We start from the raw sequence: 144,179 nt of genomic DNA on the forward strand, positions 1-144,179 counted from the left end.
TACTCTTGTGTTCTGTGTTTCTATGTAATTGACACTTAAAAATATGCTATACAGGGAGACACAGGATTTGACCTTCTGTAACTGGATTCATCCATGTTGTCTTATAGAGAATTACTCACCTTCTTCTTAAAGAGAATAATAATCCACTGTATTTACATACCATATTTACTTAACCACTCATTCACTAGTGGTAGCTTGTGTTGTCTACATTTCTTGGCTATTGTCAATAATGTTGCCATAACTATGAAAATAATGACCCTGATTTCAATTTCTTTGAACATAAATACAGAAATAGAACATATGACAGTTCTTTCTTTGTTTAATTTTTGGGGAACCCCCATGCATTTTCTATAGCTATTGTACCATTTTACTTTCCCACCCACTGTGTGCAAGACTTCAAATTTCTCCACACCCCCTCAATTCATAATCTCACATATCAATGTTCACTGTCTGTAAAGAAAATACATTAATATCAGGGGAACTACCGAAACTGAGAATACCAGTCAAATAAACTGAACATCTTAAGTTTACTTCAATCAAATTACAGCTACTAATAAAGTAGTTATCTGTGGATATTTGCCAAAGCTTTAAGGAGACAATATTCATCTTGAGTGAGGCTATTTAAGTTTATATTTCTTACCTAAGCAAGAACAAAAAAGCTCGACAGTTTATGTTGAGGAATTGTGGAGTGTATCTCTTTAGTGAGTCCTCATATCATCTGCTCCATGACATATTTTGTTCTTGCCCCAGTTTCCCTGTTTCAGTGTCTGCACACATTTTGACTCAGCCTACTTGTCCTCACTTCTCCCCTGGCAGTTGAGACACCCTCCAATCATGAGGATTATGAAGCCATCAGACATGGAAGAAAATGGGACCATTCCTCTTTGCCACTCAGTCTTTCTCTGTTCTGCTACTTTTATACTGTGTATGACACATATGAACAGAGTGTTAAAATGCAATGTGTGATTATTTTAACATAAATTGAATTTATAGAGAGTGCTCACATTCCACAGTATTTTTGAGACACTGAGTTGATCTCCACATTCATAAAGAAGACTCTTGAAAGAATGAAGTGGAGGCAGAGTGAATGGAGGTGAATTTATTTCCAACTGCCCTCAGAAATCATAAGACACTATGATTTGATGATTCAAAACAGAGAAGAAAAAAACAGGATTTTATCAAAAACAATTTTCCTAAGAAACTTTTGATATCCTTTTCTTCAGGCTATAGATGAAAAGCTTGAATATGAAATGATTATTGTATAAAGCACAGACATCACTTGGTCTTGGTTCATGGAGTAGCTACATCTTGGGCAGAGATGCACGAACAAGATTGTCCCAAAGATACTGTGACCACTATCGATGAGAATCACAGGTAAAGAAGGCTTGAGCTTCTGCTCTGCAGAATTCATCTTCAAGATAACAGAGATGTGGAGAAGGAAGCGAGAATCATCATGAGGCAGTTCAGCTCACCAGAACTGGCCAAAGACATGCAGGTAAGATCAAGAGAGTTTCAGTAGGAGTGAAAGGTCACAGAAAACTGACTGATCACCTTGAGTGGCAGGAAAAAGCTGGAACCTAAATCCTTTGTGAGTGGCATCCTTCATAAATCCTCAGGATAGGTGAACCACACATGGAATGAAGAGGGGGCAGAAACTTAACTGCCATCATGTGAAGATAAAACTAAGATTAGTTGGGTTTTATGATTTGTTTCTAGGTTTAAATGGCTTAACAACTGAAATCAGAAAAATAATTTAATAACACAGATAAAATATTGACTCAATCATATGTCAAAAGCAATCTAATTTCCTAAGACCAATCAATGGAATGTAAATTGAAGTATAAATAAGTTAACAATATGAAAAACAATAAAATTTTACAATTTAAAAAGATGACTTTAAAAGTATAAAATAAAAAAAATAAATGTTTTATATACATAGTACATATTAAAACATGTGAAAAGAAAACATTTATATCTTTAAGAAACCTTTCCAAAAGAAATATGAAAAAAATATTTTAAAACAGGAAGAGCAAAGGAAAGTTATTTTCTCATAAGATAAATTTAACTATGATATAAACAAATAAACTGTTATCCATAATGCATTTTACACACATATATCCATATATTTATATAGTTGAAAGATAAAGTGTAATCTGTTTATTTATAATGATCATAAACTAGTTGAACAGAGGTCCATTATTGATAAGAATGCATACTTGTAACAAACACAAAACCCTTGTAAGGTAAATTTGATATTTCCATCAAGCATCTCATGTAAGAGTATATCATTGGGTTAGTAATAGCATTTGAAAGACATACGATAGAGAAATAATCTTTGATACCTCCCAAAGGTTTTTATTACCACATAATTTTTATAAAGGATAGAGGAAACTTCCCAATACAGTAGACAAGTATATGGAAAACATTTGGAGGAATGTCAGGCTACAAAAATCCAATGAACTATCATTTCAATAGCATCTGATAATTTCAATTTTATAACTTAGTATCAGTATGAATACTAAGGATAGAATAATCTGCTCTTCATTAATTTTATAGAATAATAGCAATACCTCTGTTCTAGTCATTAATTTATTTATTCTTTATTAAAGATCCACTGAAAACTTTAAATCCTAAATAACTAACACATAACTGTGAGTCATATATGTTAATTATAAATGCCAAAAAGTAAAAATCACAGAAAGCAAATTGTTAAGTTAAGCAGATCATAATTTATTTAGATAACAAGGATGTCTTTGCACATTTGTGACCATGTCTAGCTTACTATGCAACTTCACCAACCAACGTGAACTCTCCAGGCAATACTCATGAGAACTCAAAGTAACGGGCACCAAGGCAGACAGTAAAGGTCTAATATACAATTGAATCAATCCAGCATCATCTTAATGGCTCGCCTCTCAACCAATACTATTGGCAAAATGTCATGCATCATCCCAACTCGGCTGTGGCCCTCAACAAAGACCAGCAAAAGAACCAAAATATATCGAGTAACACATTCCTTAATTAAAATGACTGTATTCTCCACCCAGAAATATACCAACATATTAGACACAATGACAAAAGAACAGCAGAAGTTTCTTAATACGAGAAAGATTCCAAAAATATATAAGCATGTGGAGTCCTAAATCAATCTGGAGAGATCGGAACATAAGGTTTCTAACCATATCGTTATATAGATGACCAGAAGTGCCACAAAATGAGTAGACTACAGTTATGAGTGATCTCTGAGTCAAAAGAGTAGGAATTCCGAGTGTTGTAGGTTGGCTTACCCATTCCTGAAAATGCATTACTCACTTGTGGGGATTAGAAAAAGAGAACATTGAAGAAAATTGTGTAAAAATTTTTATTAATTGAAAATTATGTTTTATAAATTAATTAAAATGTTTATTGCAAAGCAAAAAAATACCAGAAAAATGAAGTAGCTCATTTTTTCTCATAAGATTATGAGAAAGTGGGCTGGGGATATAGCGCAGTTGGTAAAGTGCTTGCCTTACATGCACAGGGGCATGGGTTCAATCCCCAACACCACCAAATATATATACTGAGAAAGTGTGTATTATAACTCTATAATTCTACTGAAGAAAACAAGATTTCTTAAGTAAATTTAGCAGACTATTTCTTTAAAAAATAAACATGAGTGTCTGTGTGTACTTGCGGGAGCCCTTAGATCTATGGCCCTTATTTCTGCCCCTCCAATGTCCGCTCAACCTCTCTCTCTTCCTCTCGTTGTCTTTCTGCCTCCATCACCTTCTTTCCCCTCTGCATCCCTCTTGGCAATTAAAGGTGTTGACCGGGGGGGAAGCTCTTGCTGTCCACAATTCTTCTTTGATGATTTCTTCAAGCCCACTCTCATTCCACTTTCCCACCATCACTCCATGAGATTGCTCTTGGGAAATCACCAGGGGCCTTTTACACTGCTCAGTCTCTACCGTGTGGTCTCCTGTCTCACCTTCCCTTTCCTGTCAATGTCATCCCGCTTCATTGCTTACTTTCTTGAACAACCTTCTTCTCCTATATCTCAAAACAAGTAACTGGGTTTTCCTCCTCCAATGTGTTTTCTCCTTCTCATGATTTCGTTTATTCCTCTTTTTTTCCCTTTTAATGCAGTACCTCAGAGCTCACTCCCTAGTCCTCTCGTCTTTTCTGTTTACACTTTACTTTGGTGATCTTATTCAGCTTCATGGTTTTAAAAACTATCTAAATATTGCAACATCTTAATGTACATCTCCAGAATTGACCTCGCTTTGCAAGAGATCAGGCTGTCTCATGTTCAACTGTCCTGCTCATATTTCCACATTGACATATAATAGCCATTCAACTGGACCAAAAGCCTCAGCCACCCCTCATCTACTCTAAGCACTGCATTACCTAACTCAAGAAAATGACAATTCTATCATTTGCTCAGAAGAACTTAAATAACCTGATAAATATGTGCTGAGTAATTGGTTAACTCTTCTCTGCCTCCCATACTATATAACCAGTGCATCTGAAGTTCTGTTAGCTCTACCTGTGAGATATGTATGTTCATAAGCCAACTACTTTCTAGTATCTCCATTCCTGCTACCAGCTTCCAAGACAAAAAAATCTTTCAATTAGATTACTGCAATAGTGTTAAATTGATGTTGTAAATTTGTTCTTTTTAGTTTACATGACAGTAGAGTCTATTTTTATGTATTTATACAATCAAGAAGAATATCTTATTCTAATTAGGATCCTAGTCTTGTGGATGTGCACCATGTTAAGATTCAGTGGGATATATTAATACATTTCACAGGAAAATAATGTCAGATTCTTTCCATTATCTTTCCTATGCCTATGTCCCCTCATTTCCCTTCATTCCCCTTTGTCTAATCCACTGAGCTTCTATTCTTCCCCTTTCCCCTTTGCTGAGTGTTAGCATTTATATATAAAAGAGAATATTCAAGATTATTTTTTGGAATTGGCTTATTTCACTTAGCATGATAGTTTACAGAACTTTCCATTTACTGGTAAATGTCATAAAGTCATTCTTCTTTATGGCTGAGTAATATTTCATTATGTATATATATATCACACTTTCTATCCATCCATCTGTTGAAGGGCACCTAGGTTGGTTTCATAGCTTAGCTATTGTGAAGCAAGCTGTTATAAACATTGATGTGGCTCTGTCATGTGGCATGCTGATTTCAACTCTTTGGGGTATATACAGGGGAGTGGTATATCTGCGCTAAATGATGGTACCATTTCCAGTTTTCTGAGGAATTTCCATATTGCTTTCCAGAATGGTTGCACCAAATTGCAGTCCCACCAGCAATGTATTTACATGCCCTTTCCGTGTCTCTAAAATCTGCTAAAAATCTACAAATAAAATAGCCAGCCATCTTAAAAATTGAAGGCCATTTTCAAGTCTCCTGTTTGTGCACATAAAAATACATATACACATACACACATACACATCATATTGGATATACAATAAATATACACAGTAACATAAAACATAATCATTTTATACGATGCATATATTCCTGCTGGGGGGGGGCATATGAATATGAAGAATGCAGTTTACTTTTTTCTCATCATATATACATACTTCAGATTTAGGATCACTGAAATATTTATGTGGTGACTCACATGCTGTAACAGGGCTTTGAATATAGCCCTCGATGCTCTGCCACTGTGACTTATTTTTAAAAGGACATGCTTCTTTCTCTTCCTCTCTCCCTTCTTTCCTAATCTCTCCCCCTCCCTAATCTCAGGGAAAACAGATTTACTTCTCTTCCCCATCCTAAGCAGAGTCCTCTGTCCTTGAGTACACACCCACCACATGGATGAGGAAATTCAGATTTGGGGTTGGCATCAGAAGAGCTCAGGAATGACTCTCTCCAAAATTAACAAGTGAACTACAACTCCAACAGAGAACACATGGAAAGTAGTCTTTGTATCACCTTTTTTAAAAGCCCCCAGTTCCCCTTGATGGGCAGAATCACAGCCTCTAAGACAGAGTCCCTGTGTTTCTCCTTAGCTAGCAAAGCTATGAAACTTCTTTTTGTTAACACCAGGCCCTCACTATCCTCACTATAGGATTGGCATCTGGGACAAGGACTGAGCTTTTGGGAACAGTGCAATTTATTGTGAGAGGACAGTACATACCTCAGCTCTCAGGGACCAGTCACATGAAACTTCTTTTCTGAACAAAGTTTGAAACTCTGATGTTAAATTTTATCTTCGGACCCTAAGTAATATCCTCTAAAATTAGTGTTATTTAGTAATACAATTCTGTTTTGTTGGTTTTGGGGGAATGGAACTTTAGTGTTTCTGATTTAGAAGGCATATAGCTTTGATGATTATGCAAGTGGAATATGGGATCCACTGTGGCAAGACTAAGACTAGGTCAGGTAATTCCACAGAGTAGTACAAAGTGCTGCTTGTGAGTCCAAGGCAAAGTATCAGTCTTGTTCTCGTTCTCTCAAGGTTTGGTCTTTGTGAAACACTCAAACGTCCAAATTCTGAAATATTTGTCCCTATTTAAAACATACATATATTTCTCACTGAGGCCAATGAATTACCTCTTCCCCACTGAACCGCTGATACTTGAGAGAGTAACTTAGAACAGGAAGTTTTTCAACATCCCCAGACTCCACTGAGCATAGTATTGAATTAAATGGTGATAGAATTGCCCAAATCCAGCCTCTAAACTTCAGGATTCCGGTTAACATATGATCCCAACTCATTTCCCTTTATACATACATATTCCAAAAATATTTAAACATTTTATTTTATAGGACAAACACTGCCCTTGGTACTGAGAGAGTACCCAACAAAACCCATAATGGTGCACTCCTTTATGCAGTTTGCAGACTGGAGTTGGAGAGAAACAAGTATTTTAGGGTCATAGGAAAAATAGAAAGGCCTATGTGATCTGTCACTCACTTCAAACACCTTCACCACTGAAACTCTTCCTTTCCTCTAATTTCTCACCCTGGTCCATATGTTTGTCTCCTTGCTATTCCCTTAAAAACCTCAGAAGATCTCTCCTCTGGGCCTTTGTACTTACTGCATGTCTGTGAAAAACTTCCAGCATCATTCACATTGTACTATCCCTATTCCGGCCTTGCTCAAAAGTTATTTCCAGAGAGGGTCCTATTCTGCTCCACCACTTCCTATGCATGGCCTGCTTTATTTATGTTGAAATCACAGTTGGTTGGTATTTATATCAAACATGATTTTCAGGTCTGCAAATTGACCCAGTTTGCAACTTATTTTCCCCATTCTCTTAGATACCACTATAGGATGAATGAAGCAGGTTTTATAAGCTTATTAAAAAATTATGGACACGAAAAGGAAGGAATATAGGTGCTTCAATAGAGTTTACAGACATTTTCTTTCAGAGACATTTGAAGAATATACTCTTTTTTTATTAGTTGCTCATGACAATACAATGATCTTGATATATCATATATTTGAATCAAATGGGGTATAATTTCTCATTTTTCCAAGAATATACTCTTAAAGAAGAAGACATATGGGTTTGTAAAGCTATTTTTTGAAGATAAGTGTATAAATTTTCATGCTGAAGCAATTAACAAATTAATCCTAGGAAAAAGATTCCATAAATAAACACTTGTTTGAAAACTTGATGTGAGAAAGAATTTGCAAGAAAAGATTTAATGAGAAAGATAAGAAGTATTCAAAAAATGGAAAAGTGACTATTTTCATTAAAAAGAGAATTTTATTCTTTTCTGTTGGATTTTCAATACTAGGAAGAAAAAAAGTCCTTAATATTCAAAGAAAAAAATCCAAAACATTAAGAAAATTATAACAGAAAAAAGCAAAAAGAATTATTTAAATAACACATAAAATACAACTATACAGTAAGGTTAATAAATATGAACTGTGTATGACTGGGAATTTTGGTCAGTTTTAGAGCACTTGCTTAGTATGCACAAAGTCCTTGATTTGACACAAGCATCTCAATTTTAAAAAAGAAAGAAGAAAAGAGCTATGATATGTTAAGGTGAATAATTTTTATCCCACCAAATGTATGTTGCATAAAAAATTACACACAAGCTATAAATATGTTGAAATATTTACAATACATATATTTGGACCTAGTAAAGAACACATAGAAGTTAGTATAAATGGACAAAATAAAGATAAAACAAAAAATGCACAAAGGATATGGATACAGACTGAATATGAAAAGGGAAATTTTAATTAGTGTCAATTATTTTAAAATAAGTCATTGGAAAGATAATTCAAACTCAAGAGAAGAAACAAAAATGTACTTTGCATCCATCAAATTGGGAAACATTTAAGATGTCCAACCATGTTGGTGTTGGCAAGAATATGGAATAAAGAGAAAACTCAAATCCTGTTGGTGTGAATTGGTAAAGCCAATGGCTGTATGTAGTTAAAGATGCTCATGTCTTAGGACCCCAAAATTACCAACCTCCAAGAGTGACTCTTTCAATGGAACATATTTAGAATTACAGAAGCAAATTTGTCACTTTGTCTTCATTTTTCAGGAAAGTAAAAAAGTGATATTGGCCATCAAGAATGAAAGGGACACATAATGTGACATATTTACATTGTGGCATAGAGTTTAGCAGTGGAAACTGCTTCCACATGAATCAGCATGGATGAATCTGTCAATATTAGGGGAAATAAAATAAATTGTAGAAATATTCATAGAATGATTTCAACACTATGAAGTTTTAAATCTTGCAAAACAACACTATTTAATCCTTCAGATACATAAACACCTGGAAAACGAAGGGACTCTATGCAGGGATAAGAACCATGAAATTTATACTAGCATACATCATACAAAATGGGGAAACAAACAAAATAAGGCAGCAAAGAGTCGATTTTGTAATATCTGAATTACCTGAAAATATTACTTTGTGTGGAGATGTAATAATGACTAGTTGGACTCACAAAGGAGTGTTTATTTACATTATTTTCTATTTGGGGCTATAGGTTCAAAATATTTCATTAAAGAATTTAACAAGTAAATCCTAAAAATTATTAATAATGTAGGTAAACATCAAATTTGTCACACCTGTAAATATTTTAACTTTTTTCTTCCATTATATTGGAGACCGAACTCAAGGCCTCACACATGCTAGGCCACATCATTAAACCACATCCTCAACACCATTTTAATTTTTTAACAACCAACAATGAAACAATATAGTAAAATATGAATGAACTGGCAATATGTAAAATTAATAACATTTTAACTTTTCAAAGGATGTAACATTAAAAACAGACAATAAGACACATATGTATTTATGTGTACATATACATATAAAGTACATATACACCTACACACAGCAAGAAAATGTATATATTTTAATTAAAGAAGTCTAAACTTGGGCTGAAGATATAGCTCAGTTGGTAAAGTGCTTGCCTCACATGCACAAGACCCTGGGTTCAATCCCTAGCACCACACACACACACACACACACACACACACAAAAAAAAGTCTCAATTAAAAAAAAATGAATTTAAAAATAGGCAATATAAAGATGTGGATTTGTAACAAGATCAATTTGAATCAGCAATAAACAAATTATCTGTAACAAATTTTAAACAAGCACTCAAATATCCATGTATGTATATGGCTAATACTCAAAAGCAATCTATTTATTTCAAAAGAACAGGAAATGATGATTAATGAGTGAGGGAGGGTTGATGTGGTGGGCAATAAACACTCATCAAAAATATCCAAAGCTCTTCTAAGAGAAATTTGACATTTCCACTAACAACCAATGGGAGAGGAATACATTGTATTAGTGTAAACAGTTGAAAGATAGATCTTAAAGGAAAAATCTAAAATATACACAAAAAAACATTAATTACAGTAGGAATGTGGGGAGTTTCTGGAAAATTGTATGGAGGTCATTAAACACCACAGATACCTAAGTAATTATCATGATCATATGAATTTGTACTTTACAACTTTATCAGTATGAGTACCATGGATGGAATTATTTGTGGGTTTTGTTTTGTTTTTGTGATAGGATCATCTTTTCTGAATTGGTTTTTATAGAGCAATAACAATGTCTCTAGGTTTAGCATTGAATTTGTTTGCTTTTTTTGAAAAAATAAAAATTCACTGAGAAGGCACCATAAATTCCAGATAATAACATATAATTATAAGTTCAATATGTGAATTATGAAAGATAAAAAAGTTCAAAGACAGAATATAACATGCTAATTTAAAATGCTATTAATTGTGGAGATAATAAGGATATCTTTACATACCTGTGACCATGTCTAGCTTACTAAGCAAACAATTACTTTTTGACAACTTTCCTTATTGCCATTTTAACATCTTTGTTCCTCAGGCTGTAGATCAAAGGGTTTAACATGGGACTCACAAAGATGTAAAATACAGCCACAATTTTCCCCTGTCCCACAGATGTCTCAGAAGGGGGTCGCAAGTACATACAGAACAATGTTCCATAAAACACTGTGACGGCCGTCAGGTGGGACCCACAGGTAGAGAAGGCCTTCTGCCTGCCCTCAGCAGAGCGGATTCGAAGAATGGCAGCAAAGATGAAAACATAGGAGATGAGGATGATGGTGAGGGAGCAGGTAAGGTTGGATCCAGCCACCACAAACATGGCAGTCTCTTTGACATAGGTATCTGAGCAGGCCAGCACCAGGAGAGGGGGGTCTGCACAATAAAAGTGATTGACCTCATTGGGTCCACAGAAGGAGAGACAAAGCATCAGGATGGTCTGGGCCAGACCATTTGCAAAGCCATAAACATAAGTAGCCACCACAAGAGAGAGACACACACGCCTGGACATCTTGCTACCATATAGCAAGGGCTTGCAGATGGCCATGTAGCGGTCATAGGCCATCACTGTGAGCATATAATAGTCTGTGATCACCAGGGCAATGAAAAAGTGGAATTGTATAAAGCAACCAGTGAAGGAAATGGTTTTTCTCTTAGACAAGAAGTTAACCAGCATCTGAGGGGTGATGTTCGTGGCATAACAGAGATCTACAAAGGACAGGTGGCTGAGGAAGAAGTACATTGGGGTGTGAAGTTTTGAGTCAGCTCTGATTAAGAAAATCATGGTCCCATTGCCGGTTACTGTGATGAGGTAGATGACTAAGAACACCACAAAAAGGACAGGCTGCAGCTCTGCTCGATCTGTCAGTCCCAGCAGAATAAACTCAGTCACCACCGTGTGGTTTTTCTTTAGCATTATGCTTTCTTGGCTCTAAATAAGGCCTAAAGAAAAGGAATTATTATCGTTTTTGTCTTTTGTCATATTTGACTTCCTTCATATCTGATACTTCTCTCTTCTCTCTATCTTTGGCATGTGGCATAAGAAGAAAACCCAATAGCCATGTGACTGATGTGTTAAATTAAATTATTATGGAGCACCACAGTCAGATTTTTAAATAGGTCTCTCCCAGAACTTTCTGAAGGATTTTTCATATTTGAAGAGACTTTACATTTTTTCATGACTTTGTGATATTTGTTCATCTACCATTTCCTTGAATGTGTGTGTATGAATGTTGCTTCTCCAAAATTTTAATTCTTTGTTTATCATACACTTGAGATATGGTATCAAAATGCCAACCATTGAAACTTACGTACCTTTTCACAGTTGAATGAACTTAGGAAAGTGAAACTGAGGTATCATGCTCATCCTTGTAGAACTATAATTTGTTTCCTTCACCCTCTGAACCCAAGATTGATTTAAAACTGTCCTTTTAGCATGTAATATATGGTAACTTTTCCCATCTAGTCTCCTCAGGTGGTCTTTATAACACCAAATTTTTCCTAACTTTTTTTCCCAGCTAGGGGCAACAAAACTCAAAAATAAGTCTTTTCTGTTTTTGTTTGAATCTTAGGAATAACTTTGTTGTTTTACCATTGAGCTGAATTTTCAGTCTTTTTTTTTTTTTCCAAGACTAAGCCACACAAAGTTCCTAAGTATTTCTCTAGCTTTCCCAGGCTGGCCTTGAACTTGGAATTCTCCTGTCTCAGCCTCTCAATTTGATTGGATTACAGGTGTGGGCCACCCTACCTGCCACAAAAGTAAATCTGAACTATTTTTACCTATACAAGGTATATACAGCACATGAACATTATTCATTTGCTTCTGCACACAAATATATCGGCAGTATTAAAGACTCATAATGAAGTATGTAAGTAAAAACATAATGTATTAATAGGCTATGGTAGGATGGTAGGGGAGACAATAAAGCAAAATAAGAGAAATGAAATTCTATATGTATTGGTTTGTTATAATTCTACCCCATTCTATTTCTTGCAAAAAAAATTTTAAATGCTATATCATAAACATATTATAGTTACCTTAAAACATAAGCTATTCATATTTTACATCATAGAGAAATAATAGCAATATAAATTGTTATATAACTGAGAGCATACTTTATATATCATAAAGTGTATCTTCTAACATTTAAGCAAGATACAAGTGACCATGAAGACCATTATGGAAAACAAATATTCTCCTTTGATGATGTGTACCCAGTTGAGTTGATGTTATATGACTTTTTGTTTAGTAACTTCAGTTTCATGATGGAAACAGGTCACTTTGCAAAGCACTTCTTAAACTTGACATTCAAGTATTTTTCCTCATTGCATTATCCTGTTCCACACATGAGAACTTTGGACTTAAGGGCCAGGGTAAGAAGATGCAAAACTGTCATCTAACAGAATGAAATATTTATTGTATTGAATTTTTATTATATTTAAACTAAACCTTTATTATTCTTTTAAGCACACAAGGTCCCACTGAATTTTATCATAATATTTGCCAAAGAGGTAAAGAGATATTTGGTGCTGAAAGGTGTTTTTCATGTCTTTATTGAAATATTAATCAATATCGAAAACAATTAACATATCCATTTATTCTTTACTGTGGAGAATTTAAGTTATTCAAGCAGTAAGCATTCTAGATAGTTTAACAGAGTACTTTATAGTAAAAAGCCTTCCTTTGAAGAAAAAGTATCCAATATCCTCCATGATTTCTGTCAGGAAAACTCAGAGAAAAGCATTTGCAAGCAACATAAGTGGCTCTGGGGGCATCCCAGGCTTTGCCCTCCTGACATTGACCTTATTCTGAGATTCTGTCATGAGAATGCTTCCTGCCACTTCTCAGTCCCAGAAAGAATCTAAACCACTAGTCTTCAGCTTGAATAAAGGTATTGTCTCCTTGGCATGTTTTCATGGCTCAGTTTGAAGTAGAAAGATAAATTTGAAGAAGTAGCCTTCATTAAATGTATCTTTTAATTAATCTTAAATAATCAATATAGATTTTAAACCAAAAATGGCCATTTCTCAAACAGGAGTTATAGACATTATAATACATAATGCTTAAAATTGTAAAGTAGATTGGTGAACTTAGAAGGAATTGTAAATTTTACTTAATACCACCCATTAATTTTCTTCTCTTGCATGAAGCAAGAGAGAGCAATGTTGTTTAACTATTGAAAGTCAACCAAGTAACAATTACTGGAAGTTTGCATTACCACATTGTGGATGCACAATGTTTCTCTACTTCCTAGTTGTGTGACCTCCAGGAAATTATTAATCTCTCTGTGCCTCAATTATGGTATTCATGAAATTTGGTTAGTAACAGTGATTGCTTCTATGGGAGTTAATTATATCATGAAAACATTTCAAGATATGTCTGGCATGTAAAAACATTTAAAAATCTATGCCTATGGGTATTATGATGAATGAGGAAGGAATATTCTAGTATAAAAATCCAGCTTCAAAGCACAAACTCCTTAGGGCCAAGGATTGTATCTAATCAGCAATCAGACAGACCAACATCTAGATCAGCAATTTCCCAATGGGAAAAGTCAATAATTATTGATGAGATTGATGTTCTCTTTGGCCTCATTTTCTTACCATACAGAAACAACATTCTACTGTACATTTATTTATATGTACCTTGTTCTGAAAACAATAGCATCATTTTAATAAATTAATTTGCAAATTCATGAGACTAGAATCTAGCTCAGTTTATTTTTTATCAATTTAAATGTTTATTTCTGGATACAAAATTTAAAATATGTCTAGTCCTACCTGAAAAGGTGGGTGGTTTCACAATGACAGGATCCATATGAACAATCTGAAGAGTTTATAAGGGAGTATTCTAATCCCTATGGTTCAATTATATCACAGAGAAAACCATTTGATTATAATCTATCACCATCTTGCTATTCTGAAAATTCTCAACTCATTAAGAACTTGATCTTTGCTCAATTCCCACAATCACCAGGGAATCAAATCTCCCAAGGATGATGAAGCAATAGGGCTCATTATTCATTTTAGTTCATGCCATCTTAATATTCACTAACTTCAGAAAATATAGAGTTTTCTTATTTATTATCTGTAAAATAGAATACTGTATGTCATACGGAGAAAGTTGTGAAGTCTGGAAAGCACAGAAATTTTGATTTACTTGTCTTGAACCCGGGCTAGTTACTTGCTGATTTAGAACCTTGTATATTTATCTTTTTAATAGAAATAATAACTCATAACTAGAAATGCATTGCTTTTCCTATCATTAGCCACAGTAGCTTTAATTTCCTTCAATGGTTGTCTTTAATCTTGCTTTTATTCTCAATATTTTTCATTAAGTGCCCTTAAGCTTACCCATCTGAGCAGAATTTTGTTCTAACTCTCTGACCTAGGCCAGAATGAGTCCCAGTAGTTACTCAACTAAGATTGCAGTAGGTAATAGAAGGCATAATAGTAATATTTTTGTTGCTAAAGATTTAGGATATTACTGGGTTCATCATTGTTAGAGCTTCAGAGGCCAGGGAAACATCACCTTTTTGCATCTGAACTCAATTGAGGACTTTATGTAGAAACCAGATATTATAACTGCAAAGAGTACTGCAGTTAATTTGAGTTTGTCAATGTAGCTTAGGCTTGCTTTTCTGCTCCTTTCTTTTGAATTGATAGCATGTAGACACAGGAGAGCAACAGAATGACTCTTGCTCCCTCTTCCCTTTCCAGGGACATGATCAGCCTCAATATCCATATCAAATATGTAGGAGAATAGCATGCTTTGAATTCAGAGCCAGGAACCTTCAATTATGCTTCACTTGTTCACCATCTAAGTCATCAATTAGATGACTTTATCACTAGAAGAGCCATTTAAATATAAGTATGCAATGAGTCTGTGAAGCTGAAGTTCTACTAAGAAACCCAATGTGCATTAAAGGTCCTGCAGAAGTTTTGCCTAAGTGGAACACATGACTGTGGAGAGGTGGAATGAGGTGAGAAAAGAGCCAAAAATGATCTTAGGTTATCTTAGGCCCTGAAGAAAACTATTCACTTTTAACCTTTGCATCTAGCCGAACATTCTTGTAGCTCTTAGGTAAATCTCACAGAATATATTGTTAAAGCTTAAAAGACCTGTATCCTTCATTGACCCTAAATCCAAAATGTCATAACATATGAAACCTACATAAAAAAATCCCTTGCTCTGTGTGGCCACCTACTTAATGTCTCCACCAACAAATCTGTTGAATGTATTGATTTATGACCTTCACTGTTATATAAAAATACATAATCACACACACACATTTTTGGTGCATCTGTATTCCTAAACTAAGGTCATTCATATTTGATTCAGAATAAGCTATTATTTATTTCTTTAAAGCATAATTGGTAACAAGTCACTCAAAGATCTGGGTAAAGAATACTCTAGGCAGAATAACTGCATATGCAAGACCCTGTGGTGAGGTGTGCTCAGCATATTCTCAGAACAACTAGAAGGTCAACATGACAGGAGAAGAAAATCTGAAGAGTTAAGAGACATTGCATAGGTCCTTAGAAAGTGTAGATGTTAGTCCAAGCATGATAGTAAAACTTGGACTATTTTACCAAGTCAGTATCATGATGTGATTCATTTTATCTCTTACCACTAGCCATTGTTGGAGAATATGGAATTTTAGTTGCAAAAGAAGAGAAATCATTGCAGGAGCTTAGACAGGAGGTAATTTTGCCTTAGAAAGGATAGATAACAGAGATGACATGATTTCCTGATGGATCAGATTTAAAGTTTGAGTTAAAGAATATGAGACAAATTGAAGTATGAAATTAAAATAGAATGTTGTGAGATAAAAGGACTTTTGCAAGATCAGACATGGATAGTTAGGCAAAGAAACAATCCAAATTAGCAGTTGTTGATTTGAACAAAGGAGCTGGAATGAACAGAACACAAAGCATCAGGGAGGTGTTCATTGTTGTGGAATAGTAAGTAAGAAAGGAGGAAGAAATAGAAGCTGAATGCATCAGGATAGACTCTCAAGAAATTGCACACCCCAGTTTATAGAAGACTTGCTTTAGCTGACAATGTTAAAACCAGTCTATGCAGGAGTACCTATTGGCCCCATTCCCTCATCAGACTATGGCAGCAACCAGGATGGAGGATCAGGAGTCCTGATTCTGTGCCCCAATTAGCAACACTGATACGCAAAAATAAATCACTGTTATGTTACCAGTCCATGTGGGAACTGCAAAAAGGTACCATGAAAGAACTTTAAAAAAAAATCTCCAATATGGCCTGGTTCAATCAGCATCACAAACCACTTGCAGGTATGTTAAGACTTTTTCAGTTTGTTTCAGTGTTCATTCATTTGGGTTCTTTTTAGATTATATATATATATATATATATATATATATATATATATATATATATATATATATATATATTCTCTCTCTTCTCTTTCCTGTTAGAGAGTGTGAAGATGAGGACATATCTGGAACACAATGACATTGAGGGGATTGAGATCATCCTGCTTGGACTGGCCAGCCTGGCAAAGCTGCAGCCGGTTCTGTTCATGGTGTTTCTCCTGATTTACCTCATCACCCCACCTAGGAACTTGGGAAGCATTTTACTAATCAGATTCATTGTCCAAGTGAACCCCCATGTACTTTTTTCTGCCTTGTGTAGCATGCAGAGATCATTTTATTCCAATAATGTTTTCCCTCAGATGCTTCCTAAGTTCTTGTCTAAGGAGAAAACTATTCCTTCACCAGTTGTCTGGCCCAGTGTTTTGATTTTGTGACTCTGTTCCTTACTATTACCTGCTTGGTTCCTTGGCCTATGACAGATACATGACAATCTTCAATAATCTACATTATAACAACAAAATGTCTGAGTCAGTTTGCAACTGCCTGCTCACTTTTCCTTACCCCTGGGTTTCTATGGTGGACATGAGGCAGGTGATATTGACCTCTGTCTTGTCCTTTTGTGGACCCAACAGCATCAATCATTTCTGTCCTCTCTTAATGTTAATATGTTTTGCCACTCACATAAAGAAACCACCATGTTCTTATCTGCAGGGGTTAATCTCACAGATTTCCTACTCATTATCCTCATCTCCTACATCTTCAACTTCATCACCATTATGAGGATCCATTCCAAAGGAGAACAGCAAAAAAAAACTTTTCTTCCTATGGCTCTTACCTGACAGCTGTCACTATATTCTATGGGTCCCTCTTCTGCACCAATCAGAGACCAGCAAATGAATGATATGTTGAGCAAGGGAATTCTGCCAGTGTTTTGTGAGCCCATGTTGAATTCATTTATCTACAGCCTGAAGAACAAGGATATAAAATGGGCTTTGAGAAGAGTAGGGAAAATGGAAAGAAGAATACTTGGTAAAATGGAAAGAAATTCAATTTTAACAGTCCCCTGCTTAAAAACAAAAACAAAAAAAAATCAGTCTTTAAAAACTCCAAAAGTTTATCTGTGAAGTTGGATTTACACATTCTATTCTTATATGTTTTAACATTTCTTTCTTTTTGGATGCACTAATGTGCAAAATCTCCATGAGTAAATGAATATCCATGTTTCACTGCACCTTCCATACACACTGAGTGTTAGTTTTCATTTTGTGCATGTCCGATGATCGTGGTGCATGTAAAATGCCCATGGACAACATTCATGCATCAGATACAACTTATTGAAACTTGGCTGTTATTGTTTTGAACTTCTTCCCACTGCTGTCATGTGTTAGGAACTGTAATAGTGATATTTATACTCAAGAAAAAAAAACCTTTATTTCTAGAAACTTTTTCTAGAAAATTATGCTGCAGAATAATGCAATATTTTGATTTTACTGTTAAAAGCTGGTATTGACATTAATGTCCCACTCTACCACTCCAAATTATTTACTTATCATGGATTTTTTTTAACTATTCAGAAGTACAGTATTTTTCAGAAGAAAAATAATAGGAGCTTGAAATAGGAGAAACCTGGATGGTCAAAAGTCAAATGACTATTGTAAATCAGGTTTTTATCTCCTTTTTTTGCTACATTCATATTAAAGTTTCAGTACTAATAAGTTTGTGTCTTAGAACCTAGGTATATTCCAAAAATTTGTATTTTTTCTGAAAATATTATGTATGGAATTGACTATCATTTTGAACTTTCTTAAATATAGATAACATTAACAGTATGTTATTTCATATTTTACACATTAATCTTAGCATTTTATGTAATTCTTTTCCTATTTATACCAGTTGATATTTATCTCTCTTGGTGATGTTTTGTTACCTCAAACCATTTCTAGGAACTTTTTGTATCTCAATATTTCACCTCTTTCTGAAATTAATAGCAAATTTCATGTCAAAGTATTAACTTTAAATACTTCACTGGTCAAATTGAGCATTTTTGCAAAATTGTATTTTACCCACTACTATATAAACTCAGAGAGATTATTTTTAATGAATGTTTAATTCTTAATGTAGCATCTGTTTCTTTTTAAAAATAGCTTTTATCTTTTGAAAGTTAACATTTGGATTATAGAAAAAATGAAGACACAAGGAAAAAAAAAAGTCATCCAGTCACAGCAGCTTAGTTGGACATGTCCCTCCAAGTCATAATTATACATACACAAAATCCCATTTTGTATGATTGAGATCTTAGTATGTGTGTGTCATGCTTTCCACACATCATGAATATTCACCAATTCAGAATCCCAAAATTACAAGAGTATTTTTGATTACCAAGACTATACTACACTAACTCAATCTGTTATCCTTTCTTGGCCTTTCCTCTATTTATTAATTTTTTTAAATTGAAGTGTTTGATAAATATATATGAAAGTGAAATTTGTTGTGATATATTTACACATGAAAATTTTTAACATTTGTGAAATTGTCATTTTAAATTCTTTTAATCATCTTCTTAGGAAAGTAACTTACAAATGGGATTAGCTTCTTGAAGTTGTTTCCTCTCTCTTTTCCCCCATTTCTTTAGCTCTTTTGGGCTTCACTTTGATATTTTCATTGTTATATCAACAACTTTGTTTATACTTTCTTCTACAGTGTTTAAACTGCTGTAAATACCCTAATAAACATTTTTCTTCTTGTGCATTCTACATTTATCTCTAGCAGTTCAATTTCTGTTGCTAATATCATCTATGTCTCTACTTAACAACTTTGGAAGAATTAAGTGTCATAAAAATTTAATGTCTTTGTTTGATAGTAATAATGTGTATCAGTTCTTGGTCACTGATAAAAATAAACCAGCAAGAATTTCTTGCAGGCTAGCAAAGTGCTTTCTATTGACTTGCATCCCGAGCTACCTTGGTCCATTCTCATTGATTATTCTGCCTAGCATGCTTTAAAATTTCCAGATTCTTCATATGCTTAAAAATAATTAAATGCATCCCATACTTTTTGATTTTGATTTCTGTATCCTGAATAATTCTGTTTTTCATAAGCATTTTTGTGCTTTGTTGTGGGATACAGTCAACTGGAAACAATCCTTTTGGATATTGCCTTCATGATTTCTTAGATGAGTCTAGAACAGTGATTATTCTAGGGCAAATTATTCTGCTCTAATGGAGTAAGCTTTTTAGCTTTTTTTTTTTTTTTGAGTGCTATACTTAATTCCCCCTGACATATTGTTGATGAGTGTTGGACACTGTTCTCTTCAATGTTTAGATGAGTTTTCTTCAGTTTTGGATGGATGCCATTTGCATGTGCCATTCAATCACCTGTTGATTAATTGAGGATATCTCTCTGAAGCTTGATGCATTTTGGGGTTTTAGTTTTTGTCTTGTTTTGTTGCAAATTCTAGATGATTTATTTTATCATGCTCTCAACTTTGTATCTTCCCCTCAGTGTTCTTCTAGGCATCCCTCAGTCATTCTGAAGCCAGAAAAGTGAAGATATCACAGGAATCACTTCCTTTGTTTTTCATCATTTAGAGAAACTGTCTTTTATTGCCTGGTGTCAGTTTTTGAAGATACATGTATCTTATAAGTTTTACATTTGTTTTGTTTTGGTTTCATTTTTCTAGTTTAAATGAAAGATTAAACCCAGTCTCCATTACTCCATATTGATTGGTAGAAGAAAGAAATATTCAATATATATTAAGGTGAGCTCTGAAAATATTCTTTTCATCCTTTTAAAAATACTCTTCTTTGCTAACACTCTCACATACATATCAATGTGAGCTAATGTTATTGAGTTTTGTTTTAAATGTCAAGATTCACATCAATTTTCATTTCTGTTCCAACCCTGGCTAAGACCAATTCCAACAAAGCCCAATTAACAGGGGATATGTTTAATCTTTGCAGTGTGCTTCAGCTGTGATCCACAATGACTGCAGTGAGAAGCCAAGAGTCATGTCCCTTGTTATTCACATATCTTTATGGATAAATTGAATTTTCATATCCCAAACTTCTCTTCCTTTTTCTTTAGATAGGAAGAATCTATAGTTTTCCTCCCTCTTTGTAATGCTCCCTAGGAAAGTTATATGTAATCTTTGCAGATTATTTTGCCTAAATCATCTGAGAGATTCAGAAAATTGGCTGGATTTTCCCACTAATTGTCTGGGACATTCTACATATTCCCCAGTAAGAAATATAAATATAGAGTCAACTCAAAGAAAGGAGAAAAATAACATAAATGATCTGTACATTCCTGTGTAGACCAAAACATTTTAAAGATATTCATAACAAATGAAAATATTTTGAAACTGGCTTTCTCCCAGTAAAATGAACATGTCCAAAGCCATGATGGAATTTTAGAGGACATTAGTGCTAAAATGTAGGATTTTTATTTTAGATTATTACTCAGATAAAATATACAGCAGACCTGAGGCTAAAATGTATCCTTTTGTTCATACTTGTGCATTAAATGTAACTGTTCTCATATTCAAAAGACATCTGAGCTCTTATCTTATCTGAAGTCACATAACTAATGAATGACTAGAATATTTGGAATCGGAGCTTCATGTGATGTGAATGACATATATACCTTTTATTTTATATGGAAAACCCATAATGATCATGATACTATAATGACATGTTGCCTGAGCAAAGATAATAATTCTTTTGGATAATGTCCATTAACAATTTATCAAAATTAAAATCTGCTATGACAAGAACAGAGGGGAATTTTCATTCAAAGGGACATGGATCTAAATTGACAAGTTGACATGTTTAAAAATACATTATATTTGTACCTATTTCCTTACACCTAAATCAAGATATAGAACATTTTTAACACCAAGGAAAGTTTCCTCATGCTTAGTATCCCCCAAGCCCACCACTGTCTCCAGCCTAAGTAAATTTCCTAATCCCTTAATCCCGACAAACAACATCTTTCTGCCATCAGGCCACTGATATTTCCCCAGAATTCTTTTTTAATTTTTCTTGAATTCATTAAAGTAGAATCACACAAAACTTACAGTTAATTTTGCATCTTTAATTCAGCACATTGCTTTCAAAATCCATCCATGAGTTTGTTTTGTTATGTGATTTTCTATTGCATGAGTGTACCAAAATTCTATAACTATTCTCTTATTGATGAATATTTGAGTTTGGGCTTAATAGGGAAAATATAGTATGAACTCTGATACACAAGTATATTTGCAGATATGTATACTAGTTTTTTTGTTTATGGATTTGAAAATAGGATCGCTGGATCTTAGGTTGTGTAAAATTTAACTTTAGAAGAAGCTGTCAGCTTTACAAACTTATTATAGAATTTTGCATTACCAACAATTGTGATGTATGAAGTTCTGGTTTTCTCAGCATCCTTGCCAATATTTGATATAGAAAGTATATTCTGAGTTTTTAAATTAGAAATTGGAGATAGAAATAAGTGGTATCTCATTGTAAGTTGAATTATTATTTATCTGATAATTAATAATAGTGATATTATTCCAGATACTTGGTCATCAATATATGGTCTTTTATGAAGTTATGAAACTTTTGCCCAATTAACATTGATTGTTTTCTATTTTATTGATTTTTAAAAATTTCATATTTTTTGTAATTAAAACTAGTTTTTTCAGATTTTATTCTAGAAGTCTTATTATTTTGACTTTTGTTTATATTTCTTTGACACAGATTCTGCAAGGATATAAAAGATAATTATGCATCCACTAAGAGTGGCAGAAAGTTCTCAACCACCCCAAACTTTCACATGTACAAAACAGATTTTGATGTAGGACACAAGATGGGCTAGAGAGTTCAGACACCTAGTGTAGCATCTAGGGTCACTGAATACTGCTAAGACACAGAAGGGAGCAAAAGGACATACAGCCAGCCTCTGTTGGGGACAAAAATCCTTGTTCTAATTTTCCTGTATATTTATATATCAAGAAATTTTGAATTTCATTTTGACATTATAATATGCTATGGAGACGAGGTTATTTTAAATTGATCCTCTTAAGACTATTAATTGTTATTATTCATTTTTAAATTTTTATTTGAGAGAGAACTTAACATGATGTGCCTCAGATTGCAAACTCTACTTAAACTTAAGTATGTTTGTTGCAGAGAAGTTGCCTAACATGTACAAAGACTTGGGTTTAGTCCCCAGTACCACAATAAGTAAATAAATAATAACTAACTGTAGATGTTAATGCAAATATCACTTAATATTTTCTTCTATTCTAGACCCCTGGCATCTTTCTCCTATGGGCCAGATGGTTCAGGGGATGGAATTGTACAGAATTTGTGCAAATATATTTCTTGTTCCCTGTTTGTATCCTATCTGGGATTCATTCTTAATTTTCCTATGGCTGTGATAGTTGCATCACTACCAGTTGCCAGAATGTGAATACATCCCAAACCTCAGTGAACTGGTAATTTTCATCACAAAATCTCTTGAAATTTCTCTTTCCCTGGTAATTCTTCCAAAATCTGCTTTATGAAATTACACTGTAATATGTGTATTTTAGTGGTCATACAAAGTCTCAAACAGGCTCCATACTGATTTCCTAATCCCTTCTCTGATTCCACTCCAGTTCTCATCTCACATATACCAAGAACCTCAGCCTGGATGGTTCTGCCTTTGTGTCCTTTTCTATACACAATTGTTGATTTCCCTTAAGTCCTGTCACTAACTACTATCAGGGACTGGTAAGGCACCCTGTCTTTCATAGATCATAGTCCTGTGCACCAAGTGTCAGATATCTGAGAACATAGGTTACAAATGTTTTCCAGTTTCCTGTGTTTTCAGAAGTGGTTGATAAAACTCAAAAACCTAGTTAACAGCATTGGCAAAGGTAGAATAATGACAATTATTCTACTCTCTATTTCTATGAGTTCAAGTTCAACTACATTAGATTCCATGTTTAAGTAAAGATCATGTGTTATTTCTCTTATGTGCCTGGCTTAATTCAGCTGGCATATTGTTCTCCAGATTTATTCAGATTACAGCAAATGACAGGAGTTCCTTCCTTTAAAGCTGTACAGTACTCCATTGTGTTTATATGCCACATTTTCTTTATTCATTCATCTACTGATGGACACTTACATGGTTTTCATTGTTTGACTATTGTGAATAAAGCACCACAGGAGTACAAATGCCCCTTCTAATATAGATTGCAGTCCCTTTGGAGATGTGTGTGTGTGTGTGTGTGTGTGTGTGTGTGTGTGTGTGTGAGAGAGAGAGAGAGAGAGAGAGAGAGAGAGAGAGAGAGAGTGTGTGTGTGTGTATACAAATATATGTATAGAAGTGGGATTACTGGGTCATATGGTATTTCTATCACTAATTCATGGGGGAACCTTCATACTATTTTTTACAACAGTTGTAATAATTTGCATTTCTACCAAAAATATGAGTTTCTTGTTGTCCAAGTCTATTACCACATTTGTTGTTTCTTTTAATAAATTTGGAAATAGCCATTTGGATAGGTATGAGGTAATAACTCATTACATTTCATAGTATTTACTGATGCTGAGTATTTTTTACATACCTTTTGTCCACTTATGCCTTCTTCTGATGAATGTATGTTCTCCTCCTCTAACTTTCAAAAATTTATTTTTTTATTTATATTTATAGAAATAATGCATAATAGTGGTCCTACATGCAAATCCTACATGATTGTCCTACATGCAAATCAATGAACATCAGATTAGCTTCACTAAGGCTGAATCAATAGGGTGACAATTGGTTTTCTCTTTTGTTCTATATTGCTTACATAGATAACATCTTTTTGTTTTGCATGTTGATGAATACCATTTTTTTCGGTATAGAAATAGAATGAATGACTTCTAATGATTGTGATTTATGTGTACTATCTCACCTTTTTTTTAGTATGTGTGCATATGCTGAGTACACAAACTCTGTTCTTTGATCTAATTTTAGTAAACAAAATACTATTTCTAACTTGTCACCAACCTATACATTAGATTCTCTATATGTTTTTGTAACCTTTGCCTAGCCTCCTGTATATTTTAAAGCATCCTGGATTACTTATAACGCCTAATATAATGTAATGCCACACAAGTAATTGTATATATACTATAATCTATTGTTTTCTATTTGTGTTGTTTTTTTTATTTCTGTATTGTTATTTTTTGTTATGATTGGTTCATATTTGGTTAAATCATAGATTTGGAACTGAATGGGAATGATCAGATGATGTACTGTAGTCACCGAGCTGTACCATACAATCCCCTGAAGGTACTCATAACTCACCCTTTTGCCTTTTTCCTCCTGACCTGACACCTTAAAAAGTAATATCTTAATCTCTGTCATCTCCCAGTGACAAAAGTAAAGCAGATTAAGAGACAATATAGGACAATTGTTAAGAGACTAGAAGGTGGATATAGATCAAATGGCTTTGAAAGCTGGTTCTAATCCCTAATAGCTTGGTGAACTCTGGCAATTTACTCACCATTTTCTCAGTCTCTAATGTATCCTAGTAAAAAATGGAACTTTTAGTCAGACATTCTGTAAAGCTATTGTGAAGGCTTAACTAAGACATGAAAAATGATATAGGACTAAGTATATGTGATTTATTATTATTATATGATTTTACTGACCACCACCTCAAAAATTCATCTTAACTGAATCAATCATTTGATAATATTTCACTCACATAACAAGTTTTTAATGTTATTCCAATGGAATATTTTATTCAAATTTTATTGGCTACACAGAAAACATTTATTTCATTATGTTGATATAAGCGAATACTCAAACTGATAGATTCAATTAAGCCCTAGAACTATTAAACAGAAAAAAAAAATCAGGAAAAAATGTCCCTGGAGAAACATGGGCAGTTGTACGGAGAAACTCTGCCTGAAAGGAAACAAACTCTATCTTTTCTTATTTACATAATCTCACTTGTATTAGAAATGTTCTAAGGTGCTGTCACTGGGATTGTTTTCTTTCACTTCTCACAAGAAAAATGATCAAAAAAGATGCAGTCTAATTAATGATGAAAGTCCATGAAAGTATAGTGCATGATCAATACTGATCCATGTGGAGAAACAGCAACCCAACGAAAGGGAAACAACATATAATGATCTTTTTTATACAAAATACGAAACAACTGGAACTTTACATTAAAATAATGATAATTACTTTTTCTTTATAAAAATATTACAATCCATGAAAACAAACAGCCAGAAATAAACTAGGAACAACTACTTCAGAAAAAGGGCCAACCTAAGGGCTTCTCTGAGTGGATGCAAAAGATTATCTTAACTGACACATCCACTGATATGGAGCAAGTGGACTGATTGAGACAAATATAGGTACCAATGAGGAACTAAGGATTACTGAAAAACAAATTGTATCAAGTTAATAGACTTAAATGTAGAAATGAGAGCATCCATGAGAGAATGGAACAGCAGTGTTCAGAATAGTTGTATTTGAGCAAATTCATATGACTGCTTTATCTCTTTACACATCAGGTAAACATTGTATATCAATTACAATTCCAAAGTACACCATAAAAATGGTAAAACCTGTAAAAACAAACAAACAGGAGTTACAGGAATACCAACACCTACACACAGGTGGAAAAGCAACCCTGGATTTTATTCAAGTGGGAGAGAAAAACACAGAAACTCTTGCCACTTCCCTCTGCACCACCTACTGTCCCTATTCCCACTCAGCCTTTTCACTTCCTTTGCTTGGTTTCTTCACAACATTCCATTGTGTTATAAAGTTGACTTACATATTGACATATAATGTATAACATATTCATTGACCTCTCTCAGGGAAGGTAAATATATGTTACTATTTATTGGTTCATTTATTAATTGATGTATTTTTTGTGTATGTATGAGTGTATGTACTTATTTATTTTTGAGAATCTGGGGATTGAATTCAGAGCTTCATGTATGCTTGGGGAATGCTTTACTACTACTGAACTACATCTTCAGCCCTTTTACTACTCTTTTTTTTTTTAATTAATCTTCTTAGAGTAGTTACATGTGTCTAGAATATATGACAACACATGGATATGTGGTTTAATGCATTTGTTCTTGCCATTGACTCTCAATACACACAGACCAAAAATTCATGTCCATAGTCTAATTTATAAGAATCATATTGAGAACATTAAGAAACAACATTGCATAAGTTTTTCCATATCCTTTCAAGGGCATATTTTACATCTTTGTTCCGAAAGCTATAGATCAAGGGGTTCAACATGGGGATGATCAATGTATAAAATATGGAAGCTACTTTATCAGTATCAAAGGAGTGACTGGATTTGGGCTGCACATACATAAATATCAAAGTTCCATAGAACACTGTGACTACCGTCAGATGGGATCCACAAGTAGATAAAGCTTTGTGCCTTCCTTCAGCAGAGTTCATCCTGAAAATGGCTACAAGGATGAGGAGGTAAGAAAATAGGAGTATCACAAGAGATGAAACCAGATTAAACCCAGCTGAAATCAAAATGATTAGTTCAATTTCTTGTGTATTTGAGCACAACAAAGATATCAAGGGGAGACTGTCACAGAAATGACTTATAATCTTGTTGCCACAAAAGGGTAAATTAAAAATTTTTATGGTGATTAGAAGAGAAATAAATATGCTGTAGAGATAAGGAATTGCTACCAGCACATGACATAGTCTTTGTGACATGATGACAGTGTAGAGCAGTGGGTTGCAGATGGCCACATAGCGGTCATAGGCCATTGCAGATAGAATAAAAAGTTCACAAATGATGAACACAAGAAAGAAAGCTAGCTGTGTGGCACACAAAAAATAGGAGGTTTTATTCTCATCCACAACAAAATTTACTAACATTTTGGGGCCCACAACTGTAGAATAACCAAGATCAGTGAGAGCCAGGTGTCTGAGAAAAAAGTACATGGGTGTTTGCAGGCTGTGGTCCACCTTGGTGAGGATGATCATGCCCAAGTTGCCCAGCACTGTGACCATAAAGATGATGAGGAACAACCCAAAAAAGGGAGCCTGCAGTTCAGGGCGTGAGTTGATGCCCATCAGAATGAACTCATGCACCAGGGTGAGATTGTGTTTTTCCATCGATGATTATCACAAAACCTATTTGGATACAGACATCAGCACAGTCAGAAACTCTTCAGAATTGTCTCCTGAGATATTTTGGGGTATATAAGCATGTGTGAATGAGATACATCCAAACTCTCGAATTTATGATATTTGAAAATAAGCATATTTTCACAAATAAAAAATATGTCTAAGTAGTACTATAGATACACCCAGACAGATTGGTTGTTCTGTTTGGCCTGATTTTATTTCCAAGGTCTAGGGATATATTCTAGGCATTATCCTCATCACACCTCTGTGGTAGACTACAATTGGCCCCCAATATTTGGAAGGCAGTTAAACTAGTAAACATTTGACTATATCCAATATTCAGCTCAAAATATTATTAGAACTAATGTTGAAAAACCCCAATAAGATATATAGGTAGATGGATAAATAATAGAAGTAAAATACAGCAGAATACAACAGACACTAGTATAGTAGTATGTAAAAACGTGGATGTGTAACCAATGTGATTCTGCAATCTGTATACGGGGTAAAAATGGGAGTTCATAATCCACTTGAATCAAATGTATGAAATATGATATGTCAAGAGCTTTGTAATGTTTTGAACAACTAATAATAAAAAAATGAAAGAAAGAAGTAAATGGAGACGTATGAATATATTTTAAAAGTTGACACAAAATTAAATTTTGTGTGTATTATATTGATTATTATTATTTTTTCAGTGTAATGATCCTTTTTACTCAGTGTTTAATACATCAAATACACATACTTAAATAATATTGGCAAACATTAATCTGAGGGGATTTAGTTATTGACTATAAACTTAATTAAATTTATTTAAATAATTCAAAGTACAATTAGTAATTATTTTTGGATCATTAATGATTTTTTAAATTATTGCATTATGGATATACACAAAGGTATGCTATTTATTGTTTTGCATTTGTCAATTATATAATTGCTACATCAGTGTCATTTATACATTATCTATGATAAGATGGGTTATTTAATTTGATTATATAAAATATTATCAACCTTGTATTGCAAAAAAATGCATAGAAACCTCTCCTACAAGGCAGCCCTTTGAAAGCCTTTAGGTCTGTGAATTTACAGCTTCAATATGCTTGATAAATATCAAATAGGTATCTGAACAAGAAAACAGATCACAGTGTGGATTACTTGACTTTACATGGAAAAACATCAGAATATAAGTGAGTATTTAGAGTTCATGCCAAGTGATATTTGGATAAGTAAAATCACTTACATAAAACTTATTATTTATACAAACATATATATGCACACATATATATGCATACACACATAAATATATACATACAAATATATGTATAAATACATGTGTGTATACATATGTATGTGCTTATATGTATACATGTGTATATATATGTATACACACACACATACATACACATGATTATTGAGAGGTAGGAATGGAAATTAAATAACTCAAGGTATAATAATCCAAAAGAGGAAAAAGAAGGTACAGAAAGAAATAGAAACTATACGTTTTACAATGAAAATTACAGTACCAGAAATCTCAGAGTTAACTATAAGCAAAAATAATGCACAATTTTATCACACTAAATACAAAGGTCATTATATGTAATGATACTAAATCAATTAAAATATTGCCTATAAGATTAAGACCTCTTGCTATCCTGCCCATACTTAATGCATATACATTTCCTGTATTAGAAATTGGGGGCGGGGGGGGGGGGGCTGGGGACATGGCCCAGTGGTAGAGTGCTTGCCTAGCATGTGTGTGGGTTGATCCAATCACCACCACCACCCAAAAAGAAACAAATCTGAAAATATGTATCATATTATATTATTAGAGAGATATCTGTAGTATACACAACAAAACAACATATAAATCTAAGCTTTGCTTGATTTTCTTTGATTGGTTTGGTTTGGTTTTGCAAACTTGATAGGATAAAAAAATAATAAATTGCATATGGTAAAAACCATAGTTTTCCTATGATGTAATGAAAGATTAAAGTGGTTTTTCTTACTGTTTCTGGAATTCTATGAAATAAAACAAACTGCTGTTTCATATATTATTATCTCCTTTTATTACTGATCATTGCTGCTTTTAAAATTATATTCTAAAATATTCCATTTATTTTGTTTGTCAAATTGCTCTACAAATTTCAGAACATCAGAATTTTTCCATCAACATAAAATTGGATATATAAAAGACTCCTTCCAGAGGTGTGTTTCATAGTTGAATGAGGGATAGAAGCTCCTTGTATACTATTCAAGGTGTAAAGACAGAATCAGACCTACAGATACAATTAAATAATCATTAAACACTAAACTATTCGGAAAGTCTCAAAAAGAAAATCCTAGGGAAACTAATAACTATTGGGAAGGATATTTCAAATGGAAAGCACAGAGTATACAATGAGAAATAATAATATTTGTCATGGTTTTACCATCAAATTAAAGTTAAATTTGCAAATGTTACTGAAAACTTGTGAATAGCTCAAAAACATCATCACATAAAATATTTTGGGTTTTTTACCTGTAATGATATCTCTATCTTGGCTCTGTCATATGCTTCTTATGTGACTTAGAAAAATTTATAGAGATTTTTTTTAATCTTTTGAGATTTGAGATGCCCTAAAGAATTGACAAGCAATTTGCTGATTATCCCTAAATGATTTGAGAACTTAATAGAATTCCTAGAACTCGTTCACTAATTGTCATGGACAATTTTATTCCCAAGTATATCAGTGAGGGTGTTTTGGGATTAGGAGTTCATTTTCTCCTTAGAAGCCAGGAATAATCACCACAGAATCATTGAAACTTCCTCATTTGCCTGTGCATTCAAAGGTATGAGCATCCCAAAATGATCAAATGACAGTCTTAGGATCCAATTCATTGTAACAATTGCCATGTCTCCTACTGGAAGCATTCCTTTCTCTGGATGGAAGACCTCTCAATCACTGAAGCATAACACCAGAGTAATATGAACCAAACCTCTTTCTGTTATATCAGAAGGGATAATAATGAGTGTTTCTAGTTCTTGACCTCTGGTTTCTGGCTCTTCAAAAAAATCATATATTGAGTTTGATTCGGAGAATATTTATTCTCCTGGAGAACATTGCCTACACCTTTTAAGGTGATTCCACCTACCTAGTACTATGACTGAATCTTTATGATACTGAGATTGAAAATACTACTATGTTCCTGAACCCTCTTTCCTAGGGAAAAAGGCTGACTGACATCCATAAAGAAAGTCATGCCAAAGACTTGGTTATCAAAATTATCTTCTGCTTAGTTCCCCTTTTGGTGTATATTCACAGGGGACACCAATATCTTTCTATAGAATATATGCTTCCTAAGCATATACATCGGGTTTTGGGGTTTTTGTTTTGTTTTGTTTTGTTTTGTTTTGGTGTGTGTGTATGATGATCACTACAGATAAACTAGTGAATGGAACAAAGAAATTCTTTGACTTTAAAATAAAATTTACCCCAAAGGAAGGAGAATTTATGCTATCTTGAAAATTTCTAATAATGGCATCTAAGTTGGAGTTGAAACTAAATACAAACTAATATCTGAATCATTGATTAGAGACAACTTTTGGTTTGAAAATTATTAATATTTTCTTCATTCTGTGCCAATTCCATATTTATTCTTGGCCATCCCATAGAGGCAAAATAAAAGTTTGATGCAATGCAAGTTAGAGTGAATATTGCGTATTACAAGATATATTGTTACCATATCCTACAATATTAATTTTTAAACAGAATATGTGCACACATTTTCCAGGTTCTCTGCAGGGCATTCTTCACTTCTTTATTCCTGAAACTATAGATCATGGGATTTAGCATGGGTATCACCAGAGTGTAAAATACAGAGGCCACTTTATCAGTGTCAAAGGAATGGCTGGACTTAGGTTGCACATACATAAAGAATAGAGTCCCATAGAATACCATTACAGCTGTCAGGTGAGAACCACAGGTGGAGAAGGCCTTGTACTTGCCTTTTGCAGAGCTCATCCTGAGGATGGTGACAAAGATCAGAATGTAGGAGACAAGGATTATCAGAAGAGATGAAACCAAATTGAAAGTTGAAAATATTAGAATGATCAGCCTAATTTCATGTGTGTCTGAGCACAGCAAAGATATCAAAGGCAGACTATCACAGTAAAAATGCCTGATGACATTTTGTCCACAAAATGGAGAAGTGAAAATTTTTATGATGGTCAGCAAAGATAAAAAGACACTGTAGAGATAAGTGATTGCCACCAGCACATGACACAATGCTTGTGACATGATGACTGTGTAGAGCAAGGGGTTACAGATGGCCACATAGCGGTCATAGGCCATTGTTGACAGAATGAAAACTTCACTAATAATGAACACACTGAAGAAGGTGAGTTGGGTAGCACACCAAGAGTAGGAGATTGTAGGTCGCTCAGCAACAAAATCTACTAACATTTTGGGTCCTGCGGCTGTTGAATAACCAAGATCTGTGAAAGACAAGTGTCTGAGGAAAAAGTACATGGGTATGTGCAAGTGTGCATCTATATTGGTGAGGATAATCAAGCCCAAGTTACCAACCACTGAGATCATGTACACAATGAGGAAAAGCACAAATAATGGAGCCTGCAGTTCAGGGAGGTCTGTGATTCCCATTAGGATGAATTCTTTCAGCGTTGTTAGATTGTGTTTGTCCATCTAGCCACTCAGGAAACCTATACTGAGAGTAAATACAAAATAATCATTAATTCCTGTTATATATGATGATATTACATTACTTTATGTATTTACATATGATATTTGTGTTATATACACATGTATACTTTATGCATAGGTACTCTGCATAGGTGTATACACACACACACACACACACACATGCACATGCACACATACACACACACAAATATATACACACAAATCATAAGATCATTCCAATTGCCTACTTAAGGACTTTTACAAAGTCTTCAACATTAAGAAAATGAAAAAATAGAATAAAATAAAAAGGTTAATTGATAATATCACCATACAGACAAAGGAATTATTCACCATTCTCTAAAATGCCAAAATGTTGTTCATTGTTAGTATGATAGTATCAAAGGTCAAAAAGTAACTGACAAAACAAAATGGAATTAACTGAATAATTTTACTATCAAGGGGATAATAATTTTATTATCAGTTTTTTGTTTAGAAATTGATATTCATACTGTGCCTATCTCCTATCTCATTTATTGTTTGTTTTTTAAATTGATACATATTTGAACATATTCATAGGGCACAATATGATATTTTAAGACACCTACAAAATGTGTAGTGATAAATTCACAGTAATTAGCATTTTCATCTCTTCAAACATTTATCCTTTCTCATGTGTAGAAGCTTTCAGATTTTTCTAGTTATTTTGAAATACTCAATAAGTTGTTGTTTACTATAGTTACCCGACTGTGCTACAGAATACCAGAACCAGTTCCTCCTATCTGACTGTATTTTAGTACTCATTATGTAATCTTTCTCTGTGTCCCTCTCCTCTATCCTTCCTAGCTTCTAGTGACCATTGTTCTCTACTTGTATGAGATCCACAAATTAAAAGTTTTATCTTTCTGTGCCTAGTGGAACTTAGTTTCATGTGTGTGCATGTGTGTGTGTGCACACGCATGAGTGTGTGTGTGTGTGTGTGTGTGTGTGAGAGAGAGAGAGAGAGAGAGAGAGAGAGAGAGAGAGATTCATTAAAAAAATCAATCACCATATCTTTAAGGAGATCTATCCCTAGCATGTTATCTGAGGATTAATTTAGCATCACTAATTATGAACAACCTGATGGGATAAGGTGTGACTTTCATTGCATCTTGTAAAGTATAATGTTTAAATCTATTTTGTTAAAAGTAAAAACACCCTTTCAAATTGATACTGCTGCTTACATTACTTTCATGCTATCAAACTTAATAGTTTCCATTTTGTAAAAAAAAAAAAAATAGGTGTTTCTCTAACCATGTTAACAGTTTGCACAGAATTGTTGTATACTATTTTATTTACATTTACATTTTTTATTTAACTTCTGAAGATGGCAAGTTCTGACATTTTAATGTTCTTTATTTCTTACCAAAATCTTCATTATAAAATTAGGTAGTTTAAAGAGTTAATGAAGTTCACGCATTCATGAGCCATGCTGAACATCGGTATGCTACCAAATATGGGTTTCAACCCCCAAAAATAATAGACAGTAAGTGCATTGTAAAATGAGAGATGAAAGTGTGAATTTATATGCATTCACGTGATCCTCAAAAAGAAGTGGGGGAGTGTTTTTATAAGAAGTCACTAAATAAAGAAGTGGAAAAGACACTTTGGTTATTAAGTAAAATACATTCTCCTGCTTTGTAACATTGAAAAGACTGATCCATTAGACAGGCAATTCTTCATTCCAGGATCAATTTAATGTTATTTCAAAAGAATAAGATGTTACTGTGTGATGGAGGTTCTATGTAGAAACATAGGTGTTTTAGTATTTTGCTTTGGCTTCACCTACAACAAGAGTGGCACCTTGCAATGACATTGATCCTTTCAATGATGCTGGTAACTCTGTGATGTACATGGCATCCTTGAAACAGAAAATGCAAGTATAAAAATATTGATATGATATATTAATTAAGAGGCAACTGGAAAACTTTATGGAAATACAAATATGATTAATTATAAATAACAATATCATATTTGACATCTTGGTTGAAGTTCTGAGTGAAAGATAATAAAAATTATAGAAACTTGAGGTTGGAATTTCTTAAATACTATCTGCCTTTTCAGAAGATGATTTTTGGTTTCTGTTTTTAATATTTACAATAATATCAAACAACTACTTGGCTATAAGTACCTAACATTTACCAATGAGTATAACGCAGATGGTTGAAATATTGTACTAGCCCAGAAACTGTGGTTATCAAAGGAGACTGCTAATGTTGTGGCTACATCAATGAAAAGTCACTGGGACTTAGGAGGTGGGTCACAGAAACAGGTCATCTACTTACCTTCAAAGAGGAATGTTTCCTGGATCCTCATGTGTTCCTAACATAGCTCAATAATTTATGGAGTGTCTCTGTTCCTTTGAGACTTCCCCTAAAGAGAGGTTATGTAATTTGTTAATGATTCCTGAGCATTGGAAAGCTTCAAACAAAACCAATGGGATACCTCCTAATTACAGACTGCACCTTGGGATTTCCATGTCCTTGAAGTCATGTCAGATCCCTTTCTACAACTCCTCCAGGTTAAGTCTCTACTGCAATCTGGAACTCTGAAGTGAAAATGTTGTACTTGTAGGACTTGTTGATAGAAATTTTTAAACATTGTACTTTTGTAATTTAATGGCTGAGGACACAATATAGAAATGTTTAAACACAGATAATTGCAGTGTTTTAAAAAATCATAGGGGAAAATAACATATATGCTTAGCTGTTTTTATTTGTTTTGTGGTGTTCTAAATTTATTGGCAAATAGAATAAACATGTAAACTAATGCAAATTTCATATATAAATTTTTGCAAGCTTAACATATATAAGTAAAAAGAATCCAGATAAGACAGCAGCAACAAAAATAATAATAATGAAACATTTTCAGATCCAGAAGAATCCCTTATTTTCCTTTCCACAAAGAACTACTACCCCACCCTCATACATGAAAATGCACAACTGCTCTTCTGATTTTTTTCTTTCTTTCTTTTAGTACCAGGGATTGGACCCAAGGATGCCTAACCACGAACCACATTCCCACCGCTTTTTATGTTATATTTTGAGACAGGATCTTGCTTAGGGCCTTGCTAAATTGCAGAGGCTGGCTTTGAATTCTTGGTCCTCCTGCCTCAGTCTCCCTAAACCAATAGAATTACAAGTGTGAACCACCATGCCTGACTGCTCTTCTGATTTTAACATCATTATTTACAGTTACTTAAACTTAATATTTTTTGAAAAATATTTTTATTATACAGTGTGATAATTTGATGCATGTTTATCATGAATAATGCTTAAAAAGGGGTAATCAGCATTGATGCTTCCTTACACCTTTAAAATATTTATTAACATGTAGTTATGGTGCATATCTTTGCGTGCAGTGTGATATTTCAATGCACATATATAGTATGTACTAATAAAATTAGGATTAATAACATTTCATCTTACTATACTTTTTGTTTGGAATCTTTCAAGCTCGATCTTCTAGTTATTCATAAAATGTGATGGGTTATTTTGAACTATAATCACCCCACTGTGATATAGCACACTAGAACTTATTCCTTCTTTCTAAATGCTTTGGTAGCCATTATACAATCTCCTTATTCCTACCCCCATTTACCCTTTACAGTATCAAGTAACTGTTCTCCTAAGTTCATATTGACCTTCTACATGTGAGAGAGAAAATGTGATAATTTACATGTTTGATTTATTTCACTTACCATAATCCCTTCCAGTTCCATGTATTTTTCAGCAAATACGAGACATTGCTCTCTTTCATGATTAATTATATCCCATTCTCTTTATATACCACATTTTCTTATTCATTCTCCACTAATAGTTATCCAGGTTAATTCCAGATCTCAGCTCTTATGAGTATGCAACAATAAACATGGGTGTGCAAGTATGTTTTTGAATAGTGATATCATTTCCTTTGGATATATTACTGGGAGTGAAATGATTGAATTGCCTGATAGATCTATTTTTGCTTCTTTTTAGAAACCCTCTTATTATTTTCCCAAATGGCTGTAATATTTTATAATCCCACCAACTGGGTATAATAGTTCACTTTTCTCCTAATCCTCACTGGCATTTATTATATTTTATTAAATTTTGTCATTTTGGTGATAGCCATTCTACCTGGGATGTGTAAGACTATTAGACCTATTAAACATGAAAAGTGTTACTTACATAGGTGTGGTGAGCCATTTCTTCGGACTGTGGTCGCCATTACAAGATGGCGCTGGCTCCGCTGTGGTCTGTGACAAACAACTCCTTATTTGGGAGAGATGGCACGTGATCTTTTAACACCCTATGAGAAAGCTCCACGTAGCAGCTTCGCATTGGGGCTTGGGATGCTTTATTAAGGCTGGGAGGGGCGTCCGAGAGGTAGAAGAAGAAACATCAGGGGCCTGAATAAACGGCTGAAAGAAGATTCCTGTTGTTGCGTCTTCCTTGCGGGCAAGGGGTCGCGACAAGTGGTGCCGAGACCCGGGAACCAGAACTTTCAGCCGTCAGGGGTGGTGCACCGGTTAGTCCCAGGTAAGTGGGATCCGCGACCAAAGCGGGGATAGTCCCAGTAAGTGGGATCCGCGATCAAAGCGGGGTCAGCTCCTCTACAAAGAAAGAGAGAGCTTTATATTTTATTGCAGCTGCACTGTGTACTTTCACTTTTGTTTTCTGTGTTTCTTTTGTTGCTGTGTCATGGGTGCCGCATCTTCAAGTCCGCTTCTTCTGGCCCTAGACGGCCTGTTACGTTCCAAGGGCCTGGAAGTGAAACATAGTACTTTACAAAGATTTTTACGGAAGTTGGATATTGCTGCACCGTGGTTTGCATTTTCGGGCAGTCTTACTATACCTAGTTGGGATAAATTAGGCAAAGATCTTGACTTTGCTTCTGAGCAGGGCATATTAGAGGGCGGGGTGATACCCCTTTGGAAAATGGTCCGTAGTTGCCTCACAGATGGCAGATGTCAGGAAGCACTTACTAAAGGACAGGAAGTTCTAGAACAATTACATGAGGAGAAATCGGAGACGGCAGGAAGTGAGGTATCTCGGGAGGATGGAAGTGTGCGGAGCGTGAAACAGGGGAAGAGACGATTGTATCCAGATCTCAGTGCGCTGCGCACACCCCCATGTGAAAGTGGGTCAGAGGAAGAGGAGGATGAGGAGGAGGAGCTTGGGAGGCTGTCTCGCCAGCTAGGGAGTTTAGCTATAGGAGAAGGGAACAAAAATAAACAGGAGCTCAAGAAATGTGATCCTCCGGATCCACCGCCGTATGGCGGGGGTGTTTCGGGGAGAGCTTTCCATGCTCAAACATGGAGGGCTGTTAACACTGAGATGGGTCTTGCTTATCCAATTTTTCAGGATGATAATAGGGGAAGATTCCATGAGCCTTTAGATTTCAAAATTGTGAAGACTCTGGCGGAGTCTGTGCGCACTTATGGGGTGGATGCCGCCTTCACACTAACTCAGGTGGAGAGTCTGTCTAGATACTGTATGACTCCCTCTGATTGGGCTAGCCTTGTTCGGGCTTGTGTTTCCCCAGGTAAATATTTGGACTGGAGAGCATTTGTGCTAGAGGGCGCAATAGAGCAGGTCGCCCAAAACCATGCGGCGGGACACCCTCATTGGGATAAGGACATGCTTTTGGGGCAAGGTAGATTTGCTAATCAACAGACGGGATTCCCTCTTGAGGTATATGATCAAATTAATAACATTTGCATTCGGGCATGGAAGTCACTTCCAAATAGAGGAGAGGTATCTGGTAATTTTACTAAGATTATACAAGGCCCTACAGAACCCTTTTCAGACTTTGTAGCAAGGATGGTGGACGCCGCTGGAAAGATTTTTGGGGATCCTGATAGAGCCATGCCCCTTGTCAAGCAATTGGTCTTTGAGCAATGCACCAAGGAATGTAAAGCAGCAATCGCTCCTTATAAGAACAAAGGCATAGAAGCATGGATGAAGGTGTGTAGAGAGATTGGAGGACCTTTAACTAATGCAGGTCTTGCAGCTGCTGTCCTTCGGATTACAAAAGGGGGCGGTCCTGCCGCCGGAACATGCTTCCATTGTGGTCAACCCGGTCATGTTAGACGTGAATGTCCCAAAAAAGACAATTCCAAAAAAGACAATTTTACTGGACCTTCTCACGGTGGCCTTTCCAATGGCCTTCGTTTACCGGGGTTGTGTCCAAGATGCAAAAAGGGGAAGCATTGGGCAAGAGAGTGTAGATCAGTGAGGGACATCCATGGACAGCCTATTTCAGCTGGGCCAAAAAACGGCCGACGGGGCCCTCGACCCCAGGGCCCACAAATATATGGGGCAGTGGAGAATGTCACACCCGAACCCGAGACATGGCCATCTCTACGCCATCCCATGAAACGCGGAGAGCCACTACAGGTGCCGCGGGATTGGACCTCTGTTCCACCTCCAGACTCGTATTAACACCTAAGATGGGAGTCCAATTGGTGGAAACTGAGTTTACAGGGCCTCTACCACCTGGCACTGTAGGTTTGCTAATTGGACGTGCATTCTCTATTTTACAAGGTCTTCATGTTTTCCCCGGAGTCATAAGTCCTGATACTGTAGGGATAATAAAGGTTATGGTGGAAGCTCCAAGGGGCATTGTGTCCATCTCCCCAGGGGATCGGATTGCTCAATTGCTAATTTTGCCTAGCTTACATAATCACTTCCCTGCTGATTCAAGGTCACGGACAGGGAATGAGATTGGTACCACCGGAGGGAATTGTGCCTATTTGTCACTAGATATGAGCAATCGCCCCACTTTGGAATTAAGCATAGAAGGTAAATCTATTGTGGGATTACTGGATACCGGAGCAGACCGTAGTATTATAGCACTTAGGGACTGGTCTAAGGGATGGCCAGTGCAGACTTCTGATCAATCCTTGAGAGGACTTGGATATGCCCAGGCCCCTCAGATCAGCTGTAGACATCTAGTCTGGAAGGATCCAGAAGGACATAATGGTACCTTTCAGCCTTATGTACTTGATTTACCTATCTCTCTATGGGGCCGTGATCTGATGAAAGACATGGGGTTCACTCTTAGTAATGACTATTCCCCAGTGTCTCAACAGATTATGCAAAATATGGGGTATAGGCCAGGTCTAGGACTAGGAAAACATTTACAGGGACGTAAGCATCCTGTACAAGGTCATCAAAAGCTTGACAGATTTGGTCTGGGTTTTTCCTAGGGGCCGCTGGGGCTCAAATACCCATAACATGGCTCACCGAGGAGCCTGTTTGGGTGCCTCAGTGGCCTCTTCCCTCGGTTAAATTGGCAGCAGCTCATGCTCTAGTTAAAGAACAACTTGACTTGGGTCACATCCAGCCTTCTACTTCTCCATGGAATACTCCCATATTTGTCATTAAGAAAAAATCAGGGAAGTGGCGCCTACTGCATGATCTACGAGCAGTTAATGCTCAAATGCAACTTATGGGGCCCATTCAAAGAGGGCTGCCTCTGCTCTCCTCGGTTCCTCAGGGTTGGCACATTATTGTTATTGACATTAAAGACTGTTTCTTTTCTATTCCTTTGCATCCTAAAGACTCGCAGCATTTTGCCTTCACCCTTCCCTCGTGTAACCACGAGGAACCAGATCAAAGGTTTGAGTGGGTAGTGTTGCCGCAGGGAATGGCTAATAGTCCCACGATGTGTCAGATGTATGTGGGGAAGACACTCGCACCTCTCAGACAAAAGTATTCCTCCATCAAGATCATTCATTATATGGATGATGTATTATTGGCTGCTAAATCAGAGCAGACAGTTCATGAGGCCTATAAAGACCTAGTGAAGTTGTTAGCTCAATATGGACTGCATATCGCACCTGAAAAGATTCAAACAGGGGATTCTATTAAGTATTTGGGAGCAACAATTGGGTGTGACAAATTACGACCACAGAAAATCACCATACGAGCTCAGGATCTCCAAACTCTAAATGATTTTCAAAAACTGCTGGGAGATATTAATTGGATACGAGGATATTTACATATTTCTAATGTTATGCTACAGCCTTTGTATACTACTCTTAGGGGTGATCCAGATCTTACTTCCCCTCGTAGCCTCACCAAAGAGGCTAGAGCGGCCCTTATGACAGTAGAAGAAGCTATACAACATGCTACTTTATGCAGGCTCCAGAGTGATAAACCTTTCCAGTTATGTGTGCTTGCCACTATGCGGCAGCCTACTGGAGTACTGTGGCAAGATGGACCTTTGCTATGGATTCACCCACATGTATCCCCAGGAAAATCCTTAGAATATTATCCTGATGCTGTTGCAGCATTAGCACTTAAAGGGATTCAACAAAGCATTCAATTTTTCGGACAATCACCTTCTTCTCTTATTATACCCTACACTAAAGCTCAACTTAGTGTCTTGTGTGCTACTCTAGATAACTGGGCTATTCTATGTTGCTCGTTTCAAGGGGATATTGATAATTATTACCTTTCTCATCCGTTACTCCATTTTGTTAAAGAACATCCTATCATTTTCCCTAAAGTAACTTCATCCAGTCCCATTCCGGGGGCTGTTAACATTTTTACTGATGGTTCCAAGTCTGGAATGGGAGCTTATGTAATTAATGATTCTCCCCCTGTCCAGCATCAATTTGCTCCTGGAAATCCACAATGGGTAGAACTACAAATTGTTATTGAGGTTTTTAAACAGTGTTCTTTTCCCTTTAATCTCATTTCGGACTCCATCTATGTGGTGCATGCACTACAAATCCTGGAGGCTGTGGGAGCTATTAGTGATGCCCGTAATGTATCTGCTTACTTTAATCAGCTTCAACAGCTTATCCGTGGCCGCACTGCTCCTTTTTATCCAGTGCACATCCGGGCTCACACCTCTCTTCCTGGTCCGTTATCGCAGGGTAATGCCTGTGCGGACTCAGCCACTAGAGGTCAGTTGATCTGTTTGGCTTCCTCCTTAGAGGAGGCTAAATTGTTTCACCAAAATTTTCATGTTAATGCTTTAACACTGCGCAGGCGTTTTTCTATTTCAAGAGCAGATGCTCGGCAGATAGTATTACACTGTCCCCATTGTGTCACATTTCTTCATCCCCCTACTTATGGAGTGAACCCACGGGGATTGAAGCCATTGGTTGTCTGGCAAATGGATGTGACACACATACCTGACTTTGGTAGCCTCAAGTATGTCCATGTTTCTGTTGATACGTACTCTGGAATTATTCATGCTTCTGATTTATCGGGAGAAAAGGCACGTAATGTCATTACTCATTGCCTGGAGGCCTGGGCGGCGTGGGGTGCACCTACGTCCCTTAAGACTGATAATGGACCTGCTTATACTGGAAGACAATTTACATCTTTTTGTTCTACTATGGGAGTGCAACTTACTCATGGTTTGCCTTACAATCCTCAAGGGCAAGGCATTGTTGAGCGTGCTCATCGCACCTTAAAGGAAACTTTACATAAACAAAAGGGGGGAATAGGTGCTGAACATACTCCTAAAGAACGCCTGTCCTTAGCTCTCTTTACCATTAATTTTTTGAATTTGGATATTCATGATCGCTCTGCGGCCGATAGACATGTGTCCCCTCAGCCCTCTGTGATTGGCTATGTTAAGTGGAAAGATGTTCTTACGGGCCAATGGAACGGCCCCGACCCCGTGCTGACATGGGCACGAGGATCTGTGTGTGTTTTTCCCCAGGATCGCACGGAACCGTTGTGGGTCCCTGAACGCCTGACAAGAAGAGTCTTGACGTCGGCTAACCAGCAACAGGAAATACCACAGCAATCCCGTGATGAGGATCTTCATTCTGCTAAGTGCTCTGGCTCTGGTGCTGATGCCGATGACACAGATGACACCAATGCAGTGGTGGGCAGTGGCACGGGCTTGGCCAATGCCAATGCCAGTTCATGGTAATTCTCGTGTCCTCCCCACTCTTTTCTCTACCTCATGTGAGATGTCTGCTCCCTGTGCCTCTCCTAGAGGGGACGTGGATAGCATTTTTAATCAATCTCAAGTTAATCTCACAGGAGTTTTTTGTTTCAGCCTTGGGAACACTCATTGTATTAGTCTTAAGACCAAGAATTTGACTAACTGGGAGGACCCATTGCGGTCCAGTCAGGTTTCAGGGAACATTCTCAGTGCTGTGCTGAGCCAAGTAGTCTCAGGGGAACAAACAGGCTCAGGAACCCCCGCAAATAGCTCTGCTTTAAACACAACTACCTTGGCTATTATCTCCGAGGTACTAATCCCAGTGCCTCCTTCTTCTAATAGTCTTTATAATGCCACCCATTTTAAGGCCTCTCCTTACTGTACCCCTAATCTTGGTTTCCCCCCAACATTTACGCCTTGTCAGGATCATTCTTGGGAGCAACGTCAAGTTGCTAAAGGTTTCTCCCTTTCCCCCTCTCTTAAGAGGTATGTTTATAACTTTAACAACAGTGTCAACTCCTCTACAGGAGTGGGTTGGTCCTGGTTTCAATGGCTGATCTCCAATGAAAAGGGGGCTTCAGCTGATATTTCTGCACTGGCTCAATTGCTGGGAGCCAAAAGTTGGCTGGCTAATGTTTCTGGCACTGTTAGGGAGAGTGAACGAGGTAAAAGACTCACATCTGTTTCGTTCAACTCTCTGTTATATAATGCCGCATTGCCCCCTGCAATGGTCTGTGTCCAATCCCCATTCTTACTCCTTTTGGCTAATGACACCTCGTCAGGGGTGCTGGATTGTTCTAATGTTACCTGTCTCTTATCTGAGTGTTGGGATGGTTCTTGGACTGTAGCGGTGGTTATGAAAATTCCAACTTTTGTCCCAATCCCAGTCACTGCGGACCCTGACGAATTCCCCATTGTTGAGCTACTTAGAGTCCGCAGGGATTTTGGAATCACAGCTGCTATAGTGACAGCCGTGGCGGTATCTGCTGCTGCAGCGGTCACGGCCGGAGTGGCCATGGCCAGTCAAGTGCAGACTGCTGCCACCATTAATCAAGTTGTTCAACAAACTTCCACCATACTTGAATCCCAGAATACAATTAATCAACATATTTTGTCAGGGATTTTAGCTGCCAACCAAAGAATAGATTTACTCCAAGCTCAGGTGGAAGAATTGGCTGATTTGGTGCTTTTGGGCTGTGTTGACCAACGTGCACATTTATGTATAACCTCTGTCAGATTTAATGATTCCAGGAATGCCTCCCGTATCATTGGCGAATACTTGGCCGGAAATTGGTCCATGGCAGCGGAAGACATGATCCAGTCTCAACTAACCCAGATAGCTGTCTTGAACAGTACCCATGTCGATCCCGTAACTTTGGGTCAATTCACCGATTGGATATCCTCTGCCTTTTCCTTTTTTAAAGAGTGGGTGGGGGTAGGCATTTTTGGTGCAATGTGTTGCTTCGGTATGGTTCTCTGCTTGTGGTTTCTCTGTCGCCTCAAGGCCCGCAATGCTCACGATAAAGCTATGATCATACAAGCTCTTGCAGCTTTAGAAAATGGCAACTCACCTCAAGTTTGGCTTGCGCAAATTAAACAGTAAATCTTTGACATGGTCGTCGCACCCCAAGTCTTACGGACATTGCACTGGGATCGACATGTCTTTCCTTGTTATTCTCTTAGTGTTGGAAAGCCCTTGCACTCTGCCGGCTTTCCTACCATTGCACGCAGATGGGTTTCCACACTAGTGCTTTTCTATCGCCTTAAGACCCGTGCCTTTCTTTTAGGGTGTTATCAACTTGTTTATCGTTGTATTTCTATACAGCCACAGTTCAGCCTTAGCTATCCCCCTTCGTCCACCATCGTCACGATACAGGATGCGAGGCAAGGCACTGCACTTGAGTGATCCTTGAAGTGGACCTCAAGGAGAGCATGTCCTATTGTATGCGGGTTAGACGCGTCCACGCCCCGTCCCACGGAGAAAAGCGTCGGCTGATATGGCCTCAGATCTGGGGAAGGCGCCTCCTTGGGGCTGAGCCATACTATGCAGCCACTTCTGCACAGTGGGATAGGACCTCTACTCTCTCCTGTGTTGTTCTTAGAAAACTAAAGGGGGAACTGTGGTGAGCCGTTTCTTCGGACTGTGGTCGCCATTACAAGATGGCGCTGGCTCCGCTGTGGTCTGTGACAAACAACTCCTTATTTGGGAGAGTTGGCACGTGATCTTTTAACACCCTATGAGAAAGCTCCACGTAGCAGCTTCGCATTGGGGCTTGGGATGCTTTATTAAGGCTGGGAGGGGCGTCCGAGAGGTAGAAGAAGAAACATCAGGGGCCTGAATAAACGGCTGAAAGAAGATTCCTGTTGTTGCGTCTTCCTTGCGGGCAAGGGGTCGCGACACATAGGGTTTAATAAATATCATTTATCAAATTCATTAAGATTTTATTTCCATTACATTCTAGTAGAAAATTTATTATAAATGAGTGCTAGATTTTATCATGAACTTATTTTATTTTTTCTTTTAACTTAGAGAAATATTGATTACACAGGTAGGTTTTCAAGTGTGAAATAGAATTTGCATTTTTTAATATGTACTACACTGTTACATGTATCCAATTTTCTAAAAGTAAAGTGTGATTTGTACCAAGCTCCAGTGTCTAATGAGTGGACTAACATATCTTCTATACTTGTTTATCTCTCTGCAATTTTAGATTTTTGATTTTTTTCACTTCATATTGTTTCTGTGAGAATCTTCTTTGTTCTCCTCCTTATCTCACCCTGCACTCCTCTTCCTCCTGCTTCTTCTTCTTCTCCTTTGTTGCTTTCTTTTTGCCTCCTCATGTAGAATTTATGAATGTGTCAAGATTTATTTCCACATTGTTCTTTGGATGAGCATCTGTGTTGTTTTCATTTTAAGCCTATAATGACTCCATTTGCCAACAATATTCTATCACTTATCCTTCAGGGTCATAAGGACTCAGTAACGTTTCTGTTGAATCTTAAAATAATATATATGGCAGAATTTAGTATTTTATTCCTCTGGCTTTCAAAATATTATAACAATGTACACACCCTAGAGTAAGGGGAAAAGGTTCTCAATATCAAAACTTTGAAATGTTGGTCAAAACAGATATTTTAAAAGATTGTGTGTTTTTTTTTTCTTTTGACAGCAGCACTCAGTTCACAGGAAAATTAAGAGAAAAAGGCAGAGATTTCCCATATATTCCATGCCTGTGTTTGTCCAGTTTGTTTAAACGACTCTCTCTGCTGCATTATAGTTCCTTTACTCCTTTTATCAAAGAACAATTGACTCTATTTTGGGTGTACTTTTCTGGACATTCTATTCTATCCTATTGTATTCTTTCAGGGAATTCTATCCCATTCAATTCTAGTATATTCTAGTCTATGTCATTGATCTATTGGTCTATTGATTCTTTCACCAATATTATACATTATACTATTGATTCTTTCACCAATATTATACAATATTTCCTGATTAAATGTATGTTAAGTCTTGAAGTTGCCTATGCCAGTCCTCCCACTTTCTTCTTCTTCGATATTGCGTTACTTATTCTGGGCATTTCACCTCTCTTTGGAAATATTAGAATTAGATTGATAATCACAAAATAGCATACTGTGTCTTTGGATGGCATGTATACATGAGTTTTGGAAGAAATGACATCTAGACAACAGTGTTTTTCTGTATATGGACATGGAGTATCTGTTTACTTATTCTTTTTTTATCAGAATTTTTAGTTTTTTTACATAAGTCTTGTTTTTATACTGCCAAATTTATATCAAAATGCGTCATGTTTGAGGGGATGGGAATACAAATGGTACTGTATTTTTAATTTTAAACTTGACTTGTTCATTACTGATAGGAAAGCTACTGATTTTTATGTATTAACTTCATGCTCACTTCAGCAGCCCATATTCTAAAATTGTATTTCAACCTTGTGTCCTTCAGCCTTCCTATAAAGTTGAAAACATCCAGGAGGATTTTTAGTTGTTATTCAATTCTGTTGAATTTTATGCATAGACATGACACCTGATAACAAAGAATCCTTTATATATTCTTTCCCAGAAACAAAATTTTAAAAAGACATAAAAGATTCCCAGAGTTTTGAATTTCAAAGCCACTCCAATGACTGTGTTTTGATATAACAGTATTTATACAATAATTGATGATTTTTAAATATAGTTATATATTTAGACTTTGATATCCTGTTTTGTTAAGTATTTTTGCAGTTGATTTTTCTTTTTTTCTAGTTGGATGTCTAATGCTGGTTTTAGGATTAAGAATTTGTGATTATTGTGGGAGTTTTTTTGTTTATTTTTCTATTTCAAAATTAGCAATAACAGCATTTTTTAGTTGGGAATGTATTGACTCTGGGTTGGCTTTTCATTCTTCTTTTATGTATTTATATGAATAAAATGCATTATTTTGCTTGGTTATTTTTGTGGCTGCTGTTTACATTTTATCTTATTCATCTTGTACCATATTTAAGATATCTTTTGTTATCCAAAGATGAGATTATTACATGTTCTTCTAGAAAAGGTGTGTTTCTAGATTGTATATATAAATTCATACAATTTCTTAATAAAATTAGAATTTTTGCATGTTTAGTTTTTAAATTTACAAATACTTTGAGTGTATTGTGATATACAGAATAATATTTTTATATAGAAACATATACAGGAATAACTTTTGAGATGGAAAAATATACTATTTAACATGCACTACCTCAATACTTATTGACTTTATCATAGTTGAGTGTTACAGAAAGTACATAAAAATGATGTTTCATCATTTTACACAGAAAATCTATTATTGTAAGTACCCCAGGTTCTCTCCCTTTCAAAATATCGCCCTGGTTTTCTAGGTACTTTGAATTTCAAAATAAATTTTGGCATCTATTTGAGTATTTTAAAGTACTGTTAAATTTCTTATTGTTTCTACATTAAATCTACAGAAAAGTTTAAGGAGAACTGACTTCTTTACAGAATTTATTTCTTCCAACTCATGGACATTGTGTATTGCTACATTCAAGTTCTCTTCAAAAATTTATAGTCAGGTTTTCATGCATGTGACTTGTTCATTAGATTTTTCTTAAATACTTCAGTTTTTATTTCTAGTGTAGCTAGTAGTTTTAAATTAGTACTCATAATGTTCTATTAGGTGGCAAAATTATTGATCTTTTTATATGATAATCTTATATTGACAATTTTACCAGCATCACTCATTTATAAATTTTGTTTTTAGATTCTTTGGAATTATTATGTACAAAATTATGTCTTTTGAAAATAACTGCTTGCAATTTTACTTTTTAATTCCTTAAGCAAAACACTATATAGATAGATAGATAGATAGATAGATAGATAGATAGATAGATAGATGCATGTGTGTATATATACATACACACACACACACACACACACACACACACACACTTACATACATGTATACAACCTGCAGCTCAGGATGGTATGTGATGCCCACTGAGATGAATATATACACACATATATGCACTCATACATATGTATTTATATAATAGAGATAGACACTATATCTTAATAGAAATCTGAGATGACACTTAACATCAGGGAGATAAAGTGTCTTAAAGGCTTCTATTGACAATGAATTATTCTTGGCAGTGTACATATGCAGAACACAGTACAGTAGCTGCAGATGCCATTTTCTGCATGTCAGTATGCCAGGACAGGTATGCTTGGAAGGACAGTGACAGAAACTTCAGACATTTACACTGATCTGGAGGACAAATCAAAGTGGATATCAAAAGGACAATCAACATGAACCCATCTAATATGTTGAAACCATTTCTAGTTTCCTATGTCATTTCTGCATAGAAATTTCAAAGACTGATTACATATAATAATCAGTCATCAATAACCTTATTTAATATATACACATTCATATTGAACTTTAAATAGAAAGTTCGCATAGATTTTTCCAAATCCTCTGTATGGCACCTTTCACCTCGTTATTTCTTAAACTATAAATCATGGGATTCAGCATGGGTATCACCAGGGTGTAAAATAAAGAGGCCATCTTATCAGTATCAAAGGAGTGACTGGATTTGGGCTGCACGTACATGAAGAATAGAGTCCCGTATAATACAACTACCACTGTCAGGTGAGACCCACAGGTGGAGAAGGCTTTACTCCTGCCCTCTGCAGAGTTCATTCTGAGAATGGCCAGGAGGATCAGAATGTAGGAGATAAGGATGATCAGAACAGATGAAACCAAATTAAATGCTGAAAAGATCAATATTATTAACTCAATCTCTTGTGTATTTGAGCAAATCAAAGTTAACAAGGGAAGACTGTCACAATAGAAATGACTAATAACATTATTGCCACAGAAGGTAGAGATAAAAATTTTTATGGTGGTTACCAGAGACAGAGAGGCACTGTAGAGATAGGGGATTACCACCAGCACCCAGCAAACTCTTTTTGACATGATGACTGTGTAGAGCAGAGGGTTGCAGATGGCCACATAGCGGTCATAAGCCATTGCTGTGAGAATGAAAAGCTCACTGATGATGAACATGATAAAGAAAGCTAGTTGTGTAGCACACCAATTGTAGGGAATTGTGTTTTGATTAGCTACAAAATTTACCAACATTTTAGGTCCCACAGCTGTTGAATAACCAAGATCAATGCAAGCCAGATGTCTGAGAAAAAAGTACATGGGTGTTTGTAGCCTGGAGTCCACCTGGGTGAGGATGATCATGCCCATGTTGCCCAGCAGTGAGATCACATAGATGATGAGAAACAGCCCAAAGAAGGGAGCCTGAAGCTCAGGGTGATCTGTGATGCCCATTAAGATGAATTCGTCCAGCACTGTAAGATTTTCTTTCTTCATCCTGGCCATTAAGTTAACTGATTGTGGGAAGTATCATCAAAAATCACTGGATTTCAGGAGATATCACCTGTTAAAATTTTGATTATGCATAAGTTAAATATTATGCATAAGTTAAAATATTATGCATAAGTTAAACCTAATGTTTTTTGTTTGCTTTTTTATTTCTTGGTTTTGTTTGTTTTCAGTACCCATGTAAGTTCTACTGATGAACTACATCCCAAACACTTTTTATTCTTATTTTGATTTCCAAGCCTGGACTGGAATTTGCAATCCTCATGGCCCATGCCCAGGAGGCTTAGATTTTTCAACATAAAGTAATTTTAAATGGCTCTCCTCCATCACTGCATCTAAAACCTAACTTGTAAACCATTAAGTCATTAGGTTAATTTATTTACATTGTTTTGGAGTCTGGTCCACTTTTGTCTCATAAATTACTAATGTATGTACTAACCCAAATACTAACAGCTGGCTTCCTTATCTTATTCCCTGCTGAGAGATTTTACTCCTTATTCTTAAGAGGTCCTGTTTTACATGGGGGCCTCTGTCTCACCACCTTGTCACTAATGTAGATGTGAGTATTCTAACAATTTTTAACATGCAAATAACATCATTTTAGAAATATATAAAAAATATAAAAACTTACATTCAACTTGTTTTAATCACAAGTTTGGCTAATAAATTTAATTTTAGGATATCTATAAATATAATTTATCATGTTATCAGATCAAATGAGAAAGAAAAAAATGAATATTACAATATATTAATAAATACTTAAGAATGACTCTGAATAATAAAAATTTAGAACTGGAATGCAATTCCATGGTTCATAGAATGAATCAGAAAAACTAATCTGTACTTACTCTTAAAAGGAGAAAATTACATCTTTTGAAAAAAGTTATAGACTTCCCAAATAAATCTGTAGAAGTGCTATGTTCCTGGGTTACACAACAATGTCATAAAATGTCAATTCTTTTCTTTTTATTGACTAAGATATGTTTATTCATATATATGATGTACATTTTGATAATCTGATAGAACTATATATATAAAACATGTAATTGTCAAATCATTGTAATGAACACTTCTATCTCCTCAAATGTTAATCATCTTCATGTGTCAGAATAGGAATCATCCTCATACTCTTCTGGTCATTATGAAATGTATTTTAGATTGCTGTTACCAGTATTTACCCAGCTGTGCTATACAAAATCATGACACATCCCTCCTCTCTGATCATGTTTTGAAGCCCTTTCTGATTTCTTCCTGTCCCTTACTCCTATCCTTTTCAGTCTTTAGGGACCACTGCGCCACTCTTCTTCTATGTGATAGACTTTTAACTTATATCAATGAATAGAATGCGTTATTTGTCTTTCTATGACTTATAAATTTTGCTTCACATGCTTGTCTCTTACAACAGACTTTTCCCAAAATAATCTATTTATCTGATGCCTTTACAAACTATTAGTAATGTATTTTATAGGATTTGATAATGACGCTACTACTTACATAGAAAATGGAGATGATAAACAATATACAAGACATGCCTCAAAGTTACCTATGCTACCAAAATTTTAAGAAGTCTTAAGACAATGTGGCAATGAAGCACAACAAGGTGCTCAGATGACAAAACATGTTTTTAATGGATTGTAGTGTGTGACAGAGGTAACATGTACAGTGTGGCAAAAAAAAAAAAAAAAAAAGTCTGTTTGGTAAATGAGACTTCACGGAGTAGTGAAATTGTAAGTTTGTTTAACCCATTAAAGAATTAGTATTAAGGCTGGGGTTGGGGCTCAGAGGTAGAGCACTCACTTAGCATGCATGAGGCTCTGGGCTTGATCCTCAGCACCACATAAAAATAAAATAAAGATATTGCAATCACTTACAACTAAAAAATAAACATTTTTTTAAAAATTAGTATTAGATAAGAAACTTAACATCAAGAGACAACTTAAAAATTATTTTACCCTTAACTACAATCTCTGCCTGCCCTTAAATTAAAAAAAAAAAAACTGAAATTTTAAGAAAGTCAGATTAGAAATTTCCAAATCAATTGGATAGAATATATCTTCATACTAAATTTTATCCATTCAAAATTCTACTCCCCATATTAGCAAAATACATAGAAAAATGGAAAGCATTCATTAATAACCATTGAACAAAGAAAATGAAAAATTCTGATACTTTAACCTAAAAAAATATTATACCCACAGAAAAGAACTGTCCAGAGTTGCGTAAAGATTTTCATCTCAATCTCCACTGCCTTTTAACTTCCCAAATCCCAGGAGTGCTTTTGAAACAACTGAATTGGTAGCCTCCTTCCCACCCACTATTCCCCACCCCTGCACTGACTAAAAACAAAAAAGGACCCTCAGCCAGGAGTCTTGTTTGTTATCTGATGGAAGCTTGCACTCCTGAGTCAGGGTGACACCAAAAACTGGGGAATGGTACTCAAGCCCAAGGAGGCCACTGATGCAAATGGCAACAAGGGACCTCATTCAAGTGTTCTATAAAACTTTGCAAACAGCTACAAATGAGAAGAATAAATAAATTGATCAAACTGAGAACATTGTGCTCCTAATAAAAGGAGGGAAGCAAAATTGACAGAGGGGATACTTAGGAAAGAAGGATCATGAATAGGTCTACAAATGTTTTCAGCTCAGCAATTTTTGGGTGAGTAAGTATCAACAGAAATATGTACACATATTGATTATTTAAAATCACAAGTGAAAAGCACAGACACTTTGACTTTTTAAAACAGCATTATTCAATATAATTATATTCCATTATGTAAGATTCTAAAAAACTGGATAAAATTTCATGGGCTGGAATGTCTTCTCTTATATAAGGGAGGTGACTCAAATAGGATAGGGAGGAAGAGCATGAGAAGAAAATTACCTCTAGATAGGGAAGAGAGGTGGGAGGGAAAGGGAGGGAGAATGGGAATTGCATGGAAGAGGGAAGGAGACCCCCTTCGTTATACAGAATTCAGGTATGAAGATGTGAGGGGAAAAAAAAAAGAAGTGGGTCACATTAGTTTGGGTAGAGAGAAATGATAGAAGGGGAGGGGAGGGGAGGGGGAGAATGGAAGGACAGCAGAATAAAATAGACATTATTATTGCTGTGGGTATATACGTGACTGCATGACCAACGTAATTCTGCAACCTGTACACTCAGAAAAATGAGAATTTATATCCCATCTGATTCAAATGTATGATATGTCAAGATCATTGTACTGTCATGTGTAACTAATTAAAACAAATAAAAATATAAATAAATACATAAATAAATAAAAATTTCATGGGCTGAGGTATATGGATTTTTTTTTTTTTTTGTACCTGGGCCGTGTAGCCGGGACCTGTGGACAGGTATGGACAACCTCTTACTCTGTTCTTCCCATTCTCCAAAATACTTTTCCATATTCACTGTGGCACATATAATCTATAAAGTTAAAAACAGGTAAGATCAATGCTATGTAAAGGGAAAGGATATATATTCAAGAGTATACATATACATGTTATATTATAACAAGTACATATACTGTCTGACATGGTTCCTGGAAGACAACTCTTAAAACCCTATAATTTCTTACATGACATCAGTCATATCATTTTAAAAACAATTATTAGATTTTTGACACATTTCTTGACAAAGGGATTCTTAATCCCTTAGTGAAAACAGACCAAGAATAAAACACTTAATGCATTCAGATAACACCAAGCAAGAGAAGGGGATAAACCAAGCCTAGAACTCAGAATTCTCTAAGGTGTGGAAAGTTCACCAAAACTGAAATCAAAGCCCAAATACTTGATTTATAATTCTTACATGGGTGACCCTCCTTAACCTTTTACTCATTTTAAACTTAGTTTTGCCCCATTAGAACAATTTGTGGAGAAAGTTCCAAGTCTTATACCTCACCATCCATATAGGAACAACTACAAATTTAATACAGAGACGGCAAAAGCAGAGCTACCCTGTTATTGTGATGTATACTAGCCTAAGTCAAAGTGTTTACTATTTTAATTTGTCTTTGCCAACTCTTGCAATTGCAAATCCCATTGTTCTGATGCCTCCTCATCTGTCATCATTTTGGATCACTTCTGTCATGGTCTGCAGATATGGTGGACTTTCTTCTGACACTTTGGCATCTTTGCACTTTTGCTTCTTTCCTAAGGACAAAGTATCTAGAGAGCTTTCAAAGCAGTCTGAACATCCCAGGATTTAACAAACAAAAAGAACTAATATTCAACCAATAAAGGTCTTCTAGGAATCAGTGAGCAAATGTCCAAGCTCCTGTGTCCTTCCCTGGAACAACTTCAGGAAAAGTTCTGCAGAACCTCTCAAAACATCTTAAATAGTGAACCTCCGATGTTTATGAATGCACACCATTCTTTGCTACACATGTCATTAGCTTTAACCCTCTTTTGTCTCATATTCTCCATTTCTTCATGGAAATCATCTATCAAATAAACATCATATACTTAGATTTTATCTTCAGAAGCTGCTCTTGGGGGAACTTACACTATGACCAATCCAGTCTTGTGTGGTGTTAGTTAAAGCTGACCACACTTAGCTATGACACATTTGCAACTCTATTAATTAATACATATTAGAAAGAAAAAAATAATATTATTTAGTTTACTGAATGACTGGAACTCCTATCAGAGAGCTATTTGTAAGGGAGGCAATTGCTCTCAACACCAACATCTATATTCTTCCTCAGAATATTCATTAATTAGAAAAGTATAGCACAGCCACAATAACAAATAGAAACAGGGTCCCTTGCTGCCTTCAAAAAGCACAATAGTGTTAAAGCCACATTGTTACTCCAGAAAATATAGGCATAGGAAAAATATTATTGAGTATAACAAAGTATACGAAGTCTAGCAGCGCTGACTGAATTGTGACTGTAGTTTAAATTGAAGCTCAGTGTCAGTTACTGGAGCTAATCTGATAATCATGATGACCAGTTCCAACCACTCACCTAAGATGAGAAATTGGTTCTTGTTCTCCTGTATGATTGCTAACTTAACTGCAGTCATAAAAACTGATAAGTAACTCTTCATTTTAAAGGATGCTCCTGGGGGCTTGAAAGAAATTTCTTGGCTATTCCCAAAGCACATGGGAATGGCACCAATGTCACTTGGGTGTTTGTTAATTATCCACAGTGCCACTTATTTCCCTATTGAGGAATTCATTTACCATGATTCAGCTGTTTCCTTTGTTATTAACTTTATCTGCCACTATTCACATATCTGATTTAAGTATACTATTTATTGAATGCATGATTTATTCACCCATAATGTTACCATTTGACATTTCCCATCATGGCTTACACCAGGTTTTATGTCTGTGGCATAAAACCTTTGACCATCCATAGTAGCAATTCTGAAAATCTCAGAACATGTTCATACTATGTGTATAACTCACTTTTTTTAAACTTTAGCAAACAAAAGTTAATGAAACCTTAATTCCACATTAGTCCTCATTTCTCATCCCCACTTTGATTCTCCTTTGCCACATAGATATCTGTTCTGCAAGTGTTGCTATGTGTCCCTAAAAAGGAAGATATTCTTATAAAATAAATATAATGTACATTTAATGTGCACACGTTTTATATTTCTTTTGGATACCTAAGCTTCTTACTCAATGATATATTTTAGAAATATATCTATTTTAATATACATGACATCAGAACTTTGATGAATTCCACTTGAGTAAAATTACTATAAACTGTCTACCCCAATTTATATACATATGTTTTTATAGTAAAGGAATTTAGTTTCTCAACAATTCCTGATGCATCCATGTTGTTGTTGTAATTAATAGCTTTGTGTGTTGTATGCTGTTGGGCTGGGGATGTGGCTCAGTGATTAAGCCCTTCTGGGTTCAATCACGGGTACCAGGAAAAAAAAAAAAGTTAGATTCAACACCACTGCACCATTGCTGGCCAGTTACTTGTAGTGGAAGGTGACTCCTGAGACAGTAACTTGTGAAAGAACCTTGAGCTTCATAATGCATTATCTCTCTTCAATGTAAGAGTAGAAGAATTGAGCTGCAGAGATAATAAATGAAGCAAAGAGAAAGATTAATAGTAATAGAGCCCATATAATGATTTAAGCTGGAAGGTGCAAGATGAGTAGGGAGGATTTCTGTTCGGTCATTCTAGGAATAAGATGCCTGACGCTTTATTACAAACTTTTATTTTGCCTCTTTCCAGAATATCTATGACTTTTTCCAAAGCATATTCCTATTCTAAATGATCCCTTTGAACTGAGGTTTTCTTGTCTTTGAAAGTGGTTTGTGTAAGTGATACCGCTGTTGACCGATGTTGAAGAATAACACCAAAGAAGCACGCCAAGGCAAGGTCAGAGTAGAAATTAGAAGTTTATTAAAGGACAGCAGAAAAGACTTCTCCCGGAGGAAGAAGGGGACCCAAGAGGTGGAATCCGTGGAAGTGCGGTTGTTCCCCCTTTTTGTAGTTTTGGTGATGGAATGTAGGTGGGAAGGGTTAGGACACAGGTGGGCCAAATGGGCAGGAAGGACTTTTGGGATGGGCTTATCACTTCTCTGGGATGGGCTATCTCCAAATCTGTTGGGGGCTGTTTCTTTGAGGTGGACTTTGGCCTAGGGCCTTTTCGGGACTTCATTAACATTCCATGAGTTGTCCTGTGTTTTCCCTGAGTCATTCTCAGCATGGCCTCCATTTTAGATTTCACTTGATATTAGACCCGATTTACCTAACTACACTGACTACCTAACTTTAAATCTGGCTTCATAAGTAGCCCTTTGGAAGGTACAAATGATAGACCTGGCTTTAAAAACATCTTTACTTATTTAACATCAATCCATAATACATATGAATCAGGTAGAATGTAGTGTTTTGACTCAGGTGCACATTGGGTATAACTCAGGGTTGATTTGTAAGCATATCCACCACCTGAAACTATTATCCTTATTTCTGGTAGTGAATTTCTCTAGAAATTTCAAATCTCTCTCTTCGAACTATTTTGAGTTATTTAATGCATGATATTTAAATGGCATAATATTATATTTGTTATATTCACCCTTCTGTGTCATAGAACACCAGAATACAGCCTTCGTATGTTTTAGTCAGCTTTTTAGGTGCTGTGACTAAAAGATCTGATAAGAACATCTATGGAGGAGGTAAAGTTTATGTGAAGGCTCATGGTTTCAGAAGTCTCAGTCCATCCATAGCCAGCTGCATTCCTCGGGGCTTGAGGTAAGGCTGAATACCATGGATGAAGAGTGTGGTGGAAGCTGCTCACGTAATGATCAGGAAGCAGAGAGAGACTAAGCTTAGCTCACCAAATACATAGCCCAAAGGTACACCCCCAGTGACACACCTCTTCCAGTCACATCCTACCCAAATTCAGTTACCAGTTAATCCCTATGAGATGATTAATTCACTGATTATGTTAAGACTCTCACATCCCAATCATTTCTCCTCTGAACCTCTTGCATTGCCTCCCACATGAACTTTTGGGGGACACCTCACCTCCAAACCATAACATCCTATCAAGCAATTTAAATTATTCATTGCCCAGGCTGGTAATCACTCATATTTTCAACCTCTATGAAATCAATTTTTTTAGATTTCCCTTATGAGTGATAGAATATGGTGTTTATCTTTCAGTACCTTACTTAGTTTACTTATCATAATGCCCCTGCTGCCCGAACATATTGCCATAAATGATGGGATTCTATGCTTCTGGTTGAATAATATTTCCTCGTGTAACAACATTTTTTCAGTCCATTCAATTGCAGGTGTGCATTTCAGTAGATTTCATATCCTGGTTATTGTGATTAGAACTTTAAAGAAACAGGGGAGTACAGATGTCTTTCAACATGTTGGTTTACTTTCCCTTGTGTATACAATGGGTGCTAGGATTTCTGGACTGCATAATAGTTTCTCTAATTTTGTGAGGAGTAACACACTGGTCTCTACAGAGGTTGAACTTACTTACATTACCATTAATAGTGTATGGCAACAGTCTTTCTCTACACGCCCAGCAGCATTTGATAATTATGTTTGTCTTTCTGATGATAAGGTAATAGATCATTGTGATTTTGATTTTGATTCTCCTAATAATTGATGGCATTGAACATATTTTCATGTATCTATTGGCCATTTATACATCTTCTTCTGAGAAATGTCCATGCAGATATTTAACCAACTTTTTCATTGGGTTACTCATGTTTTTACTCTTTATTGATTGAATTTCCTGTATATTCAGGATTATTAACCCTTGCAGAGGTATACATTGAAAATATCTCCCATCTGATAAGTTGTTTTCTTGTTCTATCTATTGCTTGCTTTTTTCTATGGAACTTTTCAGTTTGATGCAATACCATTTTTCAAGTTTAGTTATAATGTCTGTGTATTGGATTCATATCCATAACATCTTTACTCAATATAATGTCCTGAAGTATTTCACCCATGCTTTATTTTTTTTTTTTTAGTAATGATGTGGCTTACTGTGTTGTAGACAACTTGAGGAAATGCCTGAGGATGAATTGGAAAAGAGATAACGTTGGAATTAGAGCATTTTGTTCAGTGCCACATTGTATCTGACTGATTTTGGGCAGGTCATTTAATCTCTCTGTGCCTAAGGCTCCAAACTTCATATATGGAAATAATCCTTTCATGGTTTCATTTGTGATGACTAAAATAATAATGTATAAATATGGTCACTGACCTGTGATTAGATATCACTTACATCCTCTCTTTGTGTGTGTGTGTATTGCTGGGAAGTTAATCCAGAACCTTAAGCATGATAGGCAAGTGCTCTAAGCCTTAGGTGCTTCCCCAGCCCTATGATTTTTTCTAGGCATGATGACCTATGTTTGATCCTATTTTGAAGAATTTCCAGTGTGTCTTTCACCAAAGTTCTACACAACACAATGGAACAAATAAAAAATCACAAATAAAATAAAAAAGAATATAAGTAAAGAAAGACTACAATTAGGCTAAACCCTGGGATTAGGAAAAGGTTTAAGTTGAGTTGCTGTAAGCCACAGAAAACTACAATATCAAAGGAAGCATACAATTATTTCAGAAAAATATATTTTTTCAGTAATTACAAAATATTTTTTTAATGTGGTTAAAATTTGAATGCAGAATCAACCTTCTTGCTGTAAGTGGAAGAACTCTTCAAAGAAAAAAAAAGGAAGTTTGAGATAAGATAAAGGGTTAACACCAGAATAGATGATACTGCTACTCAAAATGGAAGTAGATTCATAGACTTATTATAAAAAATATTTCTGCCACTCCCTTCTCGGCTCTTCAGCTTCATTGCTGTCTCTGCAGATTGCCTACTCCTGTTGGTCCAATAAGCAAACAGATGACTCTGAAATTCAAATATTGTATTTTAGTATCACAGAAATATTTTCTTTTTTTCTTAATTTTTTTATTAGTTCATTTTAGTTATATACAATATTAGGGTTCATTTTTACATAATTACACAAGCATGGACTATCATTGGTTCCAATTTAGTCCCAAGTACCCTTCCCTCTTGCCCCTCCCTGTTCCCTTTCCTCTGCTTTACTGAATTTTAAATATAAATGCATTTATTTATATATTTTCCATTAGTGCTTTGTGGATATGAATAAAAGTAAGATGTACTGTGGTGTATTCATGTATGTACTTAGAAAATTTTGTTCAGATTCATTCCACCATTTTCCCCTTTTCCTGTTCCTCCTCCCACCCTCTCAATCCCCTTTCCCTATTCCAAGAATGAAATTATGGCATTAGCAGGTAAATGAATGGAACTGGAGCCTATTATGCTAAGTGAAATGAGCCAGACCTAGAAAGCCAAAGGCCAAATGTCTTCTCTGACACATGAAAGCCAGACCAAAATAAAAGGGGGAAGGAGGGAAGGGAAATTCCATTAAAATAGAACAGAAATAGTCTTTTTCTGCAACTGTTTCTGAAACAAAATTCTGATGGAACCAGCATTAATCTGTCAATCAAAAATTAAGATAGGTGCACAAGTTTGCAAAAAATACAGGTCTGGGTTAGTTTCTGCATAATTATTTTAAATATTATACAATAAACACAGTTGATGAATGCATATAAAATTTTTATACAACTATGAGTGGAAACCAAAGTGCAAAATATTAAATTACCAAATATCTTAGTCAATTTAATGAAGGTTAATATATATTTTTTACCATGCAACCATTTGCTTGACTAATAATGAATGAATGGAGGAGAATGAGGAATGTATTTCTTTATACAGCCATCTCAGAATTGTTATACAGAAATAAATGGATAGATCCACTTAACCCTAATTTAGCTCTACTTCAGACATACTAAACTGAAAGAAACAAGAAAACTACCTGGACAATATTAAAAATTGAGTTGAATCCATCTGAAGGGAAATTGAAAGGAAATGTGAGAGTCCATTTTTAAAAGTGAAAAAAAGACCAGTTTCACTGAAGGGCTAAAAATTTTCCAAGGTAAATATAATGTAAGTTTTATAAAAAAAATAACAGAAATATTAAATTGTTAGATGACCCATTTATATAAATTCTCTGCCCAAATATTCAAAAACTTATTCAGATATCAAAGCCACTTATTTATACAACATAACAAAGCAAAATGATTTCAATGTTAAAAAAATAAATACAAAAATAGAAAAACTCTTTGGAACCTTGTATAACTCTGGGGTTCTGGTACCACATTGTTCAGGGATGGACTACAGTATTTCCATCAGGACAGGTTACAGATCTCACATGTGTCTAAGTAAGACAAAAAGTCAGTATTTGGAATTCTTGTACACTAGCCAACATATGTTCAGAGTTTGTCTACTACGGAACATATTTTCCATTTTATATTTTTTTGATAAAATTTATCTTGAATATCTTAATTTCCAGAAAAAAAATTAAGAGAGCACTGAGAATATATAAGTCACACTTTCCCATATTAGATTGTCCCTTTAAGGATTCAAGTTGTCATCACAGACACTTAGTCATGAATACAAGCCTAAAGTGCTATTTTCTGAAAGAAATTTCCCTTGATCACACCTTGCATGGCGCGGATGACATCCTTGTTCCTGAGGCTATAGATCAGAGGGTTCAGCATGGGGCTCAAGAAAGCATAGAAAACTGCAGTGACTTTGGACTCTTCTACAGACTTCTCTGAGGGGGACCTTAAGTACATGCAGAAAAGTGTCCCATAAAATATGGTGACTGTCGTCAGGTGGGAGCCACAAGTGGAGAAGGCTTTGCGCCTGCCTTCAGCAGAACGGATCCTCAGGATGGCTGCAACAATGAAGAGGTAGGACAGGAGAATGACTGAGAGAGAGCTGGAGAGAGTGAAGCCAGCCACCACAAACATGGCCATCTTCTTGATGTGGGTGTCAGAGCAGGCCAGCAGGAGCAGGGGAGGATCTGCACAGTAGAAGTGGTTGATCTCCAGGGAGCCACAGAAGGACAGGTGGAAAGTCAGCAGTGCCTGAGACAGCCCATGAAGGGAGCCAGACACATAAGGGAAGGTGACCAGGGAGATGCAGACGTTCCTGGACATCCTGGAGCTGTAATGCAGAGGGCTGCAGATGGCCACATAGCGGTCCAGGGCCATGGAAGCAAGGAGGTAAAACTCAGTGATCACCAGAGCAATGAAGAGGAGACACTGAGTGAAGCACCCAGCATAGGAAATGGTCTTGTCCTCTGAGAGGAAATCATACAGCATGTTGGGAGTGATGTTGGAGGAATAGCAGATGTCTACAAAGGAGAGGTGGCCAAGGAGGAAGTACATGGGAGTTTGCAGGTGAGGACTGGTGCTGATCAGCGCAATCATGCACAGGTTTCCTGCCAGTGTGAGTAGGTAGACCACCAGAAACACCCCAAACAGGACCTTCTCCAGCACTGGGTCATCTGTCAGTCCCAAGAGAGTGAATGCCATCCCCACAGTGTGGTTTGAGTAGGACATTTTCCTCTCCCTTGGAAGCTCAAAGTGACACAGAAAGTGAGTGTATTTCAAATTCTGCATCTGTTCCATTCATATATTCATCATCACTCTCTGATTGATTCAATCACCTGTGGGACTACTTTCTGCTCTCATCAAATTCTTCAGAATTTCTACAGGATGATTTTACTCTACATGTCTGTGTCTTCTTTCTTTCACCCTATATTGCAAAGATAAACACACATTCAATGTTTTCCTGTTGTTATTTTTTCTCATACATATATATATAAATTCATACTTACACTTAAAAATACTTACCAACATTTATACCTGTATTTAGTGGTCTCTACACTTAATTTTTTTTCAAGTTTTCTGAAAATAATCTAAATGCACGAAAATTAGAAATGAATTTCTGCACAATATTTCCCATGTTCCAATGCATAAATAAGGGAGGTTTTATTTCCAGGGCCCAAAAACTAAAATGACCTATTATTCTGTATACACTACAAAGGATGAACAATCAGTACACATTTTCATTTCAGATCAATAGTTTGCTGGCTAATCTTTGTTCACAAAGTAATGAAGTTGTGGAATGGATCTCTTAATACATAGCAAAAATTATACAGTATCATCACTGTTTCTTTCTTCTTTCATATTTATCCACACATTTATTTGTGTTCAACCAACACTTCATTGTTTTTCTCCCCCAACCCCAGGATATGAGATTACATTGTACATCCTCACTGAGCACACATTGCTCAGTGGAAGGAAAAGGGAGTAAATATGTAAACCAAAGTATAAACTCTACTATCAGATGAAAGTTAACTACAGGAGAACAGATCACAGGGGGATTCTTTAACATGTCCAGCAGAAATTTCAGGGAAAGAGGCACCGGAACTGCATATAACCAATGCAATTATCTGGAAAGAGTAAATATTTTTTGTTTCCCATTATTGATGTCACTAATGTATTCATTAAAATAGGTACACATGAAGTACACATGTTTCAATGTGTCTTAAATTTCTACCTTGATACCCCCTCTAGTTTTTCTGAAAATATAATATTACCATAAAAATCATATCCCACCTTATCGTGCCAACAGGCCATTTTTCACTAGGCTCCCACAAATATATCAGAAGAGATTGCATAGAACAATGGATTCTTCAGATTCAAAGAAAGGTCATTAAAAATAAGGAAATGGGAATTGATAAAAATATTTTTCTCCATCAGTGCAATACCAATCTGCACAAAAACATAAAATGTATTTTGTTTAACAAATGAGAAAGTCACTTACCTGCCAATATCAACTCACCATACTTTGAATGAACACGATAAGAGGATTTATAAGATATTTCTTTGGTAAATTCTCTTGAGTTTTAAACTAAAATAATTAAAATATGTTTGAGCCTCAAGGGCATAAACATAATTGATGTTTTGAGCAGCTGAATTTTCCTTTGAGGTCCACATCCTGAACTAACATGAATATACACAGCTTGATATGTGAATGCAGGAGATCTTTAGCTTAGGTAGAGAAATAAGCCAGCATGCCCAGTAATTTAGAAGAAGGAAAATAAGGTAATTTTGTATATTTCACATATTAATGGCCAAATATCCCCATGGGAAGTATGCTGTGTTCCTCTCTAAACACTGAGATGAGGCCATCTAATGAGACTGAGGCTAAGAAGGTGTGGCAGGTGGACCTTTCAGGGCAGGAGATCATCGACTGAGCAGAAGAGTGCTGTCATCAGCAGCAGTGGAAGTTCTGGTCAGGGCTGAGGACTCCGTGGAGGGGGGAGCTTAAGGATTTCCACTGGAACTAACCTGACCTATTGAGTTAATGACATCAGCATGCTAAGAATCATAATCATTTGTGAGAAACTGGATAACTCATACAGTTAATGATTCACAAAGCTGGTGATTTAAGAGGAAGTTTGTAAACAGCCTAGAGAGTAGCTGAAGAGTGTTGGGCAATGCATTTGGTAGAGGAGAAGGAAGCTCCAGGTCCTTTCATGAGTGCATCGTTTCCAGTGCACAGATGTTGCCATGTCCATCAGATGTTATCCAGTCAAATGACTCAAAGGCTCAAACTGCAGCCTTTCCAAGACAGAAGAGGCATTCCTACTTTAATTTCCAAATAATGATTATTGCTGGGAGAAGTCAGTCAAAAATGTACATCTTCATGTCAACATCAAAATATAGATTTCTATTACTCTCTTGAAATTTGAAGCTTGAGCATTTGTCGTATGTTTTTTTTTTTCTCAAATGGATGGGGAAAACATTTTTCTATCTCAATTTTATTTTATTCTTATTTCTTTATTACAACACTAAACACTCAAAGCTTAAGTATTTGTATGTAATTAAAGGTCTTATAGGAGTGCCAATTGGTATCCTAATATCCTGAACCCTTAATACAGACCTTCCCATATCTGGAAATCTGTGTGACAAATTTCCATTCTGAATAAAATTTTTCTTGAGGTTTAAATGTCTGTATTTCCTGATATTGTTAATGTGTAGCATTGTAATAAATTATAAGGATTGCCAAAAAATTTTTCTAATGGGAAATAAGAGTGGTTAAATAGTAACTAAATGGGTAATTAGCAAAACTGCACTAATTGGTTATTTCAAATCTAGACCCATAGATTTTATTAGGCATCACAGGATCAGAGGTTCACACTAACAATATAATGTTAACTCACTTGTAAAGCAAAGAACAGGGTTAGAGGATATAGATTTTTTCCCCCTAGTTTCATGATAATACCACAAAGTTTTACGCATTCCTTTTTTTTTTTTCCTCCTTGGAAGTCTTCAGAGATTCTGTTTAAATTATACTTAAAGGTTTTACTTTCAATGTGAAGTCAATTTACTTCACTAGACTTCCCAATGATGTGTCTGCTTGGGTTACCTAATAACTTTAGCTTTACAGTTTCACCATAATCAGGTATCTGTGTATAGCCTCCTGGTCCTGTGGGTCTTATGAATGTTTACTATGTTTTTGTGATGATTCAATTGGTTATTTTTTATTGAATTGTTATAGCAGGAGTCTTAATTCAACAGTGCTATTATAACAAAGAACCAGACACTAGGTGATTTATAAATAATAAATTTTATTTCTCATTTTTTGGAAGGTGAAAATTCCAAGATCAAGATACAGGCAAGTTTAATGTCTATTGTGGACCCAGTCTCTTCTTCTAGAATGACTCCTTCACTTTTGACATAGGAGGCAGAAGGGCTAAAAGTGACTAGCTCTTTCCTTCTGGTCATTCTATAAGGTTATAGAGCTCTCATGGACTAATTACCTCCTCAGTGCCTCACTGTCAGCAGTGTTATACAACCCCAGAAGTCAGCTGCTCATGACTAAATAGGGTCAGATGTATAATCTCAGTCACTGAGATCTCATGGATTATTTTGCATACAAGTTCTTCCATTTACTTCCTAGATCATCAGTATTGAGACTCTCTGAACTACTCTTACCTGAAAGTGAAATGTTTTACAACCTAATTCTTGAATAATGTAAATCCTTCCCTTTATGACATTTTCCTTTTGTGAAAGTTGAGTACCTTCTCCAAGGAAACCTATATCTTTTATTTCAGATATTTTTTTTTTCTCACCAGGTTGGTAGAACTAGTATGTTTATTTTAAATTTAAAATCATATTTGTTTTATTATTGCAACAACAAGTGTAATATTTTACATCTTTTAGACCTTGCAATTGGTTTCATCATTTTCCTTTAATCAAACAGATGGCCTTTTTTAATGGACGTATCCACTCTTGATTTGAACTTTCCTTTTCATACATGATTTATATCATTTTCTTTCAACTGTGCTAATAATTATTAGTTATGTAATTTCAGTTATTTTTGATGGTACACTGGACTGAACCCAGGGGTCCTGTATCACTGAACTACATCCCAAGATATTTTTAAAATTTTCTATTTTGAAAAACCATCTTTCTAAGTTTTAGAGACTGGCCTTTAACTTGTAATGCCCCTGCGTCAACCTCCTGAGTTGTTAGAAATACAGATGTTTCCCACCACACCTGGATAATTTTATATAATTGTTGCCAGTGGTTGAATTTTATAAACTACTTAAACATAACAGTTTCCATAATATGCATGGAAATTTGGCCTTATTATTGAACAACTAAATTATGGCACGTGTACTTTACAGCTTGCTTAAAACTGTTAGACATTAGTTTTTTCCTAAGTGCATAATCTAACAATGTTGCTATAGCACATTTTAGTAAACCACTACTTTTCATATCTAGGCAGTATTTTTCCCTTTAAGAAAGTGTTTGCAAATACAAGTTTTTGCGTATAAACTGTTACTATATTGAGGTATATTTTGACAATTCAATTGCTACACTCATTCCTTTTGGGATGTCCTGATGTGTAAAATTACTAATGGCAAGTGAATATCAAAGTTTTACCATATCTTCCATAACTATAACAGGTTCATATACATTTTTTGTGTGAATATACTGTTATGAAATCCACACATCAGGTACCACTTATTGAAACTGTATAAGATCAGAGACTTTTTTGTAATTATTTAAATATTCCAAATGATTTAAAATTCTAACCAATACACCAATTTGTTCTATGTTTGAACTGACTCAGTTTAGGAGTACATGTGTTCATGCAATTTCTTGAGGGATATACATGTTGGCCAAGGATTAGATTCTGAAGTTAAAGATGTTTCTTAAAAAAAGAAATCTTGGGCTGGGGATGTGGCTCAAGGGGTAGCGTGCTTGCCTGGCATGTGCACTGGGTTCGATCCTCAGCTCCACATAAAAATAAAATAAAGATGTATCCACCAAAAAACTAAAAATAAATATTAAATTTTTTTTTCTCTCTCCCTCTTAAAAAAAATCTTTTGACACTCTGAATTGGACAAAAGCAAATGTTGGTGTAAAAATATTAATAAATACATGCATTAATATCCCAAGGTACTTGTCTACTCATTTGAAGATCAATACTATCTCCCTGTCTTTCTGGCAAAAAAAAAAAAGAAAGAAAGAAATTAAAAATTTAACTGCTCTACAATCCTTCATCACTCTCACATTCTCTCAGTTGCCTCCATTCAAACATTTCCCTGGGATTCAAAGGACTTTGGCAAAGCACTAATAGAATCTTTTCCAGATTTTTCACAAAATTTACATGCATACATTTTACATGTATATCCACATTTGTATTTTATATATAATTTCTATGCTGAAGCATTACATGAATAATTTTTGGATTAATGGTATTAGAATGCCACAAGAATCTAGTTTGCATTTTTCTAAGAAAAAATTTGAAAAATATTGATAATTAGGTAATTACTTACCATGAATAAAGACATATTAAAAATTTGTAAAGTGTAGTCAGAAGAACTGAAGAAATAGGATAGAAATAAATTGGCTTATTGTAAAATAAGAAGACATCATAAATCTGTAGGAAACAAAGGATTACTTAATAAATAGTAGGAGGAAATTGATGTTGCAACCCTCATTGTTATATGAAATGTTACAAGATATTAAAAAATTATTTCTATCATAATTTAAGAAATTTCTATATAATATGATTATAGATGTAAACAACCCAATATAAGTGCTGTTTTATTAGATTTTAGATGGAGGAAATATTGAACAAAAAAATTGAGAATATTTTTCCAAATAATCATATAATTTATTTTAATAATTAGTACAAATAATACGAAAGATAATAATAAAGTGAGTATTATACTTTATTTATTCAATATATAGTTCAATTTTTCTTGTGCTCATACTGATTTTTTTCCCTGGAATTCCAATTGAGACAAAAAAATATAAAGTAATCTTAACTGACACTTACTAATATTGATTAAATATAAAATAAAATCCTTAATTTCAAATCTATCTACTCATAAGTACAAATTATTAGGAGTATCCTGGAAGCTTATAGAGGTGTTAGTTAAAAACAATTAATGCAAAATATTGAAATATCAAATGTCTAAGGGAATTTAATGAAGAAGACTGTATATTTTACTACACAAACATCTCAGTGGTTAATTATGTATGAATTAGGGCAAATGAAGAATGTGTTAACATACTCTGGTATTGATTTTTCATGAGAAATTTTGATAAGTAATTAGAGTTTATCTAGCAAATAATGAATCACAGACAGGTTCATGAAGCAAAGTGAAGATGAGACTTCTTCTCCAGAAAAACATGCACAGATGTTCTCATGTATCATTTTTCAGGGTATGGTCAGGTGTAAGGAAGTCTATGCAGACACACAATTGGATCCTAATAATTTAGGTCTAGTTCAGACTTAGAGGACTGAAAAATTATCTTTGATTTCCATTGATGCTTAAGTGAAATCAAACACTTGAGAACTCAGAAGATGGAGCGGACACTGTATATACTGAGGAGTATAGTAAGTATTTTTAAAATTGACAAATAGCTTTAGGGAATTTATATATTGGAAAAGATTACAGAAATTTTAAACCCATAGAAGAACCATATATATATATATATATATATATATATATATATATATATATATATATATATATATAAACATTCTGCAAGGTTCTTTCAGTGATTAAACAGATACTAGAATAAAGATAATGTGCTGGACATGAGGCCATTGAACAGCTATGAAAGTCTTGGTGTATCCTTGAGGACCACATTTGTCAAAGATGATTTCTCTTGTTTACACTAAGGTAAGGTAGTATAAAATATACCTCCATGGAAACAAAGACATAAAAGTTATTATGTACAATCATTGACAACTAACCAGAGCGCATTTAGAGCTTCTCTGCTAAAGGACATATTTTGCAATTTCAACATTATATAAAAATGATCATGAAAGTGATATATTTTTTTGAAGAAATCAAGAAAAGTGGCCACAGAGAGTTCATGTTCAGGATTCACATTGTCATCACAGACACCTAGTCATCAAAACAAGCCTAAAGTGCCATTTTCTAAAAGAAATTTCCCTTCATCAGACCTCTCACGGCGCGAATGACATCCTTGTTCCTGAGGCTATAGATCAGCGGGTTCAGCATGGGGCTCAAGAAAGTATAAAAAACGGCAATGACTTTGGACTGCTCTATGGACTTCTCTGAAGGGGGCCTTAAGTACATGCAGAAAAGTGTCCCATAAAATATGGTGACTGTCGTCAGGTGGGAGCCACAAGTGGAGAAGGCTTTGCGCCTGCCTTCAGCAGAACGGATCCTCAGGATGGCTGCAACAATGAAGAGGTAGGACAGGAGAATGACTGAGAGAGAGCTGGAGAGAGTGAAGCCAGCCACCACAAACATGGCCATCTTCTTGATGTGGGTGTCAGAGCAGGCCAGCAGGAGCAGGGGAGGATCTGCACAGTAGAAGTGGTTGATCTCCAGGGAGCCACAGAAGGACAGGTGGAAAGTCAGCAGTGCCTGAGACAGCCCATGAAGGGAGCCAGACACATAAGGGAAGGTGACCAGGGAGATGCAGACGTTCCTGGACATCCTGGAGCTGTAATGCAGAGGGCTGCAGATGGCCACATAGCGGTCCAGGGCCATGGAAGCAAGGAGGTAAAACTCAGTGATCACCAGAGCAATGAAGAGGAGACACTGAGTGAAGCACCCAGCATAGGAAATGGTCTTGTCCTCTGAGAGGAAATCATACAGCATGTTGGGAGTGATGTTGGAGGAATAGCAGATGTCTACAAAGGAGAGGTGGCCAAGGAAGAAGTACATGGGAGTGTGCAGGTGGGGACTGGTGCTGATCAGCACAATCATGCACAGGTTTCCTGCCAGTGTGAGTAGGTAGACCACCAGAAACACCCCAAACAGGACCTTCTCCAGCACTGGGTCATCTGTCAGTCCCAAGAGAGTGAATGCCATCCCCACAGTGTGGTTTGAGTAGGACATTTTCCTCTCCCTTGGAAGCTCAAAGTGACATAGAAAGTGAGTGTATTTCAAATTCTGCATCTGTTCCATTCATATCATCATCATCACTCTCTGATTGATTCAATCATCTGTGGGACTACTTTCTGGTCTTCTCATCAAATTCTTTAAATTTCTACAGGATGATTTTATTCTATATGTCTGTGTTTTCTGTCTTTCTTTCTCCCTATATGGCAAAAATAGACACACAATCAGTGTTTTTCTGTTGTTTTTTCTCATACTTTCATACTTATCTCTCTATTATGAATGAATATATATATATATATGTATATATATATATACATATAATTTAAAAATATATCCAAACATTTATATCTGTCTTTTATTTGTCTCTGCAGTTGATATTTTTTTCTCAAGCTTTCTTAACAAATAAGCTAAATGCAAGAAAATACAAAATGAGCATCTGCATATCATTTCCTATGTTCCAATGAATAAATATAGGATTTTTTATTTACAGGGACTAACTACTATTATTCTGTATGCAATATAAAGGATGAAAAATAAGCACACATTTTCACTTCAAGTGTATAGTTTGCTGGCTAATCTTTGTTCACAAAGCAATGTAGTTGTAGAATGAATCCTTTAATACATGACAAAAATGATACAGAATCATAACTGTTTCTAAACTCATTTATCCACTCATTTATTCATGTTCAACCAAAACTTCACTGGTTTCTTCTGCACCTTCCAAGGTATTGGGATACAGCAGGGAAGACATTCCACATTCTCACTGAGCGTACATTGCTCAGTGGAAGGAAAAGGGAGGAAATATGTAAATCAAAGCATAAACTCTACTATCAAATGAAAGTAAACTACAGGGGGATTCTTTAACATGTCCAGCAGAACTTCTAGAGAAAGAGACACTTGAACTGCACAAAATCAATGCAATTATCTGGAAAGAGTAGACACTTTTTGTTTCCCATTATTGATGTCTCTAGCATTAGCGACATTATTAAAATAGGTACAAATGAAGCACAGATGTTTAAATATGACTTAAATTTTTAACTTGATACACACTCAAGTTTTTCAGAAAACATAACATTAGCATAAAAATTACTTCCCACATATTTTACCACAAAGCCTTGTTTATTGAGCTCCCACAAATGTATCAAAGAGATTGCATAGAGTAATGAATTCTTCAGAGTCAAAGAAAGGTCATCAAAAACAAGGAAATGGGAATTGATCAAAGTATAATCCTCCATCAATATAATACCATTCTGCACACAAAACATAAAATGTATTTTTGTTAACAAATGAGAAAGTCACCTACCTGCCAATATTGACTTGCCATATTTTGAATAAGCATGATGAAAGGATTTATAAGGTATTTCTGTGGTAAATTACCTATTATTATAGGTAATTCTCTATAATAATTAAAATATGTTTGAGCCTCTAGGGCATAAACATAATTGATGTTTTGAGCAGCTGGATTTTCCTTTGAGGTCCACATCCTGGACTAACATGAATATACACAGCTTGATATGTGAATGCAGGAGATCTTTAGCTTAGGTCAAGATACAAGCCAGCATACCCAGTAATTTAGAAGAAGGAAATATGGTAGATAATCTTGTATAATTCGTGTGGTAAAGACCAAATATTTCCCATGGGAAGTTTGCTGTGTTCCTCTCTAAACACTGAGATGAGGCCATCTAATGAGACTGAGGCTAAGAAGGTGTGGCAGGTGGACCTTTCAGGGCAGGAGGTGATGGACTGAGCAGAAGAGTGCTGTCATCAGCAGCAGTGGAAGTTCTGGTCAGGGCTGAGGACTCTGTGGAGGGGGGAGCTTAAGGATTTCCACTGGAACTAACCTGACCTATTGAGTTAACGTCATCAGCATGCTAAGAATCATAATCATTTGTGAGAAACTGGATAACTCATACAGTTAATGATTCACAAAGCTGGTGATTTAAGAGAAAATTTGGAAATAGCACAGAGAGTAGCTGGAGAGTGTTGGGCAATGCATTTGGTAGAGGAGAAGGAAGCTCCAGGTCCTTTCATGAGTGCATCTTTTCCAGTGCACAGATGTTGCCATGTCCATCAGATGTTATCCAGTCAAATGACTCAGAGGCTCAAACTGCAGCCTTTCCAAGACAGAAGAGGCATTCCTACTTTAATTTCCAAATAATGATTATTGCTGGGAGAAGTCAGTCAAAAATGTACATCTTCATGTCAACATCAAAATATAGATTTCTATTACTCTCTTGAAATTTGAAGCTTGAGCATTTGTCGTATTTTTTTTTTCTCAAATGGATGGGGAAAACATTTTTCTATCTCAATTTTATTTTATTCTTATTTCTTTATTACAACACTAAACACTCAAAGCTTAAGTATTTGTATGTAATTAAAGGTCTTATAGGAGTGCCAGTTGGTATGCCTAATATCCTGAACCCTTAATACAGACCTTCCCATATTTGGAAATGTGAGTGACAACTTTTCAGTCTGAATAAAATTTTCCTTGAGGTGATTAAGTTCTTGTATTTTCTGATATGTGTGAATATGTAGTGTTTTAATAAATTATAAAGATTGCCAAAAGATGTTTCCAACAGGAGAAAAAATTGTGTCTAAATTTGCATTTCTTGAGTAATGCAAATCATGGGTAATTGGCAAATTCTGCTAATTCAGTATTTCAAATCTAGATCTCTCGGTTTTATTTTATAGTAAGGGGGATTGATCCCAGGTGTCCTGTATCACTGAGCTACTTCAGGATCAGAAGTTCACACTAACAATACAATGTTAACTCACTTGTACTGCAACAAACAGGGTTAGAGAACATAGATATTGCCTAGTTTTATGATAATAACCTCTGTGTTTTAGTCATTTCTTGTTTTTCCCTCCTAGGAAGATTTCAGATGCTTTGTTTAAATTATACTTGATGCCTTTACTTATTAACTAATTATACTTCACTAGAATCTCCACTGATGTGTGTCTGCTTGTCCCTAGGGACTAATGACTAGTCTCTAACCTGTTGGTCCTATGGGTCCTAGGAAATATTACTGGTTTTTTGATGATATTTAAAATTTATTTTATTTATTCTGATTAGTTATACATGACAGAATATATTCATTCAATTTGATGTATTATACATGAATGAAGTGTAATCTCTCATTTTTCTGATTTTTACATGTTGTACAATCACATTGTTCATGTATTTAAGGTAACAATGTCTGTTTTATTCTACTATCCTTCCTCCCCCTATACTTCTTTTCCTCCCTTCACTCCCCTCTATCTATTCTAAAGTAATTCCATTCTTCCCTTGCCCTGCACTCCATTGTGAATTAGCATCAGCATTTCAGAGAAAATTTTCGGCCTTTGTTTTTTGGAGATCAGCTTATTTCTCATAGTGGGCTATTCTCCAGTTCTATCCATTTAACTGTGAATGCCATATTTCATTCTTCTTTAAGGCTGAGTGATATTTCATTGTCTATTTAGACTCTCTGAGCTACTCATATAAAAAAGTAAAGCACTTTACAACTTTTTTCTTGAGTAATGCAAATCCTGAAAATGATTTACATTTATGACACACGTAGATTAGTTTCCTTTTATAAAAGCTGATTATCTTCTCAAAGCAAACCCATATCTTTAATTTCAAATAATTTTTCTCACCAGGTTAGTTGAATTAGTATATTTATTTTAAATTTAAAGTCATATTTGTTTTATTATTTCAACAGAGTATAGTATTTTACATCTTTTTATGACCTTTCAATTGCTTTCATCACTTTCCTTCAATCAAACAGATGGCCTTTTTAATGGAAGATACCCACTCTTGATTTGAACTTTCCTTTTCACATATGATTTATATCATTTTCCCTTCAATAGTGTTAATAACTATTAGTTTATAATTTCAGTTATTTTTGATGGTAAGAGGGATTGATCCCAGGTGTCCTATATCACTGAGCTACCTCCCCAGGTTTTTGTTTTTTGGGAATTCTTTCCCCCTAGTTTGAGATACAATCTTACTGTTTTAGAGACTGGCCTGAAACTTGCAATGCTCCTGCCTCAACCTTCTGAGTCACTAGGAATATAGTTACTTCCCACCATACCTGAAAAAATTTGCATAACTTTTGCCAGTTGTTGAATTTTATAAAGTATTTAACCATAATAGTATCTATAATATGCATGAAAAGTTGGCCTTTGTATTGAAGGAATAATTATGCTTGCTTAAGACCCTTGGAAATTAGCTTTGTTGTAAGTGCATAATCTAACAATATTGCTATAACACATTTTAGTAAACCACTCCTTTTCACATGCAGACAGCATTTTATGAGTTCTGCTCCCTCACATGTTGAAGTATAACATTAGAGAAGCACACCGAGGCAAGCATACAAAGCAGGGTTTATTTAAAAGGGGGTAATATACACTTCTCCATGGAAGGAGGAGGGGGCCGTAGCTGGTGTCCTGGTATCCCAAGAAGAGAGGGTATTTAGCCTCTTTATATGTCCTAGGCTTTCTGGGTTCTCCTGCTCTCTTCCCTTATCTCTCTCCTCCCTGAGTATGTGACTAGGCCCAGGAAATGCTCAGCAGGATGGCAGAAGGTGTGAACAGGTGGGCTGGAGAGGGTGGGGAGGAGTGGAGAAAGGGGTGTAATTAACAATTCCTTATAGGAGTGACAATCCCTGGGGGACAGGTTACCTTAGCAACAGGTTGGAACATAGGGAGATTCTTGATTAGGGTAGAGGAAGGACTCTGAAGGAATCCATGTTTCAATTCCTCCATTCTCTGGATCTGACCCTTGCCTATCTGCCTGTCTAATTCTGGCTTCACTATATTCAGGTAGATTTCGACAATTTAATTCCTACGTTTATTTATTTTGGTATATCTTGATGTGAAAAATCACCAATGACAAGTAGATATCAAAGTTTTACTACATCCTACGTAACAATAACAGATCCATATCCATTTTGTGTGTGAATATAGTGCACATCAGATACCATTTATGGAAACTGTGTGATTCAGAGACTGTTTGTCATTATTTCAAATTCCATAAGATTTAAAGTTCTATTCAAGGCAGCATTTTGTTGTATGTTTGAACTGAGTCAGTTTAGGAGTACATGTGGTTATGTAATTTCTTAAGGGATATACTTTTTGGCAAGGGGACAGTTTAGTTAGGGATTAGATTCTGGACTTAAAGATGCTTCTAAAAAATAGAAAATGTTTTGGCACTCTGGAATGAAAAAAGCAAATGTTGGTGACATAATGTCAATAAATACATAAATTAATGCCCCAAGGTTAAATGCTTATCTCCTCAATTGTAGGTCAATACTACCTCCCTGTCTTTCTGGAAAAAAAATGAAAATAAAAAAGTTAACTGATTTCTAATTCTTCATCGCTCATCCATTCTCTCAATTACCGCTATTCCAAACATTTTCCTTGGATACAAGGGAGTCTGCAATAGCAATAATAATGTAATATAATATTTTCCAGATTTTTCACAAATATATAATGCATGTGTTTTACATGTATAGTCACATTTGTATTTTATGTAAAGTTTATACACTCAAGCATTACATGTATAATTTCGGGGTTAAGTGTTTTATACTGCTACAAGCTTCTAGTTTGCATTTTTCTAAGAAAAATTTGAAAAATAATAATAATGACATAACTATTTACCATAAATAAAGACATATTAAAAATGTCTACATTGTAACCAGAAGAATTGAAGAAACACAACAGAAATATTTTTGCATACTGTAAAACAATATGATATCACAAATCTGCAGGAAACAATGGCTTATTTATAAATAGTGGGAAGAAACTGGTAAAATTTGCAAGCCTCGGTGTTATATTCAATATTACAGGATATCACAAATTTATTTCTAACACAATTTAAGAAATTTCTATATAATATAACCATAGAATCAACAACCAAATATAAGTGTTGTTTTATTAAATTTTGGGTGGAGGAAATGTTACAAAAGAACAAAAATTGATAATATTTTTCCAAATAATAATATAATTTATTTAAATAAACTTTAGAAATATTATGAAAGGTAATCCTGAAATGAGTATTATCCTTTATTTCTTTAATACATATTTCAATTCTTGTGTTCACACTAAAAATTTTTTTCCCTAAGAATTCCAAATGAGAAAAAATAAAAGTATAAAGTGATCTTAACTGATATTTCCTAATATTGATAAAATATATAATAAAATGTTTACCTTCAAACATAATTATAAATTATTGGGAGCTTCCTGGAAGCTTACAGAAGTATAAATTACAATTAAAGTGCAAAATATTAAAATAACAAATGTCTAAGTGAACTTAATAAAGAAGATCATGTGTTTTAATACAGATCAATATGGTTGATTAAAAAAGCATGCGTTAAATCATGACACAAAGAAAAGACTACTGATTCCAATTTTGAATCAAATTAAAGCAAACTTATATTTGTGTACACAGGAGCTGGCCAGGACTGTCTCTCCCAAAACCCCAGGCTATAGATCAGTATCTCTAGGAACACAGTTTTATAGCACAAAAAGTTGCAAACCGGGGTGTCTTGAGAACTTACAGATAACAGGATTTTGACAATCGTAATACAAAGGCAGATAGTGTTCACACTGAGGAACTTCTAGCAGAATTCCATGAAGAGGGGTCCTGCAGGGATCTGGGAGGTCTACTAGAAGTGTCGGTTTGTGGCCGCCGGGACTCAGGGCCTGGGGACTGTGGTACTTGCCGGAGTCAGGCCGTCGCCTCCCCGGCCCCGGGCGCCACTGGAGCCGCGAGCCATAAAGACACGGACCGGGCCGCGGTGCGGCTAGAAGCCGGGAACGCCGGGGACGGAGAGAGCGAACAGGGCAGCGCCGGCTGTAGAAACCGCGGCGGAGAGAGGCGTGGGAGCTCGAGGCAGAGACACACCGGACAGAGCGAGCCAGCACCCCGCCATCATCCCGAAATAGCGAGAGGAGAAAGATGGCGGCGGGAAGTGAGTAAGCCCCTCCATGTTCCGTGCCCCGCACCACTGCGTCTGAAAAGCTGAGACAGACAGCTGCGACTCAGCATTAAGCTATCCGGCTGAGGCGGCTGGTCAGCCCTTCTCATTCCCCGGAGGTGGATGCCTGCCGGGCCTTCGTGGGTAGTGGCCACAGGGTCCAGGCGGGGCTTGGGTGACAGTGGGGACCCGCCTGTGGCGTTGGTCGCCCGGCAGGGGGAGGCGAACTGTAGCCGTTTGCAGAGGACACCACTGTGGCGGAGGGCTGGCGTGGCAGGACTGCGGCGGAGGAGATAACTTCATTGAAGCCTGCTGCAGCAGGTGTGTGGTCTCCTGGTTCTCCCTCTCCACGCATCAGGGAAACCTTAAGAGCCCCTCCCAGCACTCCCGAGAGTGCTACAGCCAGCCCGAGGGAGTCAGAGGTGGTGTGGGACTGCCGCTCCCGCCAGGGCTGGCTGCTGAGGTCTCTTGCACCAGCTACGGGGGTGTGGCTACCGGAGGGCAAGCAAAATTCGCTGAGGACTCTCAGCACCAAGCTCTACAAGCTTAGGGTCTGAGGGAATGGCAATCTGGAGGAGTGAGCCCAGTCGTTCATGAAAACAGGGCTCCCGGGAGCAGCAGACCTGGCCTGTAGCCAGTATTGTGGTGAGAGGGGCCTGGCTAGAGGAAAAGTGGAAGTGTTTGGACACAAGAGGAGGCCCTAAGCACTCAGGATTGGAGACTCGCCCAGTCTGGGAGGAGCTGCTGCACAGTGATTGGTTCCCGCGTACTGACGGGAAAGACTTGACCTGGGGGGCACAGCGCCACCTAGTGGAAGAGAAGTTAATCAAACTCTAAGATGGCATTTATTAGTCTTTGTTGTTGTTGTTGTTGTTGTTGTTGTTGTTGTTGTTTTTTCTTTTTTTTTCTGATTGGGGTTTTTCTTTCATCTTCATTTTTCTATGTTGTTTTTTCTTTCTTTTCTCTTTTTTTTCTTCTTTATCTTCTAATCTCAATTTTAATTTTTTTTAATTATTATTAATATTTTTTAAAATTTTTGTTCTTTTTTAGTTCCTATTTCTTTCTTCTTTTGTCTTTTCATTTTTCTTATCCCCCCTTCCTTGAATTCTACCTGCCTACTCTCATTCTCCTTAGTGACTTCTTCCCTTCCCTTCTAATACCTTTCCTCCCTAGCATCAAATAAATTTATAGGAATAAACAGTAACCCAGCAGTCAACCAGAACAAGAAGCAACATGAGCAGCTTCAAGAAACAAGGAAGAAGAGGAGTACAAGCAATGCAGGACAGCCTAAATATTCAGGAGGACCTAGAGTCATCAGAAAAATGGTCATATAAAGACCTCAAGGAACACCTTAGACAGATGGAATGGAACCTCAAAGAGGATACAAGACAGCAAATTCAAGCAGCAAAAGAACACATTGAGAATGAGTTACATAAACAGCTAAAAGAAGAAGTTAAGCATCTTTATAAGGAGATAGAGATTATAAAAAATAATCAAACAATAATTCTAGAAATGAAGGAAACGATAAACCAAATTAAAAACTCAATTGAGAGTATCACTAACAGAGTGGAACAAGTAGAAACCAGAACGTCAGATAATGAAGACAAAATATACCATCTTGAAAAGAGTCTAGCCAACTCAGAAAGGCTGGTAAAAAAGCACGAGAAAATCATCCAAGAGTTATGCGATAACATGAAGAAACCAAACTTACGAGTCATCGGGATAGAGGAAGGTACAGAGATTCACACCAAGGGAATGAGAAACCTACTGAATGAAATAATTACAGAAAACTTTCCAGAAATAAAAAAGGAAACAGATATACAAATTGAAGATGCATACAGGACACCGAGCACACAAAATCACAGTAGACCAACGCCAAGACACATTGTTATGAAGATATCCAATATACAGAACAAAGAGAAAATATTAAAAGCTACAAGAGAAAGGAGACAGATTACATTTAGGGGTAAACCAATACGGTTAACAACGGACTTTTCATCACAGACACTGAAAGCAAGAAGGTCATGGAATAATGTATTTCAAACACTGAAAGACAATGGATGCCAACCAAGAATTCTGTATCCAGCAAAATTAAGCTTCAGGTATGACAACGAAATAAAGATCTTTCATGATAAACAAAAGTTAAAAGAATTTGCAGCCAGAAAACCTGCATTGCAAAGCATTTTGAGCAAAACACTACACAAGGAAGGAATGAAAAACAATAACCAAAACCATCAGTGGGAAGTGCCTCAGTAAAGACAGAGGGCGAGGGGAAAGATAATCACGGAGAAACAAACTAAATATTAAAAAAAAAAAAAAAGGATAAACATTCAAACATGGATGGAAGTTCAAACCATATATCAATAGTAACTCTGAATGTTAACGGCCTAAACTCTCCAATAAAGCGACACAGGCTGGTATCATGGATTAAAAAGACAAATCCAACAATATGCTGCCTCCAGGAGACACATCTGATTGGAAAAGACATACACAGGCTGAAGGTGAAAGGATGGGAAAAAATATACCACGCACACAGTTCTCGTAAGCAAGCAGGAGTGGCCATCCTCATATCGAATAAAATCGACTTCAAGACTAAGTTAATCAAAAGGGATAAAGAAGGTCATTATATACTGTTAAAAGGATCCATTCACCAACAAGACATAACAATTATCAATATTTATGCACCAAACAATGGTGCTGCGACATTCATAAAACAAACTCTCCTCAAGTTCAAGAATCAAATAGACCACAACACAATAATTATGGGTGACTTCAACACACCTCTTTCACCGTTGGACAGATCCTCCAAACAAAAATTGAATAAAGAAACTATAGAACTCAAGATCACAATCAATAACCTAGACTTAACTGACATATATAGTATATATCAACCATCATCAAATGGATATACTTTTTTCTCAGCAGCACATGGTTCCTTCTCAAAAATAGACCATATATTATGCCATAGGGCAACCCTCAGTAAATATAAAGGGGTGGAGATAATACCATGCATTTTATCTGATCATAATGGAATGAAACTGGAAATCAATGATAAAAGAAGGAAGGAAAAATCCTACATCACATGGAAAATGAACAATATGTTACTGAATGATCAATGGGTTACCGAAGACATAAAGGAGGAAATTAAAAAATTCTTAGAGATAAATGAAAATACAGACACAACATATCGGAATCTATGGGACACAATGAAAGCAGTTTTAAGAGGAAAATTCATCGCCTGGTGGTCATTCCTCAAAAAAAGAAAAAAACAACAAATAAATGAGCTCACACTTCATCTCAAAGCCCTAGAAAAGGAAGAGCAAAACAACAGCAAATGTAGCAGAAGGCAAGAAATAATTAAAATTAGAGCGGAAATCAATGAAATTGAAACAAAAGAAACTATTGAAAAAATTAACAAAACTAAAAGTTGGTTCTTCGAAAAAATAAATAAGATCGACAGACCTTTAGCCATGCTAACGAAGAGAAGAAGAGAGAGAACTCAAATTACTAACATACGGGATGAAAAAGGCAATATTACAACAGATCCTACAGAAATACAGAAGACAATTAGAAATTATTTTGAAAACCTATATTCCAACAAAATAGAAGATAGTGAAGACATCGATAAATTTCTTAAGTCATATGATTTGCCCAGACTGAGTCAGGAGGATACACACAATTTGAACAGACCAATATCAATGGATGAAATTGAAGAAGCCATCAAAAGACTACCAACCAAGAAAAGCCCAGGACCGGATGGATATACAGCGGAGTTTTACAAAACCTTTAAAGAAGAATTAAAACCAATACTTTTCAAGTTATTTCAGGAAATAGAAAAAGAGGGAGCTCTTCCAAATTTGTTTTATGAGGCCAACATCACCCTGATTCTGAAACCAGACAAAGACACCTCAAAGAAAGAAAACTACAGACCAATATCTCTAATGAACCTAGATGCAAAAATCCTCAATAAAATTCTGGCGAATCGAATACAAAAACACATCAAAAAAATTGTGCACCATGATCAAGTAGGATTCATCCCTGGGATACAAGGATGGTTCAACATACGGAAATCAATAAATGTTATTCACCACATCAATAGACTTAAAGATAAGAACCATATGATCATCTCGATAGATGCAGAGAAAGCATTTGACAAAGTACAGCATCCCTTTATGTTCAAAACATTAGAAAAATTAGGGATAACAGGAACCTACCTTGACATTGTAAAAGCTATCTATGCTAAGCCTCAGGCTAGCATCATTCTGAATGGAGAAAAGTTGAAGGCATTCACTCTAAAATCCGGAACAAGACAGGTGTGCCCGCTATCTCCACTTCTATTCAATATAGTTCTCGAAACACTGGCCAGAGCAATTAGACAGACGAAAGAAATTAAATTCATAAAAATTGGAAAAGAAGAACTTAAATTATCACTATTTGCAGATGACATGATTCTATACCTAGAAGACCCAAAAGGGTCTACAAAGAAACTACTAGAACTAATAAATGAATTCAGCAAAGTGGCAGGATATAAAATCAACACGCATAAATCAAAGGCATTTCTGTATATCAGCGACAAAACTTCGGAAACGGAAATGAGGAAAAACACTCCATTCACGATATCCTCAAAAAAAAATAAAATACTTGGGAATTAACCTAACAAAAGAGGTGAAAGATTTATATAATGAAAACTACAGAACCCTAAAGAGAGAAGTTGATGAAGATCTTAGAAGATGGAAAAACATACCCTGTTCATGGATAGGCAGAACTAACATCATCAAAATGGAGATATTACCAAAAGTTCTCTATAGGTTTAATGCAATGCCAATCAAAATCCCAACGGCATATCTTGTAGAAATTGACAAAGCAATCATGAAATTCATATGGAAAAATAAAAGACCCAGAATAGCAAAAGCAATTCTAAACAGGAAGTGTGAATCAGGCGGTATAGCAATACCAGATTTCAAACTATATTACAAAGCAATAGTGACAAAAACAGCATGGTACTGGTACCAAAACAGGCGGGTGGACCAATGGTTTAGAATAGAGGACACAGAGACTGATCCACAAAGTTACAACTATCTTATATTTGATAAAGGGGCTAAAAGCATGCAATGGAGGAAGGATAGCATCTTCAACAAATGGTGTTGGGAAAACTGGAAATCCATATGCAACAAAATGAAACTGAACCCCTTTCTCTCGCCATGCACAAAAGTTAACTCAAAATGGATCAAGGAACTTGATATCAAACCAGAGACTCTGCGTCTGATAGAAGACAAAGTTGGATCCGATCTACAAATTGTGGGGTCGGGCTCCAAATTCCTTAATAGGACACCCATAGCACAAGAGTTAACAACAAGAATCAACAAATGGGACTTAATTAAACTTAAAAGTTTTTTCTCAGCAAGAGAAACAATAAGAGAGGTAAATAGAGAACCTACATCCTGGGAACAAATTTTTACTCCTCACACTTCAGATAGAGCCCTAATATCCAGAGTACACAAAGAACTCAAAAAATTAGACAATAAGATAACAAATAACCCAATCAACAAATGGGCCAAGGACCTGAACAGACACTTCTCAGAGGAGGATATACAATCAATCAATAAGTACATGAAAAAATGCTCACCATCTCTAGCAGTCAGAGAAATGCAAATCAAAACCACCCTAAGATACCATTTCACTCCAGTAAGATTGGCAGCCACTATGAAGTCAAACAACAACAAGTGCTGGAGAGGTTGTGAAGAAAAGGGTACACTTGTACATTGCTGGTGGGACTGCAAATTGGTGAGGCCAATTTGGAAAGCAGTTTGGAGATTCCTGGGAAAGATGGGAATGGAACCACCATTTGACCCTGCTATTGCCCTTCTTGGACTATTCCCTGAAGACCTTAAAAGAGCATGCTACAGGGATACTGCCACATCGATGTTCATAGCAGCACAATTCACAATTGCTAGACTGTGGAACCAACCCAGATGCCCCTCAGTAGATGAATGGATAAAAAAAAAATGTGGCATCTATACACAATGGAGTACTATGCAGCAATAAAAAATGACAAAATCATAGAATTTGCAGGGAAATGGATGGCACTAGAGCAGATTATGCTTAGTGAAGCTAGCCAATCCCTAAAAAACAAATACCAAATGTCTTCTTTGATATAATGAGAGCAACTATGAACAGAGCAGGGAGGAAGAGTAGGAAGAAAAGATCAACATTAAACAAAGACATGAGATGGGAGGGAAAGGGTGAGAAAAGGGAAATTGCATGGAAAGGAAGGGAGACCCTCATTGCTATACAAAATTACATACAAGAGGTTGTGAGGGAATGGGAAAATAAACAAGGAGAGAAATGAGTTACAGTAGATGGGGTAGAGAGAGAAGTTGGGAGGGGAGGGGAGGGGGGATAGTAGGGGATAGGAAAGGTAGCAGAATACAACAAGGACCAATAGGACATTATGTAAAATTGTGGAAGTGTAACCGATGTGACTCTGCAATCTGCATTTGGGGTAAAATTGGGGGTTCATAACCCACTTCAGTCCAATGTATGAAGTATGTTATGTCAAGAGCTTTGTAATGTTGTGAACAACCAATAAAAAAAAAAGGCAGATAGTAAGTTAATGATCTACATGGCTTAACATTTCGATGTCAGGATTAAATTTAGATTTCAACATCACAATTTATGAGGTGTCACTGAGGTTTCAGAGAGGGTTGTTATCTTGTCAGGGAAAGCCAGGCATGGGTGAGTTCAAGGCACAAGCAGGAATTCCAAACAAATTTAGAAATTGCAGTAATTTTTAGTAAAACAGAAATTAATGTTTCATGACTTTATGATGAGATGGCTCCCAATCTTAAGGTGCAATTAGGCTGGGTTCATCACATGAATTAAGATAATCATCAAATATATGAAATCAACAAATCAATCAACAAATATATGAAAAAAATGTTCATCATCTCTAGCAAATAGAGAAATGCAAATAAAAACTACAGTAAGATATCATCTCACTCCAGTCAGAATGGCAGCTATTATGAAGACAAACAACAATAAGTGTTGGCGAGGATGGGAGGAAAAAGGTACACTCATACATCGCTTGTGGGTCTGCAAATTGGTGCAGCCAGTATGGAAAGCAGTATGGAGATTTCTTGGAAAACTGGGAGTTGAACCACTATTTGACCCAACTATCCATCTCCTCGGTCTATACTCAAACGACTTAAAAACAGCATACTACAGGGACACAGCCACATCAATGTTTATAACAGCACAATTCACAATAGCTAAACTGTGGAACCAAACTAGATGCCCTTCAGTAGATGGATGGATAAAAAAATCGTGGCATATATACACAATGGAATATTCCTCAGTAATAAAAGATAATAAAATCATGGCATTTGCAGGAAATGGATGGCTTTGGAGAAGATAATGCTAAATGAAGTTAACCAATCCCCTCAAAAAAAAAAAAAAAAAAAAAAACAAATGCCAAAGTTTTCTCTGATATAAAGTGACTGACTCATGGTGGGGTAGGGAGGGGGAGCATAGGAGGAACAGAGAAACTCCAGATAGGGCAGAGGCATGGGAGGGAAAGGGAGGGGGCAGGGGGTTACAAAGGATGGTGGGATGTGATGGACATCATTATCCAAAGTACATGTATGAAGACACAAATTGGTGTGAACATACTTTATATACAACCAAAGGTATGAAAAAATGTGCTCTATATGTGTAATAAAAATTGTAATGAATTCTGCTGTCATTTATTTTTTTAAATCAATAAAAAAAGACAAATGCTGAATGTGTTAACATCCTCTACTATTGATTTTTCATGAGAAGTTTTGATAGGTAATTACAGAGTTTAGCTAGCAAATAATGATTCACAGGTTTATAAAGCAAAATGAACATGAGATTTCTCCAGAGAGACAGGTAAACACCTATGCCACTCTATCCTTTTTCAGGGTATGGCTAGGTATAAAGATGGCCATGGAGAGACACAATTGCCTTCTAATAACTTAGGTTAACGTCAGAGCTACAGCAATGAAAACTACCTTTGACTCTATTGATGATTAATTGAATCCAAACACTTGGGAACTCAAAAGCTGGAGTGGACAATTTCAAAATTGAGGCACATAGTCGGCATTATTAAAAATAGACAAAAAGTTTTAGGTGATTTAGGTATAGGAAATGGTACAAAAATTTTAAACCAGTAGAAGAAGGATATATTTAATTTTTCTGCAAGGATCTTTCAGTGGTTAAACAGACATTAGAGCCATGGTTCTGTACTAGACGTGAAGACAAACACCACATTTTAAAGTCTTGGTTTAGCACTCTGTGCTACATTTGTCAGAGAAGATGATTTCTATTGTTCCCACTAAGGTCAGATAGTATAAAATATAACTCCATGGAAACAAAAATATAAAGTTATTATATATAATCATTGACTATTAACCAAAGAACATTTCATAGTTTCTCTGCTAAAGGAAATATTTTGCAATTTCAACATCACAGGGTTTATCTTTAAAAATAATCATGAAACTGATATTATTTATTTATTTATGTTTTTCTTATTGGTACTGGGGATTGATCCCAGAGGCGCTTAACCACTGAGTCACATCTCTTACTATTTTTTATATTTAATTTAGAGACAGTGAATTGCTGAGTTGCTTGGGGCCTCACTAAGTTGCTGAGGCTGGCTTTGAACTCACAATCCTCTTGCTCTAGCTTCCCAATGCTGGGATTACAGGTAAGGAACACCAGGTCCAGCAAAAGTATCAATTTTTTTGAGGAAATTAACAAAAGCGGCCACTAAGAGTTTATAATGGTAGACTAGTCATCTCCATCCAGTGGTAGTGTTTGTCCCTTTAGGACTCACATTGTCATCACAGGCACTTAGTGATTTATAAAAGCCTAAAGTGCCATTTTCTAAAAGAAATTTCCCTTCATCACATCTTGCATGGCGCGGATGACATCCTTGTTCCTGAGGCTATAGATCAGCGGGTTCAGTATTGGGCTCAAGAAAGTGTAAAAAACGGCAATGACTTTGGATTGCTCTATGGACTTCTCTGAAGGGGGCCTTAAGTACATGCAGAAAAGTGTCCCATAAAATATGGTGACTGTCGTCAGGTGGGAGCCACAAGTGGAGAAGGCTTTGCGCCTGCCTTCAGCAGAACGGATCCTCAGGATGGCTGCAACAATGAAGAGGTAGGACAGGAGAATGACTGAGAGAGAGCTGGAGAGAGTGAAGCCAGCCACCACAAACATGGCCATCTTCTTGATGTGGGTGTCAGAGCAGGCCAGCAGGAGCAGGGGAGGATCTGCACAGTAGAAGTGGTTGATCTCCAGGGAGCCACAGAAGGACAGGTGGAAAGTCAGCAGTGCCTGAGATAGCCCATGAAGGGAGCCAGACACATAAGGGAAGGTGACCAGGGAGATGCAGACGTTCCTGGACATCCTGGAGCTGTAATGCAGAGGGCTGCAGATGGCCACATAGCGGTCCAGGGCCATGGAAGCAAGGAGGTAAAGCTCAGTGATCACCAGAGCAATGAAGAGGAGACACTGAGTGAAGCACCCAGCATAGGAAATGGTCTTGTCCTCTGAGAGGAAATCATACAGCATGTTGGGAGTGATGTTGGAGGAATAGCAGATGTCTACAAAGGAGAGGTGGCCAAGGAAGAAGTACATGGGAGTGTGCAGGTGGGGACTGGTGCTGATCAGCACAATCATGCACAGGTTTCCTGCCAGTGTGAGTAGGTAGACCACCAGAAACACCCCAAACAGGACCTTCTCCAGCACTGGGTCATCTGTCAGTCCCGTGAGAGTGAATGTAGTGCCTAGAGTGTGATTTGGGGAGGACATTTTCTTTTTTCTTGTAAGCTCAAAGTGACAGAAAATAAGAGTTTGATCCAGATTCTGCATCTGCTCCATTCATATTATCTTTTGCTCCTTGATCCAATCATCTGGGACAACTGTCTGCTCTTCTCCTGAAATGCCTCATTTTAGATTACATTTGTGGATTACATTGACTCCTTATGCACTGTTTAATCTGTTTCTCTTTCCTTCTGTAACTTAAAGACATATGCTGTTTTCTCTCATTTTTGCTCTCACTTTGTATGCTTATATATATTAATATATATATCTATGCTTATATATTCACATATTTTATGTCTTTTAAGTTATTGCTATATTTAGTATTTTCCCCCATATTTTCTTTCTATAAAAACTAAATACAAGAGAATAAGAAATTAACACCATAAGATCATTTTCTTCATTCGCATTGATAAATAAGTATGTTTGCTTCCCATGTTCACTCTAAATATACCCTCATATTTTTTTAAGATGGAATAAATGTTGAATATTAAGTTAATTGCTTCACTGGAAATCCACTTTTGTCTGATTTAAACAAAGATACTTGGAAAGTTATCTGGACATTTCTGTTGAATTGTGCATTATCTTTGTAAATTCATCCAAGCATTTATTCATATATACTTCACAGCTTGCTCTTTGCCCCTGTTCTAGGATATGAGGCTACAACAGTATTCATGTTCTACACCATCATAAAGCACAATTTGCAGAGCAGAAGGACAGATATTTCACAAGTGCTGAAAGCTATGCTTATATTGTTAGATGAAAACAAGTTCTATCAAGAGAAACCAATGTGGAGTGCTTTTAAATGGCCAGTGGACCTTCCTAAATAGGTGAACAACTAATAAGTAATGCAATTATCTGGGGAAGAGGGTGGATTTTTGGTTCCTATATTTCTATATTCCTATATTTCTATTCTATATTTCATGAATGTCACTAACCCATTTGTGAAAAAAATTAGTTTAGAGAAGTACAGCTATTTAAATGTACCCTCAGTTTTCATCTTTATACGTTCAGTATAAAAATAAAGTTTTTGCAAAACTCACACTACGGTAAAAATTAATTCTCAAGTATTGTACCATGAGGCCATTTTTCACTAGTCTCTCACAAATACATCAAAAGAGCTTGCTAAGAATAATGAATTCTTCAAATTCAAAGAAATACTATCATAAAAATAGCAAAGAACACAAGTGCAATGGGTGGTATATGCCTCTAATCCAGGAGGATCAAAATACAAGACCAAAATTTCAGCAACTATGGGAAGTCCTACACTGTTGAGTGAGACCCTACCTCAAAATAAAACATAATAAAAAGGACTAGGGATGTATCTCAGTGGCAAAATGCCTATGGGTTCAATTCTTAGTACCAAACATAATAAAAAGGTGGAATTGACCAATGTATTTTCCCACATAGATAGAATATGTAAAAAAACACAAGATCTACTTTGAGTTAAAAAATACAAAAATGTCACTTACCTGCCAATATCACCACACCATATTTTGCACACACACAGTGGAAACATTTATAAAATTTGTCTCTGGTATAGTCCCTTGAGGGTTTTTTTTTAATAATTTTTAAAAAAGAATTAAAATGTGTTTGATCCTTAAGGACATAACACTAATTGATGCTCTAAGGACCTGTATTAATTCCTTTGAGGTCCAAATCCCTACCTTACATTTGTTTATAGCACTTGATGAGTGCAGGAAATCTTGATCACAGATAGAGAATAAGCCATCATGTTCAGTAATTTAGATGGAAGGAAGTAGGAGTAGATAATTTTGTATATGTAGTGTAGTAAAGACAAACTAATTCCCCTGGGAATTCTACCTTGTTTTTTTCCTAAACATTGAGGCAAGACCTTCTAATGAGGCTGAGGACAAGAATGTGGGGCAGGTGGAGCTTTCAGGACAGGAGAAGATGGAGTGAAGAGAACAGTACTGTCATCAGCAGCAGTGGAAGTTCTGGTCAGAGCCGGGGCTCCTGTGAAGAGTTGGGCTTATGAATTTCTGCTGGAACTAGACTGATCTATTGAGTTAATGTCATCAACATGATAGGAATCACAGACGTTAGAGAAACTGGAACACTCATACAGTAACTGGAGATTTAAGAGGAAGTTTGAAAATAGCATAGAGAATAGTGGAACAGTTTTGAACAAAGCATTTGTTAGAAAAGAAGGAAGTTAGAGGTACTTTTTTGCACAGATAGTACCATGTCATTCCAATAAAATTTCTCAAATTGTAGTTTCACATTAAGCCAGATAAGGCAGGTCAATTTTGTTACAAACAAACAATGTTATTTTGTGAGAAATTAACCAATCAAATCAATATCAAAATATGGATTTTGTATCCCCACAAAATGTAAAATGTCAATATTTTCCATTTATTTTCTTTTTCAAGTTGAGGTGGAAAGATTAATATCAATTGTTCTCTTATTTTGATTCCTTGAATAAATAAAAATTATGCAAATTTTAAAAATAAAATCTTAAGTTTATATATTTCTATGAATTGAAAAACCAAGTTATTAATTAACGTGTCTAATTTCCCAACCCCTTAATAACAACCTTTTTTTTTTGGAAAGCAAGATGACAGTGTAAATGAAATTTGTCTGTTAATATTTATTTGCTATTGATGTATTAAGTTTCTATTTATTCATTTTCTGATACGTACATATTACAATCAAACATTGTAATAAATCACAAAATTTACAGTAGATACTTTAGAACCAAATAAGACTGGCTCAATCATAACAGAATGAATATACAAAAATAGTTAATTGCCTATTCCATATCTCATTCTTTTTGTAGGCCTCACACAATCATAAATTCTTATGAGGAAGACAATGTTGATTCATTTAACAGCAATGTCTAAAACTCATAAGGATATCAAATAGCAATTTGCCATGACCAACCCTGATTTCCTTTGCCTTCTAATTTTCTTCAAGCATAGCATTTTCCATTTCAAGTCACTGATAACTCTGTAGTTTCATTTGCATTGATGAGGTTGAATAAATTGATAGATACACATTCAATAAAATGTAAACTCTTCTCATTGTTACATACCCCATAAACAATCCATAAGGTAATTTTGTTATTCTACCTTCTAAAGATCCATCTCTTTAAACAGCTACTTCTAACCATTTCCATTCGGTTCCAAATCCCTTCCTAAAATCAGTTCTTTTTTCCTTGAATTTTCTCATGCTAATCCACATATATTTGTCTTTTTGCTGTTGTTTTAGGAAAAAAAAAAGAGCATATTGCCTCAGGGCCCTTGAGTTTGCTGTGTATGTTCCTGGAAACTTCTTCCACAAACACCCTATGGTACCATCCCTGCTGAGGTCTTGCTCAAAAGTTATGTCCACAGAGAGCTCTTCCATGAATCCGCCTCTCTCTAAACATTGTCTACAGTACATTTCTTCAAAGTGCAGCTATATCCCTGTCAAACAGACTGACAAACAGACACACACACGTGTGCATGCACACACCCACACATAAAACAGTGGTATAAACAATAAAGTCCTCCTCACTTATATATAAACTTAATAAATAACATAATAAAATGTGCTTTCTTTCCTGCTACATACCTCCAGGATACATCATCTGATAGTTTTTCAATGAATAGATTTTAGATGAATTGTGAATGAGGATGTAAAAGATGCTATTTCTTTTCTCTAAGCACAAGCTGAAGAATTCTAATAGAAAATTATAATTTTTAACAATGTCAAAAGGTATATTTTAAGCTTAATGGTATAAGACACTAAGGTACAGTCATTATCAGTAGTAGAAAAGGTATTGTTATTTTATTGATGTCTGAGTAATTCAAGTAGGAAAACTAATTTCTTAACCCTATCATACGTGAGGACCCTGATGCCAAGATATTAGTTTAATATATTCATCTGGAACTCAGGCGAGTAGTCAGTACTAGAGATAAATATTTTAGAATCATTACAGACTTTCTAGATCACCTAAGAATAATTTGTTGGTATCTAAAAAATATTAAAAAGAAGGAAGATCTATGAAAGCTAACTGGAAAGAATTGTACAGAAGAAAAAGAGAAAAACAGTTTATACACTACCTGGAAGACACATCCCAATGATCTAAGTTACTCTCACTAGGCCCCATCTCTTAAAGATTGTATCCCTCCCAATAATCTCACATAAGGAGCAAAACTTTAATGCACAGGGACATTCAACATGTAAACATTCAAGGGACACTCAACATATAACTGTAGCATTGTTTAAGATATTGAAAAAAATATTTCTACTTCTATTGAGGTCACATACTTAATTATTCTCCTGCCCATCCCCCCAAAAAATCATTACATAAAGTCTACTATATTGTGAATTATGTATTTTAATTGGTGACTCTTCTTTGTTGTTGTCTGCTTTATTTTATTGTTTGGTACAGTTTTATAAACACATTTTGGAATAGTTTTAAAAGAGACAATTGACATACTGATTGCCTTCTAATCTAATTTTTTCAGAGTGATACAGTAGCGAAGACTACAAAGGGGTGTATCAAGTTAGCTAGAGGAATCAATTGTGACAAGTCATCCTGAGATAACAAGAGATTGAGACAGATAATAAATCCCTGGATGCAGTGGTGCTAAGGTCTCATGTTTCCCTGACAAGTTCAGATTCAAAAGAAAACTGTTATCACAGTTGTGGAGAGTGAATAAGCCCTGGTCATCCGCTGATCTTGTGGTGTCAGCAAAGCCACGCCTGGGAAACATTCCTTGCCAAAGACAGGATGTGGGAACAGCCTTGAGAATTGGCTCTGTCACCAACATCTATCAGATGTTCCAATACAATGGATTTTCTGGTACCACAGGATAGCCACAAGATATTCCCAATACTTTAACATTTTAGTGCACAAAGAATCCTCTTGATAACTCACAGGCCTTCAACAATTTGCAGAGCTCTTGTAGTTCCAACTTCCTGATCATGAGACCCTATATAATAAAGTTGCTTAGCTGGTCTTGGGTCAGTGTTCCTCCATCTGAGGACAGTGTCTAAACTGGCCCCAGCTTTGCTCAAAAATGTCTTTGTGTTTTCATTAATCTGTTGTTGCCGCTTCTAGAGATCTTTTGTTGTTGATGGACAGGTCACTGCACAAAATAAAATTGGAACATGGTATGAAGCAAATGTACTATGAAGGAGTAGGGAGACTGAGAGGATCAATGGTGAGCTTAATTGTCAATGGGACAGAGAAATAAATTTTTATCAGATGGGACATCAGTCAAGGGAATTATTAAGAAGAGTGATGTTAGATAATATTTGCAAACAATCAAAAGTATTAGAGTTTAAGATACTAATGCTTAAGGAAAGGAGAGAAACATATTCAGAAATTAAATCTGTGAAATGCCCCAAAATGAGAAAGAGCTGGTTTGAAATAGAAGAGGCTCTTTGTCCACCATGACAGGAGGGAAGGAAGAACATATTTATGAGAATTTAGAGGTGGGAAGATGAAGTATGAGGTAAGATTAGCAAAAGAGAATGGAGTTCTCAAGGGTTTTTCTAAGCTGTGCTAAAGAGTTTAAGTAGAGGACACAGCAAAGAATTATTAAACTTTCCTGGATTGGGATTTAGTAGATGAGTAAAAAGGAGAGAAAATGGAACCGTAGAATTGGGAGTGATTGAAAGTGAGTACTTCCATGATATTCCATGGAATCTTAACTGGGAGAAGAGGAAGTTCAGACTTAAGCATGGTAATAGATAAAGATGAAGTGTAATTACCTTTGAGTGATGAATAAAAAATAAGTCAGAAGATGAATGTTACAGAATATTAACTGGAATAGAGGGGAAAGAATGGAGGCAGAAAATCATGAAAAAATTTAAAATATCTTTGAGAAAAACCTTGGTTAAATGTTAAAAATGGAAATTGTGGTAAAATGAGAGAACTGCTTAAAGTGGTCAGGATGAGATCATATCTCAGTGTGGGCTCCAACAAATGTATCAGGGATGAATTTTCACAAGATGATTCCAAATCATTACTTATACCTCCTTTGACTCGCCATCTTTACATCAAAGAATGTGTGGTCCCATTGTTCTACCAGTAATGCATCTCCACCCAACTAAAATAAGTAACAGGCCATTTAATTTGACTAACATGTATTGAAAACTACATGAAACTTTGGAAGGAGCAGAAACAAAAAGTTCAAGTGCATTGATATATAATTTTTCAAATATTGTATTTATTTCACAAGGTTAGTAAAATGTTTAACTATTATCGCTGTGGTTCCTCGAAAAGAATTTCATGTGTCTTATTTGGTATTATTTCACTTGAGTTATGGTGTTATTATTTATAGTGAAGACTGTGGCAATACCCAGATGTGCTTTACCTGCTTCAAGTAATTACTATTACAGCTTCCAGCTGTTTTTGCAGTCGACAGTTCACATCTGACATCTGCTGTTAGAATTTCCTCTACTGAATCAATTGTCCAAGATTACACATCCTCCTACTTAGTAACTCACATCCCAAACTGAGCATGTGGATTACAAGTTTCACAAAGCTCTAAATGATCGACTCAGCACCAGCACTTCTTAGGAGAGTGGCTGAGATCTCTTTTGCAGTTCATCAACATTCACTGTTTTTTTTTAAATATCTATTTTTAGTGGTAGTTGGACACAATATCTTTATTTTATTTATTTGTTTTTATGGGGTGCTGAGGATCGAACCCAGGGCCCTGTAAATGCTAAGCAAACCATCTACCACGGAGCCACAACCCCAACCCCCAAATTCACCATCTTTTGCCCATCCTGCTTCCCTCCCAATACAGGTATCATTCCTGAAAATTCTCTCCAATAAACTTCCTTTATACAAATGTCTGCCTTAGAGTCTGTTTGCCTTGTCCTCAAACAACAACACTAATGCATATATTATAAATCCATGATTGAGAAAGCTAAATATTGAAATTAAAACATGGGCTCATGACATCCAATTCCAAATGTTTTCATACTTTTACCAATCACCACAGTCATCCAACATGTCAATGAATCTTATGGGCTTATGTAGACAAATTTAAAATACTAGGAGATTAACAAGTATATCTCATTTTATCACATCTACTTGAACATGGAGAAAGAGCTTAAAGAATTATCTAATAAAATTCATATGAAATATATATATCTTTTACATAACAAGAGGGTAGGTGACGTGGCTTTAGTGTAGGTGTTTCTGTAAGGTCTTTCTCAGGGCCTCTTTCACATCTTTATTTTTCAGACTGTAGATGAGGGGGTTCAGCATGGGGATGACCACTGTATAAAACACAGAGACAATCTTGTCCTGCTCCATTGAGTAGCTAGATGTGGGTCGCAGATACATGAAGAGAATGGTCCCAAAGAAAATGGTGACCGCCACAAGGTGGGAGGCACAGGTGGAAAAGGCCTTGCGCCTTCCCTCTACTGATCGCATCTTCAGTATGGCAATGAGGATGCACAGGTAGGAAATGAGGACAATCACAACACAGCTGATGACTTGAAAACTGGAGAAAGCCATGATCACAATGCCATTGATGTGGATGTCCGAACATGACAGTTTGAGTAGGGGTGGGGTGTCACAGTAGAAGTGGTTGATCCTATTAGAGCCACAAAAGGACAACCTGAAAGTCATGCCTGTGTGGATAGCTGCATTTCCAAAGCCTGCAAGGAAGCAAGTACCCACTAATGAGAAACAAATTCTGTTAGACATGAGAACTGGGTAGAGCAGGGGGTTCCAAATGGCTGCATAGCGATCATATGCCATCGTGGCCAGCAGGAAGCACTCAGTTCCCAGGAAGGAGCCAAAGAAGTAGAACTGGGCAGCACACCCATTAAAAGAAATGGCCTTGTTCTCAGCCACAAGGTTCACCAGCATCTTAGGAGTGACAGAAGAAGAGTAAGAGGCATCCACAAAGGACAGGCTGCTGAGAAAAAAGTACATGGGGGTGTGGAGGTGAGGCTCCATCTTGATCAGTGCAATCATGCCCAGGTTACCCACCATGGTTGCCACATAGATGGACAGAAACAGTGCAAAGAGGACACCTTGCAGATGGGGATTGTCTGAGAGTCCCAAGAGGACAAATTCTGTCACTTCTGACTGATTTCTTCTCTGGACCTCTTTCATGAGCCTGATCATCTGAAAGCCAATAAGAGAGACAATGGGACACTGCATTTGGCCAAATGAATACCTGACACATCTGTAAATATATTTGAGTGGAATACATAAATTCTAAAAGAAGAGTAAAAAGTGAAGATCACAGTAAACAAGTGTGTTGGACTTGATGCCAAGTAAAAAACCTGTATCTTTGTACTAGGTGTGCAGCCTACAAATCATACTGAGACAAGTGGCTAGTATACATTAACTATGATTGCTTTTCTTTAACTATTAAAAAAGATTAATATGTTAATGAATATATATATATATATATATATATATATATATATATATATATATTACATTACCAGGGATTAATCCTAGGGGAACTTAACCACTGAGCCACATCCCCAGCATGTTTTATTTTTTTTATATTGAGATAGGATCCCCCTAAGTTGCTCAGGCTTGCTAAGTTACTAAGGCTGGCTTTGAACTTGCAATACTCCTGTTTTAGCCTCCAGTGTTAGTGGGACTACAGACATATGCTACCATGCCCATTAGATTAAACAATCTTAAGGGATAATTGTATTATTTATGATAATTAATTTAAATTAGTTGATAAATTTATATACTCTGTACTACTTCTGGAAAGAAGACAGAATAAATTTAGACCACTGAATATTCATTTGCAGTACAAAGAGAATTAATGAGATACATTGAAAATTAGCATTAATAGTCAATAGTACTTGATCCCAAGGAGCGAGTGCTTTAAAATTTTATGGCCATAAGAAAATGAAGTATATCCCATATAGCCAATATGGTTCCAATGTCACTACCCGCTTTCCAGATCAGCACGTGCAAAGTAAAAAGGCTTCAGTTAAAATTTTAGACTTTTTAATAATTCACTTTAGTAATTAGAAAATCAGGTTGTAAAAATGAGTAAATATCCCTGAAGAAAATAATTAAAGTGGCTGAGACAAGGAAACCTTTTAATGATCAGATCCACAACATCAAAATAGAACCTATAGCTTGGTAAGGTGAGTGTGTAGATTACGGTCATCTGGTATACATCTCAAAATGATAGGGATAATTTTTAAATATTTTAATCATATTAATGTACCTGTTGAAGAGCCAGATATGTTTAACCTGGCTTAAGCAAAATACAATGTAAACATGTATAAATATATCACATGGTACCCAATTAAAATACACAATTCTTATGCTTTAATCTATCAGTTAAAAATAAATTTAAGTAATAGCAATTTTTTAAAAAACCAACAGAATTAGAACACACCAGAAGTCAAACTAAATTAGGGGAATAATTTGACACCAAGTTATGTAAATGGAAATAAGACTTATTCTTTGAAAATTGTAATGAAGCCAGATTCCACAGGTACAGACATGGCCACATAAGTATCTTCTGATGCTCTGCTCAACATAGTTTCTATGGAGATGTACTCAGTAACCTAAGGAATGTTAAAACCTCATCTTTCCACAGCATAACACTTCCCAAGTGATCTTGATATTTGAACTTCAAAAGCAGCTTCTCTAGAAGTAATGGGGGGGGGAGGGAGGCGGGGAGACACAGATTTTCTTTCTCTACTTCCCTAAACAGGAAGTGTCCCTAAGAATATAAATCTAACAACAACAACAACAAAAAAAAAAAAAAAACACTTAAATATCCTAGCCATACTAATAAAGCTATGATAGGTGAAAAATAAATAGTATTAAAATTCTTAAAGTTTTTTGTTTGATGATTTCTTGTGCTCTGCTGTTTCTTTCTGAATTAATTTATTTAAATCCTATAGAATAGGCAATGCAATTCTCTCCTTTTGCAGAGTAGAAATGTAAGATACAAAAATTAACTTGCAGAGAATCAAAGTTTGACTAATAGAGTCCAAATTTATACTCACCAATGTAAATCTTATGTCCTTAACATTTGAGATTATTTAGACTTACTGTCGATAATAGATTGGGCATTAATACATATGCTATGTGATGATATATTTTTTTTCATTAATAGGCCAGAATACATTTAATTACTTTAGTAAGTCATGCCATCTCATGAAAAACTGAGTATTATTGCTGAAAATTATCTTTCCTAAAATTCACTTTTATTAATATTTATTATTAGCCAAACATGATTTCTTTTACATTTATGGTGTGAATTACATGCTTCCAACTTCTCACAATTTTAACAAATTTATTTTCTGCTCCTCTGAGATATTCTCCTTTGTGTTCTTGAGATTTTGCAGCTAAACTTCTAACCCAAAGAGAAATAATCTGGGTTTCTCATTTCTTTCTAAGAGCTTTCTGAAAATAAACTTTTAAATTTCCTGAGATATCTCTGATGGATAAAAAGTTTATATCAATCATAATATTTGCTGCTTATATTTATCCTAAAGATGTACAGATCTCTTATCAATAAAAATGGATGTGACACTTATTTAACATATATTTTTAGCCTCTCAGTGCTTCGGGAACTTTCGGTCAAAGGACAATTAAGGAAATGAATAGCAAATGGATTTTTCTTTAGTTAAATGAACAGGACTCTTTATATCTTTTCCTTACCTTTTGTAACTGCTTGAGCATTAGTTTATTCCTTTGCTTGTTCCTCTTCTATGCCTAAATTCTTGAAAAAAAAAAGTTAAAAAAAAGCACATGATACCTTCCTAGAGAATATGCTGACTGTCAAGGTCCCAAGGTAACCAGGATGCAGTTAGAATGGACTTAGAGACCACGAATTACAGATTAACCCAAAACTACTCTGTGTTCAGCAGTGGTAGAGAGGTTCTTTCTCCTCCTCCTCCTCCTCCTCCTCCTCCTCCTCCTCCTCCTCCTCCTCCTCCTCTTCTTCTTCTTCTTTTACTTTTTCTGAAAGTTAAGTAATCCAATTTATTATATCAAAATAAAGTACCTTTCAAAATCCTAAGTTCATCATTACAGTGAGGCTACCATTCCGTTCACAGATATTTCCAGTAATAGAGTCTTCCGAAGAGACTCCAGAGTAAACATCCTAGCTCATTTATATAGGATATATTTCTTATTCTTTGGTCTCTGGGGACTGTGTCCCTTAAGTTTCCTTATTGTACTCTACTTACTTTCCCCTTTTAAATTAAGGAAATCACATTCCCTTTCATATATTTCTCCTTTACCCTCAGGATACATGAGCACAGAGGAGAATAAATTTTGAGCCATTATGCAACCATCTTCTGTCTCCCCTGATAAGCTCCCTTGGGAAGAATTAAGAGTTCTCAAAGTTGCAGTTTTACTCTACAGCAGGGTCTCCTTTCTATAAGGAGGCTGTCTGCATATGAGAACTTAGGTGACCTGGAAAATGGCTAGGGAACTCAGCCGAGGAGACACCAAGAGAAGGAGAAGAGAAGAGGCCTATTGGGGGCTTGGAATCCTAGGTCTGTGAAATCAAGATTGTGAAATCATGTATTTCATTAATCTCTGTGCCTAAACATTTCATTTCTAATGACTCGGGTGACTAGAGATTGAATAATGAATGTGATTTGCTACATCAAATATATGTAGATAATCAATGATTTTCCCTAACCCTAACACACTCCTGCACACTTTCCAGAGCAAGAAGTAGTCATCAGTCCCTATAGCCAAGATTGAGATGCACAAGAAACTCCATCCTCAAAATACATCTTATATATAAGGGGCTCAAGGTCTGACATAAATTGATCAACATCTAATAATTATTTACATCATTTAGGCTACTTTGAGAAGATTAATTTATTTCAGCATCATTTAATTAATGAAATCTGCAGTAAATGAAGAACTCAAATACTAAAAAGAGGTATTGTTTATCTCCACAATTCAGAGGAGAAATATTTGCATGATTTTGGTTAAATCTTAATCCCCAGTGTTTGTTTATTTGTTTTATTGATGCCTTATAGTGAAAGTACAATAAGGTCCTCTCAATGCTTAGCATGAAATGTAACTGGCAAGAAATGAAGAGTTGCTAAAATAACAAATAATTATTATCTAAGTGTGGGAACAACATCATTAGTTGTTCCTTGGGAACAAACTGAGATAAATTAAATGGGATTAAAGTGTGTGCAATTGGAGTATGGGTGGGGTTGGAAGACATCACATAACACTAAGAAGTGAGCGTAAGAAATACAGCACATTGGAAGCTTCGGTAACATCAGAGTGGTGAACTGAGGCTGTGGACTACAAAGCAGGAATTGGGTCAAATGTGGAATGGATAGTGGGACACAGTTAGTCCCAGGCTATGAAGCAGGACATCCAAAAGGGCTTTGGAGTAAGAAGATAGCTCATTTCTATCTTAGCTTGAGTGTTTTCAAGGAGGCAGAAGATGATGCTCCATGACAATAGGATGGGTATCATTCAAAAGTTAGCATGAAATATGATCTCCATGGAACATTTAAAAAATTCACACTGGATATAGGATTTTTCAAAGAATGGATCTATAGGAATAGATGACAGACAGTGAAGTCACAATGAATTTTTATTAAGAACCATGAGATCCTCTCCTTTCTTTTTCCTCTCCCTTCTCTCTGTCTCTCTCTTTGTCTCTCCCCTTCCTAACCCTTATTTTGACTAGCTTCTACATATCAAAAAGGATAAGAGTCCAGTGGAATAAACCTAGCTTTCCTATGTACATAAATGAATATGCCACAGTGAATCCCACCATCTTATACATTCCCAAGAAACTAATAAACTTAAAAAATGTAAATATCAGAAAGATCAGTAGAATGTATGGAAAGGAGCAGGGGAGGAGGCAGAGGACAAGGGGAGGGAGAGGGGAAATACTGAGGGTTGAATGGGAGCAAATTATATTCTATACCTTTATCATTATGTCAAAATGAATCCCAATCTTATGTAGAATAACATGAGAAGTATCAATAAAAACAAAATAAAGTGGCTGAGGTTGTGGCTCAGTGGTAGCGCGCTTGCCTAGCATGTGTGAGGCACTGGGTTCGACTCTCAGCACCACATACAAATAAATAAAGTTCCATCAACAACTAAAATTATTAATAAAATAAAATAAAAACCATGGGGCCCTAAATCCAGTGACCAGACAATAAGAACTTACAACTAACAGAGATAATGCTGACTAATAAAGATGTGATCTTCACTCTAGAGGAGCTTAAGCATTCATATCAATTATTAATGAAGGTGAGAACTTGTTCATCCAGTCCTCTGCCTAGTCATCAGTAGGAGAAACGAGAGCCAAATGATAAAAACTACTAACATTTACTATACATGTGCTACTTGCTGAGTGTCCGCCTAACCACGGGCATCTCCTCACTCCTATCCCAGGTAAGTCAAGCAGCACTTAGAAAAGCAATTTGTTCGAATAGTTGATTTGCATCAGAGCTAAGATTCAGACACAGTTTATCCTTACTCCAGAATGTGCACCAGGAAACATTTTGGTTGCTGCAGCCCCAAAATACCAAAAAAGGATACTAAATATACCTTCTCATTTACATATGAATAACACATAAACTACAATCACTAACCACATATTTCTTTTCCTCTGGGGAAAACTGACTAACTCTGGAGCAGCATTGCTAGAGTCTGGAAGAGGCTGGTTGCTGGGAGAAAGAGTGAATCAAAGGTCTTAGGAGGGGGAAGTAGAGTGGCTGGAGTCACACTTAGTGCACTACATCTCCTCTTGGTTGAGAAGAGTTATTTGATATGGTGCCTAGAACTTAAAAGAAGATTGTCAAATATCCCACTAGTTATATTTGCAGTTGATAGAATTATCTAGTATCAGCCTTATAGCTACTTTTACATGTACAAACATTCTAACTATTAACATGGAATATTGTTGAATTAATTTTATATAAAACAAACTTGTTGTGGATGCATTTACTAAGTAACTTGAGGGAGAAAATGGTTTTGAGCTTTACCAAGCACTTTCATCCTTTTGGAAATTAACATCCTGAGCTAGAATGTTGCAAGACTACCTTGGGTACTTCTAGGGTAAACTTACATCAGCCTGAAATTTTAAGTTACATTTATGGAGTTTTTTTTTCATATATGTGCAATCATCTGCCTTTTTTTCTCATTGTGTAGTTGAGCCTAATTAGTTACTTAGTAAAATAAGCATTTCTTTTTAATTGAAAAATGAAAATAAGGAAGCTCTTTAATCTGCTCCAACCTGGGATCTTAAAGTTCTTTTTGCCAAAGGAAGCACCCAGTTTCTTTCATGTAAAAAAGGAAAGAAAATGGAAAATAACTCTTTCACTGAAAGTGAACAAAGACACATGACTATATCCACAGTGGCAGGTATACTGAACTCTAAAGGAGTGGTTTTTGATGTATCCTTCATTTTCTTCATAGTAAATGCTGGGATTTCCAAAAAACTTCTGTTGGGCTTTGTGTTACTTGAAGTGATTTTTAAAACACTTGTATCAATGTATAATTAATAAACTGCAAAGAACTGCACATAGTCAGTGTGTACAATTTGATGGGCTTAGATAGACGCAAACCCCCATGGCATAATCAGCACAACAGTGTTAATGGACACATTCAATACCTTCCAGAGATTTCTTGTTTCCCTCTCTTATTGATTCCAAGTAGAATTCAATAATTAAATCTTTAGTTATTTTTATTTAACCAACCATTATAGTAATATGTTAATTTCATCCTGTAGGACATGAAAAGTATCATCCTTTTTCAAAGGACTTTTAGCATGAGCAGGGAGACCTTAGTCATTCCCAAAATCACACCCTGTAGACATCTTTAGGCTGGACAAAAGCCCAGGTAGTTCTTAGATTCAATCGTCACTCAAGAGTCTTGAAAAAATGAATCCCTGTGTTTATCATTAAGACTGAAGGAAACACGAGGGAGATTCCTTAGGGAATGACAGTTCAACAAATCTTTGAGTCCCCTGTGAATGTAGACAATCCTTTCATCATATTTCTTCTGGGAAATTATCTGTTACTCAGAGACATAAATTTTCCCTGCACTCATGATCAAGGATGGGAGGAGTAGGAAGCTGAACCAGCTGCTAGGGCGATTCACCATTTTTGGATTATTCTCAGAATATTTGTTCAGTGCTTCTCATCAAAGAAGAGGAGACGTTCGTCCTCTCACCTCCAACAAGTGGAAAACAGGTCAGACCACAGTTGGGACAGAAGAGGAAAGAGATGTGATCTATTTGGGATGCAATATTACACTGCCTGATGCTTCTCTGAGCACAGGTTCTACTTGACACCAGGTTCCTGCCATTTTAAGATTTCAGAAAGAGACATAGGCCATGGGTTTGGTTTTCAGTTATCTCATAAATCTGAATTCATAAAATGCTAGAATTGGAGGGTCTTGGGTGATTGATGTTCCCCACCCAATCTAATTAACAAATCCACAATCTGTATTTAATGCAGCAATTCACCAAAACCCATTACTGAAAAGTAGAACTAAAACTAGAGTCTCCAGACACTTCCTATAGTATTCTTTTTATATAAATTTGCAAACTCAGGTGATACATAGAAATCTAAAATGTATTTGCTCCAAATGTACTGCTTTTCTGCTGACTCTACAACTAGCTCACAATGTAAAGTCCCCTCAGCATATGTTTCTGTTTTGCACTGAACCTAACTTATGAAATAATGTATGTATTCACATGTAGTAGTAATGAGTTGACCTGGAGTAGGACAAGTACTCTACCTTTTCAGCCAGCTGTATCAAAGTATGACTGACAAAATAAATAGAATGTATTGAAAAATAAAATATGTTATGTTTTAGTGCATGTATTAATAAGTAAAATATCATCAGAAAGAATACTGTAAACAAATTCATCACACACCAAAAGTTTTCTTGGGCCTTTTCCTTTCCTGCCCCCATATACTTCTCACACACCTCTATAACCACACAATCACTGATCAGCTTTCTTCTGCCACTATCGACTCTCTTGAATTTTCTAGATTTTTATGAATGGAATCAGGTGTTATCTTTTTTTATGTTTTTTTTTGTGTCTCAGCCTAATTATGTTAAGACTCATCCACCATGACACATGTATCAATACATGGTTCCTTTTAATTGTTGAGTAGTTTGTCCCATTTTATGAACACAAGCATCTATCAGTGAGCATGTAGGGTGTTTCCAGGTTTTCTTTCCAACTGAATATCAAGTTGGCATAGACATGTTTGATTTTATATGAAATTGTAAAAGTATCTGCAACATGGGATAGAAAATGGTGAAGAAAGATCTCTTCCTTTGATGTGATTACTTATATTCTGTAAAGAGAGTGAAAGCTAGGGTTAAGAGTTTTCAGCATTTATAAATCCCAGGATTTAGAATAACTTGTCATGAATGTCTATAGCCCATGCATGACACATTGCACCTTCTCTGCTTCCTCTTCTTTCCTGAACAGTAAACCAATTAAAGAAAGTGCAGTCTGTCTTCTCCCTTTATAACTCATAAGTGCTACTTACTTTAAAATTATCTGTGTTTGTCTTTTTTGTTTGTTTGTGTGGCTGGTTGGTTGGTTTGGTTTTGCCAACTGTCCTCACGTTTTCAATTGGATAGATGCTCATCCAACCAATTGGAGAAAAACTTCACAAATGTGTGTTCCTGTGTGACCTCTGAATTCAACAATGCTTTCTCTATTTCCGCTGAAAGGCAGCCCTACTCTCTTAACTATGAGGTCAGTTGTGTCATGGCTATTGGTTAAGCAATAGAATTATCCAGAGACACAGCTGTGTCTTCACCTGATTAAGTCCCATATCTTACCCTGGAGGACTTCTAAAAGTAAGTAAATAAATAAATAAATAACCAAAGGATTAAGTTTGTTCCCATGCATGACAGGACAAGAAAAGGAAATGCAGACACAGAAACAGATTTACCTTTCACAAAATCACATATGCACAGAAGGTAATAATGGACTCTGGAGTCAGGCCCAGTTCTTCTATAATCTGTCTGTTGATTTTGTTTAAATTGTTTAATATATACCCTTGTTCTTTTTATATAACAGTTGTCGGGATGAAATGATGTCACACTTATAAAACACTCAGTAAAGTTTGGGCTTATAATGAATACTCAGAAGGTCCTAGAATTTTAAAAATCATTCTTTTTTACCACCTTATCATCTGTACCTGACCCTCTTCACCAAGTATTTCACCTTCTTGTCTGTGCTTCTGATATGTTATGCTTTGAGATCTCTGAGTCTTCCATTTCCCTCTTTATCCTTATCTGCAAGGAGAATTAATGTGCATGTATTGTCTACATTTATGTTTGCTTTGTTTTAGAAAGACTGAAGGAACACTTGAAACTGATGATGGATAATTGCCTTGGCCACATCAAACATCTGGTGTCTAGGGATAAATGACCTCAGAGCACCAAGATCATTGGAGAAGCAGAACTCACCATTCCCAAGAAGCTAACATTTTTTTTTTCCCATCGTGTATGGACACCAGGAGAAGACAGAACCATCAACTTCACCCAAGTCACTTCAGTCATCCCACCATTCGTGGAATCTAGTTAGTGGAAAGGGTTTTTGAGATTCACCTCAAACAATGCCTGCATTTATTACAGAAATACATATAATGTCTCAAGCATATGATTGCTTATCTTTGGTTTGAATATTTCCAGTGACAGGAAATTTACTACACTCACCAATAAACCAATCCAGATACACATACAATCAGAGCAATGGATAAAGAAAACCACTCAACAGTGACAGAGTTCATCTTTATGGGCATCACTCAAGACCCTCAGGTACAGATGATCTTCTTTGTGGTCTTTCTCATTGTCTACCTGGTCAATGTGGTGGGGAATGTTGGTGTGATTATTCTGATCATATCAGACACTCAGCTTCACACACCCATGTATATTTTCCTCTGCAACCTCTCTTATGTTGACCTGGGCTACTCCATAGCCATTTCTCCCAGGATGCTGGCTGACTTCCTGACAAAGCACAAAGTCATCTCCTTCTCCAGATGTATCACACAGTTTGCTTTCTTTGTAGGTTTTGTGGATGCCGAGTGCTATGTCCTGGCGGCCATGGCCTACGACCACTTTGTGGCCATCTGTCGACCCCTCCACTACAGCACTTTTATGTCCAAGCGGGTCTGCTGGGCTCTCATGCTGGGCTCTTACCTGGCTGGACTCCTGAGCTTAGTAGCCCACACTTCACTCACATTCAGCCTCAATTACTGCGGTTCCAACATCATCAACCATTTCTTCTGTGAAATCCCACCGCTCCTGGCCCTGTCTTGCTCAGACACCTATGTCAGTGAGATACTGCTGTTCAGTCTGTGCGGCTTCATCGAGTTCAGCACCACCCTCATCATTGTCATCTCCTATGCCTTCATCCTTATGGCCATCATCAGAATGCGCTCCGCTGAAGGCCGCTTTAAGGCTTTCTCCACCTGTGGGTCCCATCTTACTGGTGTCACCCTCCTCTATGGCACAATCATGTCTATGTATCTGAGGCCGACATCCAGCTACTCTCTGGACCAAGACAAGTGGGCCTCTGTGTTCTACACCATCATCATCCCCATGTTGAACCCCTTGATCTACAGCTTGCGGAACAAGGATGTGAAAGCTGCATTCAAAAATCTGGTTGGGAGAAAACCTCAATAAAACCAAAAAAAAAATGAAAAAATCTGTTTTTGTCAGAGGTAAACAGTAGTGCCACCGAGGTTGTGGCAGGGAACACAAATGCAACAACTCCTCAATAAACATCACCCACGTTACCCTCTCCTTACTGATTACATCTGGAATTCTAAAGGAATTTTTATGACTCTATGATCCGAAATAAATATAAAATAAATTAATATTTTTAAAGACATTGAGTAAGATGTACTAGCTTTAACTTAAATTATATTCTCATATATATTAGAAATTGAGGCAGGACTTTATGGGGGGGAATTAGCTAGCCACCCTAAAACATATTTTTCCCCCCAGGATCAGAAGAAATGCCAGGTTAAAATGTTGAAAATGTGTATACTCTCAAAGTCAGAGAAAATGTAATGAAAATTATAGTGAATGGACTTGGAGTGAAGGATGATTTTGTTTGTTCTGGGATCCATCCTGTCATGTTAGCAAAACTTATAAGCACATGGTATTTGCCAGGTTCTTGGGGATAAAGTTAGAAGACATGCATTGGCAACATGGAGTGTGTTATGCTTACAGTTGCAGTATTACTGCTTTAAATTGACTCCCAAACACAAAATCAGGAACCATTCAGTCTAACAAAAAGAGGTATAGTCTAACGCAGTTCTAGTTAACTAGCTGTGCAAGTATTAGTGTGTTTTTTTTTTTTTTTGTTGTTGTTGTTGTTGTTCTAAGTTTTGCCTTTAACCAAATAGTTATTTTCACTGGATTTTTTGATCCCATCTGTCTTAAAGAAGTGAACATATGAATTTTTTTTCAACATCACATATTGACACCCTTTCAATCCTCAGAGGCCTTTGATGCCATAAGAAGGATATAATTTGGAGCCATTTTAAGGAATTTTTTATAGCAAGATCACAATATCTACCAGGTTAGTTTATCTGCTCCCAGCATTAATTTTTCTCCCTTCAATCCTAATGAGTCCCTGGCACTTTCTGCAGCTTTCCATGATCCCCACATCACGCCCATGTAGTGTTCAAAGAAGTCTTATAAAGAGGATGTGCCAATGAGTGATCATAAATGTGAATATAGATCCTACTTGCATGGATTTAAGGCTACAAATCTCCAAATAAAAACAAGATGTCGGGTAATAGCAATAGGTAAAGGCAGCAGACAGAAAGATAAAGAAAGCTCACTATTTTTTGAGGAGACCATCAGTTTCAAATATTTGGGCACTCAGGAATTTGGGTTTGGGTGTTGGGGATCAGTGGCCTGGAGAGGATTTATCTTGGAAGAGATTAGCATTTCACAGAGAATATCACTCTAGATTTCATGAAACATTTTCTCCCCACTTGTGGCCAGCATCTGAAAAGGATTTACCTTGAAAGAGATGAAAGCTATCAATATATGGCTTTCTTTTTTATTCCTTTTCCACAGACCACACTATCTTGGGGTCTTTTATTTTCCATATCTAACATTCCAGACTCTGAAAGGAAGGAAGAAATTGGACATGGAAGTCTTTAGCTGCTTCCTTATGGGAGGAGGGAATGTGAGGAGGGGGTCTTTCTTTCAGATTCCTGAAATTAAATATGGGGGTAAGGCAGAGGGGGATGTGGGGAAGTTCCAAAGCCATTGCAAGAGATGTCAATTATTTTAATGTTGTTCCAGAAGATCAGGCAGTGGGTAGGGAAGAGAGTTGCTCTGAGATGTTTTCCAGCAGCTGTGGCTGAGCTGATCATTATTGTAAAACTAAAATAGGGAGAAAACAATATTACACTAATATGTGAAGATTAACTGGTTTGTTAGGTTAGGTGAGATAATTGTAACCTAGAATGAAGAATAATTAGCTTACCAGTGTTAGGAGAATAATGCTAGTGTAAAAGGTAAAGACTAACTAAATTGTTAGTGCTAGGAACATGATTTTGGCATGTAGTATAGCTGAGGATTCTATTTTTCTTAATTAAGGTCTAATCAGATTTGGGGTGTTCTTCCCATAATTTCAGGGGTCTGGTTCCTTTGGAGCATAGCAAACATGATTGATCTTGGAACCATATTCTTCTGGTAGTTTAATTGTTTCCATCCTGCTTGACTCAATTACACAAAAGAAGAACAGAGATAAAATTAACAGTATAGTTAAGGATAGTTAATCCAGCTATATGTGTTGGATAATACTTAAAAGGGTTAAGGGAAGAAGTTTTTTCAGCTAAACTGCCACAAAATTCTTCATTATCAAAAGTAGATATTTTGGCATTAACTATGGCAGGACCTGAGATTACAGTTTTAACACACCCAAAGAAGCAGTATGAGAAAGATTAAGTCCCATTAGATGATTGTGTACAGTGTGCCATTGAATCTCAGTATCATTGTATGGAACTCTAGTAACACAAAAGTGAGTAATATTATAATGACATTAAAGTCTCTGAATCTACCTTAAATCCTGTACTTGTTTCCCTAGCCATGTAACAGAATAATTAAACAAAACTTATTGAGTGGACCCAGTAGTTAACAAAAGATCAGGCCAAAAGTGGTGGAATTCAGATTGATTGAAGGGGGAACATCAAACCATGTTACTGGGTGAGAAATAGCTGGCTGTAGAATCTGGGCCCAATAAATCTAAGTGCTATTAGCCATGCTCATAGTTATGCACATTATGAGAATACGCATAATAAACCTGTTAACAAGAATAGTAAATTGATCCATTTTCCATATTTCAGGTGGCCCTTTAACCATTCAACCTTGTGTCTTAAACCATTCCCAATTGGTTTACAGAAAACTAGAATTCTTCCCTGACTGACAGATGCCAGGGAGTCTAATTGATTTGTAAAATCAGTACCAAATCAGTGACTTGTTGGATATCTACAATAACTTGTGCTATTTTTACAGTGAATAGAGGCTGCTAACCTCAATGCTCCTGTATTAACCCCAGTGGATGTTTCTAGCTCTATGAGTAAGGGAATAATTTAGGGGCTCTCCTATGTCTGGTGTGTGCTGCTATTCAACTGGGTAGGCTTTTATTGTGGGGTTAAATGTCAATTTGAGGAGCAAGGAAAATTAAAGTACAGAGGCTAGTTTAATTTTGGTAAGCAGGGATAAATATGAGCCTCACAATATTTCTGCAGCTTCTTCGTCAATAAAAATTAGAATTATTTATATTATGTCTCTATCAGTTTGCAAAATATGAGTTCAATAAATGTTTTGAGTTTAAAAAGATCTCCTTCTTTTTCATGGATTAAAAACTTTTCTATTGCTATGTCCTGTACAAGGAGGGATCCATAAACTGAACCCAGGTGTGAACCGGCTGAGAAATCAAAAGTCAGAAATAATTAATAAGAAATAAAAGGCAAAACACACTAACAATAGCTTCAAAAGCAGGGGCCTGGTGGGTGGATCAGACCTGATGGGTCTGATTCCTCTAAAAACAAACAAACAAACAAAAATTCCAGGAATGCTTTATTTAAAAGGAAGCACGCGAAAGGGATTTATTGTCAGGAAGGGTTCTTCCAGGTGAACAAAGTCATCAGGATCAGAATAATTGAAGTCTATCTATTTTTTTAATTTATTTATTTGTTCTAATTTGTTATACATGACAGCATAATTCATTTTGATTCATAGTACACAAATGAAGCACAATATTTCATTTCTCTGGTTGTACACAAAGTATTTTCACACCTTTCGTGTCTTCATACATGTACCTAGGTAATGATGTCTTTCTCATTCTACCATCTTTCCTACCCTCATGCCCTCTCCCCCTTCCTCCCCTTTGCCCTATACAAAGTTCCTCCATTCCTCCCATGCCCCCTCCCACACACTCCCAATATGGATCAATATCCACTTATCAAAGAAAATATTCAGACTTTGTTTTTTGGGGATTGGCTTACTTAACTTAGCATAATATTCTCCAACTCCATCCATTTACCTGTAAATGCCATGATCTTATTCTTTTAATGCTGAGTAATATTTTATTGTGCATGTATACCACAGTTTCTTTGTCCATTTATCTATTGAAGGTGTGACACCTAGGTTGGTTCCACAATTTAGCTATTGTAAATTGTGCTGCTATAAACATTGATGTGGCTGCATCAATGTAGTATGCTGTTTTTAAGTCCTTTGGGTATAGACTGAGGAGTAGGATAGCTGGATTAAATGGTGGTTTCATTCCAAGTTTTCTAAGGAATCTCCATACTACTTTCCAGAGTGGTTGCACCAATTTGCAGTCCTACCAGCAATTTAAGAGTGTGCCTTTTTCCCCAACACTTATTATTGCTTGTATTCTTAATAACTGCCATTCTGACTGGAGTGAGATAAAACCTTAAAGTAGTTTATTTGCATTTCTCTAATTGTAAGAGATGTTGAACTTTTTTCATATATTTGTTCAGTTCCTTAGCCCATTTATTGATTGGGTTATTTGTTTTTTAGTGTTAAGTTTTTTTAAGTTCTTTATATATCCTGGAGACTAGTGATCTATCGCATGTGCTTGGGGTAAAAATTTGCTCCTATTCTGTAGGCTCTCTATTGACCTCACTGATTGGGGCTTATCTATTTGCACTATCTTCATCTTGCTCCAGACAGCTTGTGCCTCAAGGCTGTGGAACCCATATTTATTTCGTTCACCCAAGGGCAGCAGGCATCTGAACTCAAAGCTATTGCACCAATAAATCCCACACCAGGCATGGAATCTTCCTCATTAACAGCGGCTACCTACAAATGGGCATGTCTGAAAGAGACCAAAAAGGATAAGCCATGGAGTTCAAAGCAATGATTCATTTGCCACTACCAACAATTTAAAATCAAATTCCTGGTAATTTTACAGTCAATATTATCATGATCATAATCAATGCTACCATCAAACGATCTTTAAGTGCTTTGCCCTCCACCCTGACTTCATGCCATAATGTCCCTGGTGGTCATGTGAAGGCTCATGATGTCACCACATGCCTGGCTGACCAGTGTCTAATTTCTCTGGCAACACAAATATTCATATTCTTAAAATATGTGAACAAACTAATCACAGAAATCTGAGGATCTGATTCTACAGCTACTCCTACTACCATTTGCTGCATCCCTTAGAGTTTTGTCCAAAAATAGATGCCCCACCCAAACCAGGTAATTTAAGGAGAATTTTTAACAGAGACTACACAAAGATGTGACAGGAGTATGGGATAACCACAAGTACAAATCCCAGGACATTTACCATCGATTCTTACTACAGTTTTCAGAACACACACACACACACACACACACACACACACACACATTCCATAAATGTTTCTACACTCATACCCCTCCACTAAAGGAAAATGTTTAAATGATCTTACTTTAGTTTTTCCTCAGAGGGCAGAAGAACACAAGGTACATTTTAAAAGAAGGTCAGATGACAGTTTACCATGACAGTCAGGTAGCCATTGGGTGAGATCAGCCAGAAAAGAAGTAGTTTCTTAAAGCACAATTTTAACCTGAGACCTAGAGTTCATGTTTAAGGCTCCAAAGAAACATCAGGAAAACATGTGTACTATTATGCGTGTCTTTATTGTTGTTCTAGATTGGAGCATTTTCTACAGAGAAGATTCACAGAGTTGAGGTCCAAAATATCACTGACACAAAAACATCCTTATTATTATTTTTAAATGAGTGCCCATAGGAGAGCGAGAACCAAGTGCAGGGTGAGGAACACTGATCTTTTAGTTTTAGTTCTGCCCAGTGGTTGTTTTGTGATCCCAGGCATCAGTTTCCTTCTCCAAGAGGCCTGGGTTTCCTTGTCTTTCTGGTGCAGGAGCTGAAAGGAATATTATAGGCTGCACTCATCACACAAGTCTGCAATTGGAGAAGCCACTCTCCTAGCCCAGCAATCCTTCTGCCACAGACCCTGGAGTTCCAAGTGTTTGAATATTGGTCCAGGTTAAGCCAGTATCTCTAAGAATGCTCTGACTATGACATTAGAAAGCCTCATTGATCTCCTCTCCCATCATTCCTATTGTTCATATGAATATGTTTTGTTCTGCAGAGGGATCTGCCAGACTCAGGACACATCCCATACTCCCTTCTATTTCTTTCTTCTGCCTTTGTAGAAACAGCTTAGCTTCCTCTAGCAGAAATGTCCTCCTACCTCATGGTAACTGTCTGCTTATTCTTCAAGCACAGCAGCACACTTTCTCCTTCTATATTCACACTTCCCATCACACAAAATCCCTCCCTCTAGAGTGGAGAATCTTCTAGTAGGGGAAGTGGGGCAAGGCCTATATCCAGGCCAGCCTCCCACCATCAGGAATGAAAATTGTATCACAGTGCATTGCATTTCTTTGTTTAAAAATTTTAATTTCTTCCATTAAACAGACTTTGGTCATCAGGCCTAGACCTTAGTTATGCCTCTTGATCTTAGTACCTGGCAGAGAATCTAGAACACAGTAAATGCCAGACATACATGCAGTCTGTGGACAGATGAGGAGCACTGGGAGAAATGGTTTTCAATCATGGCTCTACCAGTGTCCACACTGTGTGAAATTGAACAGTGTGTATAGACCCTTCTAGTATCTCAGAAATCTCTTCTGTGAATTAGAAAGGGTAATCACTTTTACTTCACAAAGCTATTACTGTTGAAATGAGATGACTCTTTTAAAGCATTCAGTAGAATACCTGGCATGTACTATGTGCACAACAAATATTATTATGATCAATAATGGATAAATTTGACAAGTGACTTTAAGCAAATATGATATATTATTTAAAACAGTTCCATTAGCCACTATTACATGAAATACTATCATAGAATTTTTTTAATTTTTAATTTGTTCTTTTCAGTTACACATGATAGTAGAATGTATTTTGGCATCTTATACATACAGGTAGTATAACTTCCAATTCTTGTCATTATGGTAGAATTTTATACCTCAAAATTGAGTAATGGTTTTGGAAGCAGAAATGGATATGTTTGTTGCAAAAATCTACCTTTGTGGACATTTAGGATATGCCAACTTCACTTTTTAAGCAATTTATTTACAGATGGATAGATATTCCAAGGTCATCCTTCTCTGAACTTTCATTCATGTAGCATAAAAATTATGAATTTATGATCAAATAGCCTTAGTCTCAAACTCTATTTGTAAATACTTGTAAATTGTCATGAACAGGCTAATTAATTGTTTTGTATATATTTTTTAGATTATAATACTGTTTACAACACATATTAGAAGAGTTATTTGACATATTAGAAGTGTTATATTTATTGAAGCTTTTATTCATTTGAAATTTCCTTGGTAGAGATTTTATAAAAACAAGGTTTTCAATATATATAGTCATCATCATTTTAAAAATTATTTTCTTTTTTTTTTCATCAAACAACTAATCATTTCAATTCACTCTTCTGTTAATTGCTCTTTCAGAGATGTTCTAACTATGAACCCCTGAGGTGCTTGAAACATCAAATACACCGGGGAGCCTGAGCAGGAATAAGTCACCTGGATCCGCAGTATGGTCCTATGTTGGTCCTGACTGTGAGTCTCAGGTAAGTGAGCTGGTCTTGGGTAGGGACAGGAGAATGTTTCTAGACTCATCATCAGTCTTGTCCCTATGACAAAGACAAAGGTATCTGCCAGCAGATGATTTGGGCAGAGCCTGGAAACTTTCATTGACCACATGTGTGTGTGAGGAACTTGCCTGTGAAAATCTGAACTTCGCGACCTTATGCTCTTGGTTTTAGCTAAGGTGTCAAAACCTACATGAGAGAGACAGTGGAGCCCACTCATAAGTTCAGCTGATATCAGAATTTTTTTTTAAAGTGGTTTATTCATGAAGTATCAGGACTCCAGAGAAAGCATCACCACTTCATAATTGTAAAATTATTAGCTACTTACTAAATCTCAATCTGATCATCTACAAAATGATTGCCATTTATATTTGGCTGCAATGTGGAAAGCATACAACCAAAATACCTGCCAGGAAGGCACTGAACATGACTAGTCTGTTCTGGGCACAGAGGCAGGGATCAGCTGGAGTGCAGTAAGCAGTGAAGGGGAGATGAGTGGGCACTGGGAGCAGAGAGGAGAGGAGGCCCAGAGCACGTGGACCTTAGATGGCTTTGTAGGAATTTTTTCTTTTCTTCTGCATAAATGGAGAAGTCACTGGAGTGTTTAGAATGCAAGAGTGACAATCTCACATTATGTTGGGAACCTCTGCCCATCACACTGAGAAGCTCAAGTGGGGTTTAGTATAGAAGCCAGGAGATGGCTGGGAGGTTTCTGCAGTTATGCCCATGGGGATGAAAGGGCTTTCTCTGGGATAGAAAGGTTGGATGGGGGAAGGTGGCCAGGTTCTGTACATATTTTGAAGTTAGAGACCAGGGGATGTTGCCAGTCGATCCAATTGAAAGAGAGTAAATAATTTTCTATGAGCTGGTAAAGCGTATTTCTGAGGTGGCACTGAAAGGAAAGGAAGGTTAGGAAAAATCCTCAATAACATATTTTTTTTCTGTGATGTCCAGTAGACATCCTGTAGCTGTGGGTATTTGAATCCAAGTGTTGGGAGAATGTAGAAAGAGACATACAGTGAAAAAATAAATATTCAGACTCATTCACATAGTAGGAACATTTAAAGAGGAGACCACCAGGGGTGGTCAATTCAAGAAGGACCATGAATTGATTCTAGAAGCATTCTGAAATTCAAAACCTAGCATAATAACACTGAGAAATGCAACAAGAGAACTGAAATGAATCCAGAGTGGTAAATGGTTGGGAAATCAAGCGAGAAAGCAATTTCCAGCAAGAAGAATATAGCAAATAGTGCACATAGATCAAATCAGAATATGACTCAAACTTACTTATTAGATTAAGCCACGTAAGGTCACTGAGTATCTAATGGAGGAAGAGTAGCAACAGACAAAGTGGAAAATTCTTACATTTTACTAAGGAACAAGTCTATTTTTGAAAATTGATACTTATTAAACCAACATTAAGAAATAAATGGTAAGTGAGCATTTTTCTGGGAGCCAAGAGGAGGGAATAGGACAAACAAATATCATAGTCCCTGGAGTTTTTGTTTAACTAGCTACAAAGTGAAAATGTTCTAAAGGATCACATAGATTATTGCTTTCTAGAGTTAAATTACCAGGCGTATACTATTACATATTTAGCACAGTTATTATTTCTTTGTGTGTGTGTCAGCCAAAGTCATTAAAATGGAAATTTTTCACTCTTCTAAAGTGAAATATTCTAAGCCATGCAGAGGGGAAATCACACCGTGACAGAGTTCATCCTGCTGGGCTTCACACGAGACCCCGTGATGCAGCTGGTCCTCTTTGTGGTGTTCCTTATCATGTACCTTTTGACTGTGGCAGGAAACACCTCCCTCATAGTGCTCATCTGTAATGACTCCAGGCTCCACACACCCATGTATTTTTTCATTGGAAATCTATCTTTTCTGGATCTCTGGTTGTCCTGTGTCTACACTCCAAAGATCCTAGTGACCTGCATCTCTGATGATAAAAGCATCTCCTTTGCTGGCTGCCTGGCTCAGTTCTTCTTCTCTGCTGGGCTGGGCTATACTGAGTGTTACCTGCTGGCTTCCATGGCTTATGACCGCTATGTGGCCATCTCAAAACCACTGCTTTATTCTCAGGCCATGACAATGAAACTATGTGTATTTTTAGCAGCAGCCTCATATCTTGGTGGCTTTATTAACTCTTCTGTCCTCACCAAGAAAACCTTTTCCTTTGATTTCTGCAAAGACAACATCATTGATGACTTTTTCTGTGACTTGCTTCCCCTGGTGAAGCTGGCCTGCGGCAGGACAGATGGCTACCAGTCTCTGATGTACTTTCTCCTGAGCTCCAATGTCATCACCCCCATTGCTCTCATCCTGGCCTCCTACTTCTTCATCATTGCCACCATCTTGAGGATCCGCTCCACCCAGGGCCGCCTCAAGGCCTTCTCCACCTGCTCCTCCCACCTGGTCTCTGTCACCCTGTACTATGGCTCCATCCTCTACATCTACTCTCGCCCCAAAACTAGTTACTCCTTTGACACAGACAAAATCGTCTCTACCTTTTACACTGTGGTATTTCCCATGTTGAACCCCTTGATCTATAGCCTGAGGAATAAGGATGTGAAAGAGGCTCTGAGAAAATTCTTCAAATGATCAAGACTTTTCTTTTTGAGGAGGGAGGAGATTTAGTTTTTTTTTTTTTTCAAGAATTACATATGCATTTTTACTATTTCCACAGTTATCTTGTCCATAAAAGTTATCATGAGATTGCAATATTTATATATTCAAATCAATTTAAATAAAATCAATGTTTATAGGTGTTTTGTTGACCCAGAGGGCTGACACATGGAGAAAATATGACAATTTTGGTGTTTGAACAGAACTTTTAGTCTAGTGGCTCATTTCAATAAAAAGTTTGTTTTTGTGTGGTGGCGTGTGCTACTACTGTAGCTGTAAGACCTAAAAAGGGACATATTTAGTTTATAATGTATTATAAGGACTGAATTGTAAAGAAGTTTTGGGAGACCATGTCATATACTATCTATCCTATAATTTTAAAAATAAAATAGCTCTAATAAAGTAGAATAAAAGACGCCTTTAAAGTCAAAAAGATACCTACTAAAATAAATTGTGTGGGAGGTATAAATGTTTACATCATTTTAAACTTATTTCTGATATTTTCTTGTGGGGAGAACAATGATTTTGATTTTCAGCTTTTTAGAAAGACTTAGTGGAAGGAGATGGCACATAGCCTTTGCTGGGAGAACAATGGTTCTAGCACGCTAGCAATGTAGTCTGTTCTATTCCTATGTGCTGCTCCTAGAGGTGCTCTTCCCAGGCCCGCCTCCCTTGGGCAGCCTTGTGGCACTGGGTTGGCGGGGCATCCTTTGGCTGGATCCTTCCCGGCTTCCACGTTCTGCCAGTGTAGGTGCTCCACTGAGAGTAGGGCCGCCTTTGTTTCTCCCTCGGGTCTCCGACACGCCCGACGTGGGCAGAGACAAAGCCAAAGGGTCCTGGGGATCGCTCGCCAGCCTCTGCCCGGCACACATGGACTTGAGCATCTGGAAGACGGCGAGAGGGGCCACGTTCAGATTCAGCAGGTCCACCAGGATCTTGAACACGTCGGGATCCATGGCGGCGCCAGCCGCCTGCGCCAGCTCATACAGCTCCATCTCCTCGGCGCTCAGCACCTTCTTCCGCCGCAGCGCGAGTTTCTACAGAGTTGCAGCCTGAGGAGGGAGGAGATTTAGTTGTTGATGAGGTTATTTGTTTATCAAGCAGAGGTGCCCTTTTGCTCCCCTGTGATATAATATAATGCAAATTACAAGATTTCCACCTTTGGCACATGGTAGGTCAAATATCTAACATGTGAAATGGTAATACAGGAGATAAAATTACGATGAAATGTAAGAATTTGGGTTGATTTTTGTTACTCTACTTTAAAACCAAAGAAACTAAGCCAAAAAATTCTCCCCTAACTTGAACATGTAACACTTGATCCTGTTTTTCCTAAAAGAAGATTTCCTAGTACTTACAAACTGTTTTTTTTTTCTTTTTCTTGTGACTATTTCATTATTGTTATAAATTATATTGGCGTAATTATGTAAGCATAATTATAATTAGCTCCCATTCAGTCCCTGGTTAGAATATTATCTATACTATTATTTCCTATTAAGAGGATCTAGCATATTAAATTAACTATTTAAATTCTCCTAGTAACTACAGACTTTGACCACTGTCCTTTCCTTTAAGAGGCTATTTTAAGAGTTTGTAAATGTACTTTTTTCACTGAGAAACTTTAGTACATGGATCCAGAGGCTCCATGTGGATATTATTAGTGGATATTATCCCCAGTAAGTGTGATCCTTTCCATCTATGTCTCTTTAAGAAATACTGTCTTTAAGTAAACCAGTCAAGGTTCTATAGATGATTTCTGAGATCCATTTTAGAACTCTCTCTGCCCCACTTTAAAATATATTGGTGAACTTATGAAGCCTACTGCATCCAAATAGTTTCCTTTTGATCATCAAAACAGTTATTATACTAAAAAAAGCAAAAAACATGAAGAATAGACATCTATGAGACCTCATTACTCAATAGATAAAATTTTCCAGAAAGAATATAAAGAGTTAATGATCAAATAATAGGGCAAGCATGATATTGGTGCACTTAATTTTGATTATATTTATGAAACAAGATAATGTTAATGAGTAATTATTTTAAAATTTTTAAAAATTATGCTGGAGATTTAACCCAGAGTCACGTTACCACTGATTCACATTCCCAGCCCTTTTCATTTGTTTATTTATTTATTTATTTATTTATTTGTTTGTTTGTTTGTTTGAAACAAGGTCTTCCTAAGTTCCTTAGGGCCTCACTAAGTTGTGGAAACTGGCTTTGAATTTGTGATTCTCTGGGCTTATCTTTTGGAGTTGGTGGGATTATGGGTGTATGCAACTTGTGCTCACTTGTAAATTAGGTGTATGTGTCTTCTTTATTTTGGATTGAAAATTTAAGAAAAAATTTAAGGAGCTGTGATCTAATCAAATAGACATGGAAAATACAAGAACTACATACAGAGAAAACGACTGATATACACAGCTGGTCACCTGTGTTCAGATGAAATGTGAAGTCAGGGACATCTGGGTCAATCTCTGGTGAAAGAAGAAAGAAAGAAAGAAAGAAAGAAAGAAAGAAAGAAAGAAAGAAAGAAAGAGAGAAAGAGAGAAAGAGAGAAAGAGAGAAAGAGAGAAAGAGAGAAAGAGAGAAAGAGAGAAAGAGAGAAAGAGAAAGAGAGAAAGAGAGGGAAAGAAAAGGAAAGAAAGGAAAGAAAGAGGGAGGGAAGGGAGGGAGGGAGGGAGGAAGGAAAGGAGGGAGGGAGGGAGGAAGGAAGGAAGGAAAGGAGGGAGGGAGGGAGGAAATATGAATTATGGACCTGCAATTACACTATAAGTGCCAGTTGTAATTCACAGTGACCAATAGAAACAGTGATTTAACTGTGGAATTCCAGGATGCTTGATTCAGAAAACTAATACTGTCTTACTCTCAGGATTCCTAAAATGTGTCTTTTATTTCCAACTAATGATAATAAAATTCTTATAACTTATCTTCATTTTGAGGAATATCAACAGGCCCAGATGACCTATGTCATTGGCAGAACATCACTTATTTTATATAACTTGTGTGAATATGGAAAATTAATTACTCCAGCTGGAAACACTAGTTACTAAAAGTGCAATATACGTGACAAGTACCTTGTCAAGACTTCCCAGGGTTCTAATCAGGGACACCTAACTATAGAGATGCTGTTTCAACCACTGTCCAGGTCTCTATTGTATCTCCTTAGGAAAAACTATCAAGTTAACTTCTCCAAAGAAGAATCAATACATTCACAGTTACTGTAACCCTGACTAAACTAGTGTATTTTAAATTTATTTTTCAATTATAGGAGTTATCTTGACTCCAGATTTAGGCATAAACAATATATCCAAGACCCTATACAAAAGATGAAGTACAGCTAATAATGATCTCGGGAACATATAAAAAATAACAATATAAATGTAGATGGACTTGGCATTCATGGTATAGAAGATGCTTTAGAAATGATTAAGTGTATATTTAGTAGTAAGCAGTATCATGATAGAGAATCTTTTCATATGCACTTTTGGTTTGGGATTATTAAGAGTTTTCCAAAATATTTGAAGTTGCAGTATAAATATTGAAGGGATTTACTTATTCAACTCACAGAAGATGTTTAAATTCTTCATTTTCACATAAGTTCTAAGATTTGTCTTTTGGCTGTATGGGTTTTAATAAACTAAAAATTCCTTTTAAAATTTATTTTGAATTTTTTGAGATATTATATTTGTACATCTTTATGAGTTATATTTTGATATTTCATGCATGTATACAATGTCAATGAAATGGAACACTTTAAAAAGTAGAAATGTTTAAAATAAAGCTTCTCTATGCAAGAAAAATTCTTGGACTTAAATGTTCTATTAAAAAATAAGAAACTCGGTGGTTGTATTTGCCTGAGTTCTTCAAAGAAACAAAACCAATGGTATATCTGTGTATGCATATGTATGAAAAGGTGAACCTGAGCTGGGCTTGGTGGTGTATGTCAGTAATCCCAGGGATTCAGGATTCTAAGGCAGGAAGATCACTAGTTCAAAGCCAGTCTCAGCAATTTATCAAGGGCCTAAGCAATTTAGCACAACCCTGTCTGTAAGTAAAATATAAAACACATCTGGGGAGCTGGGTTTGTGGCTCAGCGGTAGAATGCTCACTTTGCACATGTTCGATCTTCAGCACCACATATAAATAGACAAAATAAAGGTATTATGTCCACCTACAACTAAAAAAAAATCTTTTTGAAAAAGGGGAGGAGGCTGGGGATATGATTCAATGGCAAAGCACCTCTGGGTTCACTAGTACAAAAGAAAGAAAGAAAGAAAGAAAGAAAAAGAGAGAGAGAGAGGGAGGGAGGGAGGGAGGGAGAAAGAAAACATGAATTATGGAGCTGCAATTAAATCTCCTCTTTGTGCTCCAGCAGATCCAGGAGCACCTGGGAACTGAGGAGAGTCCATAGTACATAAGAAGTCCAGAGAATTTCCCATTTTATGGGTGGATAGGATAGGTTCTTTCTTCTCCTCTATCTTATTTTTTTCTTTTTTATTGGGGGGTGCAGGGGCTTGAACTGATTGCATCTTTTTTACAATTGCCTTTCAGTTTAATTTCATTAATTTTTCTAAACTTGTTTAGGAGTCAGTGGAATAATTTCATTTATGTTTAGTAGTGGCCAAACACTCGTATCCAATAAAATATGCAAGGGAGTACACTGAGACCCAACAGATCCTCCCACCCCACACCTCCTCTTTCCTTTCTGACAGTAATTATCATTAACTCTTTCTTCATTTCCTAGTAGGGTACTTGTATCTATTTGCAGTGATACTTTTGAATACATCTGTAGTATGCACATATGGGCCTATAGGACGATATTGTACATTCTGTTCTGTGCTTTGCTTTCCTAATTAAAAAGTACTTTGGAGATAATTATGTATCTGCATAATGATTAATTAGTTACCTAACTAAATTTTGTTATGTAAAGTATTTCTTTACTACGTGCTGTACTGAAGCCTCTGCCAGAGCAAAGATATATACACTGGAGAACTAAAACAGACACTGACTCTTCCTTCTTAGGGCTATGGTATAGGGCCAGACAGGGACACTTACACGCACAGATACTTGTAAATTTTACACCAAAATCAGCACCATAATTACAGTACGTATGGGCTTCTTGTCTACCCATGATGAATACATTGAACCCGCAGTATTGTTTTACACAAAAGATTTTCCCTGCTGTGTTGAATTTAGAATATACTCTATACCTGTCAATTTGGGGTACAAAATGATTTTTTAAATTTTACAAAATTATTAAAAATGTTATTTTTAATAAAAAAAACAGATTAAATTTAATCTATATAAATACTGATACACCAATTTTATTTATATTGCATAAATAAGATATAATTTAATTCCTGCTGCTATTAAAAATACACTATTACTTAAAAAAAAATTGTAACCAAAACAAAGAACACCAAAGAATAGAGGATAATTATAAAAACCTCATTCAATTTTCCCTTCATAACCAACCCACATGAAATTCAGTTTTCACCTAGTGACATTACAAAGCCCTTTCCTTTTTTGAATAGAAATAATCATTTTATTGGACAGGAGATAGCTGGGGGTTTTTTTGGTGATGGTTCTGGGGATTAAACTGAAGGCTTTGTGCAAGGGAGACAAGCACTCCACCAGCTACGCTATATCCCAAGACTAATAGCCTCTTTTGACAGATTTATTTTTCCTTTACATTTACCTGAAAAAAAATTTATTATATTTTCATTGAAGTTATATTTTTCAAACACTACGTTAATATCCTGAATATATGGATCATATTATGTTTGTTTTTGATTTTGAACAGTTGCAATGCCTGTTTGATTGTTGAGGTTTTTGGTATACTGTAGGTATTCCGACAGTGGAAACAGACAGGAAATAGAGAGATTTGAGCAAACTCCCAGTGGGTAACTCCCGATTCCCACAATTGGAATGCCCAGCAATTCCCTGCTAAGATATTAAGATAACTATGGGGATGCGCTGCTTGGTTTACATAGTGACATCTTTTGAAGGAGAGAGGCTCTGCGTTTGCATTAACCTGGACCTTATCTCAGTTAGCTAGCACTCAAGATTAAAAAGAATACTGGCTAAAGTGTAGTCATTGGTGGTGGATAATATGTAACTATTTGGGTTATTAAAGATGACAGCAGAGAGGGGTAGGCACCCCTTTTGTCTGCTGTCCTTCTGTCTGTGTGCACCTTCCCTGTGTGTCTGTGTTTGTCCATTGTGCACTTCCTCCACAAGTCTTCCCGCACAGGTGTTTTCCTTTACAGGTAAAACCCATTGGACAGAATGAAAATCTTGACCTAACCATAAAATTGTCTACAAAATTTAGCTTTCCTTGTGCCCAGAAAAAGCAGATGGGCTTGGTGAGCACCTGTACTGTCTCTACCATTCAGTGAAGGGTATGCTCTAGACTGTAGGCGTATCTGTTGGGTATTTTTATTTATTTGTCTGTTTGTTTGTTTGCTTGTTGTTTTAGTAAAGTGATGCACAGCTTTTCTACAAATATTAGTTTCTGTTGATGCTATGATTCAGAGAGGGCCCTCCAATTTGAAATTCTACCAAATGGAAACCAATGATTCTTCATTTAGGATGTCTCCTCTTATTTTTTATACAATGTCTACAAGGAATGTCAGCCTATTTTTGCTTCTTTACTCCTCTTGCCAATGTTCCATGCTGATTTTCCCAAGTTTCCCCTTCTGAGTAGGTTCAAAATGATAAGGCTGAAAAGAATTATTAATGTTTAATATTTGACTGACAATATTTTTAAAAGCTAAGTCTAGAAAGTCTAAGATCTAAGCCACTCCGAAGGAAATTTCACTGACTCTGTTCTTACTGCCCAAATTTCTCTGGTAAAAGCTGTTTCAGAAAGTCTCAGCATCATTCTAGAAATTTTTCATTTCTAGCATTGAAATGGAAAGCCTGTAGAGAGCAGCAATTCTGAAAAAAGGACCCCGATAAGGATTTAACAGACCCTGTTCAACAGATAGGTACAATCATTTCCTGGGCACATTCTCGGGAGGAATCTTAGGATCCCGAAACCCACCTGCTCTACTTAGTGCGTCCAAATCAAGAACTTCTGCTCTAAAGCACAGTGAAACCATTAAGAGGATTATGTGATATAACATCTGAAACAGACAATGGCATGGCAAGGTCGGCCATGCACACTCTTCAAGTATTCTTGATTTTATTAGAAAAGCTTACCATCTCTCCAAGAAATTGCCTAGCTCTGTAGTCATGGAAACCTGGACCTTAGGCAGCTCAAGGATGAGAACTATTTCCTTCTCTTCTGAATCTCTAGTTATTAACATATAGCTGTATTATACACAGTTGTGCTTCAAAAAATAGTTTGCCCGTTGGCTAAATGGCACATCAATCATTTCTACTTAATTCCATTTCTGATTTTATGCAAATTTGACATGTTGAAATTGAAAGTCGTAAAGAGGTCATAAGACATTGCACTAATCCAGTCACTCCTTAGTGAACTCTGAGAAAGTCCTCTTGACACTAAGCCTGCAGCTAAGGAGACAGATGCTGGTAAGGCCACAATGAAGGCTCCCATGTGCAAATATCTAGGAATGTGACCTCTGTGCACAGGAACAGGGCTCATGTCACACTACAAGATAAACAGCCATCAGCAATTCAGAATCCCAGAGAGGACAGAAGTCCTGTCACTTCTACTATGTCTCCAGATTTCTGCTCTCTTAGAAGTAGAAGTCAAGTGGGCTCAGTGATGGGTGGGGAGGTCATTAAGAGGACTATTAATTCAAAGGTGGAGGGGGTGGGAAGGAGAATGCTGAAGATAGAGGGCTGTATCAAGGGGTTAACAGCCCAGGACTAAGGAGAAATTTTTGATTATTGCAATATTTTACTTAAAAATGGAATTCCACCAATTTCCACCTCCGAATATTCCCATTTTCACAGGACATATTTTACATAGCAAAGTACTAAGCAAGTTTTATACAATATCTTCTTTTAAATCTACCCACAAACATATGAGGAAAGTATTGCTTTCTCCTTGAATGCATAAGTAAAATGAGATTAGAGAAATTTAAATGTTACCCTGGGGTGCAATTATAACTGTTTTAGGAACCAAATTGAAATGTAGTTCCATTTGTAGGTCCTGCTTTAATCTGTGTAATGTTTTGAAGCACAGCTTTACACTTGTTGAACCCTTTATTTTCACAACATTGGAATGCAGACAATCCTCTTACAATACAAAATAATGCTACCAATAAAACAGATACATATTTTAGTATTTTTCAGGCATGATCTATAACCTGCCTTACAACCACCTGGACTGCCTTAAGGAGAACAGCTTCCTGATCCGCAACGATAACCTGCTAAGATTGAAACCCTGGGGTAGAACCAAGTGATCCTTACATGCAAAGAACTTGATAGCCACTTGCTAATTCATTCTTCATGTTGGCCCTTAACTTCTTAAGTTAACTCCTCGACAGTAATTCCAAAGAGAAAGAAATCATCTTCATTTTATATAAGAGCAAGTGGGGGCTTGACACTGTTGAGTACTGAGAGAAAACTTCCATCTTTGTTAATTGCCTAAAAGTCAAATGTGTTGTTTTTTTTTTTTTTTTTTTGGCTGTTTATGATTTGAGAAGAAGTCAGCCCTGTTTCCTAATCAATAAGGACAATCTGTTGTAAAAATATTGGTAGACACAGAACATTCTGGAAACAACTGCTTGGTCAGGATATTTTGTGCACTGGTTTCTAAGCTGTTTTGTGTACATGTCTGCAAAGAACACAAATGGCCAATGGTTACTTGTGTCAGGAAGTATCCATTTGTACATGGGATACAAATGAAGTACTGTGGTGGTTTGAAGGTAAAATGCCATCTAAAAATTCAGTGATGTTGTCTTCTTTCTTTTCCGGTCCAAGGCAGCCCATTTATTCATGTATTAGCAAAACTTCATGTGTGTTTTTTATACATCAGGGACTGTCCTTAGCAGTGGATATAGGACTAAGCAAAATGGACACACCCTCTTGTCCTCTTTGCATTTGTGTCTTGATGGGTTATACCTCTGTTTGATCCCATGTCCAGTGAAGCCATAGAAAGCTGGATGGACTAGTTTATCCCTCCAGGTAGTATGGCCAGGGGGACTATTCTCCAGTTGCTTTCTATTTCTTTACAGTATTCCTAAAAAATCCTAGGAAGAGTCACAAATTAAAATGCAGACCATGGGATACAGTTTCTTAACACAGGCAAAAAACTTAAGAGTTGGTATCACTTTTTACCTGTGTGATTGTGTTTTTATTGTCACAAAGGTCCTAGATTACTTCCTATTTAATATATAGTAAAACAGGATGAAAACGTCCTCCATGCACTGGGACACTTCTATATATATATAAAAAAATAGTTCTACCCTCTCTATCCCTTACATGCAGATAGTTTTGTTTTGTTTTGTTTTGTTTTGTTTTCAGTGTTGTGGATCAAACCCAGGGCCCCACAAGTCAAGAGCTCTAGAAGTGAGCTGCAATACAAGTCCCCTATCCAGAATCTTGATAGACATTTGTGCATTGAAATAGGCTTTTAAAATTATATGTTATATAATACAGAATAGACATATACTGTCTACTTTGTATAATGTCTACTATGTCTATTCTGTATTGATACATATATACTTATACATTCTATGTGCCTTGCAATTTAATTTTGTCATTATAAACATTACATACACTATATGAAAGTATTTTATATACTATGAATAATTCCTGTGAAATCAATTCACATGTATTTGTACTAAGGACAAAAAGTATAGTTTGGAAGGTCAATACTGTGAATACTCTGGCAATGTGGACCCCACTTTTGCTCTGCTTGGGTTGAAACTATGGATTATTTTGATTCTCTCCACTTAGATTTGCCCGTGATTCACACTTTGCTTCTCTTCCTGACATTATGATATATATACCCCGATGAACACCTGAGGGGCCACCTCCTGTGATTATGGAAGAAGAAATGGCATCACCTTCTAACCCATGGGGACCTTAGCTTTTCTCCTGGGTTATGAACAACTTGGCCTTTCTTACCTTGGAAATAAATGGAAAAAGGTTTTTTTTCTCTGTTTCTAAATTTCATTATCTCCTTTTCAAATCTGACCTCAACATCAGTTTTATTGTTGATAGATTTTTAAATTAACTAAATATCTAATAACTGTATTTTTAAAATATATTTCTCACTTCTTGAATAATGTCTTTGTAGTTTCAGGATCATTCCCTTAGCCTTACTTCTAAATTTTTATGCCTTAAAGGAGCACACTGGGTTCTGGAAATACTTAATTAGACATGAATAAACTCCCTTGTAGCATAAGTTCCTTATTACTAATTGTATTTGATTGAAATAAATACATTGAGATTAAGAAAATTTCTATCACCTGAAAAATGGAAGTAAGATTCCTGCTTAGTGTTGATCACATCTCAGGGGCTTAGCACAGACAATGCCCTCATTTGGTGTTGGTTGTGGCAATTAAATCTTCTCCATTCCTGGTAAAAGCTCTCTAAGCCATGGAGAGGGCAATCACATTGCGACTGAGTTCATCTTGCTGGGCTTCACAGGAAACCCTGTGATGCCCCTGGTCCTCTTTGTCATATTCTTTGGAGTGCACCCTGTGCCTTGGTAGGAAATGCCCCTGTCATAGTCTTGACCTAGATTGACACTTGCTTCACAGGTCCACATACTTTTTTTTTCACTGGAAATCCATCTTTCCTTGCTCTCTGGTTGTCTTCTGTCTATACCTCAAACATCGCAGTGACTTGCATCTCTGAAGACCAAAATGTGTCCTTTACTGGCTGCCCAAATAACTTCTTCTCTGATGGCCTGATTTGCAGTGAGTGCTCTCTGCTGGCTCTCCTGGCTTATGACCACCAGATGGCCATTTCACCACCTGCTTTATGCCCAGGTCATGTCAAGGATATTGCGCCTCTGTTTGGTTCTATATTCCTGTACTTGTGGATTTGTCAATACTGTAATATTAGCCAGCAAGACATTTACCTGGGATTTCTGTGGTGATAATATCATCAATCATTTTTCTCATACATTAGAAGTGATTAAGTTATTTTGAATAGAAGAGACAGGGCAGTGATGTGTTAATAAATAAATTCAGGTAAAAGAAGCATAGAAATGTCCAAGCTAATTCAAAAGGTGAAGCAAATGCAATACTTTGCTCCAAATTTTTAACTTAAGTAAATTTCTCTACAATGTAGAGAAATTTTCAAAGAATAAGTAGCTATGATTTTCAAGGTATAAGTAGAAATGTTCTCATTTTTAAAGTGTCATTTGTAATTTTTCAATTGCTATGTTTTAAAAAGTGCTGTAGAACATATCAATAAACCTGCCATGTGCTGAATGAATATTGAGCTGTAAGTTTCTTTCTAAGGTCTCATGAAACAAAGCAATCCTTTCGTATAGAATATCATGGGGTTTGGGATTGTTTGCCTCAGGTTGTTCCATGTGGCTTTTCCCCCTATGATGGCTCATGTTGATTAACCTGAATGAGAAAACTATGGGGTGTATCTCACTCTGTGAAAGAAAATCCTCGAGGAGGATTCAAGATCCTAAAAATATACCTGTCATATTTTAAAATATGTTTTTAAACTTAACAACATAATCACTTCACCTATTATTATAGTAATATAGATGGCTCAAAATTTATAAATTATCATCTAGACCCAGGGCTTTGTGAATGAATTTTAGGGGGCACCTTATTAATAATGCACTGTTTTATATCTGAGCAAATTTCTAGCAATATAGCAATCATCTCTCATCATTTCCTCATCAAATAAAATTTGATTATCAAACTTCATAATCAAACCTCTGAAAGCAAACCATATAATATATTTTTCTTTCTTTATCCAAGACTTCCCATAAACAGGAAAGAATTTTTTAAAAAATCTAAGAGTATGGTAGAGGAAAATAATATATCATAGATTTTAGACAACTTGATTCTGCAATATAAATTTGTTTATCTTATCATTCATGCCATCAATGTCTCAGGGAACATCACCCTGATTTCTCTGATCTGTGCTCATTCTTGGTTCTACACACCTGGGTAATTTTTCACAGGAGAACTATATTCCTCTATATCTGCTGCCTGAATCCTAATGACCTGCATCTCAGAAGACAAAAGCATCTCCTTTGTTGGCTGCCTGGCTCAGTTCTTCTCTGCTGGATTGGCCTACAATGTTACCTGTTGACCTCCATGGCTTATGACCACTAACTGGCCATCTCCAACCCCTTACTCTATTCCCAGGTTATGTCCCTAGGTCCCAGGGTATCTTGGTATTTGTGTAAACTCAAGGATCATCACCAGTGGAACATTCACTCTGAGCTTGTGTGGCAGCACTATCACAGATTTCTTCTGGGATCGGCCCCTATTCATCCATTCCTACTTCTTCATCACCGCAGTCACCTTGCGTATCTGCTCCACCGAGGGCACCTCAAGCCTCTCTCCACATGTGGGTCTCTCCTGCCAACCGTCACCTTGTGCTATGGTTCATTTCTGTGCATTTACTCCTGACCAGCCTCTAGCTGTGATCTAGAACAGGGTGAAGTGGTGATGTGTTCAGTGCTGTGAGGGTTCCAGTGTGGAACCTCTTAGTGCATAGTGTAAGATATAAGGACACCAAAGAAGTGCTGATGAAAATTTTCACTAGTACAAAGCTTTATTTCATAATATCATTCATAAACAATGGCTTTACCAATAAATTACATCCATGTCATTGTTATCAGCCTATAAAATAGAATAAAAATCATCGTTTTATGATGCAGAAAACTAAGTCTGTTATTCTCTTTTAAGTTAATATCAATATATTTGTTTTATTTATTTTTCAATGTTTTCATTAGTGCATTATATTTAAACATAATAGGGAGGTTGAATTTGACATCGTCCTACATGCATAGAATATATTCAGCTCCATTTCATTCTCTAGAACTTCTTCTTTCCCCACCCTCCTCCCTATGCCTACTCCACTTCCTCTGCTCCACTGGTCTTCCTTCTGTTTAATAATTATTTATTTCTGCTTTGAAAATATACATAAAGGTACAATTCACTGTGGTTATTTATACAAGTACACAGCATAAATTTATCAATTTTATTTCACATTTCTTTACTTTTCCTGTCCCTCCCTCCTCCATCTCTTGCTTTTACCCATTGATCTTCCCTCTATTTCAATGGTATCCACCCACTCCTCTTTCTCCCTTTACTTTGTTCTACCTTCTGCATAGTAGAGAAAACAGTTTTACCTTGACTTTCTGAGTATTTCACTTAGCATGATATTCTCCATTGTCATCATTTACCAGCAAATTCCATTATTTTGTTTTTCTTCATGGCTGAACATATATTCCACTTGTTCTTGATCCATTCATCAATCAATGGACACCCTGAGATGGCTCCAGACCATACATCTAAGGAGGGAACTCAAAGATGCCCAGAGAAATCACATCAATAAACAGGATCTAGAAGATGCTTCTGGAAAATTTAGAAAAGGGGACTAAGGATTTTATGGAGGTGACACTTTTTTTTTTTCTTTCAAGCTTTTGTTGTTACTTTATGCTTGTATGCAATGGTGAGGTTTGTGGTTACATACTCACACATGCCCACAATATGAAAATACAATCTGGTTAATATCATTGCCCAGTATTTCCCCTTTTCCTCCTTACCTCTATCCCCGTGGGTCCAATTAATCTACTCTACTGTGTCCAATTAGTTTACTCTGACTGAATTCTTCTACATATGAGTGATTTTTCCTTGATGGAGGAAATGTAGTGAGAACAGTATGGAGAAATGAAAGCTGGGTTATTTCTCCTTCTCTCAGTAAAAATTGACTCAGAGAAAGAGTATATTCTGTTGTTCCTTCACTGTGACAGAATTATAAATCACCCACCCATTATCCCTACCTCAGCCCACTATGGAAACCTTTTTCAAGCTCTTCTATGGGATCATAAATTGCAGCCTTCTTCTCTGCAACAACCATTTCTTCTGCTACTTACCTTTGAAATGGTGCAGACTCTCAGGACTCTGTCTTTACCATGGAAAACCTCCACTTCTACCCTCTCTTGATCATTGCTTCCATGCTGTTCATTGCTGTTGTGGATGAAAATTCTTACATACTATTTCACTTGCTACATTCTTACTGATGCCACAGAATTTAAGTGAAGAGTCAGTCTAGAACATTGATTGATCCTCATGAGACAAAGTGAATCACTCCCTGGAGTGGGGACCAAATAAAACCCAGGCTCAGGGCTGGGGATATAGCTCAGTTAGTAGAACGCTTGCCTCACATGCACAAGGCACTGGGTTTAATTCCCAGCACACACAAACACACACACACACACACACACACACACACACACACACACACAGGCCCAGTGTGATGTCCCTAACCTATGAAACATCTGGAATTCTGGATTTCTTTCACTCTATCCTTATCCTCAACTTTGATAAGAGAGATCTTAAAATTGTAACTGCTTATACAACACAAACCCAAAGTTACTCACTTTCTATATTTTATTTCATTCATACTATGAACAGGTCAAGAATATAAAACATGTCTAGGGAAGTATGGTATTTTTCTAAAAAGGATAAAATTAAGAAAACTAAAATGTATAGAAGTGACACTTCTTTTTTTTTTCTCTCCAAGTTTTTGTTGTTGCTTTATGCTTGTATGCAATGGTGGGGTTTATGATACATACTAAACATACACACAACATAAAAATACAATCTGCTTAATATCATTGCTTCAGTACTTCCCCTTTTCCTCCTCACCTTTATCGCCTGGGTCCAATTCTTCTACTCTACTATTCTCACCCTGATTTTCAGGATTTTACCCCCCATCCTTTCTTTTCTTTTTTCCTCTGATGCTTCAATATTTGGAAGAAAATATAATCTTTGCCTTCATTTTCTTAAGAGGGAAAATCATTTTAGAATAACAAAACACATAAAAACTGTTTAAGTATGACTTAAAGGTTTTATATCTCTATATTTTTAAGGGGGCCCACTAAATTTTCAGAGTTTGTTATTGTAACTTCTCACACAACTTTAAATGTTCTCCAATTTGCATGGATTTTCACCTGATTATGCTCTGTGGAGAGGATGATTTTTCAAATCTGCAACATGAATCACACAACGGAGGTTCAGAAAAAGGAGATGCTGTTAGGAGATTTGCAAATGCAAGAGCACCAAGCCTATATGGCTAACAAAAGACCAAAAAATGTACAGGTTTCATATATAATGTGTATGTGTAATATAAATACTAGTTTTTGTGTGGTTGAGAAAGAAAAGTAAGAATACAAATCTTATTGAAGAAATAGTAGCTTAGGGAACAGTGAATACTACTCTCTGCTTCCTGCTAGTTAACCTTCCCAGTGAAGCCGTCATTTTATTGGATTAGATGGACAGAATTCCATATATCTTTTAATGCTATCTTCTGGCAACATAATTCAAACATAATGGAAATTGAGGACAATGAAACTATTAATCTGGAAAAGATGCATGATTTTAGAGTTAGAGAAAGTCAGGTTTACAGATGTTTAAATTGCAGATATACCGACTGTGCCAGGAGAAGTTGGCCTGGTCTTTTATCAATTAAATAAAGGAGAACCAATCAGGAATCCCTTATGATAAATTGCTTTAAAACCCAAAATGCATGAATTGAGAAACTTCCAAGAAAATTGATAACATTTTCCACTTTTGTTTGTGAAAAATATTCCCTTTATGAAGAGTCATGGATAACCAGTAAAAAGGGCTTAGAATATTATGTTCCTTTCCAATAGGTAATTTTTATGGATTTCTGGTAATTTGTACAAGATTAATTTATGTATATGATTTCACAATCTTTTATTGAGTATTCATTCAAATTAAGCATTTATTATAATATACTAGAAATTGTACTGGTTTTGTTTCTCATGTTACCATATTTACTTTAATAGACATTTTCCTGGTATCTGTTTTTATTATTATAGAAAACAATGAACTTCTTTTATGAAATAAGTAAAGGATACATTAAAAACCACTCCTTCTGAGTTCTACATGTATGTCACTATGGATATATTCAAGTGTCTTTGATCACTCTCAGTTTTAATTTCTCTTTCCTTTCCTTTTCTATGTGAAACAACCTGGGTATTTCCTTTGACAAAATAATCTTTTTCATCCCAAGCCTCAACAGATTGAAGAGCTTCTTTCATTTCATATTTCAATAAAAAATAATGCTTACTTTAATGAGTAACTGATCAGGCCCAACTACAAAATGAAAAAAGGCAGATGATTGCACATGTATGAAAAAAAAAATCTGAGTAAGTGTAACTGAAAGAAAACTTGCACAGGGTTGATCACACAGGCACCCAAGGATAGAGGTGGAAAGCAGATTTATTGGCAGAAGTCTGACAGGCTCTCTGTGCAGAGAGAGAGAGAGAGAGAGCAGAAACACTCAAGGGAGAGCAGCAGCAATTCTCACTTGAGTATTACCTTTTATAGATCAGAATCATGGCCATCTATTAGGGGTAGGTTTAGCCCTTGCTACTGGCATAGCAAGCATCACCTGATTTGGGGGAAAGCAAGTTTCTATTTCTTGAGAAAACAGAAGAACAACTTTTTATCTCTCAAGGAGGGAACAGAGACCAGCAATGCTATAACTCTTGAGAATAACAACAATATTCAAAAAGTAGGGGTGGGGGAAACGAAGATGGCTATAGTTATGCCAACAATAACTGCTAAAAATTCCGGTTCATGAATTTTATCCTATAAGCACCTGAAGGGGTCTGGCAACATTCTAGTGTAGAACATAAATTTCTAAAATGATGAAAGTTTTAAGCCATTTTCCATCTTGAGTTACTTAATAAATCCACTCATAACAAGTTTGTTTTGTAAAAGAAAAATAGTAATACTTCATTTTAACATTGAGAATATTTTGACATGTAAAAAATGGAGGTAACCTCAAGGTTTAAATAATCCTATTAAGTACATAAGTAATTAGTGGGATATTTGACAATCCCATGGGGCATGAGTTTTTGTTGTTAAATATTGTCCCAAACCTTGAAGGCCTTGTGAATCCTGGATTCTCATGCACTAGGTTCTCTAATATTCACCCATAACTATGAGAATCATAAATTTCCATAATATTCCTGTAGGATCAGCACTTTCTCCACTGAGACCTGGTTTAAGTAATATGTGCCTGATATCAAATAACTCCTCTCAATCAAAAGGAGATGTACCCCACTAAGAGTCACTTGAGCCACTCTACTTCTTTCTACTAACAACCTTGATTCTTTCTCTCAGCAACCAGCCTCATCCAGACTCTAGCAAGTGCTGCTCCAGAGTTACCAAGTTGTACCCACAGGAAACTGAAGTTGTTAGTGATTGTTGTTCACATGTTACTCATATCTAACAGAGAAAGTATATTTAGTATCCTTTTTTTTTTTTTTTGGTATTTTGGAGCTGCAGCAATGGATATATTTAGCAGTGCACATTCTAGAGTAAGGAAAAATTGTGTCTGAATCCCAGCTCTGATCAGAATCAACTATTTGAACAAGTTGCTTCTCTGAGAGCTGGTTGGTTCACTTGGGGTGGGGGTGACAAATGCATATGTTTAGAAGGGCACTCAGCAAAGAGCACGTGTATAGTAAATTTTAGTTGTTATTATCATTTAGCTCTGGTCTTTCCTCCTAATGACCAGCAGGAGGGATGGATGAATGAGTTTTCATCTTCATTAATGTTTCATGTGAATGCCTAAGTTCCTCCAGAGTGAAGATCACATCTTTATTAGTCAGCATTATCTGTATTAGTTGCTGAATAAGTTCTTATTGCTTGGTCACTGGGTTTAAGGGTCCCATGGTTTTTCCTTTAGTTTTATTTATTCATTTTAGTTATATATAACATTGGGATTCATTTTGACATAATTATAAAGGGATGTAATATATTTTTCTCCAATTCAACCCTCAGGATTTCTCCTGTCCCTCCTCTTCTCCTCTGCCCAATCCCCTGCTCCCTTCCCTACACTCCACTGATCTTCCTGTTATTTATTTTTAGATTTTTTTCTCTTTTTTTAGTTAGTATTTTGAGGATGTACATGGTATATCCATATGTGGACATAGGAAAGCTGGGTCAGATTCATTCCACTGTTCTTCCCTTATCCTTTTTGATATATGAAAGCAATTTAAAATAATAAGAGAGAGGGGGGGGAGAGATTGGGAAGAGGGAGAAAAAAAGGGAGAGGATCTCATGGTTCTTAATAAAAATTTATTGCAATATAACGGTCAGTAATCTATACTTATAGATCCATTCCTTGCAAAATCCTGTATCCAGTGTGAATCCTTCCTAAGTTCCATACAGACCACATTTCATGCTAACTTTTGAGTGGCTCCCATCCCATTTCAGAGAGACATAGCATCATCTGGTGGCTCTTTGGTAACACTCAAGCTAAGACAGAAATGGACTGTCTTCTTTCTGCAAGGCTCTTTTGGATATCCTGCTTCATAGCCTGGAACTAACTGGGTGCCACGGTTCATCCCATCTTTGACCCCATTTCTTCCTTGTAGTCCACAGCCCAATTTCACCAGTTTGATGTTACCACACTTCCAATATCCTGGATCACTTACACTCACTTCTTAGTGTTATGTGATCTGACTTATAACCCCCACCCATACTCCAATTACACAAACTTTAATCTCATTAGATTTATCACAGTTTGTTTCCAAAAAACAACTAATCCACACTTTGATGGGAATTATTTGTTTTTTAATAACTCTTCATTTTTGCCAGTTATGTTTCATACTCAGCATTGATAGGAGCTTATTGTATATTCCATACAGGCATCATTAAAACAAATAAACAATTCCTGGAAACTTAGATTTAACCAAAATCATGCAAACATTTCTCCTCTGAATCACAGTCATCATGTGAGTATTTGAGTCCTTTATTTAGTGAAAAATGTATTAATGAAGTAATACTGAGACACACTAATCAATCTTTTCAAAGTAGCCTAAACAATGTAAATCATTATTAGATACTGATCAATTTGAGTCAGACACTGAACCCCTTATATTGAAGATGTATTTGGAGGATAGAGTTTCTTGTGCATCTTAATCTTGACTATGGAGACTGATAACTACTTTTTATTCTGGAGAGTGGGCAACAGTGTGTTAGGGGAAGGGAAAATCATTGATATATATATATAATTGGTGTATCGAATATATATTATATATGTATATATAATACATAAATATAATCGATACACCAATTATATATATATATATATATATATATATATATATATATATATATATATATTTGATACACCAACTCACATTCATTAATCAACCTCTAAAGTCACCTGAGTCATTAGAAATGATAAAGCTTAAGTACAGAGAGATTTAGTGAAATTGTATACAAAGTCTCACAAGCTTGATTCTACAGACCTAGGATTCCAAGCCCCAAATAGGCCTGTTCTCTCTTCCTCTGTAGGGTGTATCCTCCACTCAGCTCCTTAGCCATTTTCCAGGCCTCCTTATAGAAAGGAGACCCAGTAGTAGAGTGAAACTGCAATTTTGAGGACTTTTCATTTTTTCCAAAGAAGCTTATCAGGGGAGACAGAAGAAGGTTGCATAATGGTGGTTAAGAATATGGGACTCGAAATTCCTTCTCCTCTGGGATCATGTATCCCAAGGGTAAAGGACAGAAATATGAAAGAGACCTGTGATTTTCTTAATTTCAGAGGGGAAAAGTGAGTAGACTGCAATCAGGAAACCTATGGGACACAGTCCCCAGAGTCAAAAGAACAAGAAATATATTCTACTTAAATAAGTTAGGATGCTTACTCTGGAGTCTCTTCCTAAGACTATAACTGCAGATAACTGTGAACTGAATTGCAGCTACACTGCAGTGATAAACTTTATATTTTGAAAGGTACTCTATCCTGACATATTAAGTTGGAGTATTTAACTTTCAGAAAAAGGAAAAAAAGGAGAGAGGGAGAGAAAGGGAGACAAACTTCCTCATTGCTGAATGCAGAGTAGTTTTAGGTTTTCAAACATATGTAATGTGTGGTCTCTAAGTCTATTCTAACTGTGCTCCCTGGTTACCTTGGGACATTAGAAGTGAGTATCTTCTCTAAGAAGGAGTTACATGTATTTTTCCTTTCTTTTTAGTAAATTTAGGCATAGAAGAGGAATGAGCAAAGGAATAAAATAACAGTCAAGCAGTGTAAAAAGGTAAGGAAAAGATATAAAGAGTCCTGTTCATTTAACTTTATCACATTACGAAAAATTCATTATGCTGTTCATTTCCTTAATCATCCTTTGGCCAAAATTTGCAGAATCACTGAGTATCTAGGAAAGTATGTGAAATAAGTGTTACATCCATTTTATTGATAAGAGATTTGTACATCTTGAGGATAAACATGAGCAGTAGCAAATAATATTATTAATATGGACGTTTTATCCACCTGATATATCTCAGTAAATCTTAGTTATTTTCAGAAACTCTTAGAAATGTAAAACCTGGAGTAATTCTCTTTGAACTCAAAGTTTAGCTGCAAAATCCCAACAACATGAGGGAGAATATCACAGAGAATCAGGAAATATGTTTGTCAGAATTATGAGGATATGAATGTAAAACAAATTATATTTTGCTAATAATGCATGTTAGTAAATGTGCATTCTAAGAAAGGCAACTTTTAGCAATCATAGTTTCTCACCAGAAAATAACTTTTTAGTGTAATTAAGTGTATTATGAGCTATTAATGAAACTCTGAAAATTACACCATCAAATGTTTTATGGATTAATACTCAATCTATTATTGATAGTAACTGTAAATGTTCGCAAATGTTAAATATGTGAGATTTACATGGCTGAGTACTAGTTTAGACTTCGTTAGTCTAACTGTGAGTCTCCACGAGAGAATCTTTTGTACCTTGCATTCCACTCTATAAAAGGAGAGAATAATACTGCCTATTCTATAGGATTTGAATGGAATAATACAAGAAAAACAGGACAGTACTTGTGAGAGCACAAGAAATCATTAAACAAAGAAATTCAAAAATTTTAATACTACTGATTTTTCATCCATAATTACTTTATTAATATGGCTAGGGCATTTTAGGTATTCTAATTTTTCACTATTTTTGTTAGATTTATATTCTCAGGGATACTTCCTGTTTGGGGAGTAAAAGAAACAAAATCTATGTCTTTTTTTTTTTTAATTTCTGGAGATGCTACTCTTGAAGTTCAAATATCAGACTCTTCTTTCCTGGGAAGAGCCTGTATATGGGACATTAGTGCCAAAGAAATTCAGAAATAAGCAATGTGATGTTGAAAAAGAACAAATATTTTATATTATTTTTGTGCTGAGGATAGAACCCAAGGCCTCGTGTATGCTATGCAAGTTCTCCATCTCTGAGTTGCATACCCAGCCACAAAGCAAGTGTGTTGGCATCAAGATACTTATATGCTGTAGCTTGGGATTCACTCCTGAGTAGCCGAGAACCTCTGAACATGCTGGCTTCATGTAACACGTCATTTTTTTAATACTCTTGGAATATTATTTGTCTCTTTCATTGATGTTGGGTCAAGCTTAGCTAATATAAAAGGTGCAAGGATGCTTTGAAAAATGTAAAGCTGTGAAAATATGAGGTTTTAGAATGACTTATGCTTTTCAGTGTATCTCAATGGGAACTAGGTTGAGCAGAGAATTTGGAGACCATTCTTGTATGGCAGCACAGGTACCTATGGAGTCAGCTACTGCCCACTCTTCCACCACCTGGATACAGTGGACTCTTTATCTCCAACAGGAGCAAAGTATTGAGTAATGTTGGTCCCATGTATTAATTTTAGACAGCAGTCAATAATTACATTCTCTGGATAATACATGATTTAATACTTAGTCTTACTTTCTGAGCCATATATTTTATGGTCATCCTGGCACAGTTATATCTATTGTTTAAAAACTTGAGGCCATAAAAGGATGCAGGATTGTGTAAAAGAACTGAAGTAATGTTTCATCAATTGGTGTCATCCAAAATTTTACTTGGAAGATCAAGGCTGGGCAAAGCTGTTAAAGTTTTCTTTTTTTGTCCCATATCTGGCTTCATTTATATCTTGCAAGGAATAAGTCTTATTTCCATTTAAATAAACTGGAGTCAGATTATTACCCTAACTTAACATTGCAACTAGAAAGTTTTGTGTTTGACTTTTGGTGTTTTCTAATTCTGGTGATTTTTTAAATTACTACTAATTACATTCATTCTAACTGGTAGATAAGAACAAAAAATTATGTATCTTAATTGGTTATTATGCTAGAGATTTGTCTCAGTGGTAGAGTGTTTGCCTAGTATGCATGAGGTCCCAGATTCAATTGAAAGCATCACAATAAAAAAAAGATAGTTTAGGGGCTGGGGATGTGGCTCAAGCGGTAGCGTGCTCGCGTGGCATGCGTGCGGCCCGGGTTCGATCCTCAGCACCACATACAAACAAAGATATTGTATCCATCAAGAACTAAAAAATAAATATTAAAAATTCTCTCTCTTTCTCTCTCCACCTCTCTCACTCTCTTTTTTTTTTAAAAAAAAGATAGTTTAATTGGGTATCATGTTATTTTCATATGTGTTTCTCTTGTATATGCATAAGCCAGGTTAAACTTATCTAACTCTCCAAAAATGTACTTTATTATGATTAAAGTATTCAAAATTTTGTTTTGTATCCTTTTGAGATGCATAATAGCTGATAGTTATCTACCCTCACTTTACCCTGCTGTAGTTTCTCTTATCATCCTGTGATTCCGATCGTTAGGAGGTTTCACTATTTCAACACCTTTAATAATTATCATCAGGGATTTCTCCTCATTCTTATAATATGATTTTGTAATTACTGAAGTGAATTACTAAAAATTCTAAAATTCTAACTGACTTCTTTTTGGTTTGCACATGTTAACTCTGAAAGTTGGAAGTGACATTGGAACCATATTGGGTATATGAGATATCCTCTATAATTTTGGCCATAAATTTAAAGCACCCATTTCATTAGGAACAAGCTATTTGCCTTGCTTGGCAGGGATGACTAATATTGATAACTTTCAACATATTTTATTAATACTAATTTTACAGAAAAGGAATATTCAGTGGTCTAAATTCATTCTGTCCTCTTTCTCCAGAAGTTGTACATAGGAAGCATATTAATTTATCAATTAATTTAATTTAATTATCATAAACAATAAATACAGTAATCTCTTAAGATTGTTTAATCATCTTGGCGTGGTGGTACATGTCTGTAATACCAGCAGCTCTAGAGGTTGAAGCAGAGGGATGGAAAGTTCAATGTTGGACTCAGCAACTTAGCAAGGCCTAAACAATTTAGGGAGAACTTATTTCAAAATAAAACAAGAATAAATGTGCTAGGTTGTTACTCAGTGTTTAAGAACCCTGTGTTCAATCCCTGGTGCCAAAAAAAATATTGCTTTATTTATTTATTTTTTTACTATCATTTTTTTTATTGGTTGTTCACAACATTACAAAGCTCTTGACATATCATATTTCATGCGTTAGATTGAAGTGGGTTATGAACCCCCAATTTTACCCCAAATGTAGATTGCAGAATCACGTCAGTTACACATCCACAATTTTACATAATGCCCTATTAGTAATTGTTGTATTCTGCTACCTTTCCTATCCCCTACTATCCCCCCTCTCCTCCCCTCCCATCTTCTCTCTCTACCCCATCTACTGTAATTCATTTCTCTCCTTGTTTATTTTCCCATTCCCCTCACAACCTCTTATATGTAATTTTGTATAGCAATCAGGGTCTCCCTTCATTTCCATGCAATTTCCCTTATCTCTCCCTTTCCCTCCCATCTCATGTCTCTGTTTAATGTTAATCTTTTCTTCCTGCTCTTCCTCCCTGCTCTGTTCATAGTTGCTCTCATTATATCAAAGAAGACATTTGGTATTTGGTTTTTAGGGATTGGCTAGCTTCACTAAGCATAATCTGCTCTAGTGCCATCCATTTCCCTGAAAATTTTATGATTTTGTCATTTTTTATTGCTGCATAGTACTCCATTGTGTATAGATGCCACATTTTTTTTTATCCATTCATCTATTGAAGGGCATCTGGGTTGGTTCCACAGTCTAGCTATTGTGAATTGTGCTGCTATGAACATCGATGTGGCAGTATCCCTGTAGCATGCTCTTTTAAGGTCTTCAGGGAATAGTCCGAGAAGGGCAATAGCAGGGTCAAATGGTGGTTCCATTCCCATCTTTCCCAGGAATCTCCATACTGCTTTCCAAATTGGCCACACCAATTTGCAGTCCCACCAGCAATGTACAAGTGTACCCTTTTCTCCACATCCTCGCCAGCACTTGTTGTTGTTTGACTTCATAGTGGCTGCCAATCTTACTGGAGTGAGATGGTATCTTAGGGTGGTTTTGATTTGCATTTCTCTGACTGCTAGAGATGGTGAGCATTTTTTCATGTACTTGTTGATTGATTGTATATCCTCCTCTGAGAAGTGTCTGTTCAGGTCCTTGGCCCATTTGTTGATTGGGTTATTTGTTATCTTATTGTCTAATTTTTTGAGTTCTTTGTGTACTCTGGATATTAGGGCTCTATCTGAAGTGTGAGGAGTAAAAATTTGTTCCCAGGATGTAGGCTCTCTATTTACCTCTCTTATTGTTTCTCTTGCTGCGAAAAAACTTTTTAGTTTAAGTAAGTCCCATTTGTTGATTCTTGCTATTAACTCTTGTGCTATGGGTGTCCTATTAAGGAATTTGGAGCCCTACCCCACAATATGTAGATTGGAGCCAACTTTTTCTTCTATCAGACGCAGAGTCTCTGATTTGATATCAAGCTCCTTGATCCATTTTGAGTTAACTTTTGTGCATGGTGAGAGAAAGGGATTCAGTTTCATTTTGTTGCATATGGATTTCCAGTTTTCCCAGCACCATTTGTTGAAGATGCTATCCTTTCTCCATTTCATGCTTATAGCCACTTTATCAAATATAAGATAGTTGTAGTTTTGTGGATTGGTTTCTGTGTCCTCTATTCTGTACCATTGGTCCACCCGCCTGTTTTGATACCAGTACCATGCTGTTTTTGTTACTATTGCTCTGTAGTATAGTTTGAGGTCTGGTATCGCTATGCCGCCTGATTCACACTTCCTGCTTAGAGTTGTTTTTGCTATTCTGGGTCTTTTATTTTTCCATAAGAATTTTATGATTGCTTTATCTATTTCTACAAGAAATGCCGTTGGGATTTTGATTGGCATTGCATTAAACCTATAGAGAACTTTTGGTAAAATCGCCATTTTGATGATGTTAGTTCTGACTATCCATGAACAGGGTATATTTTTCCATCTTCTAAGATCTTCTTCTACTTCTCTCTTTAGGGTTCTGTAGTTTTCGTTGTATAAATCTTTCACCTCTTTTGTTAGGTTGATTCCCAAGTATTTTTTTTTTTTTGAGGATATTGTGAATGGAGTGGTTGTCCTCATTTCCATTTCAGAGGATTTGTCACTGATATACAGGAATGCCTTTGATTTATGCGTGTTGATTTTATATCCTGCCACTTCGCTGAATTCATTTATTAGCTCTAATAGTTTCTTTGTAGACCCTTTTGGGTCTGCTAGGTATAGAATCATGTCATCTGCAAAGAGTGAAAATTTAAGTTCTTCTTTTCCTATTTTTATGCCTTTAATTTCTTTCGTCTGTCTAATTGCTCTGGCCAGTGTTTTGAGAACTATATTGAATAGAAGTGGAGATAGAGGGCATCCCTGTCTTGTTCCGGATTTGAGAGGGAATGCCTTCAATTTTTCTCCATTCAGAATGATGCTAGCCTGAGGCTTAGCATAGATTGCTTTTACAATATTGAGGTATGTTCCTGTTATCCCTAGTTTTTCTAATGTTTTGAACATAAAGGGATGCTGTACTTTGTCGAATGCTTTCTCTGCGTCTATCAAGATGATCATATGGTTCTTATCTTTAAGTCTATTGATGTGGTGAATAACATTTATTGATTTCCATATATTGAACCATCCTTGCATCCCAGGGATGAATCCTACTTGATCATGGTGCACAATTTTTTTGATGTGTTTTTGTATTCGATTCACCAGAATTTTATTGAGGATTTTTGCATCTAGGTTCATTAGAGATATTGGTCTGTAGTTTTCTTTCTTTGAAGTGTCTTTGTCTGGTTTCGGAATCAGGGTGATGTTGGCCTCATAGAATGAATTTGGAAGAGCTCCCTCTTTTTCTGTTTCCTGAAATAACTTGAAAAGTATTGGTATTAATTCTCCTTTAAAGGTTTTGTAAAACTCCGCTGTATACCCTTCCGGTCCTGGGCTTTTCTTGGTTGGTAGTCTTTTGATGGCTTCTTCAATTTCATCCATTAATATTGGTCTGTTCAAATTGTGTGTATCCTCCTGACTCAGTCTGGGCAAATCATATGACTTAAGAAATTTATCGATGTCTTCACTATCTTCTATTTTATTGGAATATAGGTTTTCAAAATAATTTCTAATTGTCTTCTGTATTTCTGTAGCATCTGTTGTGATATTGCCTTTTTCATCTCGTATGTTAGTAATTTGAGTTCTCTCTCTTCTTCTCTTCATTAGCATGGCTAAAGGTCTGTCAATCTTATTTATTTTTTCGAGAAACCAACTTTTAGTTTTGTTAATTTTTTCAATAGTTTCTTTTGTTTCAATTTCATTGATTTCCGCTCTGATTTTAATTATTTCTTGCCTTCTGCTACTTTTGTTGTTGTTTTGCTCTTCCTTTTCTAGGGCTTTGAGATGAAGTGTGAGCTCATTTATTTGTTGTTTTTTTTTTTTGAGGAATGACCACCAGGCGATGAATTTTCCTCTTAAAACTGCTTTCATTGTGTCCCATAGATTCCGATACGTTGTGTCTGTATTTTCATTTATCTCTAAGAATTTTTTGATTTCCTCCTTTATGTCTTCTGTAACCCATTTTCATTCAGTAACATATTGTTCATTTTCCATGTGATGTAGGATTTTTCCTTCCTTCTTTTATCATTGATTTCCAGTGTCATTCCATTATGATCAGATAAAATGCAAGGTATTATCTCCACCCCTTTATATTTACTGAGGGTTGCCCTATGGCATAATATATGGTCTATTTTTGAGAAGGATCCATGTGCTGCTGAGAAAAAAGTATATCCATTTAATGATGGTTGATATATTCTATATATGTCAGTTAAGTCTAGGTTATTGATTGTGATATTGAGTTCTATAGTTTCTTTATTCAACTTTTGTTTGGAGGATCTGTCCAATGGTGAGAGAGGTGTGTTGAAGTCACCCATAATTATTGTGTTGTGGTCTATTTGATTCTTGAACTTGAGGAGAATTTGTTTTATGAATGTCGCAGCACCATTATTTGGTGCATAAATATTGATAATTGTTATGTCTTGTTGGTGAATGGTTCCTTTTAACAGTATATAATGTCCTTCTTTATCCCTTTTGATTAACTTAGTCTTGAAGTCGATTTTATTCGATATGAGGATGGCCACCCCTGCTTGCTTACGAGGACCGTGTGCATGGTATATTTTATCCCGTCCTTTCACCTTCAGCCTGTGTATGTCTTTTCCAATCAGATGTGTCTCCTGGAGGCAGCATATTGTTGGATTTGTTTTTTTAATCCATGATACCAACCTATGTCGCTTTATTGGAGAGTTTAAGCCATTAACATTCAGAGTTACTATTGATATATGGTTTGTACTTCCATCCATGCTTGATTATTTATCCTTTTAAAAAAAAAATTTAGTTTGTTTCTCCATGATTATCTTTCCCCTCGCCCTCTGTCTTTACCGAGGCACTTCCTACTGATGGTTTTGGTTATTTTTCATTTCTTCCTCGTGTAGTGTTTTGCTCAAAATGCTTTGCAATGCTGGTTTTCTGGCTGCAAATTCTTTTAACTTTTGTTTATCATGAAAGATTTTTATTTCGTTGTCATACCTGAAGCTTAATTTTGCTGGATACAGAATTCTTGGTTGGCATCCATTGTCTTTCAGTGTTTGAAATACATTGTTCCATGACCTTCTTGCTTTCAGTGTCTGTGATGAAAAATCCGTTGTTAACCTTATTGGTTTACCCCTGAATGTAATCTGTCTCCTTTCTCTTGTAGCTTTTAATATTTTCTCTTTGTTCTGTATATTGGATATCTTCATAACAATGTGTCTTGGCGTTGGTCCACTGTGATTTTGTGTGCTCGGTGTCCTGTATGCATCTTCAATATGTATATCTGTTTCCTTTTTTATTTCTGGAAAGTTTTCTGTAATTACTTCATTCAGCAGGTTACTCATTCCCTAGGTTTGAATCTCTGTACCTTCTTCTACCCCGATGACTCGTAAGTTTGGTTTTTTTATGTTATCCCATAACTCTTGGATGTTTTTCTCGTGATTTTTTAGCAGCCTTTCTGAGTTGGCTAGACTCTTTTCAAGATGATATATTTTGTCTTCATTATCTGACGTTCTGGCTTCTACTTGCTCCACTCTGTTAGTGATACTCTCAATTGAGTTTTTAATTTGGTTTATCGTTTCCTTCATTTCTAGAATTATTGTTTGATTATTTTTTATAATCTCTATCTCCTGATAAAGATGCTTAACTTCTTCTTTTATCCGTTTATGTAATTCATTCTCAATGTGTTCTTTTGCTGCTTGTATTTGCTGTCTTGTATCCTCTTTAAGGTTCCATTCCATCTGCCTAAGGTGTTCCTTGAGTTCTTTATATGACCATTTTTCTGAGGACTCTAGGTCCTCCTGAATATTTAGGCTGTCCTGCATTGTTTTTACTCCTTTTCTTCCTTGCTTTTTGAAGCTGCTCATGTTACTTCTTGTTCTGTTTGATTGATGAGTTACTGTTTACTCCTATAAATTTATTAGATGCTGTAGCCGCAGGTTTCAAAGAAGTTATCTCCTCCACTGCAGTCTGATGACGTCCAAACATATTGCTTTATATGTGAAATAATAGTTAAAGCCAAAAGCAATCATAGTTAATGGATACTAGCCACTTGTCTCAGGATGATTAGTAGGCTGCACACCTAGTTCAAAGATACAGGTTTTTTACTTGACATCAAGTCCAACACACTTGTTTACTGTGCTCTTCACTTTTCACTCTTCTTTTAGTATTTATGTATTCCACTGATATATACTTACAAATATGTCAGGTATTCATCTGACCAAATGCAGTGTCCCATCATCTCTCTTATTGGCTTTCAGATGATCAGGCTCATGAAAGAGGTCCAGAGAAGAAATCAGACAGAAGTGACAGAGTTTGTCCTCTTGGGACTCTCAGACAATCCCCATCTGCAAGGTGTCCTCTTTGCACTGTTTCTGTCCATCTATGTGGCAACCATGGTGGGTAACCTGGGCATGATTGCACTGATCAAGATGGAGCCTCACCTCCACACCCCCATGTACTTCTTTCTCAGCAGCCTGTCCTTTGTGGATGCGTCTTACTCTTCTTCTGTCACTCCTAAGATGCTGGTGAACCTTGTGGCTGAGAACAA

The 144,179-nt window shown here is 36.2% G+C and overlaps 7 protein-coding genes, 1 long non-coding RNA gene and 3 pseudogenes across 11 annotated transcripts in view; 5 read left to right on the plus strand and 6 right to left on the minus strand.

Moving 5' to 3' along the window:
- Nucleotides 1-10,298: 10,298 nt before the first annotated feature.
- On the minus strand, nucleotides 10,299-11,222 carry LOC308639271 (olfactory receptor 5M5-like; the record flags this gene model as incomplete). The annotated part of the gene is made up of 1 exon (XM_081277475.1): nucleotides 10,299-11,222. The coding sequence occupies one exon, from the start codon at nucleotides 11,220-11,222 to the stop codon at nucleotides 10,299-10,301; it is 924 nt and encodes a 307-aa protein (XP_081133601.1).
- Nucleotides 11,223-16,764: 5,542 nt separating this feature from the next.
- LOC308641875 (olfactory receptor 5M5-like) lies at nucleotides 16,765-17,775 on the plus strand (annotated as a pseudogene). Its single transcript has one exon. The product of its transcript is annotated as an olfactory receptor 5M5-like (transcript).
- Nucleotides 17,776-26,845: 9,070 nt separating this feature from the next.
- Nucleotides 26,846-27,784, minus strand: LOC308638853 (olfactory receptor 8K3-like; the record flags this gene model as incomplete). Its single annotated transcript, XM_081276740.1, has 1 exon — nucleotides 26,846-27,784. One exon carries the CDS (start codon nucleotides 27,782-27,784, stop codon nucleotides 26,846-26,848), a length of 939 nt encoding a protein of 312 aa, XP_081132866.1.
- Nucleotides 27,785-31,537: 3,753 nt separating this feature from the next.
- LOC308641876 (olfactory receptor 8K3-like) lies at nucleotides 31,538-32,478 on the minus strand (annotated as a pseudogene). Its single transcript has one exon. The product of its transcript is annotated as an olfactory receptor 8K3-like (transcript).
- A 4,403-nt stretch (nucleotides 32,479-36,881) lies between these two features.
- LOC308639688 lies at nucleotides 36,882-44,098 on the plus strand. The gene is made up of 3 exons (XR_014020097.1): nucleotides 36,882-37,031; nucleotides 42,178-42,345; nucleotides 43,660-44,098. It is a non-coding gene; the product is annotated as an uncharacterized lncRNA (long non-coding RNA).
- Nucleotides 44,099-48,352: 4,254 nt separating this feature from the next.
- Nucleotides 48,353-94,015, minus strand: LOC308641877 (uncharacterized protein; the record flags this gene model as incomplete). The annotated part of the gene is made up of 4 exons (XM_081280457.1): nucleotides 48,353-49,311; nucleotides 60,341-61,265; nucleotides 68,201-69,118; nucleotides 93,074-94,015. The coding sequence occupies 4 exons, from the start codon at nucleotides 94,013-94,015 to the stop codon at nucleotides 48,353-48,355; spliced, it is 3,744 nt and encodes a 1,247-aa protein (XP_081136583.1).
- On the minus strand, nucleotides 84,967-85,899 carry LOC308639071 (olfactory receptor 5M10-like; the record flags this gene model as incomplete). Its single annotated transcript, XM_081277055.1, has 1 exon — nucleotides 84,967-85,899. One exon carries the CDS (start codon nucleotides 85,897-85,899, stop codon nucleotides 84,967-84,969), a length of 933 nt encoding a protein of 310 aa, XP_081133181.1.
- Nucleotides 94,016-103,609: 9,594 nt separating the features above from the next.
- On the plus strand, nucleotides 103,610-104,542 carry LOC308639137 (olfactory receptor 5AR1; the record flags this gene model as incomplete). The annotated part of the gene is made up of 1 exon (XM_081277177.1): nucleotides 103,610-104,542. One exon carries the CDS (start codon nucleotides 103,610-103,612, stop codon nucleotides 104,540-104,542), a length of 933 nt encoding a protein of 310 aa, XP_081133303.1.
- A 9,180-nt stretch (nucleotides 104,543-113,722) lies between these two features.
- LOC308639384 (olfactory receptor 9G19-like) lies at nucleotides 113,723-114,640 on the plus strand (the record flags this gene model as incomplete). Its single annotated transcript, XM_081277657.1, has 1 exon — nucleotides 113,723-114,640. One exon carries the CDS (start codon nucleotides 113,723-113,725, stop codon nucleotides 114,638-114,640), a length of 918 nt encoding a protein of 305 aa, XP_081133783.1.
- A 68-nt stretch (nucleotides 114,641-114,708) lies between these two features.
- Nucleotides 114,709-118,785, minus strand: LOC308641878 (mitotic-spindle organizing protein 2B-like; annotated as a pseudogene). Its single transcript has 2 exons — nucleotides 118,777-118,785; nucleotides 114,709-115,701 (listed from the first exon to the last, which is right to left on the minus strand). The product of its transcript is annotated as a mitotic-spindle organizing protein 2B-like (transcript).
- Nucleotides 118,786-143,889: 25,104 nt separating this feature from the next.
- LOC308638710 (olfactory receptor 5AP2-like) overlaps nucleotides 143,890-144,179 on the plus strand; it is a gene marked incomplete at both ends in the record, with an annotated part of 954 nt that continues 664 nt past the window's right edge. The window contains 1 exon segment of the mRNA XM_081276411.1: nucleotides 143,890-144,179. This exon segment is cut by the window's right edge and continues 511 nt beyond it. Coding sequence (XP_081132537.1) covers nucleotides 143,890-144,179 — 290 coding nt within the window.

This window comes from Spermophilus citellus (genome assembly GCF_964194105.1).
Source record: "Spermophilus citellus genome assembly, chromosome: 2".
Taxonomy (NCBI): domain Eukaryota; kingdom Metazoa; phylum Chordata; class Mammalia; order Rodentia; family Sciuridae; genus Spermophilus; species Spermophilus citellus.